Source organism: Adiantum capillus-veneris, chromosome 5 (genome assembly GCF_014529385.1).
Source record: "Adiantum capillus-veneris isolate H3 chromosome 5, ASM1452938v2, whole genome shotgun sequence".
NCBI lineage: Eukaryota > Viridiplantae > Streptophyta > Polypodiopsida > Polypodiales > Pteridaceae > Adiantum > Adiantum capillus-veneris.
The window spans coordinates 134,972,488-135,116,666 of NC_140935.1; the positions used below are offsets into that span (position 1 = coordinate 134,972,488).

Sequence of the window (144,179 nt, forward strand, 5' to 3'; positions counted from 1 at the left end):
TAGGGGATTGAGTTGAATTGGAGGAGCATTGAGGTATAAAATGCATTCCTCTTCCTCGAGCTTGTTTGTTGTTATCTCCTCCAGCACACTTACGGTTGTCTTGCGCTTCTCTCCTAGGAGTGATGGCCTGCATGATAGACTTGTGTACTTCCAAGTTTGTGTTAGCTGACGGAGGAACTTGATTGAAGAGAATCGAGAATTTTATAGCTTCTTTTAACCTCTCCCTATCGAAGAGGTGTACAAGGACTTTTAAAGCCTCTTGTGCCTCCTTTGAGATCCAACTCAAAAAGAAGATAGTCGATTTCTTTAGAGAGGAGCTTGGGAAGAAAAAGGGTAGATGATTTAGAATCATCCAAAGATCGTGATCAAAACATAACACATAGCCATCTTTACACTAATCACCTTGGCCAATAAGTTCACATCCACATTTTAAGAAGTGCTTATGAATATTCCATATTTGTGTGGTATAATTAGAGCCTCTACCATGAGTGGAGATGACCTCTTTTACCCCAATAACACACCCATAAGATGCCTTGCATGCATTGTTCTCAAAGCAAGACATAGTAAATGAGGTAGCCATGAGAGAGTTCTCAATGAGAAAGTACATCTGCAAGCCTGTTGTGCTATTGGCTTACAAGAACGCAGAGGTTTCTATCGTTGGGGTAAGCAAGCAATCTTTGGCAAACACATACAGTACCATAAGCATGAGAAAAGCTTAACAATGCCAAAAGAATGATTATGTTAATCAATACAGCACTTGCACTTACTAGTACAGTTAAGCAAGAAATCCAACAAGCATTCCATATGTTCTCATCAAAGCATAGCAGATTGTGCACAGCACACACTATTTGTGACACAAAGAGCCGAGATGCGGGGTAGGGATAGAGGTTTAGAATTCACAAAACAACAGCAGCATAATAGAGTTTAGAAAAGCATGTTATGCTGGTCCGATGAAGCTTTTCGTTTATAGCAAAAGGTACCGAGAATAGAGGGGAACCTAGCTATAAGCAACATATAGACTGTTAACCATCCGCTCCTATGGAACATCACTTGCATTGGTACCATCACTTACATTGATACCTTCACTTGCATATCAACAGTCCCTCTTCTTATTCACACACATATGTGTGGGTGTAAGAGAGAGAGAGAGAGAGAGAGAGAGAGAGAGAGAGAGAGAGAGAGAGAGATAGAGAGAGATTACCTGCTGCTGCAAGAAACTCCACCTTTATGTGAACCTCATGTGCCATGCAAGTAATGATCTCCTTGACACGAGGATCGAGAAGATCTTTTTCATCAATAAGGAACCTATCTCTGGCATTCACCATAGCATGATGGTACTGGTTAAACAAGTCTTGGGTTTTGCAGAGAAGGATTATTATATCTTCCCTTGATGCTGACGAAGGAAATTTGGAATGGTGGCCTCTACACCAAAACAAACTCCATTGCGCCACAAGGTAAATGAGATGAGGGCACCACCTAGTCTTGGAAGCGTGGACTAGGATCGCTACACAAAGAGAGTGAGAGAGAGGGAGAGAGAGATCACTATGAATGAAGCATTAACCGTGGTGTGTGTACAAGGAATGGATGACTTCAAACACTCCCAACACAAATAGCATATAGATTACCAAACAATCACTCAAGGATTTGCCAAGATCACATCAAGCACTCTCACACGCATATAAAACATTTCTCTTAATTAACATAAGTAAGAGGAGGAGAGGTTACTAGCATGAAACAATTTGCACTCTAGGATGTGCAAGAATAGAGTGAATGAATGAGCCTATGGGCTCATGGTGAGTGATACAAAGGCTCAATGGGGCTGAGGGAGGCTTGAAATTACAAAGGGGAAGGCCTCTTTATATAGGAAAGAGAGTGATTAGGAGTGAGGTTAAGATACAAGTGTAATTTGTACAAATGAAGCTTGATTAGGGACATTCAACCAATGAAGAAGCTCCTTCCAAGTGATTTGTTGACCAATTAGCTCCATCATCACTTGTGTTGTCTTCACTCCTTCCTCCATAGCTTGAGTCCAAGAGCTTCCTTATTTTAAAATGTAAAGAATCTACATAAAATCAATACATATCTAGTAATAATAGAAAGGGGTTGAGTGAGAACTCATGAATTACAACAAGATTAAGCATGACTTGAGAGGTGATTAGAAGAGGCACTTTGATGGGTTTTTGAGCTTGAGAGAGAGGAGGAAGGAGAGGAGGGTGAGAAGACTAATGGCTGATTTAAAAGAAGGTCTCAATGTGGAAAAGGAAGGGTGTGTGTGTGTAAAGGTAGGGGGGTGGTCTCCACCACAGTTGAAAAAACTGCCGTCCACCATTTTGGCCATATCTCCTAGACCGTAGATGCAAAAATTATAAAAAAAATATGGCCAGAATCTTCAGCTCGTCAGTTACAACTTTGATGAAGACAACTTTTCTTGGATCGGAATGGAAGTGTTTTTTAAAAATTCAACAAAATCATGTGCCTGGTTTCTTCCTTTACCAAGTCTTCCACTTGGGTCCCATTTGTTTGAATCATCATATGGCTCCAAAGCCATGATGATATGAGCCACTCATGACCCTTGAATCATGGGTGCATGGCTCCACAACCAAATCATATCTTTTCTTTTCACATTTACATATTTTCCCTTCCCTTTACCAGTAGGTTCTCCCTCTACCTTTCACCTCCGGTGAACTAGTCAAGGAAAAATCATTTTTTAAAAAAATTTTCCAAGAGGTTGTTCTCACTCTTTCTTTTATTGTAAACCTCTAGAAGCAAGGAAAACCAACAAAATATGATAAACAAAAATTTGTGATAGGCTCGGATCATAGCCCCCCCAGACCTGGCTAGGGGTATTTATGCCTCTAGCCTACTTTCTTTGATCTTGAGCTGACCTTATCCTGATGTGATAAGGCTTTAGACGCCATCCATTTGTCCTGGTCTTGTGCACTTTACCATCAATGTATTGAAGTCTGTAAGAGCCATTTTTGAACTTTTTGGTGACCAAGAACGGGCCTTCCCATCGGAAAAGAAACTTTCCATCCTTACGAGTGTCGAAGCGATTGTCATATCGAAGCACCAGAGATCCCTTTTTGATGTCTTTGGATGCTAGCTTTTTGTTGAACTTTTCTCTGCGCTTCTCTGCTTCTTGAGAATAGTGGTTGATGGCTTCTTCACGATCCAATTGCAGCCTCTCTAGATCCATGATCCTTTGATGTACTTTCTCCTTTTGAGAGCCTACCTGGCTACCCAATATTCGAAGACTTGTTAACTTGACTTCAATGGGCAAAAGCGCCTCCTTTCCATAAACCAAATGAAAGAGTGTGTACCCTAATGTGGTTTTGAAGGAGGTTCTATAGGCCCATAGAGCTCCATTCAGGTGTTTGTCCCAATCTTGGCGCCTGTCATGTACCTGTTTGGTGAGAATTTTGCAAATGATTCCATTTACCTTTTCCACCAAACCATTGCACTGAGGGTAGTAAGGAGTAGAGTGTTGATGCTGAATATTTAGCTTCTTCATGAGTTCTCCTACCAACTCTGCTCTAAACCCTGGTCCTCTATCAGATAGTATTTCAAGAGGGGTGCCAAACCGGCAACAGATGTGGTCAAAGATGAACTGACTCACATCCTTAGCAGTAATTCTATTGGTCGGCATAGCCTCAGCCCATCTAGTCATGTAGTCTACTCCCATGATGATGTACTCTTTACCTGACTGAGTGTGTGGTAGAGGCCCTATGGCATCAATTCCCCACTTCTCAAAGGGCCCATATACCTTTATTGGGTTCTGAGGTTCAGCTATGAGCCGTCGTGGTCCTGCTTTCTGACATTCATCACATGTTTGACACCAATATTTGACATCACGATGAAGACTTGGCCAAGTAAACCCAGCTTGTAGAACCTTTCTACTAGTGACGTCGTGTGCAAAGGGTCCTCCACACATATCATCGTGACAAGCTTTTAAAATCTCTTCAATTTCACTCTTCAAAGGAACTCTCCTAAGCGCACTATCCTTACCAAGACAATACAAGTCATCATTTACTATGCGATACCTGGTAGCCTTCCTAGCTAACCATCGCCTTTCCCCTGCATTCAAGTGTTTAGGAGCCTCTCCTTGCTCCAGAATGTGCATAATATCTTCCAAGTCCTCCTTGCCTTGCTGAAGTGGAAGTTTGATGGCCACTGCTCCCACTATTGACTCATTTAACTTTGATGATGCTAGGTGGTCTGCATCCTTGTTCTGGTCTCTTGGTACATGATGTACTTGTGCCTCCCTAAATCTCCTCATAAGAGCTCTTGCTTCTCTCATTTTAGTAGAGAGACGGGCATTTTTGCAAGCCCATGTACCTTGCATTTGCCTTACCAAAAGCATGGAGTCACCAAAAGCGTTTAATCTCTTAATTGAATTATCGAGGCACCAACAAAGGCCATGAATTAGAGCATGATATTCTGCTTCATTGTTGGAGTGGACATCTTCTAGAGTGATCCCTTCACCATGGATCCTCTCTCCCAATGGGGATAAGACCACGATGCCTGCAGCTGCCTTATCCTTGGTTCTCTTGTATGCTCCATCGAAGTAGAGGCTATAAGCATTGACCAAAGCCTCTACAGCTGGAGGTGGTGGAAGTTCCTTTCTCTTCAAATGGCAAACTTTTTCATAGCACTTGTTTGTTAAAATGTCGGCTAAGCATGCTCGAGTTGTTCTTTCAACCTGTATTGTATAATCAAACTCTTGAAGTCGCACCACCCACTTTGCTATTTTGTCAGAGATTTCCATATGTTGTAGTGCATAGGGAAACATATCCTCCACAGTGATAATTACAAACCTCTTCGGCAGCAAGTATGGCCGAAATTTGGTTACTGCAAACATGAGAGCTAACACTAGCTGTTCCATTAGGGTGTAGGCCTTCTCTGTGTTTTCCATGAGGCGGCTAGCAAAATACACAGGCCTCATAAAGGAGGTTTTTGGATCTTTTTGTAGGAGGGCAGCACCGATGGCTTCTTCTCCCACACTAGGGTTTACAAAGAATGTTTCTTCCCAACAAGGTTGGAGGATTACAGGGAGTGACCCTAACATTTTTTTAATCTCTCTAAAATGCCCTTCACTTTCTTCACTCCAAATAAGCGTCTCTTGACGAGTCAGCTGTTGTAGAGGAAATATCACTTGGGAGAGTAAGTGTATGAATCTACTCAAATATCTTAGCTTTTGCAAGAAGGAGATTAATTGTTTGATGGAAGTTGGGGAAGGTAGATTTAGCAATGTTTCTATCTTTTCAGGATCTACCTCGATTCCATCAATGGACACTACATGCCCTAATAGTGTAACCTTGCTTTCCCCAATGTGACATTTGTCCTTGTTTAGTTGTCCACCCAACTTAGCTAGACGAGTATATCCTTCATCAATCTTGCTGAGATGCATACTTTTGGAGCTGTAAATACAAAAGTCATCTATGAAAACCCTTATGGACTTACCAAAGTAAGGTTGGAAGACCATGTTCATGAATCGTTGAAAGGTGGCTGGAGCGTTGGTGAGACCAAAAGACATGACTCGAAATGCAAAACATCCCCATGGTGTGATGAAAGTAGTCTTTTTCTGGTCCTCCTCTGCAATGCGTATTTGAAAGTAGCCAGAGTAGCCGTCACACACTGTGTATCTCTCATGGCCTGCTACTTCATTTAGAATCTCATCTTGAAATGGGAGAGGGAAGTGGTCCCTCTTTGTTGCAGCATTTAGTGGCTTGTAATCCACGCACACTCGCCATTTACCATTCTTCTTTGGCCTCACCACTACTGGGGAGACCCATTCTGAATCTTCTACTGGGTATATGAATCCTGCTTCTAAGAGTCTCTTCACCTCAGACAACAGTGCATTTTGTTGCACAACTCCTAATCTTCTTAGTTTTTGTACTACTGGCTTGCTCCCTTCTTTTAGATGGATATGATGCTTCACTGCAGTGACACCTGTAATGTGAGTGTAATCAGAAATAAACAATGATGCATGCTTCTTGAGAACATTCACATAACCCTCCTTTTCTTCTTCCTTTATATCCTTGGATAACATCTCCTCTAGGCTGGCATCCCACACATTCTCCATTTGGATCCTTGGGTTGTCTTCTGATGAGGTAGTTTCCTTTATGGTGACGCCCATGACTTCGAGAGTGCTATCACTCTCTTCACTTGAACTCTCTTCCTCGTCCATGGATGAGGAGCATCCACTTGAGCTCCACTCATCAGCTGACATCTCTAGTTCAAGGTTCTCTTGTCGCCCATTCTTTAGGTTATAAACCACCTTCCTACTATGGCCACCCATGCGAGGCCTCAACTCCAAGTCTCCTGTTGCCCAATCTTGCCTAGCTCCTATACCCATAAGCCAAGGTCGTCCTAAAATAAGGGGGTATCCTTCTCCCTTTACTGGCATCACATAAGCATCAACCTCTGTAGTGATTCCAAAAACAGAAACTCTCAAAGATTTCACTACACCCACACAAGTGACAGAGACATTATTGGCCATTTTTGCCCTAAAGTTTGATGATTCCATTACCTCTAAACCCAATTGATGCATTAGCTTTTCTGTCATGACACAAACCTCTGCTCCACTGTCAATGTAAGTTTTTGGAATCCGTTGTCCCTTGATTTGAGCCTCCACCAAAGGCACTATATCCTTGAGACCATATGCTTTGATTACACTTACTAGCTTACTTCGCTTTGCCCTCGTGCTCACCATTTTTGACCATTGTCGTCGAAGCTTTGGGGAGATATGAAGTAGTTGTGGCCAAGTAATCTTTGGTCCTTGAGAACTCACATCAACTGTCAAGTCATAAGGTTGTGTCCGAGATCCCATAGGGAAATCAGAGATGTCAATTTGAGACCTAGTACGGGTCTTTCTCTTCTTGGCTTCATCTTTAGTTGCCCGAGATGTACTTGCTTCATTGCTTGCATCTTTGCTTGTTTCTTTACCTACTTCATCTTGGACACGCACATGTTTGATAGGCATTGTAGCCACTTCATCTATCTTCATCTTCCCTTTAGCTATTTCTTCCTGGTTGCTTTTGCCCTTGAGGACCTCCTCCATCCTTATGATGCTCACATTTGGTTGAGTAGCAGGGGCTTGAGCTTGAGCACGAGGTGGCTGCAAAATTTGAGGTTGCGGTTGCTCTTGTGCTTGAGCTCTAGCACGGGGTGGACTTACTTGTTGTCGAGGACCTCTGACAGGGTAGTCATATCTTCTAGGATGAGGGCAATTATACATGCCGTGGCCAATTTCCCCACAATTGTAACACAACATTTCCCTTGCTTGACGTCGCATTGGTGGCCGATTCCCACCATTTCCCTCAATAGGCCTTCTTACACCCTGCACAAGATTTACTCTCAACCCCTCTAGCTGGTTTGTGAGATTGTTTATTTGTTGGAGCATATCTTCTTGTTGACCTCTATTGAGGTCTGGTGCATTAGGCACATTTGGAGGTATGTGAGAAGCTTCCATAGTTGTGATATTGCCTCCCAAAGCTAGCTAGCCAGCTTGGGCTTGATAGAGAATCTTTCTATTCTTTTCCTTAGCAATTCTTAAGGCATCTTCAAAAGCATTTGGAAATTTGCCCTTTACCTTCTCCCTTAGCAAGGGGTACAAACCTGAGATAAATCGATCCTTTTGGAGGCAATTGGGAGCTCGCTCACCAGGGTTTAGTGAGTCTGACCATTGCCCCCAAAGTTTCAGAAAACCTTCCTCATAGGTTGCATAACCATGAGGGTCAACTTGATGAAGGGACAGAAGCCGTTGCCATAGTTCTTCTGCCGAATTGGCTCGTTGAAATCTTCGTAGGAAAGCCACCTTCAATCCCTCCCAATCAATTCTTTGGGTTGGATCTAGAGCCTGGAACCATACCCTAGCTTCTTCTTTGAGCACCAAAGGAAAAGCTCTCAATTTCAATGCTTCGTCATCCCTCCCGGAGACAAGGAAAGCCATCTCCAAGTTATCCAAAAAATCCCCAGCATTTTCCCCACTACGCCCAAAAAATTTTGGGAAAGCCATCATAAAAGTGGGTTGCCTTCCTCTCAATACAGCACAAAGATAAAAACGTCTAGGCCCAAATCATATCTTATTAAGGGTAGAATAAATGGATTGATAGATGCATTAATCTCAGCTAGACAACGAGGGCCTAGTAAGTCCCTTATGATGTTTTGGAACCTAAGCTTTGTGCTAGCTATTATATGCACAGTTTGTCTAGCAAGAGGTTGGAAAGGTCCATATAAATCCCTATGATTCATGGAGTATGCTTAAAGCAAGATGAAGATGTGAACATCAAAAGATACATTATACTCCAAAATAGGAAATATTATAGGGTCAGGGGACAGCAATATCTCTCTCAACCTCTCAGCTCCAAAATAGAAGACCAATCTTTGTTGGAAAAAAATCTTTCTATCAATGCGCACATTCACCCTAATATTCTGAATTGATTGAAAGTTGTGGAAAATGGGATTATTCATTGGTGCATTAATTACAACCTTCCATGAAGCACTTCATTGAAGTTGAGCTCTCTTGGATCCCACCATTTGAGAGATGCGAAGAATTTGCTCACCAGTGATTAGCCTAGCTTTGGTGTGACCATCTTCAGCTTTGTAGAGTTCATAGGGTTCGATGGCTACCCTCTCAACCACCTTGAGCCTTCTTGCTAGTAGTAGTTGGAGTGCATCACCATATGTAGCCTCTTGCCAATACCGCACCCCATTGATGTGTAGCTCCCCCTCCAAAAACTTGTTAATACCCGAGTTTGAGAGTGCTTTCACCACCTGAAGTCGAGGCTTCAAAGGAAGTGTCTTCACACTAGCCACAAAGCACTCCACACAATTTTTTGACCTAGGGACTTGATGACTACAAGATTTTCCTTGAAGCAAAGAAGGGTGTGTGTAGTTAACTCTCTTTACCCGCATACGTGCCGTTTGTCGATAAAGACGCTTCTTTTCTCGAGCTTCTTGGGGAGACCATAGTGGAAGTCTCGGAGAATTTGATGGATCTTCCTTCATAGGATTGATAGAGCGCTGCTTGAGAACTCCTCAGTGGGGGCACCAATTTATAACAAAGGAAATTTGGAATGGTGGCCTCTACACCAAAACAAACTCCATTGCGCCACAAGGTAAATGAGATGAGGGCACCACCTAGTCTTGGAAGCGTGGACTAGGACCGCTACACAAAGAGAGTGAGAGAGAGGGAGAGAGAGATCACTATGAATGAAGCATTAACCGTGGTGTGTGTACAAGGAATGGATGACTTCAAACACTCCCAACACAAATAGCATATAGATTACCAAACAATCACTCAAGGATTTGCCAAGATCACATCAAGCACTCTCACACGCATATAAAACATTTCTCTTAATTAACATAAGTAAGAGGAGGAGAGGTTACTAGCATGAAACAATTTGCACTCTAGGATGTGCAAGAATAGAGTGAATGAATGAGCCTATGGGCTCATGGTGAGTGATACAAAGGCTCAATGGGGCTGAGGGAGGCTTGAAATTACAAAGGGGAAGGCCTCTTTATATAGGAAAGAGAGTGATTAGGAGTGAGGTTAAGATACAAGTGTAATTTGTACAAATGAAGCTTGATTAGGGACATTCAACCAATGAAGAAGCTCCTTCCAAGTGATTTGTTGACCAATTAGCTCCATCATCACTTGTGTTGTCTTCACTCCTTCCTCCATAGCTTGAGTCCAAGAGCTTCCTTATTTTAAAATGTAAAGAATCTACATAAAATCAATACATATCTAGTAATAATAGAAAGGGGTTGAGTGAGAACTTATGAATTACAACAAGATTAAGCATGACTTGAGAGGTGATTAGAAGAGGAACTTTGATGGGTTTTTGAGCTTGAGAGAGAGGAGGAAGGAGAGGAGGGTGAGAAGACTAATGGCTGATTTAAAAGAAGGTCTCAATGTGGAAAAGGAAGGGTGTGTGTGTGTAAAGGTAGGGGGGTGGTCTCCACCACAGTTGAAAAAACTGCCGTCCACCATTTTGGCCATATCTCCTAGACCGTAGATGCAAAAATTATAAAAAAAATATGGCCAGAATCTTCAGCTCGTCGGTTACAACTTTGATGAAGACAACTTTTCTTGGATCAGAGTGGAAGTATTTTTTAAAAATTCAACAAAATCATGTGGCTGGTTTCTTCCTTTACCAAGTCTTCCACTTGGGTCCCATTTGTTTGAATCATCATATGGCTCCAAAGCCATGATGATATGAGCCACTCATGACCCTTGAATCATGGGTGCATGGCTCCACAACCAAATCATATCTTTTCTTTTCACATTTACATATTTTCCCTTCCCTTTACCAGTAGGTTCTCCCTCTACCTTTCACCTCCGGTGAACTAGTCAAGGAAAAATCATTTTTTTAAAAATTTTTCCAAGAGGTTGTTCTCACTCTTTCTTTTATTGTAAACCTCTAGAAGCAAGGAAAACCAACAAAATATGATAAACAAAAATTTGTGATAGGCTCGGATCAATGCCTTTGGAAACTTATTATGAAAGCAATCTCGAAACTTTTTATTGCTTAATATAATCTTTTCCCATATATCTTTTAAGTACTCAACCTGATTTTTTTTTGTTGAATCGCTTTGCACTCCTTGTTTACTAATAAACATTTTCATGATGCCCCGTACCTACAAACAAATTTTTGTTAAATAATCTCTCTCTCTCTCTCTCTCTCTCTCTCTCTCTGCACACTGCCCTGCTGCTGCAACTGCCCGCTGCTTGCTGCTGGGCACTCCACCTGCACGCTGCCCTGCTGAAGCACCTGCATGCTACCCTACTGAAGCACCTGCGCGCTGCCCTTACACCTCTGCGCGCTGCCTTGCTGTTTGCTGTTGCGTGTTGCACCTGCATGCCACCCCCTGCACTAGTAAACCCTAATCTCCCCCCCCCCCCCCCCCCCCCCCCCCACAAACAAACAACACACACACACACACACACACACACACACACACACACACACTCCCCATGAGCATACCACATTGAACCGCCCCCCCCCCCCCCCCCCCCCCCCCCAAAGTGCTGACATGCCGAAGAACGCTTCGAAGGAGGAAACGACCAAGCCGCCGGAGACGAACAAGCCTGATGAGAAGAGAGAGAAGGAGAAAGAAGAATGGAAGAAGGAGAAGTTGGAGGAGAAGCATGGAAGAAGGAGAAGTTAGAGGAGGAGAAAGAAGAATGGAAGAAAGAAAAAGATGAGCTTAAGGAGCAAATCAACCTCCTCCGTGCTTCTATCGCATCCCTCACCCCCGAAGAAGGAGAGATCAAAGCAGAAGCCAAGGAAGCCCTCAAAGATGAGATCACCGAAGCTTTCACGGCAAGCATCGAGGAGTCACCCTTCTCCAAAGCTTGGAGAGCCGGCAAAGATCCACAAAAAAGAGCCCTCATCCTCCAATTCACTTCCGAGAGTCTCCAACATCCTTCATCCAAAACAGGGTTATCCTGAGAGCACTCGAGGCGCCCCCTATCTATGTTGAGGACGACCTCACCAAGATGCAACAGGACCACTGCCGAGCATACATGCCTAGAGTCAAGAAAGCTCGTAAAGAAGGGAAGAAGGCGGTATACCGATATGGTAGGGTCATCATTGATGGAAAGACCATCGCACAGGGACTCGTGGCCTATGGGACACATGAGGAGATCCACCTCGCAGTTTGGAACTGCAACAGGGATCTATGGACACACCCAGAGAGACTTCAGGAGGTAATGAGAGGATGGGACATCATTCTTTTGACAGAGACACTTGAGAGTCCAGAGCGGAGTCTACCAAAGATCCAAGGCTTTCGTAATTCATTGGGAATCCTCACCATAGTCACAGGGGACGGAGGGGATGGACCCTATGGACGGGGAACGCCCATTTCCGGGACGGGGACGGGTGGGGATGGGTGGGGACGGACGGAAAAAGGGCTGCCAAGTGGGAACGCAGGCAAAACGTCCCGGGGATGGCAGTGGACGACAAGGAACGGCAGGGGACGGAGCGGACGACAGGGGACGGGAGGCGACTTTTTTAAAAATTTGAAAACCTGATCATTTCTGGAGGCTAGTTTCTCTCCAATAGCCATATGTTTGAACTTTGAAGCACCCCAATGGATATAAAAGCCACCCTTTGGGTCCTCATTTCTCGATGTTTTATTAGCACATTTGCGTCTATATGACTCATATTCTTTGGTCTATTTAGTGTAAATTTATGGTCAAAGTGATGCTCTATGTGTGTGGCATGTGTATAGGTCAAAAAATGCCAAAAAAACCCTTCTTCGTTTTTTTTTTGCCGTCCCGACCCGTGTCCCCATTTCCTGACTTTTTCCATCCCGTCCCCGTTCCTGACCCCGACCCGCCGTCCCATGTAACTATGGTCCTCACATCGAGAAAGCACCCACCAGCACACCACCACAAGGGTCGGGAGGGGTGGTTGTACTTTTCAGATGGGGATTCCGAAGCAGGATATAGATTGTTGCACGAGACTCACAGGCCTGTTACCTCTGGATCCGTTTTGAGCTATCACAAGCCACGACTATCTACATCGCCCTCTACTACTTCGCCCTTTCAAGCTCCAGATTCACTACCACAGAGACAGCAGGGGAGAGGGAGGAGAGACCATCCCCATCCACATGCTTGTCAGATGAGATTATGGAGTACACTACACTAGGGAAAGTCTTCCTTTTGGGAGACTTCAACGCCAAGACAGGTAGGAATCAGTGTAAGACATACGACACAGAGGACTCGGTGGCAATATTCACCATACAAGAGGAGGCCACCATGAGAGAGTCAGCAAACACAGCTTGCACCACAGAGTACAGCCACCATTTGCTCAGATTAGGCTCCCAGCATTGTCTCGTTATTTATAACGGGATGGCACAATGGCCTACTTAAGGAGGACTAACATGCATACCACATGGAGTTGCAGTCGGGGCGGGGGGGGGGGGGGGGGGGGAATTGCACATGCATTCAACCAGGCTATAGGGGAGGCCTTCCCAAAGGAGTGGACCAGGCACACCGTTGTCCCAATCCAAAAGACTTGAGACACTTTGGACCCTGGGAATTAAAGGAGTATCATGATCGGCCATACAATGCCCAAGCTATATGGGGTAGTTCTTGAGGCTGAGCTTAGTTCTTATGGGGAGGTTGAGGGCCTACAGGCTCCTGGCCAGGCAGGGTTCAGGCGGACCTTCTCTACTATCGACCACATCTTCATTCTGCGCTGCCTCATTGATTGGACAAAGGTGCGGAAGAGGAGGCTTTACTACTGCTTTGTGGATTTCCGCAAAGCATTTGACACCTCCCCACCGGAGAGGCTCTTTCGACGACTCCAGAGTTTGGGGATACCTTCGGAGATGATATGGGCCATCTACGCTCTCTATGAGAGCGTGGCTGGGAGAGTTCGCTGCCTAGGCGGTACGTTAGAGTCTATTGCTAGCACTGTTGGTGTTAAGTAAGTATGTCCCCTCTCCCCAACCCTCTTCGGACTCTACATCGACGAGATCTCTGACTACATCCTATGAGCAGGAGGGGCAGGAGTGGACCTAGCAGGTACCACAGTCCACATTATGCTATATGCTGATGACATTTTACTGTTTTCAAAGTCACCAGAGGGCCAACAGAGCCATTTGAATGCTTTGGATGAGTTTTGTATAGACATGGGACTCACAGTGAATCTTGGGAAAACCAAGATCATGATCTTCCACACCTCCAGAGCAATTCGACAAGGAGCCACATTTACATCAGCAGGAGAACCAATAGAGGTGGTCACCTCCTACATCTACCTGGGAGTCACATTCAGGGGCCCTTCTCCATGGCACAGGCCGCCACTGACAGACTCACCAGAGGATATGCAACACTGGCCATGCTAGAGTGGAGACGCCATCAGGCACACTTTCAGGAGCCTCACACGAAGAGGTGGCTATTCGACACATTAGTCACTCTGGTCCTGGTGTATGCAACAGCAATATGGACACCCGGATTGACAGATAGCCAATGGGCACGGATTTGAGAGACCACAAATCTATATGATTTCTCACCTGTTTCGAGGTAAGCACACAGTGCCGCCGGACATCATCAGGGCATAGCTTGCCCCCCCCCCCCAAATGGTAGTGGAGGCACTCTTCCAGAGGGTCTGCTTCATCCAGAGAGTGCGAGCTCCCGACCGACAGACTCACACAACGAGCATTTGAGTCAGCTATACAGATATTAGAGACTGGAGGATGAGTTCATATAGCGACCATGCTATATGGACACCCACATGCCACACAGCTCACCGGTGGCAACACAGGCTAGAGATCGAGGTGGGGGAGGCTGAGGCCCTACGGGCTCCTGGTCACGCACGGTTTAAGCAGACCTTCTCTGCTATCGACCACATCTTCAATCTGCACTGCCTCATTGATGCGACAAAGGTGCGGAAGAAGAGGCTTTACTGCTGCTTGTGGATTTCTGCAAAGCATTTGACATCGTCCCAGAAAGAGGCACTTTCAACGACTCCAGAGTTTGGGGATACGTTCGGAGATGATATGGGCCATCTACGCTCTCTATGAGAGAGTGATTGGGAGAGTTCATTGTGCACTAGGTACGTCAGAGTCTAGCACCATTGGTGTTAAGCAAGGATGTCCCCTCTCCCCAACCCTCTAAAGACTCTACATCGACGATATCTCCGACCACATCCTACGAGCAGGAGGGGCAGGTGCGGACCTAGACAGTCCAGATTATGCTATATGTTGAGGATATTTTACTGATTTCAGAGTCACCAGAGGGCCTATAGACCCATCTGAGAGATTTGGATAAGTTTTGTATAGACAGGGGACTCATAGTGAATCTTGGGAAAACCAAGATCATGATCTTCCACAACTCCAGAGCAGTTCGATGAGCAGCCATATTTACACTAGCAGGAGGACCAATAGAGGTGGTCACCTCCTACATCTACCTGGGAGTCACACTCACTAGTAGACATGGGCCCTTCTCCATGGCACAGGCCGCCATTGACAGACTCACTAGAGGATATGCAGCACTTGCCATACTAGATTAGAGCGGAGTGGCCTTCAAGCACACTTTCGAGAGCCTCGCACAAAGGGGTGGCTTTTCGACACATTAGTCACTCCACCCTGATGTATGCGGCAACAATATGGGCACCCTGACAGATAGCCAATGGGCACGATTTGAGAGACCACAAATCTATATGATTTCTCGCATGTTTCAAGGTAAGCACACGGTGCCGTCAGACATCATCAAGGCAGAGCTTGCCACCCCACTTTCGTGTAATCTTCCCGGACTTAAGTGGCCACTCCTGATGATCCATACAACTTTGGTGATCTGCTCGGCTTGGAGTATTTCTTCCGTTTTCTCAACCTCGGGAGGTTCCTCAGCAACAAAGTGACTTGGAGGAGGTCCCACATATGGCTGGAGTAAACTAACATGGAACTTAGCTGGTAAGTCTAATCGGAACGTCACATCGTTCACTTGGTCAATTATCTTAAACAGCCCATAATAGCGATTGGAAAGTTTTACCACTTTCCCTTTATGAGTCGCTTGTTTCTTTAGTCTTGCCTTCTCAAACTTGAGTAAGACTAATTGATCGACCGTTAAGTCTAGATTCCTTTTGTGCTTGTCTGCAGCTTTCTTATGTTTTTCCTGAGAGCGCAAAATTGCTCTCTTAACTTGCCCGTAGGCCGTGTCCAAATCCCGAACAAACTCATCTGCTACGAAAATATTATCCTTAGTGACAAGGATCGATGGAAGCAAAGGCTTACCATAGAGAATCTCAAAAGGTGCTTTCATGTGAACAAATGCACGGTATTGTTATACGCGTACTCAACAAAGGGCAAATACTTCTCCCAGTCAGAGTGTCTTTCTGACACATAAGATTTCAACTTATCCAATGCTGTGGAATCAGTGATCTCACTCTGCCCATCCGTTTGAGAATAATATGCAGAAGAAAAATTCAACTTTGTACCAAGGTTATCAAACAAGGCACGCCAAAAGTTGCCTGTCATGCAAGGATCTCGATCACTCACTGTGCGCCCATGATGCTTAAAGATCTGTGCTAGAAAAATTCTAGCCATATGGTCTGCTTTGATTGTTTTCTTGACTAGAATAAAGTCAGCTTGCTTGTTAAATCTGTCCACGATGGTCCAGATCGCATCATTTCCAATTTGAGTCTTTGGGAGATCCATAATAAAATCCATAGCAATACTCTCCCAGGGTTGATCAAGCACAGGCAAAGGTTGGAGTAACCCAGGCGTCTTATGCCGATCATACTTTACTTTTTGCCAAACCAAGCATTCCCTGACATATTGATCAATGTCTGCTTTAAGGCTTGGCCAAAAGAAATATATTTCCAATGCTAAGGTCGTAGGGAGAATTCTCCGATGATCCGCATATGTTGAAGCATGCGCTTCTTCCATGATTTTCTTTCTCAATAGTTCTGCCACGCAAATTGCTTGGTGATGATAGAGGTAACCATCCCGAATAGAATAGGGATATTCATCCTCTCCGTTGTTTTGTAACTTATTCCAAGTGGAGGAGAAGTCTGGGTCATCCGGATACAACTCTGGAAGTGATTCCAGTTTTTGGTGAAACACAGAAGTAACTGCGTTCAACCTAGGCCATCTAGACAATGCGTCTGCAACCACATTCTTACTCCCAGCCGTATGGAGCATCTGGCAATGAAACATGGACATAAGTTGGCCCATCTCATTTGCTTCTCAGATAATTTCCATTCCGTAAGAAAATACCGCAAACTCTGGTGATCGGTTTTGATCACAAAATCCGCTCCTAGAAGAAAATGCTTCCAGGTAGACAAGGCGTGGATCACAGCCTTAAGTTCCTTCTCGTAGATCGAGGCATACAATTCTGCATCCTTAAGTCGTCTACTTTCATAAGCCACTGCATGGGCTTCTTGGTTAAGCATTGCACCGATGCAATCACCTGAAGCATCGCAGTGAACCTTGAATGGTTTCCTTAAGTCTGGCACTATCAAAAAAGGTCTATGGCTTAATAGGTACTTTAGGCTACCAAAGGCACCTTGTTGTCTCGATCCCCACTTGAAAGGGATCTTTTTCCTTGTTAGGTCATGAAGTGGTCCTGCTACTTGAGCAAAGCCTCGGATAAACCTCGATAATAAGAACACAATCCCAAAAGACTTCGTACATCATGTACCGTAGTGGAAGTTGGCCAATCTTGCACGACTTGGATCTTTGTTGGATCCATTTTCACTTGGTTTTAAGAGACTATATGGCCAAGATAGTGTATCTCAGTGAGGAAGAACTCACTCTTCTTTGCATTCACATGCAACTCATGCTTTCGCGATTCCTGAAACACTATATCCAAGTGCTTCCAATGTTCCTCCTCGGTCTTTGAAAAGACGAGTATGTCATCAAAGAACACTCCTATGAAAGCTCGGTGTGGGCTAAAAATTCGATCCATCATTCGATTGAATGTGGTAGGAGCATTACAAAAAAATTCATAAAGTCCAAAAATTGTGCGAAAGGCAGTCTTATGGACATCGTCAAGCGCTACGCGTATCTGATGATACCCGCTTTTTAAGTCAATGTGACTAAAGATGCTTGCTCCGTGCAACTTATCGAGAATATCATCAATCCAGGGTATTGGAAAGCGATTCTTGATAGTGATCTTGTTTAGAGCTCGATAATCTATGCACATTCGAAACGTGCCGTCTTTCTTCTACACCAGTAGAACTGGAGAGGAGTAAGGCAAAGTACTTGGTCATACTAGACCTTTTTCCAGAAGCTCGTTGACTTGCTTCAAAATTTCCTCTTGTTGAGCAAGACTAACCCGATAAGGGGGTAGGTTTGGGGGAGAGCTACCTGGTACGAGATCAATGCAATGATCTTGCAGACGTTCTGGAGGTAGCTTGTTTGGTAGAGTATCTGTAAAACAATCTTTATACTTTTCAAGAAATTGAAAACGTTTAATTTCCAAACTAGAGAGCGAACCCTCATTAGTTTTATCTCTTTTACGTGCGAAAATCAAGTAAGAAAAAACGCACTTCTTTATTTCCTTCTTAATGGAGATATCCCCTACATCAGCAAAAATTTTAATGTTCTTGCTCTCATGTTGAAAAGCGAGGGTCTTTCTACATAATCAGGGACCGCCGGTTGGATATAGTAATGCCATGGCATACCCAAGATGATATCACATCCCTCGATATGTGCCATCAAAAAGAATTCGTTGTCCTTGTATTCACCAATCCGAGGATTGAGTTGTCCTTGCATGGAAGTTTGCATTGGTGGTCAACCCCTCGAATGCCGATCCGGAAGTGACCGAAATTCCAAGCTGAGCCGGTGTAAGGCCCAAGCGTTCTGCAGTTTCTAGTGAGATGAAGTTGTCCGTCAATCTAGAGTCGTAGAGGATCAACACCAGCTGGTTATTCACAGATCCCCAGCCTTTAAGGAGCTGGCGCTTCCCTTTCTCGGTTTCTGTATTCCCTTGCACATCAAGAATGGAATTTAAGCTCGGTGGAGCGGGTTCCTTCTTCGATTGTTCCTTCTTCGAAGATGCTTGTTCCTGTCGTTGCTGTCGAACAAGGCAGTCGGGCTTCATATGTCCTTTTTCACCACAATAGAAACACCTTCTTTGTTCTTTGAAGGTTTGTACTTGGTTCGGAGTTAGATACTTAAGCCGTTTTCCGGTACCCTTTGGCTTCTTAGGCTCATCCGGGTCCTCTGTGGAACGCTTTTTGCCTTGGTTGCCATGGTCATCATAGACCGCTCTTTGCCTTGCACGGTATGTGCTATGTTCCATCCGTCTGGGGATACCAGTGGAATGTAAATCCTCGGCAATGATTGCACGGCCCGCGCACACGCTCACAAAGGTGCCAGAACACATCCTAAGCTAACCTGAACCTTAGACCTGAACTCCATCATCCGCTGAAGGGTGTTGTGTGGGTACACCTTCATGCTCTTCCGAAGCGGTGGTTGAAAACCTGCTTCAAACTTTCGCATCTTTTCCTCATTGGAAATCTTCATAAAAGGCGTAAATTTCAGAAAAACCGTCCAAAACTTGTCAACATAAGCGGTGGCTTTCTCTTGTTCCTTTTTGGCGAGCCGGTCCCATTCCTTCCAAATGTCCTTCTTGAAATCGGGTGAAAGAAATTTTTCATAGAATTCAGCTTTGAATTGAGCCCAGGTTCTGGCTTGAGTACCTTCCAGAATTTTGGCTAGCCACCAGTTGCTTGCAATCTCGTTGAGATGCATCCCAACATGACGCAACTTGGATTTTTCAATGAAGTTTCCGTTGGCAAAAGCAACTTAAACTTGCCTGATGAAAGACGGTGCCTTGGAGATAATTCTCCATCCTGTGTAGTTATCAAACTTCACATCCTTTGTTAGGTGCAACGGAATGAATGTTGTATTTTCTCAAGATTAGTGATCTTTATTGCTCAAGGTTCCTTTTAGTTTTTAGGGAAAGAGAGAGCTTTCCGTCTTGTAGAGTGTTGTGGTCACGAACAAAGTGGGTGGATGTTGTGCGTGCAAATGAATGAAACTGAGAGAAGGAGAGAGAAGAGATACGACACGGAGAGGTTGTAAAACCCTCCTTCGAAGGCCCCACTCTCGTCGGCGAGAGTGGTCTATTCTTTGATTGCACAAAGGTGTACAATGCGTATGCAATGGACTATGCAACTTGGTCTATGCCGATGACGACGACGACGATGATGATGACGACGACAACGATGACGATGATTGAAATCTGAGATCTTCTAATCGCTGAATTTCGGGACTGTTTCGGTGGCTGAAAATGACTGTTTTGGCTGCGCTTTCTTGGCTGAAAAATGAGGTTTCTTAGGGCTGAAAACTGATGGTCTTTACGGGCTGAATCTGCTACACTTTAGGTGAATAATGCCGGTCTTAATTTGCTGTTGAAATCCAAAAACGCCAGGGGCTGAAATTGGTCCTTCTGTCGCCGAGGTTCTACAAATGCAAAAACGCTAGGCTGATCTGCTGTGTCATGAAAACGCCGGGGCTGATCTGCAGTGCACAAATCGCGAAGGCTGATCTGATGCAAAAACGCTAGGTCTTCTGTGAAGAAAACGCCAGAGTAGTCGCAGGGGTTGGTCTTGCTGAGAAGTTGCCTATTGAGAAAGGTGCTCCTGCTGCCTCTTCTGCCAGAAAGTGCTAACTTGGGTTTGCTTATATATTAACTTAGCAAATTGCCCTACCTACTATTGTTGGAAAGTCACTTAAAAATAATAAGTGAAAATACCAATAAATAGGAAAATAAGCTAAATGCACTGGAAAATTCCCCTAACTGATGCTAATGGATTCTGATGGGAATTCCGATGGTCATGCTGTGTGCAACCGGAGGATATGCATCTATGCTAAGTGACTGGGCATGCACGGTCTACGAATAGACTCACAAAAGTACCAGATCACTGCTAATCTAGACTTGACTGAACTGACTGAACCCTGCTGTGGTGTAGCTTGTCCACGGACACATAGGGTTGGGATGTGTCACGTGACATCCCCTCTTTTTTAAAGTGAGGTACTGGTACCGAACTGTATGGCATCGAGGGAGATCGCCAACAACATCCGGAATCCTGGAAGGGACTCTTCGCCGGCCCACTCTGATGTGTGGGTCGTGCGGTACTTGAACTTCATAAGGTCTGCAATGCTTGCTTCTTTGGGCCGTGCCGAAAGGGACAAAATCTTTTGAATCTCCTTTCTTGCTTCAACTTCATCTAGAGTCCTGTTTCTTTCGTCTTCAAGAATCTCCATGGCTGAAAATTCCTGAAACCATCTCCAACACAAAACCATGAACATACCCATTCCATGAAAAGTGAAGGAAATAAATCTTGTCTTCTCTAAAGACTATGTACGCAATGTAGATGAACATAGAGACGGAGTGACAACCCGTTCATCAAACACATGCAAACAATGCAATCTAATCTTTTCTGTTTGATCGAAATCAATCAACTGTGGCAAATCACAATGGAAATACCCATGCTTGGTACTCATACAATCATGTGCTCGTTCAGAAACTGTGTCATGCCAAGGAAGAGACATGGAATGTGACTTCTTGACATACAAACTTTTCAGCTTTTCACGAAAAATCCGCATACATCCGTGCTCATTCATGAGAGAAACGTGCTCAACATACAATATGTCATGCCTAATAAAAGGGATCACATAACGATGTTGACTAAAATACAGGAAACCTTCACGAATGAAACACTAAAACCGGCCTGTTCAATCCAAAAAGGGCGGTAGACTTTACTTCAAACCTTGATTTAGCTTTCACCCATTATTAGTCGTCTATTCTACCTGTGCTATAATGACACAAGAGGGGGGAATGGGATACAGATGGTAGAATGCACCTGTATAAGAAGACCGACACCAGATTGGCCCCTAACTTAGGCGCCCCTTTCGGTATTTCTTTATTGTTTAAAAGAGGGAATAAACGATGTGGTTCTTTCCAAGCTGCCCCGCATAACCTTGGCTGAATTTTGACTGTTCCGGCCTGATTTCGGCAGCATAACTGTACTAGAACCCTTCACAGTCAGTATTCCCACGCATTGAAGGACTTTCCCGACGCATACGGGCACTTTGCAAAACCTGGCGAGAATCTGCAGCACGCTGAATTCTCTGTTTTCAGCCCTGAAAATGCGCCAGATCACCTGTACAGCGGTCCCCTTGCGTCCCCGAACCTCCTGGGGGTATTAGGGTCCGTTTAGGGCCAAAACCCTAAACCTGCAAGAATACACAGCAGGCTGTAATTTACTGTTTCGGGCTCCGTTTTGCGTGCTGGTCGCATCCGTAACAAGTCCTCGAGCTCCCGCACCTGTAGGGCTACTTGCCCTTTGAATCGGACGAGATTTCGAGCGTGAAACCTCTCCGAATCACCTGTACCTGCGGGGGATTAGCCGCTAGCTAATCCAGTACCTGTGCAAGAGGCTCTTGCCTCGACAATCGCGCATGAACCCACACAACTGTACATTGGTCAAATGAAGAGCCCACTAGTGGGGCATAACATACTGCCAAAGGGGAGAGAGAGGGCAGTGCGTAGCATGCAGGGCATCACTCCTGGCACCGCACTGTGCATAAGAGGGAAAGCAAGCACTTTATAGCTCTTAACCTGTGACAGGAACTTGCAGAATGAGCCTCCCAGCTATAAATCACGTTTTTGCGAACATCATCTTCATGCAACTCATCATGCTTGTGAGAAATCACATCTTGATCATGCAAATCATCATGCTTAGCAATATTATTCAAATCATCATGCTTATCTTTGTCATCCAAATCATCATGTTGATCATTGTCAATCAATTCATCATGAAAATCATTGTCAATCAAATCATGCTGATCATTGTCAATCAATTCATCATGCAAATCATTGTCAATCAAATCATCATCATGCTTCACACAATCATGTAAATCCTGTGTATCATGCTTTGGAGAAGAAGAGACTGAGAGAGTCTCCTTTTCCCGATTCTGTTGCATCTGTGCCTGAGCTTGAGAAAAGAGTCGCAATAACTCTTGCATTTGTGCTTTGTTCTCGCGATAAAATTCTGCTTCTATGGCTGCCCTTATTTCTTGGTACTTACGCTCGATGGTTGCCATATCTTCTTCATAGGCTTTTCTTTCTGCTTCTCTTTCTTGGTCCAACTCCTCCATAGGAGTTAGTGCAACCTTTGTCGTAGATGGGGAAGGGTCAGAAAAACCTCCTGGTGGGGAAAATTCTTCTTTGCCTCTCTCATACTCATCACTTCCAAGCGAAGTATCCAATCCGCTTCGAGTGATGATCATTCTGCAATCGTGAGTTCTTGTGGGTTCTTGGGGGTCTTGGGTTCTTAATTTCACGAGGAACTTGGGTTCTTGGGGGTCTTGGGTTCTTAAGTTCACAAGGAACTTGGGTTCTTGAGGTTCTTGAGTTCCTTGATTCATGAGAATCTAGGGTTCTTGAGGTTCTTGGGGTTCTTGAGGTTTTCTTTCGCTTGCAAATCGCGTTGAAGAAGGATCTTCTCTTCACCCGAGTTCTACCCTTTTCTGCGGACGCACCCCTTGGCGGCCTTGCGCTCACACCAAGGTTGCTTTTTTCCACCTCACGTCGATTGGCCGGCCACTAAGTGCACGGTCCGCTCTCAATGAGTGAAAAGAGACACAAGGGGAGGCTGGACAAGCCCTTCTTTCTTGGGATTCCTTTCACTCTTCAACAAAACACGATTAGGAATCGCCACGCCCAAGTAAACTTGGGTGCGTGCGACCTCAACAAGCAAAAAAATTCTTGTGGTTCTTGTGGTTCTTTCCTTGAGTAATGCAAAACACTTCCAAAGCTCTGATACCAATGTTAGGTGCAGCGGAATGAATGTTGTATTTTCTCAAGATTAGTGATCTTTATTGCTCAAGGTTCCTTTTAGTTCTTAGGGAAAGAGAGAGCTTTCCGTCTTGTAGAGTGTTGTGCTCACGAACAAAGTGGGTGGATGTTGTGCGTGCAAATGAATGAGACTGAGAGAAGGAGAGAGAAGAGATACGACACCGAGAGGTTGTAAAACCCTCCTCCAAAGGCCCCACTCTCGTCGACGAGAGTGGTCTATTCTTTGATTGCACAAAGGTGTACAATGCGTATGCAATGGACTATGCAACTTGGTCTATGCCGATGACGACGACGACGACGATGACGATGACGACGACTGAAATTTGAGATCTTCTAATCGCTGAATTTCGGGACTGTTTCGGTGGCTGAAAATGACTGTTTTGGCTGCGCTTTCTTGGCTGAAAAATGAGGTTTCTTAGGGCTGAAAACTGATGGTCTTTACGGGCTGAATCTGCTACACTTTAGGTGAATAATGCCGGTCTTAATTTGCTGCTGAAATCCAAAAATGCCAGGGGCTGAAATTGGTCCTTCTGTCGCCGGGGTCCTGCAAATGCAAAAACGCTAGGCTGATCTGCTGTGTCGTGATGACGCCGGGGCTGATCTGCTGTGCACAAATCGCCAAGGCTGATCTGATGCAAAAACGTTAGGTCTTCTATGGAGAAAACGCCATAGTAGTCGCGGGGGTTGGTCTTGCTGAGAAGTTGCCTGTTGAGCAAGGTGCTCCTGCTGCCTCTTCTGCTAGAAAGTGCTAACTTGGGTTTGCTTATATATTAACTTAGCAAAATTGCCCTACCTACTTTTGTTGGAAAGTCACTTAAAAATAATAAGTGAAAATACCAATAAATAGGAAAATAAGCTAAATGCACTGGAAAATTCCCCTAACTGATGCTAATGGATTCTGATGGAAATTCCGATGGTCATGCTGTGTGTAACCGGAGGATATGCATCTATGCTAAGTGACTGGGCATGCACGGTCTACGAATAGACTCACAACAGTGCCAGATCACTGCTAATCTAGAGTTGACTGAACTGACTGAACCCTGCTGTGGTGTAGCTTGTCCACGGACACATAGGGTTGGGATGTGTCACGTGACATCCTTGACACAAGATTTGAAAATCCGCATCTTGTGGTGACGTCTTGTCACAACTCGGTGACGTGGCTGCCCAGTACACACACCCTCTGGCAAGGACTCCCGGGTGCAGGCAGGAGTGATGATGTGGCTGTCCTATACAGACGCTGAAATGCTCACGTGGCAAGGTAGTACGGACACCCCCCGGAAAACGCGGAAATGCTGACAAGAGGCAGGTTGTACGGAAGTCCGCTTTTTGCGGCGCTTTTAACGGAAATTCGCTGGCAGCTTCTAATTACGTAGAATCTATGCCATGCTTGAGAGAGAGGGAGCTTTATTTATTTAAAGATTTCTTCTATTTCTTCCCAAGGCTTCTGAGAGAATATGCTTTATTTTAAAAGCTTTAAATTCTCAGCTTTTGCGGCTCTGCTTTTGGCATCCCCTTATAAACCTTTAAATAAGTGGGCAAGCCTCCCACTTCTCAGAGCATCTGGACGCAGAGTCTCAGAGTGAGAGCCTCCCACTCGCTTATACTTTGAGTTGTAGATTAATACAAAAAGAAATACCGAAAGGGGCGCTAGTATTTGGGGCAAATATCTCTAGGCACGGAACTCCGCGGGGCCAGTGTCGAATAAATTGTGAACTGTGAACTGTTTTGAAGTGTATTCTTGTGGTTTTGTGGTAGAATCTCGACTTGGAGTGTCCAGGTCTGTTACAATGGTATAAGAGCACGGCCGATTTCTCTTCTATGGGAAATCCAATCCTTTTTACACAACACTTATGGTTTCAGATAGGGATCAATCGACTTCCTCTGCATCCAGAGATGCGGGAAGAGTTCACAACGAAGATTCACGCGAGGAGTACGGCCCGCCTCGTCCTACTTAGGCGGAGATCAAAGAGATGGAGCGTCGACGATTGATCAACGATGCAACAAAGATAATGCTAAATTTTGTGAAGGACCCGAAATTTGCAAAATTTATGAGCCAGACCTCCTTCGATGAGGTGCATGCTTAGTGGCGGCAGACCACAGAACCACCCCTCAAACTGGCCCTGAAGAAACCTCCTACTCCAAGGATGTAGAGCAAGAATTAGAAGAGGTTGTTGATACACGAATTGCTCAGCTTTTGGACGCGCAAAACAAAGCAGAAAAGCACAACAAAAAGCAGAAGAAAGGCGCTGACTTGCCGGGTTATTTAGGTCGTCGGTCTACATTTTCATTGGCAAGAAAGCAAAAGAAGCATGTTCGATTTGAAGGAGTAACCAGTTCTTCTTCTTCTTCTTCTTCTTCTTCTTCTTCTTCTTACAGTTCTTCTAGCTCCTCTGACTCAAGCGAAGAAGGCAGAAAAGGCAAAAAGCGAAACAAAAAGCAAAGCTTCGGAAAGGGGTAGAAAAAGGGAAAGAAGCCTAAATCTCTCTCCGTGGTTGACAGTTCTATAGAGGACTCGTCTTCATATAGTTCGAACTCTGACAACAGAATCTTTTATTCAAAGAAGAAGAATGTTAATAAACCTAGCTAGTATGACTTTCTAGAAGATAAAAGCAAGAAAGCACGAGTGTTTAAGGAAGGTGGACAGTTAATTAAATTTGATACATTTTCTGGTTATAGAGATGCTTCGAAGGCTTTGTCTTTTATACAACAGTTTAACATAGCTTTCTCAGGATGGCGTTACTCAGAGCACTCCAAGATTCGGAGGGCTGCCTCTTACTCTAAGGGAAATGCTCGAACTTGGTGGTCCATGCTTCTAATAAACAAGACAGTGCCGGTTAAATGGCTGAAATTCAAAAGGCTTTTTATTTCTTCTTGGCTGACTCGAGAGTATGAACGCGACATAAGAACTGCTTGGAACCATCTTTGGATGACCACAAGGACACAGTGGACGCTTATTGCGAGAGATTCTGGAGCTCTTTTCTACCCGCCTCTTCATCTAAGAAGATCTCGTTCAAAGAATAGCTTGAGCGATTTACCTTGGATGTCACAGGGACGTGGCAGCTGTTAACTATGTCACAAGGATGTGGCAACTGCTAACCTTAGCTGTTGGTTTCTTTCCAATGGGTTTTGTTTTATTTTTGCGACCCACTTTTTGAAGTAGACAACCGTCGAACATTGTATGGCCAATGTGAACGGTAGTTTCACCCGCAGACGGGAGGTGGTCGGCACTGGAATTCGTATAGTAAGAGGATGTCTAGGCTCAGAGCAAGGTCATGTAGGTCCCCCCGTCGCACTTACCAAGTTGGTGGATACTAGGAAGTGAACTCAATAAAGGCCTAGAGTCAAGGTGTGACTACCAACAGAAAGTATCTGACAGTTGGGCCACATTGCATTTTTGGATGCGGTCCCAATGAGGATAGATGGTCAGAAGACCAGTGGGGGCCCAACGGAAGCATCTCCTAAAATTTAGGGAACTGCTAGTTTGGGCCGTAAAATGTGTTCGCGTCATTACCTCCGGTATGATAAGGGGAACACTTTACAACTCTGCCGCGAAGTCAACTAAGCGACCAGTTGAGATATTTTTAAGCGACAAACCCGAAACGGGAAAATGCTTGTAAATGCGCCAAGTGTCACATTTTTGTGCACTTTCCAATGCAAAGAAGAGGTAGCGCTGAATTTATAGCAGGGAGGCTCATTTTGAAGCTCTCTGTCATAGGTTAAGAGCTATGGAGTGCTTCCTTTCCCTCTTATGTACAATGTGGTGCTAGGAGTGATGCCCCGCACGCTACACACTGCTCTCTCTCTCTCCCCCCTACGTGCAATTATGTGATGCCCCACAAGAGGGCTCTTCATTTGACTGATGTACAATTGTGTGGGTTCATGCTTTTGTGCTAAGGCAAGAGCCTCCTTGAGCAGGAACAAGGGTAGCTAGTTGCTACTCCAAAGCAGGCAGCGGTGAGGGTCATGACCTCACTGTACAGGTGCAAATTCAGCGCTGTGTATGCGCTGTAATTTGATTGGTTTTCAGCCATACGGACACCAGAACACTTGGGAATCGTGCCCCACTACCAGAAGGCAGTTAGGGGACTGTTTGAGGCTGAAAACAGGGCAAAAACCAGTGAATACAGCGTGCTGAATTGACTGTTTTTGGGCAGAAATCAGAGGGTATATGCCAGTGCAAGCGAGTTCTAGCAGGGGAATTGGTTTCATGCAAGTGTTGGGGCTGTTATGCTGCTGAAATTTGGCCAAATCAGGAAGTATCTTGCAGGATACAGGTAAAGGATTCCCGGGACTCTTCTTTGTAATTTACCCTCTTAAAGAATAAAGAAATACCGAAAGGGGCGCCAATTTTGGGGCTTACAGGTTGTCGATGTCTGCTCGGGGCATTCTAGCTTCCGAGCCGTGCGTGTATTCAAGTGTTAATTCCCGTCATAGGTTTCCTTTGCACGTTCTCTATGTGTGTGTGTGTGTGTGTGTGTGTGTGTGTGTGTGTCTAAAGTAAAGAATTTCGGGTGAAAGCCAATGCCTACCGCCCCACGGGCCAGTTTCATGGTTCCGTTGCTGGGACATCAATCACTTTTTACTTAAAGAGTGAGCCTGGATTGTTTTGGGTAAAGACACAGAGTGCAGGACTGCGGGATTACACTATGGCCGACAAAGGGAAGGGCATTATGGAAGAGGGTTCCTCTTCAAAGGACAGGGAGGTGATCCCTATGGTTTTCAAGATTGGCGAGAGCTCACGGCTACGTCAGTCTGTACCTCCTGTCAATGTGAATGTCCCTCCAGTAGTACACGGCTTTATGACTGGGCAACTTAAGGATGATGCGTTCAGGACTCAATTAGTTGCCACGGTGAATGTCTTTTCGCTGCTGGTGCAGAATTGAAGGTTTATGGACTTCTTGCAAGCGCCACCAGTGCAACAACAAAATAGGCAACCTACGCCGCGTACGGAGCTTGTTGAGGCTCAAGCCCAGGTACTTCATGCAGCTCAAGAGGAAAGGGAACACTCGCATGTTGCGGAGTCAGGGGCTCCAAAACAGGTTCCTCCCGTGCTTGAACAGGTGGCTAGAACGCCTATTCCACAGGTAATGCCAGCTCAGCCCGCCACCTTTCAGAGCTAGCATGTTGTCCTGAATGGACAGGGAACTAGATACCAGACTATGCACCCAGTTTTTCAACCACCCACGGTACATCCTGGGTATTTCGGGGGTGGATCAGTGTTCCAAAGTATGGCTGGTTATGCGCCTCGAAGTTAGCCGTACATGGCAGGAACAGTGTTTGGGGGTATGCAAGGCATCATGCCAGTATGGTAATATCGGCATGCAGTAGGGTTTTCAGAGAAACCACGGCCAGTTTGGGGTGCCATAGGGTCATTTTGGGGTGGCTGGTTTTTTTGGACAGCAACCAGATATCGCACCTCTGATGCAAAATGTGAATGGCCAAGATGTGCCGATCATGCCTACTACAGTGCCCATGTTGCAGACCATTCTTTATGACAACTTGGGGGCATTGGAGAAGCCAAAAGCTTACAAAGAGGGTGGTGCAGCTATAAAGTCCAGTACTTTCAGTGGCTTTGAAGATAAAGCAAAGTCTCTTACCTTCCTCCAGCAGTTTCATACAGCTTATGCAGGAGAGAATTTCACAGAGGCCTCGAAAGTCAGGAGAGCTGCCACTTTCTTAAAGGACAATGCGCTTACATGGTGGACGACATTGTTAATGCAAGGACAGGCACCTGCCACTTGGGTTTAGTTCAAGCAAATGTTTGCATCTGCTTGGCTGTCAAATGAATTTGAAGCCGACGTCATGACAGATTGGCACCAGCTTATTTCAGCTTCATGCAAGAGCTTGCTGGAGTACAATAGGAGGTTTTGTAAAGCGTTACTCTCAATGACCTCCTACAGATTTGTGCCATTGACAGAGCAGATAGAGAAGTATTGTTGTGGGCTACCTAAAGGGCTTCGTGACTACTGTACCAAGAACAGAGTGGCTATCCTCACTCAGCTTATGGAAGTTGCGAACACTGTATTTGCCTTGTTGAAAGGAGAGGAAAGTGGGTTTCCGAGCAACCAGAAAGGAGGGCAGCAAAAGAAAAATTCAGCGAAGAAGCCCTTTGCGAAAACGGCTCCTGATGCGTCACAGGGGTCAGAAAAGGCCACCAAAGACAAGGATTCAGCCGGGACTTTTGGAGCGCAGGCAAAGAAACAGAAAAGGAAGCCTTTTGTGCGCAAGTCGCTCGAGGAAAAGAAGGTCCTAATGGCTGAAAACAAATGCTTTATATGCGAGCAGCCTGGTCACTTTGCTATCAATTGTCCACAAAGGAAAAGGCCAGCTGACTCAGAGGATAAAGAAGACCAGAAAGGCAAGAAGCCTAAACCCACCGCAGGTTTGGTGCCAGACATGGTGGGTGACAGGCCCAATACAGATACCAGTGGGTTATGCAGGTCATGGCGCATGTGTATTAATTACCGTGCGTTGAACGAGAATACCATCAAGAATAGGCTTCCTATTCCTCGAATTGATGATATTCTCGATCGTTTAGAGGGTGCTGCAATTTTCAGTAGGATAGACCTTAAGAGTGGGTACCATCAGATTCGTATAAGGCCAGAGGATGTGCACAAGACTGCGTTTAGAACGACATTTGGTCTTTATGAGTTTCTAGTGATGCCGTTTGGGCTAACAAATGCTCCTGCCACGTTCAACAGAATGATGGACGGATTTTCCGCTCGCATCAACAGTTTGTTGGGACATTCTTCGATGACATGATAGTGTATTCGAGGAGCATAGGCGTCACTTGACCATTGTGTTCGAAGAGCTGCGCAGCCACACGTTACTTGTCAATCCTGAGAAAAGTGAATTCTTCTTGGTAGAGATCCACTTTCTTCGCCACATAGTCTCAAAGGATGGTGTCAGAATGGATCCCGCAAAGGTTGAAGCTATTAAGACATGGCCAGACTTGAAGACTATGCACGATGTCAGAAGCTTCTTGGGATTGTGTTCCTACTATAGAAGGTTTATCAAAAATAGTTCCTCCTGCTGCCTCTTCTGCTACAAAGTGATAACTTGGGTTTGCTTATATATTAACTTAGCAAAATTGCCCTACCTACTTTTGTTGGAAAGTCACTTAAAAATAATAAGTGAAAATACCAAAAAATAGGAAAATAAGCTAAATGCACTGGAAAATTCTCCTAACTGATATTAATGGATTCTGATGGGAATTTCGATGATCATGCTGTGTGCAACCGGAGGATATGCATCTATGCTAAGTGACTGGGCATGCACGGTCTACGAATAGACTAATAAGGGGGCCAGATCACTGCTAATCTAGACTTGACTGAACTGACTGAACCCTGCTGTGGTGTAGCTTGTCCACGGACACATAGGGTTGGGATGTGTCACGTGACAAGTTGACTTCAAATCCACTAATTGTTTTGCCAGATCTCAGGAAGTCATTTGTGGTCCAGTGTGACGTATGTGGCAGTAGCATCAGAGCAGTGCTAATGCAACATGGACGGGTAGTAGCTTGTGAAAGCCGAATTTTGCAAGGGCCAGAGAGGACTATGCAAGTCTATGAGAAAGAGCTCTTGGTTGTGATTCATGCGCTTTCTAGCTGGAAGCACTACCTTTTAGGTGCTGATTTTGTTGTCCAAACAGATCATCAGACCTTGCGATACTTCTTGACACAGTCAAAGTTTGTCTGAAAAGCATATGCGATGGGCAAACATTCTTTCCATGTTCCACTTTCAGATCAAGGTGGTAAGGTACATAAGGTATGGTACGTATTGGGTACGTCTTGTACGTAGTACCGAATGGATAGAGTTGTTAGGTACATAAAATTCGTATATTTTTTTTTTCTAAAAGCCAAAAACCTACAATATGGTCCATACTTGATAAAAATTTCACAAGTATCACTTCAAGCATATTAGTTCATTCTACAAACCAAGGGAAAGGTTTCATACAAATACCAGAAGCAAGTCGCAACTCCTTGCTCGACATTCAGTCATTGAAGTGACAAGAACAGATACAACTCAAATATACACAACCTAAAATTTGCAGTTTCACAACAAACTAGTTACGGTAGAGAACTTGAAAGTTCACATTGATCATGATTTGCCAATTTGCACACAAAAAATTGATGGGCGAACTCAATTTTGTAGACCCGCTGTGGTTTTTTCCCCAACAAAAAAATGATTGTACAGTACGGATCCGTACGGTACCGTACCGTACCGTACGGTAAGGTACGTACGTAAGGATCCTACCTTGTTTCAGATTATGCATGTGGAAGGCAAGAAGAATGTTGTGGCTGATGCGTTATCAAGGAAGCCACAAATTTCAGCTGTGTCAATTCCTTATCATCATGGGTTAGATGGCATGAAGGAACAGTATGCTACTGATGAAGATTTTGCAAGGATCTTTGAACAATTGCAAGAGGGGCAACATCATGAGCACTACCTCCTTAGAGATGGTTTTATGATGATGCATGGCAGACTTTGTCACTAGGCCATTGCGACATAAGGTTATGGAAGAGAGTCATGTCCCACCATATGCAAGGCATCGTGGTATTGATGCGATAGTTAAAGCGGTAGAGACATTCTTCTATTGGCCTACCTTGAGGAGAGATGTGGATGCCTTTGTGCGAGCATGCATAGTTTGCCAAAAGGTCAAGTTTGAAGCCGACCAATTCACGAGGGACTTGGTCTGGAAGGCTTTGCAGAAATTTCAGGAAAGACAGAGAAGGCAGCAGATCTCCATTGTCGCGATTTGAAATTGAAGGAGAAGGATTGGGTGCTCTTACATTATGGGAAGGCACGACCGAGAAAGAAAACAAACGAAAAGGAGCGGCTTCTTTGTAAGCTTAGCATGACATAGTGTGGACCTTTCCAGGTTTTCTGAAAAGATGAATGATATCTCTTTTGGACTGAAGCTGCCAGAATACTTGGAGGATTCACAATGTTTTTCATGTGAGTCTCTTGAAGCCTTTTGAAGGCGATGTGCCTGATGATGAACAATCCGAAATGGACGAAAATGAGCAAATGCTCGTTCTAGAATAGACATTGGCACAGAAAGAAATTAAGAAGGTAAAGAGGACTGGCGGTTCTTGGTTAAATTCAAGACCTACTTCGTATTGGATGCGAACCGAATGGAGGAGGAAGACCTATCAAATATTTTTCGGAATGTGAATCTTTACCTTGAATGGGATGCACAAGAGGGGAGTTACTCCACTCCTTTGTCAACAGACGCCTCGATTTTCATACTAGAGTCACTGATGTCTCTTTGAGCTTTAGGGATACTGAGAGCTGATAGTATTCTGCTGTATGACTTTATGAAATGGAATTTCTATATATGAAGCTGATTTGTTCTTGACTTCTTTTAAGTGGAGGAACTGATAGACGAAATGACTGCAACATTTTGGTCTAATTGATCTTGAATAGACATGGTTGCAATAGGGGTTAGTCAATCGGACATCGATGAGGTCCCGACTGGATCTAGATGCGATTGCTAGCTACACTGCCGATAAATCATGGTCTAAGATCCGAATGAATGTTGAATGTCATGTGATGTCCTATGTTTTGAGTGATGTCGTGTGATGTGACTGTCGATTGGTACGTGGCTGCCAAAAACCCTAATTTTGCTGGCACCCTAACCCTAGAATCAGAAACCCTGATTCTGCTAAAACTTTAACCCTAAAATCAAAAACCCTAATTCTACTGAAAACCTAGCCCTAAAATCAAAAACCCTAATTCTACTAAAACCCTAACCCTAAAATCAAAAACCTTAATTCTGCTAAAACCCAAACCCTAAAATCAAAAACACTAATTTTGATGAAACCCTAACCTTGGTCCTTGAAATGCTGACTGGCTGGCTGCAACGTAAAACGCGGAAAGGCTGCCACGTGAAAGGCTATACGGACCTCTGTGATTTGCAGCAGCAGTTGGACTTGCTTTTTCCACGCAAGTTGGGAGAAAGATAGAGAGAGAGACTTTTTCTGCTTTATTTTTAAAAGCTAAATATGGACATCTTTTTGGCACTTGCTTTATTTTTATAAGCAAGAGAGAGAAAGAGCCTTTGATTTATAAGAAAGCTTTTGATTTTCAGCTTTTGGCATCCCTTGTAACTTTAAATATGTGAGTAGGCCTCTCACAACTCAGAGCATCTGGACGCAAAGTCTGAGTGTGAGCGCTTGCCTGCACTCTTGTACTTTGAACTTAGATTAATACAAAAAGAAATACCGAAAGGGGCGCTAGTCTTTGGGGCCAATATCTCTAGGCACGGAACTCCCCCGAGCTAGTGTCGAATAAATTGTAAACTGTGAACTGTTTAAAAGTGGTTATTTGGTGTTGTCGTAGTAGATTCTTGACTTGGAGTGTCCAAGTCTATTACAGCCGCCAAGCATGCTTGCTCACGGGCTCACGATCCAAGGATGACTGTTTTGCTTGGCGGTCTCGTTCCATGGAGTCCCATCTTTCTTGGCGCTCACGCTCCACGGTCTTGCGTCACGCTTCTTGCTATAGCATCATGCCCATCATCGATTTGATCAAAGCCTCCATAGGATTTGGTGCAATCTTTGGCGTAGATGAAGAGGAGGGAGGGTCAAAAAAACCTCCTGGTGGGGGTAATTCTTCTTTGCCACTGCCGTGCTCACCACCTCCATGCGAAGTATCCATTCCGCTTCAGGTAATGACCATACACTAAAGTCATGGGTTCTTAAGTTCACGAGGAACTTTGGTTCTTATGGGTCTTGGGTTCTTGTGTTCTTGAGTCTTGAGGTTCTTCTTTAGCTTGCAATCTTTCCCGCGGGCGCACCCCTTGGCGGCCTTGCGCTCACACCAAGGTTGCTTTTTCCCACTTCACGTCGATTGGCCGGTTGCTAAGTGCACAGTCCGCTCTCAATGAGTGAAAAGAGAAACAAGGGGAGATTGGACAAGCCCTTCTTTCTTGCGTTTCCAGCCACTCTTCAAAAACACAATTAGGAATCGACACACCCAAGTAGACTTGGGTTACGTGCGACCGCAACAAGCAAAAACAATTCTTGTGGTTCTTGCCTTGCGTGATATTAGAACACTACCAAAGCTCTGATACCAATGTAAGGTGCAACACAAGTGAAAGTTGAACTTTGCTCAAGATGAGTGCTCCAAACTGTGCTCAAGGTTCCTTTTACTTACGGAAAAGAGAGCCTTCCGTTCCTTTAATGAGAGAATGCAGTAAGTGATCAGAAACAAAGTGGATAAATACTGTGAATAAAGGTGCTGAGACTGAGATAGAGAGAGAAGAATACGACACCAGACAAGTTGTCAAACCCTCCTTCAAGGGCCCTTGTCTCGATGGCGAGAGAGGTCTATGCTATTGATTGCACAAATTTGGTACAAGATGCTGATGCAAGTTCGTGAAGCTATGATGCACTGTGGTTCTAGGTTGTAGACGATGGTGACAACGAGAGCGATGATGATGCTAATGATTGCTGGCTAGAAACACTGATTAGATGGCTTCAAATGCTGCTTTTTCTGCTGATTTGAACTGTTGAAAACGTTGATTTGACATGTTGAAAAACGTTGATAAAGTGGGCTGAAAAACGCTAGTGGGATGAAAACATTGATAGTCTAGGGCTGCTTGGCGATGGGATGGCTGTTGAAAAACGCTGGCTTAGCTTGATGAAAAACGCCAAGGGTTATTGCTTTAGAGAGAGAGAGAGAGAGAGAGAGAGAGAGAGAGAGAGAGAGATGCTTGTTGCAAGCGACTTGCCTGCGCACTTCTCCTCTTCTGCCAGATTTCACTAGCGCTAGGTTTTCTTTTACATTGGATTGGCTCATTTGCCCTACCAAGTTCTCAACAAACGTCACTTAAAAATTATTAGTGAAAAATGGGTAAAACAGGGAAAATAGGTTCTGTGCACTGGAAAAATGCTCCTGATGGATTCTGCTGGTAATGCTGATGATCATGCTGTGTGCAACCAGAGGATATGCATCTATTCTAAGTGCCTGGGCATGCACGATCTGCGAACAGACTCACAAAAGTGCCAGAACACTTCCTAAGCTAGGCTAACTCAACCCTTGTCATGAAGTAGCTTGTCCACATGCACAAAGGGTTAGATGTGCACGTGACAACTCATCGGCTTCAAAAATCTTATCTTTCGTGCTTGGGAAGGGTGGGGGCCTTCGATAATCTCAAATGACGCCTTCCCCATCAAAGAGTGTATCCTATTATTGTAGGCAAACTCCACCAAAGATAAATACTTTTCCCATTGAGTCTTCTGATCTGAGATGTAAGACTTCGAACCACTAAATTGACAATATCAGATTGCCCGTCAGTCTGCGGGTGGAAAGATGACGAGACCTGCAACCGTGTGCCAATGTTCTCCCAAATAGCCTTCCAAAACAAATTCCTAAATCTGGGGTCCCTGTCGGAGACAATCGTCTTGAGCATGCCATGTAATTTGAAGATCTGGACCACAAACAGTGTCTCTAAGTGATCCGTCTTCACTGTTTTCTTCACTGGAATGAGATGAGCTTGCTTGCTAAACTTGTCAATAATAGTCCAGATACCATCGTGACCACTCTGTGTTCTTGGGAGATCAAAAATGAAATCCATTGCAATACTTTCCCAGGGGCGGGTGGGTATGGGCAAAGGCTGTAACAATCCTTGTGCTTTATGCCTGTCAAACTTGACCTTCTAGCATACCAAGAAACTGCGCACAAACTCGTCCATATCCATCTTGTTTGTCGGCCAAAAGAAGTATCTCTCTACCCCTTTCAAGGTGGTAGCAATGCCGCGGTGACCCGTAAAAGGTGGATAGTGGCATTCGGTCATAACCTTTTTCCTCAACGGTTGTGTAACGCACAACATGGTTTTCCTCATCAAGTAGCCATCCCGAATGGAATATCCTGCTATACTATCTTCCCATTCCGTATCCATGTGAAAATGTCTGCAAAATGTGTATTTGTGGCATATTGATCAATCATATCCTCGAAGCTCCTATGATGTATCGCGGAAATGGCCGGAACCAACGGCTTCTGAGACAAAGCATCTGCCACCAAATTCTTATGTCCCTGCACATGGACAATCTGGAAGTGAAACTGTGGTAAGATGTTTGCCCACCGCATCTGCTTTTCCGATAGCTGCTTTTGTGACAGAAGTAGCGTAAACTCTGATGGTCTGTAAGATAGTAAAATCTGCTCCGAGTAGGTAGTGCCGCCACTGAGTAAGAGCATGGATAACCGCCAATAGCTCTTTCTCATAAATCTGTGCTTTCAATATCGGCCTGGATAAAAACCGGCTCTCGTAAGCAATGACATGGCCTTCTTGCATTAAGACCGCACGCAGACTACAACCACAAGCATCACAATATACTTCAAATGACTTCTGCAAGTCTGGTAAAGTCAAAACTGGGTCTTGTAGTCAATTTCTCTTTTAGTGTCTGAAAGGCAGTCACCTTTCTCGTGGGTCCCCACAAGAAAGGGACTCCTTTCTATGTCACAATATGCAAAGAGGAAGCAACCTCTGAAAACTTTCTAATGAACCGCTTGTAATACGAGCATAAGCCCAAGAAGCTTCTAACCTCATGGATATTCTTCAAATGGGGCCAATCACAGATAGTCTCTATCTTCGCTAGGTCCATTTGCACTCCTTCTACTGAGACAATGTGTCCCAAAAAGTGTTTCTCTAGTAGGAAAAATTCACTTTTCTTCGCATTAATCACCAACTTGTGATCTCGTAATGCCTAAAAGACCTGAAGCAAATGTTTTCTATGTTTCTATCTTACCCTTGGAGAAAACATGATATTATCAAAGAAAGTGCCAACAAATAGTCTGTACTCTCAAAAAATCATGTCCATCATACGGTTAAATGTTGCAGGAGCATTGGTTAAGCCAAAAGGTATCATCAAAAACTCAAATAACCCAAAAGTCGTTCGAAAGGCTGTCTTGTAGACGTCTCACGACGCGATTCGGATCTGATGATATCCGCTCTTCAAGTCGATTCTGCTAAAGCACGAGGATCTGTGTAGCCAGTCAAGTATATCATCGATTCTAGGAATCGGAAATCTGTTCTTGATGGTGATTTTGTTAAAAGCCCTATAATCGATGCACATTCTCCAAGATCCATCTTTCTTCAAAACCAACAAAAATAGAGAGCAATACGGTGAAGTACTAGGCTGGACAAGACCCTTTTGCAAGAGGTCCTTCACTAGGTTCATAATTTCTTTGTTCTGAGCTCGGCTCAAAGTCACTTCTCTCGCCCGATAGTCCACCACGGCGTTGTTCTTGTGCTACCAGGGAATTCCCAAGAGGACATCACAACCTTCCAAAGGCATTATGTAGAAGTCCTCATGCCCCAAATACCCCTGACAATGCAACCAAAGTTTGCCAATGACAGGTGTAATGGCTACGTCCCTACCGGGTGCCGCTAGAACTACCTCTGCTAGTGGTCTCATCCGATCGGGTGTGATCTCGAGCGGCACCGCCAATTCAGGTGAAAATGAAGTTGGCCTAGGCTTCCCCATCAAAGAAAATCAGGGCTTCTTGGTCTTTCACTTTGCCCCAAGCTCGGCAAAGTTTTGTACTCTCGTCAGTCGTGCTTGGGTCAATACCCATGCAATCTGGAACCAGTCCTGCTTTCATCTTGCCTTTTCATCCATGTTCCTCAACTGCTCTTGAACTCTCTGGTTTGTCTACATCCTTGTGATTCTGTTCTTTCGGTGCCTTTTTAGGGCACTTCCCAGAGATATGCCTAGTTTCCCCGCATCTAAAGCACTTTCACTCTTTAATGTAAAGAGCTCTCTGTGAAAAAGTAAGCTTGGGTCATGCATCCTTTCCTTTCTTTTCTGGGTTACTCTTCTTCTTTCTACTTTCATTGGTCAAAGTTTGTTCATTCCTTTGTGTCATGATTGCATATGTGGGGTAGGTCAAACTGCCAGAGTGAATGGCAAAACCCCATTTCAAATGACTCATCAGTTCCTGAATGGAATCTGACTTTTGCTCTAAGCAGTGATCTGGATCTTTGTAGGAAGTACCAAGGTAAACCGTGTAATCTGCTCTTTGAACGAGATCTTCTTAAATGAAGAGGCCGATAGAAAAGAGCTCCAGAATCTCTCGCAATATGCATCCAAAGTATCCTTCTTGGTCATCCAAAGATGGTTCCAAGCACTTCGTATGTCGCCTTCGTACTATTGAGTCAGCCAAGAAGAAATAAAAAGCCTTTTAAATTTCAACCATTTAACTGGCGCTTTCATGTTCAATAGAAGCGTAGACCGACAAGTTTAAGCATTTCCCCTGAAGTAGGAAGTAGCCCTCCGAATCTTGGAGTGCTCTGAGTAATGCCCTCCAGAGAAAGCTATGTCAAACTGTTATATGAAGGCCAAAGCATTCGAAGCATCTCGAAAACTAGAAAACATGTTAAAATTTAACTGATTGTCCACCTTCTTTGAACTCTTGGACTTTCTTGCTTTTATCTTCTAGAAAGTCATACTGATTGGCTTTGTAAAAATTCTTCTTCTTTGCATAGAATCTACGGTCGTCGGAGTCCAAACTATCTGAGACTCCTACGGTCGTCGGAGACTGGCACCCCTTTCGGTATTTCTTTTTATATTAATCTGCAACTCAAGTACAAGCGAGTGGGAGGCTCTCACTCTCAAACTTTGCGTCCAGATGCTCTGAGAAGTGGGAGGCTTGCCCACTTATTTAAAGGTTTACAAGGAATGCCAAAAGTAGAGCCCCAAAAGCTGAAAATCAAAAGCCTTGCCAAATAAAGCAAAATCTCTCTGTCTCTCACAAGCTCTCTCTCTCTCTCTCTCTCGTGAGAGAAAATAAAGCAAAGCAAAAGAGCTCTCTCTCTCTCTCTCTCTCTCTCTCTCTTCTCTCTCTCTCCTCTCTCTCTCTCTCTCTCTCTCTCTCTCTCTCTCTCTCTCTCTAATTGCGTAGCCAAAAAGCATAAAGAAAAAATTACCGCAAGCTGCCCTGCTTTTTGCTGCCGCAAATTCCGTCGCAAAACGTGGGCGTCCGTACAGTCTGCCACGTGTCAGCCAACCCACAGAAAGCGTCAAAAATTCCGAAGGGCTGTCCGTACGGTGCAGCCACATCATCATTCAGCAAATCTGCCATGCCAGCATTTGTGGGCAAGGGTGGGTGTATGTGAGTGTGTGCTGGGCAGCCACGTCACCATTTTGTGACAGCATCTCTTCACATAGCTCTCTATGTAGGAGTGCATTCTTGGCCAATAGAAATATCACTTGACCAAAGCCAAAGTTCTCTGGATGCCTGGGTGCCCAACGCTAGGAACATCGTGGCATTCAAACAAAATCCTTTGTCGAACTTCATTGGTTTCCAGTACGCAGACTTTTCCATTTCTGAACAATAGTCCACCTCGAATGGAATATTGTCGCATCTCCTCTATCCAAGCGCATTATGTGGAAATCCAGGTTCTCTTTGTAATCAGCTAGCTCAAGCAACAAATTTGGAACCATCCAATTTCATACATTTGTATCCTTGCCATGAGCCTTCTTCATGTGATACTCATGGTCACTGTCCCGCCTCCGCAGGCTCAGTTTCCGCACCAATTTTGCATCCACAAAATTGTGTGAGCTTCCATTATCAAGGAGTACGGTCACGTCGTGACCATTGATCTTCCCGGGGAAACGGAGAAGATCGTGCTTATAAAAGACTTTGGTGCTAAAAGTACAATTTGTGCATAAACTGTGCGCTAAATGATGGATTTCAACTTGAATGACATCAAAGTTACCTGAGATCTTGTGAATCTGAACCAAAGGACGACCTTGCGGTTTCTTTGTCTTCTTCTTGGGGAAATCCTTGATTTGGTGACCTGTCTAACCACATCCAAAGCAAGTCTCCCTTCTTCATTGTGTCAGCAACTGAAGCATTTTTGGCTTTCTTCTTCTCTTAAGAAGATCTCGGCGGTGATTCTTCTCCTACAAAGGCTTATCCACAAAACTCTTTTTCCCAATGCCTTGGATTCCAATGTCTTCTCCTTTCAACAAGCTGAAAGTAGAGCTTTACAAAACTTCCAATTGTACTCTTCTAAATTTTTGCAACTAGCCGCATTGAATTGGTGCCAATCTGTCATAACATCAACTTGAAACTCATTTGACAACCATGCATATGCAAAACTCTGTTTGAAATAAACCCATGTGGACGTTGGTTGTCCTTGCATCAAACTGTTGGAGGAAGATAAGAGCCTTTGAACAAGGATCGAATGATAGTGCATCTCAAGGTTCCGCCTATTGAGACTGACGTGCCAATGGACATCGGGAGGCTAGCGAGACTACCCAAAGGTCCCAATGCACAAGGACAGAAAGGAAAGGAAATAAGTTCATAAATTAGAGAACTCCACATATCTAGATTGAGGTGCCAAGGACGGGGAGGCCAGAAGGGCTACCAACAGGTCCTAGGACTAGGTCCACCAGATAATTTGGTCAAGGGTACTTTTTGACCCTCAATACAAAGTGTGTGGAGGAAGAGAGCCTCGCAAATTCTCTTCATAGAGAGTTGTACCTTGAAGATTTGGGCTATTAGCAGTGTCTATGCTAAAGGTTACCGATGAATCAGAAGGTTGAATCAGGTGTGGTGCAGACTGCACAAGAGGGGAGCCACTCCACTCCTTTGTCACAGATTCTGGATTGAATAAAGTCATTAATTTCTCTTTGAGACTTTAGAGATTTTGACAAGCTGACATTATTTTTCGTAATAACTTTATGAATTGTGTGCGGCAAATTGAAAATTTCCTTGATTGAACGGAAAACATGTCTATCATGTGTGTATTGTTAGAGACTGTCACAAATGGAAGCGCACACAAATAATCAACAAGATGAAACTAAATAATCTTTCAACTAAACAGAGTTGAGGGAGAAGTTCGACACAGTATTTGGGACCAAAAGATGGGCTGCCCCCCCCCCCCCCCCCCCCCCCCCCCCCCCCCCTTTAGAGAGAATCCTTTATTAGGGAGAATATTTTTACAAGCACAAGAACCAGAGTAAACCCCTCTGTTCTAGTTCTCTGACTCGATGGTCATTTCTTCCCATAAGGGAAATCCGGGAGGCGAGCTCTCAATCCTTTTTCCGTCTTCAAGACTCCGCAGACAATTTTTGAATTCCGTTCTCGGAATTTCCAAGCGTAGGCCGAAGTCTTCCCACCTCTCCTTCACGATGAAGTACCTGCAAACACACACACAAACATAGGACAACAATTCGTACAACGAATCCACAATAGATACCTGTCACTCTTGCGCGGGAAAAGCGACTTCCGTGCTTCATAGTCTCACGATCTCTTGCGTTTTCTGGCGGCAGAGTCTTCTCTTGCTAGCATTGGCACTCCTTCCTTTGAGTGAGGGCATGGCATGCTTTCATAGCTCCCTTGCCACGATAGGAATAACTGAGCGGAGGCTGCCCACGTAGAGATCACAACGGATTATTATTTTTATTTTTTTAATTTTTTTAATTTTAATTTTTTGTTGTTCTACCCAAAATAGAAAGAGAGAATTCGCTGTTGCAAATTTTGTTGCTTTATTTTCTAAGTGGCTGCCCAGTTATTAAGTGGGCAGTCGGCATATTTTAAAATTGGTACGAACCTGCCCAGAAAGTCAATAAAACCTTATAAGTTAAAAACAATGCTTTTCACAACACTTCCCAGGCGTCCCTGGATGCAACCACATGCATAAATGCAATGCAGACATAGATTCCTCGCGGAAAAGCGTTTGCTCTTCTCGGAAACCTCGTTAAAATATTCCGCTTTTTAAGAAAAGCTTCTCAGAACCCATCTTTATTCTTGTGCTTGCGTCTTTACACCTATTCCTCTTTCCACTTTGGGTTTCCTGCCAAACCAACGAGATATTCCCTTTTCGATGCTCCCGTCACCCCATCACGTGACGCATCATAAATATTCGTGACACATCAAAAATATTCGTTTCCCGGTCACTCCTACCGAACTAACAGAAAAACCCCTTCGTGATGCTTAATGTCAACCATCATATGACGCATCAGAGTTTTTCGTTCGTGATGGCTTTTAATAATTCCAGTAGATCTACAGTTCTTAACCTTACGGTCCAAGTGCACATCTTTGAATATATTAATTTCAATAAAAAGAAAACTCGAGAAAATAAGAAAATAAGAAAATAGTCCATTTAGCAACATCCCTCTGGCTTCTAAACAGTTTTCCTCAAATGTAGTGCTTGTACATATTCTTCCAGAATCTCGGGATAGGATGCAAATTCCTGCTCGATCATCCATTGAGCATCTAGAGTATAATAATTCTTAAACTTTACCAAATACTTTCGCGTAATCTTCCCGGAATTAAGTGGCCAGCCCTAATGATGCATAAAACTTTGGTGATCTGCTCTAGTTAGAGTATTTCTTCCGTTTTCTCAACCTCGGGAGGTTCCTTAGCAACAACAGGCTGACTTGGAGGCGGTCCCACATATGGCCGGAGTAAACTAACATGGAACTTAGATGGTAAGTCTAATCGGAGCGTCACATCGTTCACTTGGTCAATTATCTTAAACAACCCATAATAGCGATTAGAAAGTTTTACCACTTTCCCTTTATGAGTCTCTTGTTTCTTTAGTTTTGCCTTCTCAAACTTGAGTAAGACTAATTGATTGACCATTAAATCTAGATTCCTTCTGTGCTTGTCTGCAGCTTTCTTATGTTTTTTCTAAGAGCGCAAAATTGCTCTCTTAACTTGCCCGTAGGCCATGTCCAAATCCCGAACAAGCTCAGCTGCTCCGAAAATATTATCCTTAGTGACAAGGATCGATGGAAGCAAAGGATTATCATAGAGAATCTCAAAAGGTGCTTTCCCCGTAGACAAATGCACGGTATTGTTATACGCGTACTCAACAAGGGGCAAATACTTCTCCCAGTCAGACTATCTTTCTGACACAAAAGATTTCAGCATATCCACTACTGTGGAATTAACGATCTCACTCTGCCCATCCGTTTGAGGATAATATGCAGAAGAAAAATTCAACTTTGTGCCAAGGTTATCAAACAAGGCACACCAAAAGTTGCCTGTCATGCAAGGATCTCGATCACTCACGGAGAGCCCATGATGCCTAAAGATCTGTGCTAGAAAAATTCTAGCCATATAGTTTGCTTTGATTGTTTTCTTGACCAGAATAAAGTGAGCTTGCTTGTTAAATCTGTCCACGATGGTCCAGATCGCATCATTTCCAATTTGAGTCTTTGGGAGATCCATAATAAAATCCATAGCAATACTCTCCCAGGGTTGATCAAGCACAGGCAAAGGTTGGAGTAACCCAGGCGTCTTATGCCGATCATACTTTACTTTTTGCCAAACCAAGCATTCCCTGACATATTGATCAATGTCTGCTTTAAGGCTTGGCCAAAAGAAATATATTTCCAATGCTAAGGTCGTAGGGAGAATTCTCCGATGATCCGCATATGTTGAAGCATGCGCTTCTTCCATGATTTTCTTTCTCAATAGTTCTGCCACACAAATTGCTTGGTGATGATAGAGGTAACCATCCCGAATAGAATAGGGATATTCATCCTCTCCGTTGTTTTGTAACTTATTCCAAGTGGAGGAGAAGTCTGGGTCATCCGGATACAACTCTGGAAGTGATTCCAGTTTTTGGTGAAACACAGAAGTAACTGCGTTCAACCTAGGCCATCTAGACAATGCGTCTGCAACCACATTCTTACTCCCAGCCGTATGGAGCATCTGGCAATGAAACATGGACATAAGTTGGCCCATCTCATTTGCTTCTCAGATAATTTCCATTCCGTAAGAAAATACCGCAAACTCTGGTGATCGGTTTTGATCACAAAATCTGCTCCTAGAAGATAATGCTTCCAGGTAGACAAGGCGTGGATCACAGCCATAAGTTCCTTCTTGTAGATTGAGGCATGCAATTATGCATCCTTAAGTCGTCTACTTTCATAAACCACTGCATGCGCTTCTTGGTTAAGCATTGCACTGATGCAATCACCTGAAGCATCGCAGTGAACCTTGAATGGTTTCCTTAAGTCTGGCACTATCAAAATAGGTCCATGGCTCAATAGGTACTTTAGCCTACCAAAGGCACCTTGTTGTCTCGATCCCCACGTGAAAGGGATCTTTTTCCTTGTTAGGTCATGAAGTGGTCCTCCTACTTGAGCAAAATAAGAACACAATCCCAAAAAACTTCGCACATCATGTACCATAGTGGGAGTTGGCCAATCTTGCACGACTTGGATCTTTGCTGGATCCATTTTCACTTGGTTTTGTGAGACTATATGGCCGAGATAGTGTAACTCAGTGAGGAAGAACTCACTCTTCTTTGCATTCACATGCAACTCATGCTTTCGCGATTCCTGAAACACTATATCCAAGTGCTTCCAATGTTCCTCCTCGGTCTTTGAAAAGACGAGTATGTCATCAAAGAACACTCCTGTGAAAGCTTGGTATGGGCTGAAAATTCGATCCATCATTCGATTGAATGTGGCAAGAGCATTACCAAAAATTCATAAAGTCTAAAAGTTGTGTGAAAGGCAGTCTTATGGACATCTTCAAGGGCTACCCGTATCTGATGATACCCGCTTTTTAAGTCAATGTGACTAAAGATGCTTGCTTCGTGCAACTTATCGAGAATATCATCTCCGGGGTATTGGAAACCAATTCTTGATAGTGATCTTGTTTAGAGATCGATAATCTATGCACATTCGAAACGTGCCGTCTTTCTTCTACACCAGTAGAATTGGAGAGCAGTAAGGCAAAGTACTTGGTCGTACTAGACCTTTTTCCAGAAGCTCATTGACTTGCTTCAAAATTTCCTCTTGTTGAGAAAGACTAACCCGAGAAGGGGGTAGGTTTGGGAAGAGCTACCTGGTACGAGATCAACGCGATGATCTTGTAGACGTTCCGGAGGTAGCATGTTTGGTAGAGTATCTGTGAAACAATCTTCATACTTTTCAAGAAATTGAAAATGTTTAATTTCCAAACTAGAGAGCGAACCCTCATTAGTTTTATCTCTTTCACGTGCAAAAATCAAGTAAGCAAAAACTCACTTCTTTATTTCCTTCTTAATGGAGATATCCCGTGCATCAACAAAAAATTTAATGTTCTTGCCCTCATGCTCAAAAGCGAGGGTCTTTCCTACATAATCAGGGACCGGTTGGATATGGTAATGCCATGGCATACCCAAGATGATATCACATCCCTCGATAGGTGCCATCAAAAAGCATTTGTTGTCCTTGTATTCACAAATCCGAGGATTGAGTTGTCCTTGCATGAGAGTTTGCATTGGTGGTCAACCCCTCGAATGCCGATCCGGAAGTGACCGAGTTCCAAGCTGAGCCGGCGTAAGGCCCAAGAGTTCTGCAGTTTCTAGTGAGATGAAGTTGTCCGTCGATCTAGGGTCGTAGAGGATCAACACCCACTGGTTATTCACAGATCCCCAGCCTTTGAGGAGCTGGCGCTTTCCTTTCTCGGTTTCTATATTCCCTTGCACATCAAGAATGGAATTCAAGCTCGGTGGAGTGGGTTCCTTCTTCGATTGTTCCTTCTTTGAACATGCTTGTTCCTGCCGTTGCTTCCGAACAGGGCAGTCGGGCTTCATATGTCCTTTTTCACCACAATAGAAACACCTTATTTTTTCTTTGAAGGTTTGTACTTGGTTCGGTGTGAGATACTTAAGCCGTTTTCCGGTACCCTCTGGCTTCTTAGGCTCATCCGGGTCCTCTATGAAACGCTTTTTGCCTTGGTTGCCATGGTCATCATAGACCACTCTTTGCCTGAAGGGTGTTGTGTGGGTACACCTTCATGCTCTTCTGAAGCGATGGTTGAAAACCTACTTCAAACTTTCAAACTTCCGAAGCGGTGGTTGAAAACCTACTTCAAGCGGCGAACCAGTCCCATTCCTTCCAAATGTCCTTCTTGAAACCAGATGAAAGAAATTGTTCATAGAATTCAGCTTTGAATTGAGCCTAGGTTCTGGCTTGAGTACCTTCCAAAATTTTGGCTAGCCACCGGTTGCTTGCACTCTCCTTGAGATGCTTCCCAACATGACGCAACTTGGATTTTTCAGTGAAGTTTCCGTTGGCAAAAGCAACTTAAACCTGCCTGATGAAAGACAGTGCCTTGGAGATAACTCTCCATCCTTTGTAGTTATCAAACTTCACATGCTTGACACAAGATTTGAAAATCCGCATCTTGCGGTTACGTCTTGTCACAACTCGATGAGGTTGCTGCCCAGTACACACACACACCCTCTGGCAAGGACTCCCGAGTGCAGGCAAGAGTGATGATTTGGTTGCCCTATATGGACACTAAAATGCTAACGTGGCAAGGCAATATAGACACCCCCACGGAAAACCCGGAATTGCTGACACGAGGCAGGCTGTACGGACGTCCGCTTTTTGCAACGCTTTTTACGAAAATTTGCTGGCAGCTTTTAGTTACATAGAATCTACGCCATGCTTGAGAGAGAGGGAGCTTTATTTATTTAAAGCTTTGTTCTATTTCTTCCCAAGGCTTGTGAGAGAATATGGTTTATTTTAAAAGCTTTTAATTCTCAGCTTTTACGGCTCTGCTTTTGGCATCCCTTGTAAACCTTTAAATAAGTGGGAAGGCCTCCCACTTCTGAGAGCATATGGGCGTAGAGTCTGAGAGTGAGATCCTCCCACTCGCTTATACTTTGAGTTGCAGATTAATACAAAAAGAAATACCAAAAGGGGCCAGTGTCGAATAAATTGTGAACTGTGAACTGTTTTGAAGTGTATTCTTGTGTTGTCGCGATAGAATCTCGACTTGGAGTGTCCAAGTCTGTTACAGTGGTATAACAGCACGGCCGATTTCTCTTCTACGGGAAATCCGATTCTTTTTACACAACACTTATGGATTCAGAAAGAGACCAGTTGACTTCCTCTGAATCCGCAGATGCGGGAACAGATCACAACGAAGATTCATGCGAGGAGTAGGATCTGCCTCGTCCTACTTAGGTAGAGATCGAAGAGATGGAGCGTCGACGATTGATCAGCGATGCAGCAAAGATAATGCTAAATTTTGCGAAGGACCCAAAATTTGCAAAATTCATGAACCAGACCTCCTTCGACGAGGTGCATGCTTAGTGACAGCAGACCACAAAACCACCCCTCAAACTTGCCTTGTAGAAACCTCCTACTCCAAGGATGTATACAGAGCAAGAATTAGAAGAGGTGGTTGATGCACGAATTGCTCAGCTTTTTGACGCGCAAAACAAAGCAGAAAAGCACGACAAAAAGCAGAAGAAAGGCGCTCACTTGCCGGTTTATTTGGGTCGTCGGTCTACATTTTCATTGGCAAGAAAGCAGAAGAAGCGTGTTCGATTTGAAGGAGTACCCAGTTCTTCTTCTTCTTCTTCTTCTTCTTCTTCTTCTCCTTCTAACAGTTCTTCTAGCTCCTCTGACTCAAGCGAAGAAGGCAGAAAAGGCAAAAAGCGAAACAAAAAGCAAAGATTTGGAAAGGGCTAGAAAAAGGCAAAGAAGCCTAAATCTCGCCCCGTGGTTGACAGTTCTACAGAGGACTCGTCTTCATATAGTTCGGACCATGACGACAGCAGCTTTTATTCAAAGAAGAAGAATGTTAATAAACCTAACCAGTATGACTTTCTGGAAGATAAAAGCAAGAAAGTATGAGTGTTTAAGGAAGGTGGACAGTCAATTAAATTTGACACATTTTCTGCTTATAGAGATGCTTCGAAGGCTTTGTCTTTTATACAGCAGTTTAACATAGCTCATGAGGGCGTTCTCAGAGCACTCCAAGATTCGGAGGGCTGCCACTTACTCTAAGGGAAATCCTCGAACTTGGTGGTCCATGCTTCTATTAAACAAGACAGCACCGGTTAAATGGCTGAAATTCAAAAGGATTTTTATTTCTTCTTGGTTGACTCGAGAGTATAAACGCGACATACGAACTAGGTGGAACCATCTTCGGATGACCAAGAAGGACACAGTGGACGCTTATTGCGAGAGATTCTGGAGCTCTTTTCTACCCGCCTCTTCATTTAAGAAGATCTCGTTCAAAGAACAGATTGAGCGGTTTACCTTGGGTCTTCCTACAGAGATCCGAGATCACTGCTTAGAACAAAAGTCAGCTTCCATTCAGGAGCTTATGAGTCATGCGAAATGGGGTTTTTCCATTCACTTAAGCAGTATGACCGACCCCACAGATGAAATTATGACGCAAGGGCATAACAGACTTCGAAAAATAAAAGTAGAAAGAGGAAGAGCAACCCAGAAAAGAAAGAAAAGAATGCACGACCCAAACTCACTCCTCAGGAGAGGGCTCTTTACATCAAAGAGGGGAAGTGCTTTGGATGCGGGGAAACTAGGCATATCTCCGCGAAGTGCCCTAAAAAGGCATCAAAAGAATAGAACGATAAGGACAAAGAAAGGCCTGAGAGTTCGGAAGCAGCTGAGGAACGTGGACGAAAAGACAAGATGAAAACAGGACTGGTTCCAAATTGCATGGGTACTGACCCAAGCACGATGGACGAAGTACAGAACTTTGCCGAGCTTGGGGCAAAGTAAAAGACCAAGAAGCCCTGATCTTCTTTAATGGAGGAGCTAAGGCCAACTTCATTTCACCTGAATTGGCGGCGCGGCTCCAGATCACACCCGATCAGATGGGACCACTAGCAAAGGCAGTTCTAGTGGTACCCGACAGGGACATAGCCATTACACCTGTCATTGGAAAACTTCCGTTGCATTGTCAAGGGTATTTGGGGCATGAGGACCTCTAATTGATGCCTTTGGAAGGTTGTGATGTCCTCTTGGGAATTCCTTGGTACCACAAGAACAATACTGTGGTCGACTATTGGGCGAAAAAAGCGACTTTGACTACACAGAAGGGCCGAACCATTGTACTGTAAAACTTAAGGGCGAGTATGTCCCTATTCTATCGGCTTCGTCCATTTCAAAATTAATGAAATCCAGTCTGTTTGTTTACTCGATCTTCTTGAGAGAGATGAATGATGAGAATAGGACAAATATGTCTGAACTTGATAAAGAATGCCAAGATTTTCTCCACCCTCTCGTCCTGAAGATCATACTACTGATCTGATAACTGGAAGCACACCAATGAACCTGCCACCTTATCGTGTGAGCCGAGCCCAGAATGAAGAAATTATGAACCAAGTGAAAAACCTCTTGAAAAAGGGTCTTGTCCAGCCTAGTACTTCATCCTACTCCTCTCCTGTGTTGTTGGTTTTGAAGAAAGACGGATCTTGGAGAATGTGCATCGATTATAGAGCTCTCAACAAAATCACCATCAAGAACAGATTTCTGATTCCTAGGATCGATGATATATTCGACAGATTACAGGGATCCTCGTGCTTTAGCAGGATTGATTTGAAGAGTGGATATCATCAGATCAGAATCGCGCCGGGAGATGTCTACAAGAGAGCCTTTAGAACAACTTTTGGGTTATTTGAGTTTCTGGTGATGCCTTTTGGACTAACCAATGCTCCTGGGACATTTAACCGGATGATGATGGACAAGATTTTTCGAGAGTACAGACTATTTGTTAACACTTCCATTGACGACATCATTGTTTTCTCCAAGGATGAGGCAGAATATAGAGAACATCTGCTTCAGGTCTTTTAGGCATTATGAGATCACAAGTTGGTGATTAGTGTGAAGAAAAGTGAATTTTTCCTACCAGAGATACACTTTTTGGGACACATTGTCTCAGCAACAGTAGTGCAAATGGACCCGGCCAAGATAGAGACTATTCGTGATTGGCTTGATTTGAATAATGTCCATGAAGTTAGAAGCTTCTTGGGCTTGTGTTCGTACTACAGGTGGTTCATTAGAAAGTTTGCAGAGGTTGATTCCCCTTTGCCTATCTTGACACAGAAAGAAGTCCCTTTCTCGTGGGGACCCACAGAGGTGACTGCCTTTCAGGCTTTGAAAGGGAAATTGACTAGAGGACCAGTTTTGACTTTGTCGGACTTGAAAAAGTCATTTGAAGTATATCGTGATGCTTGTGGTCGTAGTTTGAGTGCGGTCTTAATGCAAGAAGGCCATGTCATTGCCTACGAGAGCCGATTGTTCTCAAGGCCGGAATCGACAGCACAGATTTATAAGAAAGAGTTTTTGGCGGTTATCCATGCTCTTACTTAGTGGCGGCATTACCTACTCGGAGCGGATTTGATTGTCTTCACAGACCATCAGAGTTTACGCTACTTCTTGTCGTAGAAGCAGCTATCAGAAAAGCAGATACGGTGGGCGAACAGCTTGTCACAGTTTCACTTCCAGATTGTCCATGTTCAAGGACAGAAGAATTTGGTGGCAGATGCTTTGTCTCGGAAGCCGTTGATTTTGGCCATTTTCGCGATACATCATAGGAGGTTCGAGGATATGGCGATCAGTATGCCACAAATACGGATTTCTCAGACATTTTCACACGAATACGGGATGGGGAGACAGTAGCAGAATATTCCATTCCGGATGGCTACTTGATGAGGAAAACCATATTGTGCGTTACACAGCCGTTGAGGGAAAAGGTTATGACCGAATGCCACTGTCCGCCTTTTACGGGTCACCGCGGCATTGCTACCACCTTGAAAGGGGTAGAGAGATACTTCTTTTGGCCGAGACTCAAGAAGGATGTGGACGAGTTTGTGCACAGTTGCTTGGTATGCCAGAACGTCAAGTTTGACAGGCATAAAGCACAAAAATTGTTACAGCCTTTGCCCATACCCACCTAACCTTGGGAAAATATTGCAATGGATTTCATTTTTGATCTCCCATGAACACAGAGTAGTCACGATGGCATCTGGACTGTTATTGAGCAAGCAAGCTCATTTCATTCCAGTGAAGCAAACAATTAAGCCGAATCACTTAGCGAGACTGTTTGTGGCCCACATCTTTAGATTACATGGCACGTCCAAGACGATTGTGTCCGACAAGGACCCCAGATTCACGAGTTTGTTTTGGATGGCTATTCAAGAGAACATTGGCACGCGGTTGCATTTCTCGTCATCTTTCCACCCACAGACTGACGGGCAATCTGAGATTGCCAATTCAGTGGTTTTTAATTTATTGAAGTCTTTCATCTTGGATCAGAAGACTCAATGGGAAAAGTATCTACCTTTGGTAAAATTTTCCTACAATAACACGATACACTCTTCGATGGGGAAGATGCCATTTGAGATTATTGAAGGTGCTACGAAGTTTCCATAAGCACAAAAGATAAGATTTTTGAAGCTGATGAGTACACGCGCTACTCGGACACGGCTTTTGCCAAGGTCCGCGAGGATTGCAAAAATCTCAAGAAAGACAGAAAAAGGCAGCAGATTGTCATTGTCACGATTTGAAATTGAAGGAGAATGATTGGGTGCTCTTAAGTTTTGAGAAGGCACGCCTGAGAAAGAAAAAGGAAAAGGAGAGGATTTTTCCAAAGCTTAGTATGCGGTACTACGAACCTTTCTAGATCTTCGAAAAGATAAATGATGTCTCCTTCCAATTGAAGCTACTTGGAACTTGGAGGATTCACAATTCTTTTCATGTGAGTCTCCTAAAGCCTTTTAAAGGTGATGTGCCTGAAGATGGGGAGCCTGATGAGCAACCCGAAGTGGAAGAAAACGAGGAGATCCTTGTTGCAGAATAGATATTGGCACATAAGGACAGAAAGATTAAGGGTAAAGTGAGAAGGCGGTTCTTGGTTAAATTCAAGAACTGTCCTGCATTGGATGCGAAGTGGATGGAGGAGGAGGACCTAGCAGATACTCCTCAGATTGTGAAACTTTATCTTGAAGCTTTTGGTTTAGTAGAGTCTATTCCAAATGGAACCCCGAATTCAGCTTGGCCGAATATCTGGTGCACTAGGTATGCACAAGAGGGGAGTTTTATTTCTATTTTTTGTTGTTCTACCCCAAATAGGGAGAGAGAATTCCCTGGTTGGTTTTGTTGCTTTATTTTCTAAGTGGTTTTCCATTTATTAAGTGGGCGGCCAACATATTTTAAAATTGGTATGAACCTGCCCAAAAACTCAATAAAACATTATAAGTTAAAAACAATGCCTGTCACAACACTTCCCAGGCGTCCCTAAATGCAACCGCATACACAAATGCAATGCAGACATAGATTCCTCGTGGGAAAGCGTCTGCTCTACCTGGAAAACTCGTTAAAATATAACACCTTTTAAGAAAAGCTTCTCTTAAAAACATAGTTACATGGGACGACGGGTCGGGGTCGGGAATGGGGACGGGACGGCAAAAGTCAGGAAACGGGGACGAGGGTCGGGACGGCAAGAAAAAAGAGTTTTTTTGGCATTTTTTGACCTATACACATGCCACACACATAGAGCATCACTTTGACCACAAATTTACACTAAATAGACCAAAGAACATGAGTCATATAGACGCAAATGTGCTAATAAAACATCGAGAAATGAGGACCCAAAGGGTGGCTTTTATAGCCATTGGGGTGCGTCAAAGTTCAAACATATGGCTATTGGAGAGAAACTAGCCTCTAGAAATGATCAGGTTTTCAAATTTTAAAAAAAGTCCCCTGCCGTCCCCGGGACGTTTTGCCTGCGTTCCCACTTGGTAGCCCATTTTCCATCCGTCCCCACCAGTCCCCATCCCAGAAATGGGTGTCCCCCCTCCCTAGGTCCGTCCCCTCCGTCCCATCTTTATTCTTGTGCTTGCGTCTTTACGCATATTCCTCTTTCAAGTTTGGGTTTCTTGCCAGACCAACGAGATATTCCCTTTCCGATGCTCCCGTCACCCCATTACGTGACGCATCAGGAATAATCGTTTCCCGGTCTCTCCTACCAAACTAACGGAAAAACCCCTTTGTGATGCTTAATGTCACCCATCATATGACTTATCAGAGTTTTCCGTTCCTGATGGCTTTTAATAAATCCAGTAGATCTACAGTTCCTAACCTTACGGTTCAAGTGCACGTCTCTAAATATCCTAATTTCAATAAAAAGAAATTACTCGAGAAACTAATAAAATAAGAAAATAGTCCATTTAGCAACCGAGACATGTAGAGAAAGATGAAATGTCTGCAACATTTTGTCTCATGAATGATTTCAACTTAGTGCATCTAGACATCTGTTAGAGATCGATGAGATCTGGATGTGATGGCTAAGTGAATGAGAACTAAATGTGAATTGAAGTACATCAAAATGTCTATCTGGATGAAATGACTCGATACTAGTGTGAGTGCATCAAGAGTTCCAAAAGGATGAGATGATCTAGGTGTATCAAGAGTTTTGGACAAAATGAGATGGCTAGATTTAATGATTGAAGCATGGTGTTCATTATGAACTAAGTGTGTGATTTTGTGCATTGCATGCTATGTGGATGTATTGTCTTCTGGGGATGGTCATGGGCATGGTTTGCTTGGTTGCAATGTGAAATGAAAAGATATGAAGCTGATAGTAACAAGATTTAGTAGATCAAGACATCTGTGAAGAGATCAGTGCAGTCTAGATGTGATTGCTAAACGGTTACAATGATCAAGATTTGTATTTGAGACCCTCGACAAAAATGCGATTGATTAGTGACTGATGTCTTTGTAGAAGTGTTGGATTGGTGGAGTTGGGTGCATGAGTACGTAGAGTCAATATCTACTAAAGAGAGTTTCGGTCCTTTGACTATTTTTGCAGGCATAATTGAAGGCGATTACAATTCTTCCAAGAGAGGGGAATGTCACAGAGTGGTGATGTGGCATGACCAACTAGAAGAGAAATGGCAGGAGTGGACAAGAGAGACTGAACTGACCAACTGAAAGAACTTATGTAGCACTAGCCGTGGGCCCAAAACCCTAAAAGATAGAAGCTTGGACTTTGGAGAGATTTTTGTAAATTGCGCTCACCTTCTGACGTGGTTGGTCGTACGTATTTTGTAAAGAAAGAGGATGCAAGAGAGCTACACAAGACAAGCACAAAGCACACAGAGATGGAAAGCTTCTTCTTCTTCTTGCAGAAAAGAGAGTACAAAATGACTAAGTGCTAAAGCTCAAAAGTAGCACATATGTACATGTGGTCACTGAGTGTGAACATGCTAGAAGCGTACTAGGCTGGCACTATAAGTGTAGTGAAGCTGTAGAATCATTGGCAGAGATCCTCCGTGCCGATCACCTAACGCGCCAGTGAGTAAATGTCGTAAGCGGCCAAGACCCGTAGTGGATGCCAGCTCAAGATGTAGAGCTCGACATCTCAACACTCCCCCTCGAGCTCTGCATGTCGCAGAGTCCAAGCATAGTCCAGAAACATCGAAGCTTCTCAGCTCCGAGGGCCTTGGTAAAGATATCCGCTATCTGCTCCTCTGTGCTGACGTAGACCAAGTCGATGTCGCCCGCCAACACTCGCTCTCGAACGTAGTGGTAATGGACCTCTATGTGTTTGGTCCTGGCATGGAGCATTGGGTTCCTAGCCAACTACATGCTGCTGAGGTTGTCACAATGGATGACAATCTGCTGGTCCACCTGCACTCCCAAGTCCTCAAGTAATGTGCGTAGCCAAGCTACCACGCACGCCGCAACTGCTATACCTCTGTACTCGGCCTCTTTGCTCGACAAAGAAACTGTAGGTTGCTTTTTGCTGCTCCAAGTAACAGCAGCACTCCCAAAAGAGAACATGAAGCCACTTGTAGATCTCCTATCAACAATGCTACCTGCTCAATCTGCATCTGTATACCCATACAATGCTAATGGTGCATCTGCTGCATAGAACAATGTGTAGTCAAGAGTCCCTTGCACATACCGAAGTGTGCATCGTACTCCATCCAAATGTGGCTTCCTTGGAAGCTACATGAACTGACTCTCCAAGCCTACTGTGTAGCTCAAGTCTGGCCTCATGATAGTCAAGTAGATTAGACTACCCACAATCTTCCTGTACATCTTGACATCCTCAACAACATCACCCTTCTCTGCACTCAGCTTTGCATTCACATCCAAGGGAATAGAAATTGGCTTACAATCAGCCATACCATACTTTGACAACATGTCCAAAGCATAGTGTCTCTGTGACAGCCATACACCCTCTGGAGTCCTGATCACCTCAATGCCAAGAAAGTAGCGCAACTCGCCCAAATCTTTCATTTCAAACTCCTGTTTGAGAAGATTCTTCACATGGTCAATCTCCATAGCATTGTCACCCACAATAATAAGGTCATCTACATATATGGTAATGACCACAATCCCCACATCACTCTCACGTACATAGAGTGAATGATCAGCATGAGCTCTCCTAAAACCAATACTGACAAGATACTTGGCAATCCTGTCATACCATGCTCTGGAGCCCTGCTTCAAACCATACAAAGCTTTGAGAAGTCTGCATACATAATCTGGGTAACTTGGATCGACATAACCAGGTGGCTGATCCATATACACTTCCTCTTGCAACTCACCATTCAAGAAGGCATTCTTTACATCCATTTGATGCATAATCCATCCTCTAGATGCAGCCACTGCTATGATAGCTCTCACAGTTGTCATCTTTGCCACTGGAGCAAAGGTCTCCTCATAGTCTATGCCATACGTCTGTGCATAACCCTTTGCGACCAGCCTTGCCTTGTGATGCTCAATGTTACCCTCAGCCTTATGCTTGGTTTTATACACCCATTTACAGCCAATAGCTTTCTTGCCACTTGGCAATGGCACCAACTCCCATGTGTCATTTGCTTCCAATGCAGCCATCTCTTCATTCATTGCATCATCCCAATGCACATTTCCAACTGCATCCTCAAAACATGTGGGCTCCACATCCTGTATCACCTTAGCCATGTAGGCTTGGTGATGCGCTAGATACCCATCATAAGTCAATTTCTGAACTGGATTTCTGACTCTGTTAGATCTGCGTGGTCCTGGGTCACTCCTTTGCCCTCTAGCATCTTCTTGTGCTTTCCTTACACCAGGTGTCCTGACAGCCGGAATTCCAAATTCCTCATCAAGACTTTGTTCAGAACCATCTGAATCCATGTCTACATGTGAAAAACCTGATGATGCATCAGCCATAAAGGGAGGTTCATCAACCTTTTCTTTTCCTTTTCATGATACATTTCATGTACGTGCTAGTGGAGTAACCTGCGTACGTAGTCTACCATTCCATGGCTTCTCAACAGAGCCACGAGAAGAGGACTCTTGTGGTCCACTCAAAACCTGTGACTGTGGCCTCACATTTTGTACAACTACATCATCTTTTAAATCAGCCCCAATAGTGCCATGTGCATTACTGTACCAGCTGCTCAGCTCATAGAAAGCCAATACATCACTTTGCTCTGGCCTTGTTGCCAGTCCCTCAAAGCTTTTCTTTGTTCTGCTGTAGCATTTGCCTTGGGAATCTCTGGTTCCTTTTCATTGTCTCCTTCTACATAGTCCCAATAACCTTTTCCTTTTAGGAAATTAGTTATTCTGAACTTCCATGCAGGGTAGTTATTTTTCTCAAGCTTCTCAGTAACAATCTGACTGAAACCGTCAGACATCTTGAAGCACTAAGACAAAATAGCTGCAATCTGCAAAAACCTGCAAATCTGCTGAACCTGCTATTGTGGTACCTGTAACACTTTCTACACTCAACGAGTGTCCACAATCAAGCGTTCATACAACCAATGTACTTGTATAGTGAATCTCTGTGTACTGCACTTTGGAGACCTATTCAAAAAATTGTACGAAAAACCCCCAAACTTTGGCATCTGGTCGTGGATTGCGAACGAAGGGATTGTGATGCTCTTGCTCTCTTAGCCTCTCTTGCCTGCACCAGGCTCTGATACCATTTAAAGAAAGAGGATGCAAGAGAGCTACACAAGACAATCACAAAGCACACAGAGATGGAAAGCTTCTTCTTCTTCTTGCAGAAAAGAGAGTACAAAATGACTAAGTGCTAAAGTTGAAAAGTAGCACATATGTACATGCGGTCACTAAGTGTGAACACGCTAGAAGCGTACTAGGCTGGCACTATAAGTGTAGTGCAGCTGTAGAATCACTAGCAGAGATCCTCCGTGTCGATCACCTAACGCGCCAGTGAGTAAATGTCGTAAGCGGCCAAGACCCGTAGTGGATGTCAGCTCAAGATGTAGAGCTTGACATCTCAACAATTTTCACGTTTTGGTGCCACGTGGTAGGCTGTACGGATTTCCACAATTTTTACTTGCTGCTTTTGCAATTTCTAGCGCTAGCTTTTGAGAAAATGCTTTTGGGGATTGAGTGCTTTGAACCTGAAGCTTTTGGGGTTTAGTGCTCTTGGGAAAGTGCTTTTGAGGCTCTACTTTTAGGCAACCCTTGTACTGTTTATAAAGAACCCTTGGGGTCTCTGTGCAGAACATCTAGATGCAGAGTCTGAGAGCAAAGGACCCTTGGGAGTTGTACCTTGATGTGAGCAATGGGCGGGGAGATCCGCTGTGCCGTGTCGACTCTCTCTCTTTTAGTAAAGTTCGGTGATTTTGAATTTGTGTTCGTGTGTTGCTATTGTATTCTCCCTTGGAGTGTCCAAGCTTGTAACACTGCATATCTCCACTTGCCATGTTCTAGCTCCTCATTATGATATTGCTCTCAACTAGACCATAATGGATGCAATACATATGCGACACCATGGATTGGTCTATGAAACCAATCCCATCGTGTGTTCCACACACATCAGAGCTCCTCAACCCTAGATTGGAAAATACATAAACCATAAGTTTGTAACCATAAACATACACAATTCTACATAAATTATATAGCTAGATGATTCCACAAATAAGGATAAGCCTTGAATCACCCTTAAAGAAGAGCGCAAGGTATAGACACATGGTAGCCACCCACAAGACAATATAACCATCAGTTCACCATGCATAGTATTGACTAAATACCACGGCATCCCCACTAACATCGTTAGTGCCCATAAGTTATAAATAAATTATAATCAACGACCATAAACTTTAAAAGTCGCTTACTTATAGTGAGAAAGGGAGACATTGTTGTCAGAAGCCTCTCCAATCTTGTTCATGTACTCATAGAGCAACCCCATAGTGCTGCCCTCCATATCAGTGATGCATAAAACTTCGTAGATTGGCTTGATTGCCTTGACGAAAGCTTTAGCCTCTAAGTACATGTATCATCCATTGCCATGCATGCAAAAGCCTTGTAGTGTGGTTCTTGATGCTCATAGCCTGTTATACGGGTCTTCTTTTCAAAGGACATCTTGAGACCCTCCACTAACTCTCCACTAACTCTTAGCCCTTTGATGCGATTTTGACTCTCGAGGCCTTGAGCACTCGTAACCCACAAGGAACCAATAGTGCGGGATTCACGTCTTCTGAGAAGATGGCTTATGGATGGTAGTGTGTGGGCAAGGCCCCTTGAGTTCTTCATCATCGTTGGTGGTAAGTTACGTGTGAATGGGAATTAGGACCTTGGAAAGGCCTAAGGATATTAAAGATACGACATGCAAAAAAATGAAACAGGTCCGGACCTGCGTGTTCCCAGAGCAGCTCAGACAACAAGTTTTCATTCCCCAAACATTCGCGCTCGATCAGAGCCCTACGCAAGATGCAATGGCCCCTTATAAGAGGGGTTTCCAAGTATGCCAAGCACGGGTCTTAGACGCCGTGAACTGACCAAAAGGGACGCCGAGAGCTGTATGTTTTGAAGAAGGGTCAGCGAGCACGTTTTGAGTGGTGCAAGTTCAAAGAGCAGGTCTTGAGGGAGCAAGGTAGTACTCTCTCGTAGTCCTTTGTATTGAGTACTATCACCCGGAGTGGGTTGTGGTTTCGCTCCGCTCCCTTAGTTTAGAGGTTGAGCTGGTCACACTTGGCCGTGAGTTGACACGCATCAAAGTTGTTTGTTGCACGATTGCATGCATTGACATGGATCAATAATATCGTGGGAGCTTTGGATAGGAATATTCTTCATTGATGAGTTGGAGTTCTTTTGAGATTGAATGCCCATGGTGATAGTTGAGGACACATAAGGTACTAGGTGGGAAGAGCCTTGCAATGTAGAGCTAAAACATGTTGCATTGATATGGCAAACAAGTAGTACCATATAGTAACCTATCAACCCCAGATGCAATATATAGAAGTACATTGATTGTAGGATGTGGTAATTATGTGCATGATATATTTGTACTTCAATTTTTAATGTGTATCCAACTCATGTTCTACTAGCTTTCCTCCATTCTTCAAATAAATTGCTGCAGAGAATCCCGAAACTTCCTTCTACAACTCTCTCTCTCTCTCTCTATGGCCTGGTGTTCAGGTTTATCCAACAGTAAAGAGCAATGTCAGGACAACATACCTGTAACTTATATTTGTAGGTTAGTAGCTCCTTCCGTGCGTCCTCAAGAGCCAATGAAAGCTCTACATGCTTGCATTTGAGACTGCTGGCTTCTGTCAGCAATCTTGCCTCGGCTTGTTTGGATTCTTTCAGCAGTTTCGCATTGTAACATATCCACTCACTTAATGTGGTGTCATGAGCTAACTTACTGCTTGAATACGCGAAGGTTTAGGCTAGGGAGAAGGAAGCTTGTTGGATCCCCAATTGATTCCTCTAAACTAGCAAGTTTTACAAGGCCACAGATGTGATGAGATTGTGCAGCAATAGTGCATATCGGACCCCTCCCACTAGTCCCACTCCTTCACCGCCACATTCTACAATTATAACTACCTTAAAACCCCACCAATATTCTCATGCATGGAGCACCTTCAACTATATATGAAGGTGGTGGTCTTTGATCTTGAGGCTCTCAGCTTGCAGGACTTCCTCATTGGGGCTTAGAGCACCAACCAATTTTACATGGATCTCCCTACTCAAGTTTAACAAAAAAACACAAATACTTTTTTTTCTTTGTGTTTAGCATATAGTGGACATTAATAACAAGTGCCCCACTTACAAGACACCTGCAGTCTATGAGTGAAGTACTAACTTTTTCTTTTTCTCATAATGAATGCAGGTATCATTTGTGGAGCTTCCTATATTCTACACACAAATTCTTCTAAAAAGCACTCTGTTGTAACTAATGGAATTGGCCTATTTAACTTGAGAGTTGCGGAAATTAATGAGATTACTTTTGAGAAATAACTTTGTGAGCATAACGGGTGAACGTAATTGAAGATAGCAACATAATCATAGCAATTAATTAACTTGGCATGAACAATACTTTTGCAACAGAGAGAATTTAGAGAACATGACAACAGTTGAGTACTGGACTTATGTGGAGCCGGTCCCCCTTCCAATAGGCATTTGTATTATGATTTCTCCCATTAAGAGAGACTTGTTACAATACAATCTTTGTGTTCCTTGTGACCTAGGTGATGCAATGAAGATGGAAAGCTTCATGCATCACAAACATAACATAAACTTGAAGAAAGCTTTAACTATCCCAAGCCTCAGTCCCAAGACCTCAAACACCTTCGAAGGTGGAGAGAGCTAACAGGGAATGAGGGTAGGTGATGCATGGTTTTTAGGACCCCTTCTGAAGATGCAATAAAGGCACAGTCAGTTGTTGGGGTGATGAGGATACTCTAGTCCAAGGGATCTCGAAAGAGAAGAAAAATCTACTTCACAAGCACCAAAGAGTAAAAAGTGCCATGGACAGAAGATACGTGGGAACGATCTCTTATGCATGCCTACAACCTATATCTTACAGAATAGCCCATTCTAGGCGTGAATTTCTAGTGAAATTTACACGAGGATGTTCGTGTGGACTCACAGCACAGCATACTCCGTTTTCACTTTTTTACCGACAGTAAATATTTTTTACCACAGTAAATATTTTTCACCTACATGGTAAATACAAATCACTTTTTACCTACAGTAACTTTTTTTACCCATGGTAAATATTTTTTACTGCACCATAAGTATTTGGTAGGTAACAGTTCACTGTTACTAGAAGCAGTGATTGGGCATCAACAATGCAGTTACAGGAAGAGAAAAGGAGAAAATCTTATGGTAAAGGTGAGTCAACAGGGATAAAGACTTTTGAGTTGAAAAGAGACATGCTGATTTTTTCAAAGAACACATGTCAAAAGAAGCCATGGTTGAGGATTTTTTTAGAATTTGATATTCAGGAGGACCCAGCTGACATGTGCAGAACCTCCAGTTTCAAACAGCCACCTACCTGCTTTTAAATGCTGGTCAAGGCCTTATCCCCATGTATCACAATCAGAAAAATCAGCATTTACCCTCCCCTCTCACATCACTCTAGAGAATATCTTGATGGTGACATATCAGGTGACCTCAATCTGTTGACCACCCTAAGCAAAAAGTAACCCCAATCAGCGGATTTAAGCATGTTTATCCCTAATCCTAAACCCTCTCAGAAACCTATATAAGGAGGCCTTCTCTCACTGAAAACGAAAACACTTCACCCACTTCACCAAGCAATGAAGCTATGACAACATTGCTCACAACGACGAGCTATGGATGGAGCTCTACTCTCTCTCCCTCTCTCTCTCTCCCTCTAGTATGCTACATTACTAGCCCTAAAACCTAAATAAGGAGTCTTCTCTCATGCTCCATGGCCACCATCCTCGCCATCATTCTCTAGGGTATTGATGTGTTGCTAGTAGGATCATACCTACTTGCTGGGTTGATTGTTTTTTTGACAAGGGATTATGCGATCCTTGGCTTGCTTCTCTATATCCTTGTTATGTATGATCAGATGCCGTTGTATTGTTAAGCTGATGTCTTGTGTACATATATGCTACATAAGGTCCCTAAGCTTCGTTTCTATGTGTTTTGCCATATGTTTTGATGCCATCATAATGCCAGAAGTCTCACTTGCCTATGTGCACTATGTGTGAGGTCCCTAAACCTCTTAATTTAGGGTGGTGCCCCCTTGTTTTGTTCTTTACTTGTTTGCATGAGGCGTGGTTTGTGGAGTGTGCATGAGTACAGAGGCCACTCGATTGCACTGCTCTTTTTCCCGCTATCATTTTGGTGCCCCCACGGAGGAGGGCTACACAGACCTTCAGTCCACAAGCAATGAAGATGTGCAATCTACAACATGGACGAATGGCGTGAGGAGTTTGCAAATTGGAGAACAGAAGAGGAGGAGGCTTTAGAGGCCTTAAAAGCTTTCATCGAGGTCTTGTTACCAGCGCGTGCTAGAGCGTAAGGTAACATTTGGCTTAATCTCATTAATAAGGGATTACATGACCACTACAGGCAAGAAAAAGGCTAGTGAGCAACCAACTTCAACCTCCAACTTGCAACCACGACTCTCACCCCTAAATCCTCCTGAAGCAAAGAGGCGAAGGCTTGCCTACAAGATTGCCGTCCGTCTGCGAGTGCTCCCAGTGCACTTTGTGAATCCAGACACCACCAATCCCAAGCCAACCTCCTGTCCGCGTGAAGATCACTTTGGATATTGTCCAAAGTGCTTTGGAGACCGGGTGAAAAGCCTCCCTGCCCTACCTTTGCTGCTAATTTTCAAGAAGTTATCTCAATCTAAGGAAACTATCTTAGTTGATGATGTGCTGCACATTAATGGTGTCACTTTCATTCGTCATGCTGATTATGGTAATAGCATCCAATTGTTGCTTGCTAAAAGGCTCAGCATTGTACAAAGTGTTGCCATCACGCCTTACGTCTTCACAGATGCATCAGGAAGAGTCGAAGTGATCCGAGGTGCTGACCTTCTGTGGCTGATCAGGCTCATTGGTCCCAAGGTGGTGCAACTAAGCTAGGCTCTTCTGTGTAAGTATGGATGCCAATAATGAGAATGATGATCCCCGCATGTTTCCTTTCCATTTTGTGCGTCATGTCCGTGTGAATATTTGTATTGATAGAAAAATCTTTTATCAGCAAAGAATAGCCCTGTTGTTTGGAGCCGAGAGACTTGGGGAAATCTTGCGCTCTCCTCATCCTGTCATTCTACCCTTACTAGACTATTACCATTCCTTTGATGTGTCGATCTTCATCCTATTTTGAGCTAAGTTGTGCTAAAGCTCCAAATTTTAATTACCATACTCTATTTTAAAATAAATTGGAGCTGTTTGTGTAATTGTTTACTCTCTCACTTATGGCCTTCCCTAATTTTTATGGTAAGCCTGGGGAGGTTGCTCCAGACTTTTTGGATAATTTGGAAATGGCCTTTCTGGTATCGGGAAGGGATGACGAAGCTACTAAGTTAAGGGCCTTTCCTTTGGTGTTGAGGGAAGGTGCAAAATTATGGTATCAAACTTTGGCACCTGAAGAAAGAAGAGACTGGGAGTCCTTAAAGATGGCCTTCATCGAAGAATTTCGCAGCCATGAGCCTCCGGAGGAGATATGCAGACAGATCTTAGAGCTACGCCAAACATCACCCAATGACTATAGAAGCTATGAAGGAAAGTTTTCCAACCTGTGGGAGAAATGGTGTGCATCACTAGGTGAAGGAGAAAGGGCGCCAGAATGCCTAAAGAAGGACTGTTTCCTGGCAGGGCTTTACCCCATCCTTCGAGAAAAGGTAAAAGGTAAATTCCCAGATATCTTTGATAAAGCTATGACTTATGCAAGGGATAAGGATAGGAAGTTAAAATTCCAAGCTCAACTACAAGGGGGAATGGAGCCTCCACCGCTAGCTCAACCTACGCAAGGGTAGTAGCAGGGACAGGAGCAACAGACCAAGAGTCCTCTCAACAAGAATTACTTCAACAAATCACCAATCAACTAGAGAGCCTGTCCATCAATCTGGTTTAAGGTGTAAGGGCTCCCCAGCCAGGAAATGAACGAAATAGACAAGAAGGACAAAGGCAAGCACGTGAGTACATTTGCTACAACTATGGAGAGGTAGGTCACGGCATGTATTATTGCCCCCATCCACGACGCTATCAAGGAAATGGTAATCAAAGATGGCCTCCTCGCCAGCAAGTCACTCCTCCTCGAGCTAGGCCACTAAATGGACAAAATGCACACGTGGCTCCACCAATCCAAATATTGAGACCCCCTCCTCCACCACCACAAGCACCAGCAGAGATCCCTCCACTACCATCGGGAGGGGAGGACAGGGCTGTATCTGTCATAAGTCTTGACAATGGTAAGGATAAAGGGAAAGAAAAAATGGAGGAAGCTGTTGCCATGCCAATAAAAAGAGTTAGGAGACAAAGAACTGATAAAATGGAAGCTTCAGAGTCGGGTAAAGGGAATGAGGGTTCCTCCCAAGTGATAGGAGACAAGAAAAGGAAGATTAGGTCAAGGAGGCACATAGGAGTAGAAGACTTTCCACTTGGGGTAGGATCCATACCTTACGACCTGGTAGCAGATGTGAGTAAGCAAGGACCAAAGATTTCATGGCAGCAACTCCTCCACCTTTCCCCAAAGATGCGTAGAACCTGGTCTAAGATGGTCAGCACCAGGAGGGCTAAGGCAAAGTCAGTTGGGTCTATTAGTGCAAGAGGCATGAAGGATATCGTGCCAGTCGTTGATGCAGAGATTAAGAGTCAGCGAGTCTCCAATGTGTACGTAGATGGTGGAGCCGAGATTTGTGTTATGACAGAGAAATTAATGCACAGGTTGGGTTTGGAAGTAAACGAGCAAACTTCCTTACAAGCTAAGATGGCAAATAATGTAAGGGTGGCTTGTGTGGGAAAGGTTAATGGAGCGAAGGTTTCAGCTTTTGGTGTTGCAGTCTCAATTGATGCTTATGTGATCCCAACTAAGGGGGATGGCTATCCGCTAATCCTTGGAAGACCTTGGCTTATGGCTATGAAAGCTAGGCAAGATTGGGAGACAGGTTCCCTTGAGTTGCGACCAAATCATAAGGTAAGTGGCAAGCAACAAAAAATTGTGTATGACATGAAGCAGGGTAGACAACAAGACCTAGAGATGGAGACTTCTATGGATGAATGGAGCACAAGCAGTTGCTCTTCATCTGAGGAGGATGCTAGCTCTTTGGAAGTCATGGGTATAATACTGCGAAACCCAGAAGGAGAAGGTGGTCAAGACTCTCTAAACAAGGAAGAAGCCACAGGCTTAGAGGAGATGCTAGCTAAGGACCTACTAGAAGAAGAGAGAGAACCCTATTTGCGAGTACTAAAGAAGCATGCTGGCCTCTTTATAACTGATTACGAGCACATTAAAGGAGTGACGGTAACCCAACACCATATCCAATTAAAGGAAGGTGCCAAACCAGTGGTGCAAAGGCTAAGGAGATTAGGGCTAGTGCAACAAGATGCACTCTCAAAAGAAGTAAAAAGATTACTCAAGGCAAGATTTATCTACCCAGTGGAAGATTCTGAGTGGGTGTCTCCAGTTGTGGTAGCACCAAAGAAAAATGGGAAGTGGAGGGTATGTGTGGATTACAAGCCTCTAAACGCAGCCACAAAAAGGGACCATTTTCCTTTGCCTTTTCAAGATGAAATACTAAATGAAGTGGCTAGTCATGAAAGGTACACAGTATGTGATGGGTACTCAGGCTACTTCCAAATCAGAATTGCAGATGAAGACCAAAGAAAGACTACCTTCATAACACCTTGGGGGTGTTTTGCTTATAGAGTTATGCCTTTTGGTTTAACTAATGCCCCAGCTACTTTCCAGAGGTTTATGAACTTGGTGTTTCAACCTTACTTTGGTAAGTCCATACGAGTCTTCATTGATGATTTTTGCATTTACAGCTCTAGGGAAGTACATCTGTCCAAGGTTGATGAAGGTTTCACCCGTCTGGCCCAATTGGGTTGGCAATTGAATAAAGACAAGTGCCACATAGGTGAGAGCAAGGTCACTCTACTAGGCCATGTTGTGTCTCAAGATGGTATTGAGGCTGACCCTGAAAAGGTAAAGACATTGTTAGCTTTACCTACTCCTTCAAACGTGAAGCAACTAGTCTCCTTCATTCAAAAGGTTCGCTACATGGGACGATTCATACATCTCCTTTCTCAGGCAATCTATCCTTTGCAGCAGCTCAGTAAACACACTACATTGACATGGAGTGAGGAGGGTGAAAGGTGCTTTCAAGAAGTTAAAACCATTTTGAGCTCATTGCCTGTCGTCCTACAACCCACATGGGGTGAATTATTCTATGTAAATCATAGTGTAGGTCCAGAAGCTCTAGGAGCTGTCTTGATGCAAAAAGACCTAAAGACATCTCTCATGAGACCAGTCTACTTCTCTAGTAGAGTGATGACAGCTGCTGAAAAGGGTTTCAGCGCAACTGAGCAATTGGTGCTAGCTCTTAAGTTTGCAGTGGAGAAGTTCCAGGCTTACTTACTTCCGAGACAATTTGTGGTGATCACAACTGAGGAGGTTTTTCCATATGCCCTACAACACATGGAATTGTCTCAAAGAATAGCAAAGTGGGTGGTGCAGCTTCAAGAGTTTGACTACACACTACAAGTAGAGGATTCCACCCGTGCTTGTTTGGCAGATGTCCTCACACAAAGGTGTTATGAGAAGGCCAAGAAAGAGGCACCTAGTAAGGTACCGCCTATCCCGGAGCCTGAAGTTCTACTGGGAGCACACAGTCTGTATTTTGATGGGGCTTACAAGAGGACCAAAGACAAGGCATCAGCAGGCATAGTAATATTAGGTCCATAGAAGGAGAAGATCTTTGCAAAAGGATTTCATCTAAAAGAGGTTCATTCTAACAATGAAGCAGAGTACCATGCCCTTGTTTTAGGGTTGCAATGTTGTCTTTCTCAGGGCATCACAAAGCTAAATGTTTTTGGTGACTCCATGTTGATTGTTAAGCAAATGGTTGGTGTATGGGCCTATAAAAATGACAAATTGTCTGTTAAGATGAGGGAAGCAAAGGCCTTGTTGAAGGGTTTTAAAGAAGTTCAAGTGCACTTTGTACCTAGAGATCAAAATCGAGAAGCAGATGCCTTAGCCGGTGAAGAACTACAAACTCTCATAGTAGGTGCTATCCTTGTGAAAAGTCCTTTATACCAGGGAAAGGAGGAGCTGCATGATTTACTTTACTTTCTTGAGCATTGTGAAGCACCCTCTGGTATGAGTAAAAGTGAACGTAGGTGGTTGGCAAAAAAGGCTACCAGCTATAGCTTAGTGAATGAGGACTTGTATTGTAGTGGGAAAGATGCTGTCTTAAGGAAAGTTCCTGCATCCCAAGAGATAAAGGATATTCTGTTTAGTTGTCATGAAGGTGTGTGTGGTGGCCACTTTGCACAAGAGATTACTAGCAGAAAGATTTTACAAGCAGGGTTCACATGGCCAAGCCTCCATCGAGATGTACAACATTGGTGCCGCACATGTGAGGTTTGCCAAAAAGCTGGACCAAGGCGTCTTACCCATGAAAATCAGCATCCAATCAAAACCTATGGGCCATTTGAAAAATGGGGGATAGATGCAATAGGGCCACTACCTTGCACTCAATCAGGGAAGGAATACATCATTATGAGGGTGGAGTACATGACCAGATGGGCAGAAGCTCATCCCACAAAGTGCATCACAACCAAGGACGTGAGTGATTTCATTTTTGAATGCATTTGTTGCCGTTTTGGCACACCTTTGGAGATTCTCTCGGATAGGGGACCGGGATTTCGAGCTGATTTAGTCGGGCAATTGATGAGCAAGTTAAAAATCAAGCGCAGGCACTCTACACCATACTACCCTCAGTGCAATGGTCTTGTGGAAAAGGTAAATGGTCAAGTTAAAAATCAAGCGCAGGCACTCTACACCATACTACCCTCAGTGCAATGGTCTTGTGGAAAAGGTAAATGGTCTTATATGTAAAATCATCACTAAGCAAGTGCATTTACATCCTAAGGCATGGGACAAACACCTAGATGCAGCACTTTGGGCCTATAGAACATCCTTTAAAACATCCTTGGGGTATACACCTTTTCACTTGGTTTACGGGCAAGAGGCACTATTGCCTATAGAAGTGGAGCTAGCGAGCCTCCGAGTTCTAAAAGCACATCAAGAGGATAGTCAAGAGAAGCGGGTGGAAGGAAGAATCATCGATTTGGAGAGGTTAGGGCTAGATCGAGAGTCAGCAGTGAAGTACTATGCAACCCAGGCAGAGAAGAAACGAAAGAAGTTCAATCGCAACCTTGTCAAGAAAGGTATCAAGGAAGGTTCTTTAGTGCTCAGATACGACAATCGCTTTGATCGCAGGAAGGATGGTAAGTTCTTGCTTAAGTGGGAAGGCCCTTTTGTAGTGATACAGAGGTTCTCAAATGGTAGTTACCAACTAGGTGACCTAGATGGTAAGGTACATCAGACCCCGGTAAATGGTTGGCGATTGAAGGCCTACCAATGTCGTCTTTCACAGCCATATGCTGGTGAAATCAATGCTAAGGATGGTTCAAAGGAGAGCTCATCATATTCGAGCTCCAACTAAGGTAACAATCATGTACATAGTCGTTTCAAAAAAAAAAAAAAGGAAAAAAAGAGAAGGAAAAAAAAAGAAAAAAGAAAAAAAGAGAATGCTACCAGTGAAAGCGGATATTGATAATGGATGGGGTATGGCTTTCAAGGGTCTAGGAGACCAGTTGTTAGTCATGGATGGATACAATTATTCATCAGAAAGGACTAAAAAGGGTGCATCAGCCAAGAAAGCAGTAACATGGCAAATTCAATTGGTACCAGGTGGGTAAGTATTCAAGAGAACCCTATTGTAGCACAACCTACAGCTAGAGGCATCAAATACCTCTAGCTTAAGGGGGAGGGCTATATGGGGGAGGGCTATATGATGCATGGTTTTTAGGACCCCTTCTGAAGATGCAATAAAGGCACAGTCAGTTGTTGGGGAGATGAGGATACTCTGGTCCAAGGGATCTCGAAAGAGAAGAAAAATCTACTTCACAAGCACCAAAGAGTAAAAAGTGCCATGGACAGAAGATACGTGGGAACGAGCTCTTATGCATGCCTACAACCTATATCTTACAGAATAGCCCATTCTAGGTGTGAATTTCTAGTGAAATTTACACGAGGATATTCGTGTGGACTCACAGCACATCATACTCCGTTTTCACTTTTTTACCGACAGTAAATATTTTTTACCACAGTAAATATTTTTTACCTACAGTAAATATTTTTCACCTACATGGTAAATACAAATCACTTTTTATCTACAGTAACTTTTTTTACCCATGGTAAATTTTTTTTGATGCACCATAAGTATTTGGTAGGTAACAGTTCACTGTTACTAGAAGCAGTAATTGGGCATCAACAATGCAGTTACAGGAAGAGAAAAGGAGAAAATCTTATGGTAAAGGTGAGTCAACAGGGATAAAGACTTTTGAGTTGAAAAGAGACATGCTGATTTTTTCAAAGAACACATGTCAAAAGAAGCCATGGTTGAGGATTTTTTGAGAATTTGATATTCAGGAGGACCCAGCTGACATATGCAGAACCTCCAGTTTCAAACAGCCACCTACCTGCTCTTAAATGCTGGTCAAGGCCTTATCCCCATGTATCACAATCAGAAAAATCAGCATTTACCCTCCCCTCTCACATCACTTTAGAGAATATCTTGATGGTGACATATCAGGTGACCTCAATCTGTTGACCACCCTAAGCAAAAAGTAACCCCAATCAGCGGATTTAAGCATGTTTATCCCTAATCCTAAACCCTCTCAGAAACCTATATAAGGAGGCCTTCTCTCACTCAAAACGACAACACTTCACCCACTTCACCAAGCAATGAAGCTATGACGACATTGCTCACAACGAGGAGCTATGGATGGAGCTCTACTCTATCTCCCTCTCTCTCTCTCCCTCTAGTATGCTACATTACTAGCCCTAAAACCTAACTAAGGAGTCTTCTCTCATGCTCCATGGCCACCATCCTCGCCATCATTCTCTAAGGTATTGATGTGTTGCTAGTAGGATCATACCTACTTGCTGGGTTGATTGTTTTTTTGACAAGGGATTATGCGATCCTTGGCTTGCTTCTCTATATCCTTGTTATGTATGATCAGATGCCGTTGTATTGTTAAGCTGATGTCTTGTGTACATATATGCTACATAAGGTCCCTAAGCTTCGTTTCTATGTGTTTTGCCATATGTTTTGATGCCATCATAATGCCAGATGTCTCACTTGCCTATGTGCACTATGTGTGAGGTCCCTAAACCTCTTAATTTAGGGTGGTGCCCCCTTGTTTTGTTCTTTTCTTGTTTGCATGAGGCATGGTTTGTGGAGTGTGCACGAGTACAGAGGCCACCCAATTGCACTGCTCTTTTTCCCGCTATTAGTAGGGAAGAGGAAGAAGAATCATTTCGTAGGAGAAAGAATTAGTTCCTCAATTATCATACTCTTGTTGCTAGCATACATAATATCATAGTAATGAAGAAGAAGGAGATGGCAAGCTTAAGCATTGAAGCATGGCTCTTGGTTGGATTTGCACTCCATAGCCAAGAGCGTTGGTGTAGGCTCTCAGCCTCTACTTGCTTGGAGAAGGAGAGGGAGATCTTGCACTTTGCATAGCACACAATGAGAGTGTTTGTGAGTGTGTGTGGGTGAGTATACCCCCTAAGCAACCCCCTAGCTTTCTTGGGTCGACCCCCCCTTGTAGCTCATGCTTGAAGATCATTGGACCCCTTAAGGCCTAGCGAATCATCAGCATGAGGCATTACAAGCAGCAGGGGTAGCCTTGAGACAAGTGTCCCCCTTTCCCCTTTGAGAGAGAGGGCTAGATAAATGCTAAATCAATTAATTAAATCTCCTAATTTACTATTGGACCCTTTGGGTGGCCAACCAATAGGCTTTAGGCATCTCATGAAGGTAACATAGGTAGGGGCCTGACATGTGTCCCTACTGCCTCTTCAAGATTGGGCCTTCCTTGTGTGTGTGTGTGTTCTCTCTCTAGCCCCTAGGAAAAGGGCTCGCCCCCCTCTTTGTAGAGATCCTTTTGACTTTTGGTTCTCAACCACCTTAGTCATCAAGCATGACTAAGCACTTGGACTAGGGGGTATTCCCACAAGCATCTCAGGCAAGCTTGTCAAAGCACCTCAAGTACCTTAATCATGTAGCAAGTCAAGAACCTCAATAATGTAGCAGATCAAGCACCTCAAGCACGACAAGCACCTCGAGTTTGGGCCGGGTTCCCGCCTCAAGCTCTCAGCCCTAGCTTACCTAAGGTCAAAGGACTTTTACACATTATTGGAGGTCTTCAATGAAGCTAACCCTAAGGTCTTATGCTCCATTGGTTAGCTTTGCTCTTTGATAGACCATCTCTCATTTGGGCCCCTTTACCATTGGCCCCGTGTTGAGATAGATCTATAAGCACATATCTATATCTTAACACTTGTTCCCATTTATTCTCCCACATTAAGTGATCAATTTAATATGAGAAAATCATTTGGGTTGTTTAGATATTAGATTTTATGACATTACCTCTCTCTTGAAATCATAGTCGTCCTCGACTATGAGGTAGAAGATATAAAGCCTTAGTCATTAGTCAATCTTACTTAGCGGGTAGAGGATCCCTTTTTACCCTACGACATCTTTCCAAGATGGATGACTAATCCATTTGGTGCTTGGGAGACATAGCTGCCGCGAGCATGTCTGCTCTTTAGTCCATTTCATTCTCCCAAAGTACAGTGACAAATTCTACTTGGTGTTTGAGAGACGCCGTCATCACAAACATGATTCTAAGCATGCATACTAGTTAAATTTGTGCACAATTAAAAAGAGGACTAGTCTTATAAGACAAAAACATGAGTCATTTAAAAGAAATTTGTACATTTTCTTACTCTAATGTAGCATTGTAAGCATTGACAAGGTTCATACTATCCTTAAGCTGTACTCCTTGCATCCATCTAGCATCTTCAAAAGGATAATTTTTGAACTTAATAAGATATCGTCGGATAATCTTACCATGTCGTAGTACCTTGTCTTCATGCCGAAGGATAGCTTTGGGTTGTAGCACTTCTTCTTGGTCTTCAACTTCGGGAGGGTCTTCAATAATTGGTTCAGTTGGTGGCTCTCCTTTGTAGGGATTAAGTAGGCTTACATGAAAGGCATTGTGTATGAGCCAGTGGTTGGGCAACTTGAGTTGCTAATCCGTCTCATTGATGGGCTTCAAGATTTGGAAAGGACCATAGTATCTTCAACTTGAGTTGCTAATCCGTCTCATTGATGGGCTTCAAGATTTGGAAAGGACCATAGTATCTTTTTTCTAGTTTAGCATAATACTTTTGATGGCCCGTAGGATTTTTGCCCGTTGTTTGTCTTAATCGAGCCTTAGGAAACTTGAGTAAGACCCAATCATTTTCTTTGAACATTAAGGCTCTTCTGTGCTTATCAGCAGGAGCTTTTTGCCTTTTTTGAGAGATGGATATAGCCTCCCTAATCTTTTGAAAAGATTCTTGTAGGTCACGGCTATACTCATCGGCGGCGAAGATCTTCCCATGTACTTTGAGTAGCAAGGGGCTTTTAGGTCTTCCCTCAATGATCTCAAAAGGTGCTTTTCCAGTAGAAGTATGTACAGTATTATTGTCGGCATACTCTACAAGAGGTAAGTCTTTTCCCATTGTGAGCGTTGATCTACTTCGATAACATAAGTCTTGAGTAGATCGAGTATCCTAATATTGGCTATCTCACTTTGGCCATCCGTTTGTGGGTGATAGGCCGAAGAGAAATTCAATCTTGTTCCTATATTTTCAAAGAGACCTTTCCAGAAATTACTGGTCATTCTAGGATCTCTATCTGACACGATGGATGTGGGTAATCCATGGTGCTTGAAAATCTGGGATATGAAGAGAGTTTCCATTTGATGTGGCTTAATAGTCTTTTTGACAGGAATAAAATGTGCTTGCTTGCTAAACCTGTCGACTATTGTCCATATTCCTGTATTCCCATGGATAGACTTGGGTAATCCAAAGATGAAATCCATGGATATACTCTCCCATGGTGAATTTGGAATAGGCAATGGCTGGAGTAACCCAGGTTGATTCCCTCTATCATACTTGGTCTTTTGGCATACTACACATTTTGATACATACTCTTGTATGTCTACTTTCATTGTAGGCCAATAGAAGTACGTCTCTACTCCTAGGAGAGTAGGTTGAATACCTCTATGCCCCGCATATGGAGGAGCATGGGATTCATACATAACTTTCTCACGAAGGGAATGGGTAACACATAGCCTATTGTCGTGGATAAGATAACCATCCTGCAAGGTGAAAACAAGGGCTGACATTATGTCTCTAAAGTCAGGGTCAGTAGCATACTCATCTATCATAGAGGATAGATCATTGTGAGTAGCTATAGACACCGGATTAACTTTGGTCTTCGTGAAAGTGCATCGGCAACTTGATTGTGCTTACCAGCTATGTGAGCAATATGGAAATTAAATTGCGAAAGAAAATTTGCCCACCTCATTTGTTTGTCGGAAAGCTTGGTTTGCGTCATGAAATACTTGAGACTTTGGTGGTCGGTTCGTAGGATAAATGGAGTCCCCAATAGGTATTGCTTCCATGTGTCTAGGGCATGTAGAACAACTAAAATCTCTTTTTCATAAATGCCCAAGACTCGTTCATCAATATTGAGCTTCGGCTCTCATATGCTATGGCATGCCCTTCTTGAAGCAAAACTGCTCCAAGGCAATCACCACAAGCATCACATTGGACCTCAAATGGCTTTGAGAGATACGGAAGCACGAGGACTGGTTGGGAAGTAAGCTTCTCTTTGAGATTTTCAAAAGCATTGCTCCTTAGCAATCCATACAAACTTAACGTTCTTCTTAGTTAAGTCGTGTAGCGGTCCTGCTACTTGAGAGAATTTTGCTATGAAGCGTCTATAGTATGCACACATACCAACAAAGCTTCTTAGCTCATGTAGATTTCTTGGGTTAGGCCATGCTTTTATTACCTCTAACTTTGATGGATCCATTTGGATACCATCTTTAGAGATAATATGACCTAGGTATTGAATCTCTTGAATGAAGAATTCGCTTTTCTTTTGGTTGAGATAAAGCTTGTTCTCCCTCAATGCTTGAAAAATCACTTGGAGATGTTGCTTATGTTCCTCCAAAGACTTGGAGTAGATGATCATATCATCAAAGAACACTCCAATGAATTTACGATATGGTTTAAAAATTTTCTCCATCAAACGATTGAACGTAGCTGGTGCATTAGTCAAGCCAAAAGGCATGACTAGATATTCATAAAGACCAAACGTTGTGCGAAACACGGTCTTTAAGATATCTTCATCCACTATCCTTATTTGATGATAGCCACTCTTAAGGTCAATCCTACTGAAGTAGGTAGAGCCTTGTAGCTTATCAAACAGATCTTCTACCCGAGGTACGGGAAATCTGTTTTTGATAGTGATATGGTTTATTGCTCGATAGTCCACACACATACGGTATGTACCATCTTTCTTTTGCACTAAAAGGACTGGAGAACACAATGGAGAGGAACTAGGCCTCACCATCCCTTTGTCTACAAGCTCTTGTACTTGCCTCATGATCTCCTCTTGTTGAGCTTGTGAGACTCGATAAGGAGGCTTGTTAGGTGGTGAGCTCCCAAGAAGGAGCTCAATACGATGGTCATCATCCCCTCGTTTTGGAGGTAAGTCCATAGGGATATCATCGATGAACACATCTTGGAATCCTTTTAGAAAATTAGACAAGTCTAACTCTTCTTGATTCCTATCATTTACATTTGATGAAACATTAGTATCTTTTAGAGACTCTTTGACAAAAATCATGTACGCAGAAATTGAGCTCTTTATTGACTTATCAAAAGCAAGAGGATTTACAAGTGGAATAGTGCGACCACACTCACTAGCATCTATATACATGTTCTTTCCCCTGTAGGTGAAGTAAATTATCCTTTCAGGGAACTTCATGTTGGCAGCCATGCGATCAAACCATGGTGCCCCTAGGATAACATCCTGATGTTGGAGAGTAGAGATGAAGAGGTCTTCTTTGTCGACATAGCTTTGGACATGAAGCCTCAACTTCCCAATCAAGGGAGTAAGGAAGGCTTGTTGTCCCTTGAAAGCTGCATCAACCACTACTATATCTCCCATCTCAAAAGCTTGAATGCCCAACTTGGTGGCCAACTCTATTGATATAAATTTGAGAGTAGAGCCAGGGTCAAACAAGATGAAGGCATCATGCTCTCTTACCTTTCCCCAAGCATAGGAGAGTGATGATCCTTTGCAATGAGCATCCTCTTTTGGAGCTTCGATGGTGGAAGCCCTAGGAGTTTCATTGCAAGTATTCTTCTTGGGGCAAGAACGATAGCCATGTCCTTGCTCCCCACACTTGAAACACGTATGGTCCTTGGGGAAAATCTTCAAGCTCCTTAGGAGAGAGTTTGTTTTTACCTTTGTAAACTCCCTTCTCCTTGGACCGATTGTTGTTGTTGTTGGAATTGACTTGGGAAGTATTTTGAACATTGGTTTTTCCCTTTGCATCATTTTTGTCTTTGTTTTCCATGGGCTTGACATTACGTCTAGCCCCTTGATGGAAATTGATGCGTGAAGCAACCATGGTGTGATAGATTACTTCGGTTATCGTAGCAGGCCGTTGAGAGTTGATGTATTTGGCCATCTCTTCAGGTAATCCCGCACAGAATTGCTGCCTTTGCTCGGCAAAGTCTATCTTTTGAAAGACAGTAGCCTTGAGATGTAAATCCCAAAACTTGTCTATATATTTGTGGATAGACTCATGGGAGAGGAGCTTTAAGCTGCGCCATTCGGTAAGCACTTTGTCCTTTGCATCGCTTGCAAGGAATTGCTTCATGATGGAAACTCGTAGAGTTTTCCATGTCTTTGGGGCTTCACCATTTCCACGAAGGCTAGCCCACCATTGACGAGATGATTTTTGGAAGTGCATAGCTACATGGCGTAGCTTGGAGGACTCTGTGAAGCCCTCATCTCTAAAGGCCGCATCAAATTGCTGGATGAAGGCCAACACTTTGTCGGTAGCACCGAAGGTGCCATCATAGGTGAGAAAAGAGATACTCTTTCCTCCCTCCTTGAACTTCTTTAGCTTTTGTGACCTTCGCCATGCAGGAAATGATTTGCGATGTCCTCCCCTCTTTTATTCTCTAGGAGAATAGCCATAACTTTCATCCGAAGAGGAGGAAGGTGAAGAAGAAGGAGAAGAGGGTGAGCTCTTCCTAGCCCTTTTCTTCCTTTGTTTCCTCTCTTGCCTTTCAGAGTGATGAGGAGAAGGGCTATGTGTTGATCTTTTCCTCTTGGGAGGAGTAGGCGATCGTCTAGACCGTCGTCTTCATGGAGCCACGTCTTCAGAGGAACTTAAACTTTCCTTGCTTTCTTGCTCTTTGGATTCCTCCTCTCGAATGGGAGAGAGTCTTCTTTTGGGGGTCTCTTCAAGAGGCCTCCTAAGCTCTCTCTCCTCTTGGAGAGGAAGGGAAATTCCATAAGCACGAAGTTGTTGAGTAACTTCGGCTTGCAAATTAGGGTTGCCCATAGCTTGCTGCAACCTAGTGACGAGATAATTCACAAACATGGGAGCATCATCATTAGCACCTTCATGTGCAAAATCAAAGTTATCAATGTTCATTCTACTCTCTTGATTATTGTCAGCCATGTTAACAAAATTTATGTATGTACTTAGTGTATGCTTTGGCAATTCAAAACCTTAGTTGTCACTCCTCTTAGCCTTTGAAAATCGGCTCTTAAGTATCTACACCCACGGCTCAAAGTGGTTAATTATAGAGAGTAGAGGATTAGGTCTAACATAGCAGAGTTGCCAAGGGCTAGCTCCTTTCGGACTTCTTATGGATCAATAATGGTAAAGCCGTAGGCAAGTCTAAAAAGACTCCATTATTCAGACCAAAGCTCCCGAGGTGTGCACCATCCCCCACATAGTGGGCTCAACAAAACCGATAATAGATCCCAGTTCCACTTACCCTATTATAATTAACAACATCAACCATTTATAGTCTACTTAAGGACCTCTCTTCTTAATCGAAAAAAGAGAAACCAAATGCTCTGATACCAATGTAATGGAATTGGCCTATTTAACTTGAGAGTAGCGGAAATTAGTGAGAGTAATTTTGAGAAATAACTTTGTGAGCATAACGGGTGAACATAATTGAAGATAGCAACATAATCATAGCAATTAGTTAACTTGGCATGAACAATACTTTTGCAAGAGAGAGAATTTAGAGAACATGACAACAGTTGTGGAGCCGGTCCCCCCTCCAATAGGCATTTGTATTATGATTTCTCCCATTAAGAGAGACTTGTTACATTACAATCTTTGTGTTCCTTGTGACCTTAATCCTGATAAATTCCAACTTTCATAAATCTCTCATTTATGAGCTTCCTAAAATGTTCCAGCGTAGCGAGCCTTCGCTCTAGCATCACAATTTCCATCTTCTCATAGATAATCCATTGAATTTCTTCTCACAGATCCCCAGCCATCTTGAAAAATTTTGAATAATTTATTGGAACATCAAGACTTCATTTTGTAATATAATTGAAATTTGGGTGCTAGATTGAGTTTTTTTTTCTCTCATGCATTAATCTTAAATACAAAATTCTAAATTCCAAGGTCCAAGATTCAGAATTAAGCTCTGATACCACTTGTGAGGGCCATACCCAGACTCGACCCTACTCACCCCCCTCAGTCCTCCAGACCGTTCCAGGGAGTGACGTAGATCTATCTGTAGGTATCCCTCCCACTTGGGACCGACACTCAGACAGGACTCCGGTCTATCTCGAACGCCAATCCAATGTGAGGGCCATGCCTAGAATCGACCCTACTCAGCTCCCTCAGTCCTCCAGACCGTTCCAGAGAATGATGCAGATCTATCCGCAAGTATCCCTCCCACAAGATCTATCCGCAGATCTAAGAGCAAAGTTACCATTAAAGCTTAGCTTACGAATGCAAATATACCTTTGAAGCTTAGCTTTATGATGCATAGATACTCTTATCACTTACCCTAATTGCAAGGTTTCCATTAAAGCTTAAAACCTAAAAATGCAAGGTAATCACTAAAACTTACTTCTAAGTGCAAAGTTACCATTAAAGCTTAGTTTATGAGTGCAAATCTATCTTTGAAGCTTAACTTTATGATGTGAAGATACTCTTATCACTTACCCTAATTGCAAGGTTTTCATTAAAGCTTAGAACCTAAAAATGCAAGGTAATCGCTAAAGCTTACATTTAAGAGCAAAGTTACCATTAAAGCTTAGCTTACAAATGCAAATCTACCTTTGAAGCTTAGCTTTATGATGCATAGATACTCTTATCACTTACCCTAATTGCAAGGTTTTCATTAAAGCTTAAAACCTAAAAATGCAAGGTAATCGCTAAAGCTTACATCTAAGTGAAAAGTTACCATTAAAGCTTAGCTTATGAGTGCAAATCTACCTTTGAAGCTTAACTTTATAATGCATAGATACTCTTATCACTTACCCTAATTGCAAGGTTTTCATTAAAGCTTAAAACCTAAAGATGCAAGGTAATTGCTAAAGCTTACATCTAAGATCAACGTTACCATTAAAGCTTAGCTTAGGAATGCAAATCTACCTTTGAAGCTTAGCTTTATGATGCATAGATACTCTTATCACTTACCCTAATTGCAAGGTTTCCATTAAAGCTTAAAACCTAAAAATGCACATAAACCTTCCTAGTATTAAAACACATTTAATTAAACCTACTAGAAATGAAGATTACCTACTCTAAGCAAGAGGGATGTGGGGTTGAAGTCCTTCTTGAAGAGATGTGAGGCTCAAGGAGGAAGGAAGGGATTTATGGTGAAGAGGAAGGAGAGAGGAGCTTCTTCACAAAACCCTCAAGGGTTTTGGCCTTCAAAAGAGGAAGAGAGTTGAGGGTTAAGAGAGGGAGAGAGCAATAGCAAGGTTTAATGGAAACCTTCAGTTACTTAAGCATAGTTTTGAGCATGGCAAGTATGCAAGTAACTAGCAATATGTGTATGTGTAAAAATACAAAGGAGAGGGGGTGCTTATATAGGAAAAAGGTGTATGTAATTCTCTTCTCAATTCCTATAGGACCCCAATTTCTCTTCTCAATTCCTATTGGACCCCAAATTCTCTTTTCAAATGCTATTGGACCCTATTTCTCTTCTCAAATGCTATTGGACCCCAATTTCTCTTCTCAAATGCTATTGGACCCCAATTTTCTTCTTAGTTCTTATCTCTTAACTTTACCTTTCAATTAATTTAGTCCCTTTTTCTCCTAGTTCTCGATCTAGATCAGTTCCCACGTAGATTTTCACGAGGAAGTATAAAAAGGATCTTAATCTTTTTGGAAAAATATAGGGACGACATAATTTCTTATCCAAAATCTCCGTGTCTTTTTATTCTAGAGTAAAGTCTCGTTGTCCGTATAACTTCTTTGTCGGTGTTACTTTTTCTAAATTATTTTCTACACCGAAATTTTATTTTGAATGGCTCTAGGGTTTAGGGAGGGACCTTACAAACTCCCCAACAAAAAGAAAGAGCTGTCCTCAGCTCGGGACATGCTTTAGAGAATAGTCAGACTTGATCTTCGGTCAACTGATGATTGAAGATGCTCAGTAACTTTAGGGTATTTAGATTAAATGGTATTGAAACTGATATGGACCTTGAATAATACACTTTTCTTCCATTTTTAGCGCTGACTCAAAAGTCTTAATCATAAAGAAGATTTAATGACTCGGGGTTACTTTAATTACTGAGTGTAATCTTACTCAACTAGGTTTTTCCTTTGGTGTGATAGGATTGTGTTTCTCTTGTGAGGTTTGAAGATCATTTCTTCACTTCGCTCTCTATATAGTCTCAATATGCTTTGTAAAAATCCTACCATTCTTACCTAAACTTTAACTTTTTTCGTTTTAAGCATTGACTCATTTCACTATTAATATCATCCAGCTGATACCATGTCCTTGACAGTTCAAGGATTTCATACTGATCTTTTAATTAAATCTTACAATATCTCCTCTCATGTGTATCCAATTTTTTATTCCCTCCATCCTTTTTTTCTCTTTTGTCCATAGCTTACTGTCTCATCTTTCACTTGGTAATCAGATATTTCACGTATCATAACAATTAAATTTGTAAAACACCATAGACAATTTGAATCTCAAAAAAATTGACTGACTAAAGATACTTGAATTCCATAATATGACTATTGATTACATCCGCATAAAAATTACATAAACAGTACCATCGATATCTTGAAGGATAATTATAACTCGTAGGATTATTCTCCTATCTTTCTAAGGATTCCAAAAGGTCCCCAATATCTAAATGCAAGCTTACGGAATTTTCCTAGCTTTAAGGAGCTGTGTTTGGGTTTGACTCTGAACTTGTTTGTCTTTACTAAAGCTTCTAGTGGAGCGGTGAAGATCAAGGTAGCTCTCCTGCCTATCACTAGCTCTCTTCAGGTTGTCTCTAATGACTAGAAGTTGATGATCTATCTCTTCTAGGGTAGACTTAGCGGCAGGAATATGAAGAGCTGGGTCAACTAATCGAAGAGGGACTAAACATTCCCGACCATACAAGGCTTTAAAGGGTGACATTCCCAGGTTGCGATGGTGAGAAGAGTTATAAGCAACTCAACTAGGGGAAGAAACTTGATCCATTTCTGGGGTTGTTGGTTGCAGTATGCTCGAAGCATATCTTCAATGACTTGATTCACTCACTCAGTTTGGCCATCAGTCTCCATATGATATGCTGAGCTGAGGTTTAGTTGGATACCCAAAGATCGAAACATGGCTTGCCAAAACTTTAGAAGTAAATTTGACATCTCGATCATTGATGATTCTTGCAGGGACTCCATGTAATCTTACTACCTCTTTGACAAAGACTTGGGCTATGTCGATAGCGGTGGCTGTCTGCTTGACTAGAATTAGATGAGCCACCTTAGTGAGCTTATCTACTACGACAAAAATAGAATCATAGTTTCCATTTGTCTTTGGAAGACCATGACAAAGTCCATACTTAGACATTCCCACTTCATCTGGGGAATATCTAGGGATTGAATCTTTCTAGGTAGTAAAGAAGACCATCTGCTAAGGTATAGTCAGTTAAGTGTTCCCTCGGTTCTGAGCTTGAATCTCTTGCAAAAGAGGTCTAAAATAGGGTCTGCCTAGATTTGTTGTTGAGCTTCCTCGGGTAAAGAAGAGCTAAGGAGTGAAATTAGTCAGGTTTGTGATGAGGACAGGACTGCTGGTCAAGAGATCTTTGAGTCTATTGAAGGCAGCATCTCTTCCTAACAAAAAAAAGAAAGAGCTGTCTTCAACTCAAATAAAATAAGTAATTGATGAAGCTTTTTGGATACATCTCGCGACTTAACTTTTTGTTAACGCTTTCAACTTGACTTCTCTCTTATACTTCTTCCTCCCAAAGATCTTGCTAATATAATATTCGAGTCATGAAAAATATTTCTTAATAAGCCATCTTCTTGAATAAGTCATCGTGTTTGTGGCTTCTTCAATACGCCGCTACTTCTTCTTTATAAGCTACTTGTAATCTCTTCTTTATCCGTGTTGAGCCAGCAGAGGATCACACCCACATTTTTGCTCACACTCATCATTTTGTAACCATTGATTGTAATAAATGTCTTTCCGACATTGATTTTGAATTGAGCCATTCATTAAGTAACGGGACTCAATTGAGTTTCCAGCTTGTAATCCCGAAGTAATTTCACTCGCTGATGTAATTAGTTAGAGATGTTCTCACCTCCAAGGCTGAGGTATATAAGCCAAAGTTTTTGTAACCTAAAAAAAGGATTCAGTATTATTATCAAAGTGAGTTTTTGAGCGCCGTGACTGTGTCTGAGAGAGAGAGAGAGAGTCTTATCTACTTGCTACGCGAGCTACGGAGCCGCCATTGGAGAAGCGACACCGCCATTGTGTTAGCAACGGCGAGAGCTACGCACTGATACCAAGAGTGCGCGCTATCAGCTTCTATGTGTGGTAAGTTCCTACGAGCTTCGGTGTGAGTTTTCTTCCAACTCGTGTGTCGGAATAGAGCGTGCAGCATATCTATAGAACCACAACGAGTAGAGCTACACATCAGTACCATCGGGGTCAAGTTTCGGTCACCTGTATTTTTCGGCCTATCTTCATACGCGTTTACCGCACGGAGTGGTTATAGGTTGATTTTGCAGTTCAAGTCTTTAGGGTGTTGTTCTTACCTAGTGCATAGACTTCCCCTTGAGTTTGAGATCGATTCAATGATTCTAGATCATGTTTCGTATAGCATTCGTTCGTAGTACGGATTTCATTCACTTGCGTATTTTAGAACTTAGATTTGATTTCCTTAGTAGTGATTGTCATTAGAAGGTCAAGTAGGTGATTTGACACCCACCTAGCTGTTTCCATGCGCTTGCGGGTCAAAAGCTCCGTCCTCGTCTGACAAATTCTGTTGTTGGTTGAGTTCTCGCTATTTAGCTTCCGCTAGCGGTGTAACCGCCTTAACATTTGGCGCCGTTGCCGGGGACGGGAGCCCTAAGTAGGTGACCTTAGTCTAATCCTACGAGGTGAGTCGTATAAACTACTTTGTATACTTTAGTTAGAAAAGATCTAGGAGTGGTGGACTCCGAAGATCTCGAGAGATACTAGGAAGTGGGGTATTCCTGGGTCTTCCTTGTTGAAAGTATTTTTAGTTTAGCTTAGATTTGTTTGTTGTTTTGTTGGTGTTGAGTAGTTGTTGATAGAAGAAGAATTTGCTAGTCCGTGAGTGGCAGTGGATCTCTTTAAAATCACAATTACCAAACCCATTTTATGATTAGGAATAGCTTAGGTAGGACTTCATTTGATCCTTATCTAGAGCTAGTAATCATTGGAGTATTTGCTTGATATGGTTGATTGCATGTTAGATCACTAAACCGTCGAGTTAGTAGTGAAACTTGCAACAAACAAAAGTCAGAGAAATTTTCTGTGTATCTGAGAGCTGTTGAGCACCTGAGAAAGCTTTAGGAAGGATTCTGTGCCAAAAAACTAGAGATCTGCAACTTTAGACATCATACGCATATGATGTCTAAATGACCAAACAGAGACCAAAACAAAAAATTTGACTTTACCAGAGTGTTCAAAAGGGGGGTTATACCCTAATTTCAACTTAAAACAAGAGCATTAACACTCAAAGAAACCCAAAAAGACAAGTCGGAGTCCAAGAAACGCAAAGAAGAGGAAATGTTAGATTCAGATCTTGTTTTTACATTCAAACCTGACAAAAACACTTGAAACTCAATTATAAACATTGGAGAAGGCTTAAAACCAAGAATAGTCAAAATCTGGGACAAAAGACATCATACGCGTATAATGTCTTTTGGCACATCCACTGCTTATTTTTTATATCTGACCTGACAAGATTGTTACAAGCACTGTAGGAAGCATAAATATCAAGTTTTGACCCAAATTGATGAAAAAGACATCATACGCGTATTATGTCTTTGACCTAATTTTGGACATATTTTGATACTTTGCCAACACAGATCCATTGTAATAGTTGTCTAGAGGTTATATTTCAAGTTTCATCCCATTTGGATCACAATTGACCCAAAAAACAAGTCAAAAGCAGAAAATTGCCAAGAAAAGCCTAAATTAGCCATAACTTGCTCAAACAGAGTTCAAACTAAATTTTGTGAGTGGACAGAGCATAAGGGGGCTACTGAGAGTGAGCATGACCAAAATAGTCTAAATCTGTGAAAAAAGACATCATACGCGTATAATGTCTTTTTCAGCATAACTGCAACAAAATTCTCACTTGATGAAACAGAAGATGTCCAACTGACAAGATTAAACAATTGACAAAGTATAAATCAGTTTGGATCAATTCTGACCACAAAAACTTGAGGAAAACAAATTACCGAGACGGAAAAGTTAAAGTCCTTTAGGGGAATTGATGAATTTGAGATCGGGCAGGAACCTCCAGAATAACCAACCAAAACAAGGGGAACCAGCAAGTGTCATATCAACCGAGGGAAGTGTAAACAAAAGTTGGGTGCAACCATTAGAGCCGATCTTTGAAGGAAGTGTCTCTGATACTTCTTCGGAGAGATCTTACGAGATTTTCATCGAACACGTGGAACACCTAAACCTGAACAACAGAGAAAATATGGCAGCAGGATCATCAAATCCTTCCGCCACAATGAAGCTATTGTTCATAAAATATCATTGCGACAATGAGCAAGGTGCCAAGATCTACAAGGATGGAATGGACCGCTATTGTGTAAAGATAGAGGAGAGACCTAGTGAGTTCAAGGACTTAGTGCCTGTGAGCTATAGCGGAGATAGATATCTAGATGACGAGGGTACCATGTACTTGGTAGTCCTAAACCCTAACATTATGGACAAGTGGGGATTGATGGGCACCAAAGCCAAAGTAGATAAAGAACTTGAGGAGAAAGCACCAATAATGAACTTCCCTGATGCGAGGTTAAGAAGAGAGAATGAAACTACAAGGATCAACACTGATAACATCTATGTGGGGCTATACAAATATAATAATGGGGAGCAAGATCTCTATTATAGATGTGAAGAACCCTACACCAGAGAGTTGACAGACCAAAAAAGACTTTATGATGAGGGTACCATGTACTTGGTAGTCCTAAACCCTAACATTGTGGACAAGTGGGGATTGATGGGCACCAAAGCCAAAGTAGATGAAGAACTTGAGGAGAAAGCACCAATAATGAACTTCCCTGATGCGAGGTTAAGAAGAGAGAATGAAACTACAAGGATCAACACTGATAACATCTATGTGGGGCTATACAAATATAATAATGGGGAGCAAGATCTCTATTATAGATGTGAAGAACCCTACACCAGAGAGTTGACAGACCAAAAAAGACTTTATGTCTTTACCTACACAGAGGGATCGGAAGTGAAAATTGATGCTTACGACAAGTATGGGAGGCAATACTCAACAATGGACAAGAAAGAATTAGAAGGATATACATACTTTGGGGGACCACTACATCAGTATTATGTTACTTCTAGCTCACAAAGACCAGCACCAACAAATGGAGTGCAAAACCCAATGACGACAGGAGGACAAAGAACTCAGGCTGCTGACTTTTTCAGTCAACCTCAGTACTCGAAGCCCGGACCAATGGGATCATTACATTCCAGAGAGTCAATCGATACGAATCGAGGTAGTGCGGTTCCAATCCCCACATATACCACTCCAGGTCCAAGGTTCGAAGCGGAACCATCACATTTACCTCCTAGTAGTAGATTCAAGGCAGGGGAACCGACAAGGGTAACCCATGAAGTCCATGATGCTAGAGAAAGCTTTAGTCGGGACACAGGAGCAACGAGATTGGTAGCAGACCATAGACGTATGAGACCATCTCAAGTAGCGAAGTGTATGCCAAAGAAGTATGGTGGTTCAGGAGATCCGTATGCACATGTGTCACTCTTTAAGCAAGTCTTAAGAGCTGAACAAATAACAGATTTCCATACACAATACGAGAGATTTGGTCTTACTCTAGAAGGTACGGCATTGACATGGTTTCAACCACTGAACATAGGGGGATTCCATGACATTGACCATTTGCTAAGAGAGTTTGCTGAGGAATTCTCAAAACGAGGGATTAAGCACAATACGGTCTCACAAATATATGCTTTTAAACAGAGAGAACACGAAAAAGTGAAGGAAGCTTCACTTCGCTTCAAACAATACATTGAGAGATGTCCAGTACGTGAACGACCACAAGATGACAGACTATCTATTCTCTTTATTGAGGGACTGAGGAACGACACTCTCAAGAAGGACTTGCACTTGAAAGCTTGTACAAGTTTCGAGCAAGTAACGAGAGAAGCATTGTACTTAGTGGATAACTGTACGGTTTATGGAGAGGTGTCAGCGGATACAGATTTTGCATCCAGTAGCTCTTCCTCCGTAGCGAGCGAGACTACCACTAAAAAGAATGTTCAAACAACAACCATGCCAAATGTAGAGCAAATGATAGAAGAGGCTCTAAAAAGGATGGCACCATACCAAAAACCATTGCCAAAACCACTGAAATGGTGTGCTATTGAGCAAAAATGGACAAATCATCCAGCAGCGGAGTGCTATTACAACAAAGGGTATGTAAGGGAGTGTCAGTATGCACCTCCTGCTCAATTAGCACCACCTCAAGTACATCTAGTACCTCGATACCCAACGGGAAATGTACCAGGACCTATGGGTATAGAAAGGCCTCAACCAGTATTGGGACAACAACCACCTTTACCAGGAGCAAGACCAGTGGGCATTAGATATGCACCAACTTTAGAGAATCAGGAAGAACAAGCCTTAGTGCCTGTTCAAGCCTATTATGAAGAATCTGGTGCACACATGTCTCCAACTGTGTATTACCCACCAGAAGAACCCAAACAACCAGATCCATGGGGCATGATTGGGAATGTTGGAATACCAACAGTTATAAGTGCTTCTGATGAAGAGAGGTACAATTTGGACGCAAGAACATTGATGTTCATAGCTCATGGAGGGTTAACAGGACAAAGACCATCCTATCCACAAAGGACGAATCAAGTGGGACCAAGACCAGCACTAGGACCCTCTTACAAGTGTGGAGGTGACCATCTGATGAATATTTGTCCACATACGGAAATCATTAGAATTAACGCTTATTGCACTGAGTGTAGGGTTACTCACTTCATTGAGGATTGTTCAAAGAATCCAAACAAAGTGCAAAAGACGACATTGAATATGCTAGAAACTATTCCTACCAGCAGTGGGTCTGAAAATGAAACTCTGATACCAACGCAAGTTGTTACTAGAGCTCAAGCTGAGAAAACCACTAGAGAACCTGAGAATGGAAAGTTAGCGACTGAAGTGGTTAGTCAAGGACCGCGGAGTCAGAAAAACACATGGAAAGCTAGAAAAGCACGCATGAAGTTGAGAAAAGAACGTGAAGACGCTATTCTAGCTGAGGAACTAAAGCGAACTAAAGATAGATTAGAAAAACATGAGAGTCAAAACGGGAAACGAGAGATGAGCCCGGAAGGAACGAAACAAAAGAGTATCAAAGAAACAACTAGCTTAAGCTCAGGGGGATCAGTGCTAGTCGACAAAGTACACGAACCATTGGACGCACTGATGAGAGCTTACGAAGCTAGTGATAGCCGTTTTTCCGCTCTTTTTTATTTCCACAATGAGTTACCTCACCCTACCAAAATCACCCAAACACTGTGGCTATCCCTACCATTTCACTGTACATAGGCGTGCGTGAGTCACGGGACTTTTCCCATATCTTCTTCAAAAACCCTCAATTAGCTAGTCATTGGGCTAGTTGAGCCAAAAAAAAAATAAAAATATATATATATATATATATAAGTATATTATGGCCCATGCGTATGTAAATATTTCTTTGTATATAGGGCCTAAATAAAATATTTTTTCATAATTATTTTGGTATTTATTTAAATATTTCTACCTAGGTGTGTGTTATTTATGCTCTGTACATTGCCTCACCATTACCACAATTTTTTCTTACCATTTTTCATACTCTTTATTCCATATAGAAATATTTTCATGTAAGCTTCTCTTATATTTTGTGTAACTCCATCCCAACAAAAATCCAAAAAAACTAGTTCTATTTATGTGTATATTTTTTTCACTATTGTGATTTTTTCCTTCCTACATATATTCTCTATTACTCTCATAAATTAGACCACCAAAAATATTCATCTTTTTATGGTAGACTTATAATGAGAGAGATTTATTTTGACCCCTTTATATTTTTCCACCTATGTTATTTATATTTGACATGTACATATTTTTTAGACCCCTCAATATTTGATTTTCTTAGTTGTACTATTCACTTATATCCTAATCTCAACAATATCTTCAATTATAGACCTACCAAATAAGGTCAAGGGTAGGTGGCATGCATACATGCACTATGGAGGGCTCACTCTTGGAGGTATTCAAAAGAATCATCCAAAGAAGGACCCCACAAAGACCTTGTGCAGTGGAAAAAAATGGTCGGTTTTGCTGAATTTTTAAAGTTCACTTGCTCTCCGAATTTGAAAAGGTGATACAAACAAAAGTTGTAGCTCGTGGGCTGAACTTTTGCCTCAAATTTTTTCATATTTTTTTGAGATACGAGCTGTGAGCTATGATTTTTTTAGTGGACCCCAGTTTTCCCATGCTATGCAGCCACACTCTCTCTTCCACTTTATCATTTTCCTCTTTCACACACACTTCTCCACTCATCATCCCCATCTCTCTCACCACTCCTCTCTGCACACTACTCACCTTCTTCTCAACCTTAAAGAATAAGAGAAACCATGGTGAACTCATACCTCCCACACACAATTCCATTCCAAAATTGACCACCTAGTCTCATTTTTCCTCCTCCAAATTACCCATATCTATCAAAAAACCACAAAATTCAGCCTCTTCTCTTAAAAGACAGCATCATGGTGGTTGATTACTCAGCTTCAATTACCTTGTCTCTCAAGGAAGGTCAAGAGTGGAGAAAAAATGTACCGTCAAAGCTAGTGGACCGTCAACAAGCGTCAAAATTGGCCCTACTCAAGACACTTGGAGCATCAACCTTGTAAGAAATCCACCTTTTCCTACCTCTTAAGAGTTTTTCTTCCTTATTTGTATCCTACATGGATACTCCCATTGTAAATATCCAATTCCATTTGTAAATTAATACTAACTCTACTAACACTAACCCACTATGAAAAGTCCTATCACCTCCATTTCTCTCCTCTCTCTTTCCCCACCAACTTCTTGATAATTCCAAGCAAAAGAAATTAGATAAATTGCTGAAAATCTAACCCAACCATGGTTAGAGAAGTAACCCTAGCCTTCAAAATTGCTATAAAAGGAGGGTGTAGCTAGCACAAAAGGGGGAGCCATAAGCAAGAGCACTATGCTATAGCTTGAGAAGCCAAGCTCAACCTCTCTAGAAGGAGCTCTTGAGTGGAAGCTCATTGTCTTATGCACGTGCATGTGTTGTAATAGGGGATTAGCAAGGGAACTCTATGCCATTGTAAGAGAGAGAGTGATCATTCAATTGAGAGTAGGAAATCTATCACTTCTCCTACTAGTGTAAGCCCAACATTTGCTGAATCAAGGAGGGTGGATTTGGACTAAGCTTGGATACTTTGTCTCCCTTCCAACGTGAAGTAATGGACAACAATGATGCGTAAGTGTCTTGGTGTTTTTTGTTAAGTTCTTGATAGCTTGTCTCTAGTGTTGTCATCAATCTAGCCATAAATCCCACATACTGTAAGAGGGCGACAGGGTGGAGAGGACTCCCCTGGCCTTAAGACAGTGAATGGGGTGGCTTTTCTTGTGATGTGTTGTGGTGAAATTTACGCAAGCTATGTTGAACAAATACTACTCTCACTTTGATTTGTCATGACAGATTTGTAAGAAGGTATTAATGCAACAAGCACCCCCTCCCCCTTTCTCTCTCTTTCTTAAATATATAGTTGTGTTTGCTTGATCATTGTCGATACATTTCAAAGCAGCCCGAGCACTATCTCTCTCGCTCTCTCTCTCGTGTTTTAGTGTGTGAGAGTGTTCCATTGGTGTTAGGGTTAGTGTAAATTCCTTGCTTGTTTGTGGGTTGCTCTAACGATTCTCCTCTTTTGCGTCCTAGTTCGCTCTTAAACTAGGTGGTGCCCCTTGTGTAGTTGGGATTTGGCTGTGGGTTTGTTGTTTTGGTTTGTGTTGTGTTGTGCCCCAGCCCCATTGAGCAGCACGGGAGCCTTGAAGGGTGTCTAGAGGCCACTCTTCTTGTTGCCCGCCCCGGACCGCCTCAAATTGGTGCCCCCACGGAGGAGTGCTTGGTATTTTTGTGTAGAATCAACCTTCAGCACAGTCAAGTAGTTTGCATGAATCACGAAGATTTTTATGATCCCTTCATTCCCATTGCAAGGCAAAAGGTACACATAATTGTTAGTACTAAGTTGCAATTTCAACGTGTCATTCGTAGAATTTTAGGTCCTCTTAGGTTGGCCGAGATAAACGCTTCAGTAAATCCTTTTATTTTGCCTCTCATTAGGTACGACCTTAGTTTAGACGTCTATATTTTTGTTTTGTTTTAAGCATTAGGACATGCATAGGCCATGGATAATGGCCCAGGAATAGAGGTTTTTCCCTTTCATTTTACTCCACACATTAGAATAAACGTTGCAATTAGTAGAAAGATCCATTTTCAACAACGAATGGTGTTCATGTTTGGTGCCCAAAGAGCAGGAGAAATTCTTGCATCACCAAACCCTGTCATTCTACCTCTCATCAACTACCACACTTCTTTTGATGTACATGTGTTCATTTTATTTTAAAATGAAGTGCAGCCCGGCAAAATAGTGTGTATGTTTGTTTTTTCTTTGTCCAAGTTGTTACAAGAAACAAAAAAACGATCATTTGTTCTAACTGGGAATGTGTGTGCAGTGAAAGTTCAATCCTTAGAGATCTAGCTCTATTACCAATTGAGTTGCAGGAGCAAGTAGTAAGGCGTCTCCCTCATAACAAGAGGGTGGTGAAGTTAAGACGGAAAGTCCTACGCGTGGATTCCATTTTCCTCTTGTTGTTGGGCACTAAGGAAGACCGCGCATTCATCCAACTAGTGTGTGCCCTAAGATTGGTAAATAGAGTGAAATTTGGCGTTTGGCGAGTGCATTTCACCATTGAGGAAGACTCTTCAGGAAACTTGCGGCCAGAGTTCACGCTTCATAGACTCACATTTGGTGAATTTTTCCCTCATTTGCGTCTTATTAATAGTCTTCCTTTCGCTTTCAACAAAGGAGATAGGGAGCTATTCAGAGCTTGTCTTAATAAAGAGAGCATAGAGAAGATTGCAAATTTGTATAAATTCTCATCCTTCTCTACTTTCTATGACACTTTGTTCATAGAGACATTGTAAATCTCTTTATGCTTTTGAATGATTTAACCATAATCCTAAGGAGTTTTTGTCCAGGAATTTTGTAGCACAAGTGGAGTCTTTAAATCTTGCAAACTTGGTTGGACTTGATGAGGATGTTCTTTATGAAATTGTGAGAAGGTTGCCTCACTCTGACTGTGTGAAACTCGAAGGAAAGGAGCTCCTAGTCAATTGCTACTTTCTCACGGCCTTCGACGAGCATGAAGATCTAGTTTTTATACAAACCGCTTGTGCGTTGGGAATTGTAGAGCAAGTGCAATTTATCACTTGGGACGTGGTTGCTCTTTTGGATCCAGAAAATGAAGTTCTAGAGATTTCTGTTTATCGCCTTAGCTTTGAAGAATTTCAACCCTTCTTAGAGCTCATCAATAGTCTACCTTTTTGTTTTGATCAAACAAATCGAGACCTTATTGAAGCTTGGATAGCTGAAGAAGAAAACCTAGAGTGGTATTTTCTCACTTCTTCATTTGCAGGCGAGTGGTTCTAAATCTCTATTGTATCCCTTATTGTAACTCGTGTTGTAATCTTTCATAATAATGGAGAGCCAACGCCAAATGTCTGGATATCCTCTTTTCTTTGGAGAGCCTGGAGAGGATGCAGAATTATTTTTAGCAAATTTCAAGATGTCTTGCCGTATCAAGAGGATAGTAACTGATCAAGAACGTGTAGAAATGTTTGAGGTGGTCCTTAGGAAAGATGCTAGTACTTGGTTTGACTCTTTGCCTGAGGAAGTTAAGGGGAATTACACAGAAGTTTTGAATCATTTTAAGAGATACTTCTTTGATCCCCAAAACACTCAAAAACTATGGCAAGACATTGTTTCTCATAAGCAAAAAGACTTAGATGACTACTACTTGTACAAGCAAGAGTTTCTACGTCTTTGGGCTCTATGGATACGAAATGTTGCTAACCCTGGTGATGGTGCAGAATTTTTAAAGAAGGAGAGGTTCATAGCCGTGGACTCTTTCCTGACCTTAAGGTAAAAGTTGAGGCGGGTGCACCTACTACTTTTGATGCAGCTGAAACTAGGGCTGCTGAGAAGTATAGGAAACTCAAGTGCTTAAGGGGAGAGGTTCCAATAGAAGGTCTTAGACCCAAAGGTAAGTCACAAGCATCAACATCTAGGGAGCTTCCTGAGGTAACGGCTGAAGTGATTGAGAAGTTAAATGAATCTTTAAACAGCCTGTCAATTCACCTTGCACAAGCTGTAGGTCCAAAGGGACAAGCAAAGAAGTCTGAAGAGCGAGATCCACGACCTAGGAGAGTCTTGCAATGTTGGAATTGCGGAGAGTCTGGACATGGGATGTATAATTGTCCTTGGCCCCGTGGGGAGCCAGGGATACCTAACTTGAATTACCCAGTGATGAATGCAGGAGAAGGAGCCGGTCAACAACCAAGGCTTCTACAAAGGCCAAATGGACCAAGACCACCTCCACAAGGAGTAGAAGGAGTTCCACCTTTGCCAGATCCAAATGTGCATGTGGTAGAGGTGACAAACTCAAATGAGGTTGACATGGAAGCAAATGGCATTAAGCGTGGCCGAGGAAAAGGTAAAGAGAAAGAGGGTGTCCCATCACAGAGTGACCATGGACAAGGCAAGAAGGCAAAGGAGACCAAGGAAGCTAAGAGGACTCGACGTCGTATCAATCTCCAAGACTTCCCTCTTGGACATGGTATGGCTCCATACAACCTGTTGGAAGACATGCGAGGTAAGGGTCCTGATATCTCATGGCCTCAGTTTCTTGCATTATGCCCACAAGTTAGGAGGGATTTAACAAGGGCAGTTAGCACTAGGAGAAAGGTAAAAGAGAGTGTGCCTGTTGTAAAAATTGCACAAGCTGAAATGAATGAGGACATTACACCGGTGCTAGACTGTTACATCAAAGGGAGATTGGTTAGGAAAGGTCTAGTGGATGGGGGTGCACAAATTTGCATCATGACAGAGGGACTCATGCAAAAACTAGGCATGCACATCCATGAGACACCTGAAATTAGGGTCAAGATGGCAAACAATAGCAAGGCTAGGTGCGTAGGCATTTGTAAAAATGTTTTTGTGGAGGCCTTTGGCATTAAGAAGGCAGTGGATTTCTATGTCATGTCTACCAAGGGAAATGGTTACCCATTTATCCTAGGAAGACCATGGCTAATGAAAATGCGAGCTTTGCAGGATTGGGAGAGTGGAAAGCTAATTTGCAGGAATGACAATCACAAGAAGGTTGTCTTTGACATGAAGGAGCAACGCCAAGAGGAGCTCCATGAAGAATCATCTCAAAGTGAGACGGAAGAAGGTTGGACCGATAGCACTTCAGAAGAAGAAAGTAGCAGCAGCATTACTGAAGAGGAGTCTTCCATCGAAGTCATGGGGGTAAGGTTTAAGCCAAGCACCCTAAGACCTCTTGTCAAGGCTTGGAGGAGGTAGGTCCTCAAGAGAACGAAGGTGATCAAGATGAAGGGATGTTGGAAGGTATGCTATCAACAACACTTACAAAGGATGAAAGAGAGGAGTTCAAATGTGTGCTAAGGAAATTTCCGAGGCTTTTTGCTAAAGACTACACCGATGTGCGTGGAGTAGATGTTGTTCAACACAAGATTGAGTTGAAGCCAGAGGCCACACCTAAGGCTCAAAAGCTACGAAGGCTAGGAGTCATTAAGGAGCAGGCTCTACTCAAGGAGGTAAGAAAGCTTCTAGCAGCAGGTTTCATTTATCCAGTGGAGAATTTAGAGTGGGTCTCTCCCGTTGTTGTCACTCCTAAGAAAAACGGCAAGTGGAGGGTGTGTGTGGATTATCGTCCACTTAATGAGGCAACAAAAAGAGATCACTTTCCCCTCCCATTTCAGGATGAGATACTAAATGAAGTAGCTGGTCATGAGAAGTACACTGTGTGTGATGGCTACTCGGGTTACTTTCAAATAGGGATTGCATTGGAGGATCAATTGAAAACAACCTTTATCACTCCTTGGGGTTGTTATGCTTTTAGAGTCATGCCATTTGGTCTGACAAATGCTCCTGCAACATTCCAACGTTTCATGAATATGGTGTTTCAAGCATTCTTTGGAAAGTCAATTAGGGTGTTCATTGATGATTTCTGTATTTATAGCTCAAAATCATTGCATCTACAAAGGGTAGAAGAAGGTTTAAAGAAGCTCTACGACATGGGAGGTCAACTCAACCCCGATAAGTGCCATATAGGTGAGGATGAAGTAATCTTGCTTGGTCATAAAGTTTCTTACAAAGGCATTGAAGTGGATCCTTCAAAGGCAAAGGCTCTTATTGAGCTACCATCACCCAAGAGTCTTAAGGAGGTCATCTCTTTCATTCAGAAGGTGAAGTATATGTCACGCTTCATTCACTTAGCCTCGGAGTTGCTTCATCCTTTGCAAAAGTTAACACAACAAGTAGAATTTGCATGGTCTGATGAGATTGAAGAGTATTTTTGTAACATTAAAGCCATTTTGTCAGAGCTACCAACACTCATGCCTCCTTGTTGGGAGTACACATTCTTTGTTAGCTCTAGTGTTGGAAGGGAAACAATTGGTGCTGTGTTGCTACAACAAGATCCCCACAGTACAAGGATGCGACCCATCTACTTTGCTAGTAGGGTCATGAATGCTTTGGAGAGAGACTACACAGAAGCAGAACTCATGATGCTTTCTCTCATGTTTGCGGTGAGAAAGTTTAGATCCTACCTGCTACCAAAACCTTTTGTAATTCTCACTGCAGAGAATTTGTTCCCTTGGGTGTCATCTCAAATGAATCTTAGTACTAGGATCTCAAAGTGGATTATGGAGTTGCAAGAGTTTCAATACTCTTTCAAGGTAGAAGATAGTGTGCGTGCACAATTGGCAGGGATTCTCACTTATAGGGTGCACGAAAAGGAGATTAAGGTGCCTGAAGTAAAGACCCTACCATTACCACCACCAAAAAGTATTCCCAATGCTTTTACCTTGTTCTTTGATGGAGCTTTTCGTCGAGCCACAGGAAAAGCAGGGGGAGGGCTAGTGTTGCTCAACCCAAGTGGCGAGGTGGTCATGAAAGAGAAGGTCAATCTACCAGGTTCAACTAGCAACAATGAAGCAGAATACGACACACTACTTCATGGTTTGAAGATGTGCATTGGCCAAGGGATACAACGCCTCATGGTAAAGGGAGATGCACTTCTCATTGTTAAACAGATTTTAGGCATTTGGGCATGCAAGAATCAAAGCTTACGGACAAAAGTTCATGCCATTCGTAAGATGTTTAATCAGTTTGAAGAAGTGCAACTATATCATATTCCTAGGAAACAGAATGAAGATGCCAATTTACTTGCACAGCAAGTAGTTACATGTGTTGAGAAAGAAGTGCAGGTCATCATGGTGGCAGCAACTGTCAAGCAACCGAGGTACCAGGGATTGGAGTCATTGACTCCCATTATTAGCTACATTTTGGAGGGCGAGTTTCCACAAGACTTCACGAAGGCTCAAAAGAGGAGACTCATGAAGAAGGCAAGTGCATATCTCTTCCTAGAAGGCTCCCTCTATCAAAGAGGGAAGGATAAAGTGTGCAGAAGAGTACCAACTATCGCGGAAATTCCAGCCATTCTAAAAGGTTTGCATGAAGAGGCATGTGGTGGTCATTTTTCCCAAGAATTAACTGTGAAGAAGATTTTGCTTGCGGGGTATGTTTGGCCAAGTCTGCATGTGGATGTCCAACATTGGTGTAAAAGTTGTCACAATTGTCAGGTAAATGGGAATAGAAGATTGATTTATGGTCCAAGGCAAATCGTTCTTGCAAATGGACCCTTTGAAAAGTGGGGCATTGATGCTATGGGTCCTCTGCTTAGGACAAAAAATGGTAAACTCTACATTCTAGTGGCTGTAGACTATATGACTAGGTGGGTGGAAGCTCAAAGTGTGGCAAGAGTGAATGAGAGGACAGTTAGCAAGTTTGTGTACAATCACATTTGTTGCAGATTTGGCACACCTTTGGAGATTGTTTCTGATAATGGTCCAGGGTTTAGAAAGGGATTGCTCACAGAAGTCTGTGAAGAACTTCACATTCTACATCGTCACAGTACACCCTACTATCCCCAATCAAATGGTTTGGTAGAAAAAGCTAATGGTGTCATTGCAGGCACAATGAGTTACCTCACCCTACCAAAATCACCCAAACACTGTGGCTATCCCTACCATTTCACTGTACATAGGCGTGCGTGAGTCACGGGACTTTTCCCATATCTTCTTCAAAAACCCTCAATTAGCTAGTCATTGGGCTAGTTGAGCCAAAAAAATAAAAATAAAAAAATAAAATAAAAAATATAAGTGTATTATGGCCCATGCGTATGTAAATATTTCTTTGTATATAGGGCCTAAATAAAATATTTTTTCATAATTATTTTGGTATTTATTTAAATATTTCTACCTAAGTGTGTGTTATTTATGCTCTGTACATTGCCTCACCATTACCACAATTTTTTCTTACCATTTTTCATACTCTTTATTCCATATAGAAATATTTTCATGTAAGCTTCTCTTATATTTTGTGTAACTCCATCCCAACAAAAATCCAAAAAAACTAGTTCTATTTATGTGTATATTTTTTTCACTATTGTGATTTTTTCCTTCCTACATATATTCTCTATTACTCTCATAAATTAGACCACCAAAAATATTCATCTTTTTATGGTAGACTTATAATGAGAGAGATTTATTTTGACCCCTTTATATTTTTCCACCTATGTTATTTATATTTGACATGTACATATTTTTTAGACCCCTCAATATTTGATTTTCTTAGTTGTACTATTCACTTATATCCTAATCTCAACAATATCTTCAATTATAGACCTACCAAATAAGGTCAAGGGTAGGTGGCATGCATACATGCACTATGGAGGGCTCACTCTTGGAGGTATTCAAAAGAATCATCCAAAGAAGGACCCCACAAAGACCTTGTGCAGTGGAAAAAAACGGTCGGTTTTGCTGAATTTTTAAAGTTTACTTGCTCTCCGAATTTGAAAAGGTGATACAAACAAAAGTTGTAGCTCGTGGGCTGAACTTTTGCCTCAAATTTTTTCATATTTTTTTGAGCTACGAGCTGTGAGCTATGATTTTTTTAGTGGACCCCAGTTTTCCCATGCTATGCAGCCACACTCTCTCTTCCACTTTATCATTTTCCTCTTTCACACACACTTCTCCACTCATCATCCCCATCTCTCTCACCACTCCTCTCTGCACACTACTCACCTTCTTCTCAACCTTAAAGAATAAGAGAAACCATGGTGAACTCATACCTCCCACACACAATTCCATTCCAAAATTGACCACCTAGTCTCATTTTTCCTCCTCCAAATTACCCATATCTATCAAAAAACCACAAAATTCAGCCTCTTCTCTTAAAAGACAGCATCATGGTGGTTGATTACTCAGCTTCAATTACCTTGTCTCTCAAGGAAGGTCAAGAGTGGAGAAAAAATGTACCGTCAAAGCTAGTGGACCGTCAACAAGCGTCAAAATTGGCCCTACTCAAGACACTTGGAGCATCAACCTTGTAAGAAATCCACCTTTTCCTACCTCTTAAGAGTTTTTCTTCCTTATTTGTATCCTACATGGATACTCCCATTGTAAATATCCAATTCCATTTGTAAATTAATACTAACTCTACTAACACTAACCCACTATGAAAAGTCCTATCACCTCCATTTCTCTCCTCTCTCTTTCCCCACCAACTTCTTGATAATTCCAAGCAAAAGAAATTAGATAAATTGCTGAAAATCTAACCCAACCATGGTTAGAGAAGTAACCCTAGCCTTCAAAATTGCTATAAAAGGAGGGTGTAGCTAGCACAAAAGGGGGAGCCATAAGCAAGAGCACTATGCTATAGCTTGAGAAGCCAAGCTCAACCTCTCTAGAAGGAGCTCTTGAGTGGAAGCTCATTGTCTTATGCACGTGCATGTGTTGTAATAGGGGATTAGCAAGGGAACTCTATGCCATTGTAAGAGAGAGAGTGATCATTCAATTGAGAGTAGGAAATCTATCACTTCTCCTACTAGTGTAAGCCCAACATTTGCTGAATCAAGGAGGGTGGATTTGGACTAAGCTTGGATACTTTGTCTCCCTTCCAACGTGAAGTAATGGACAACAATGATGCGTAAGTGTCTTGGTGTTTTTTGTTAAGTTCTTGATAGCTTGTCTCTGGTGTTGTCATCAATCTAGCCATAAATCCCACATACTGTAAGAGGGCGACAGGGTGGAGAGGACTCCCCTGGCCTTAAGACAGTGAATGGGGTGGCTTTTCCTGTGATGTGTTGTGGTGAAATTTACGCAAGCTATGTTGAACAAATACTACTCTCACTTTGATTTGTCATGACAGATTTGTAAGAAGGTATTAATGCAACAAGCACCCCCTCCCCCTTTCTCTCTCTTTCTTAAATATATAGTTGTGTTTGCTTGATCATTGCCGATACATTTCAAAGCAGCCCGAGCACTATCTCTCTCTCTCTCTCTCTCATGTTTTAGTGTGTGAGAGTGTTCCATTGGTGTTAGGGTTAGTGTAAATTCCTTGCTTGTTTGTGGGTTGCTCTTACGATTCTCCTCTTTTGCGTCCTAGTTCGCTCTTAAACTAGGTGGTGCCCCTTGTGTAGTTGGAATTTGGCTGTGGGTTTGTTGTTTTGGTTTGTGTTGTGTTGTGCCCCAGCCCCATTGAGCAGCACGGGAGCCTTGAAGGGTGTCTAGAGGCCACTCTTCTTGTTGCCCGCCCCGGACCGCCTCACTAGGTTAAAGAACAACCAAACACAAGAACAGAGGTGGATGACATACCCAAACGCGGAATTGGAAAAGCAGAGACTTGAAATGTGCCAGAGAATGATCGAGACTGCACAAGCCTTATTAGAACCACCAAAAGAAACAATGAATGGTGGAACGGAAAACCCAATTCAGCAAGAGACTATCATTTCACGGGTAGCTGAAAAGACTCCCAGTGCACAAAAGCCTGAAAATACACACAAGGATGACCACATAGTATTGAACACAACCGATCAGGAGATTGAGAGTTTTCATCCAGTCATACAGAGGTCTTACGGAAGAGATGAGGATTACAATGAATTTTGGAAACAAGTGAGAGAGGCAAACTTTGCAAACGAGCTAAGTTGTCAAGCTAATCTGACAAATTGGGAAAAGGACATCAAGAATCCTCCCATAGTGGAATTTGAGGCAGGATCTCAAGTGGACTTGGATCTGCAATCTTACTGGGGAGATGGGGGCTCTGTTAGAACAATGGAGAGCAAACCTCACTCACTGAATACCTTACCTTCATACTTGGGAGAGTATGAAGCAAAATCCGAGATTAGAGCACTTCCCTCACGAAGAATCTCATCAGAAAAAGTCATCGACTCGCAAGGATTGATAGAGATCTTGTCAACACCAGTGACATGCACTATCACTCTAGCTGAGCTTTTGAGGCTAAGACCACATATGTGGACCACTGTAGGAAAATGCTTGGAGAAATTTGGGATAAAAGACCCAACATCGAGACTGCAAGAGGGTATACAAGAGCTGAGTAAACCACAAAAGAACGCTAAGCCTGTACCCTTAAACAAGGTCGGAGAGTATTGCGAAGGTGAAGAGGGGAATACAACCTTACCAGTTGAATTCCAAGGAGTGAACACGATGGCAATACTAGACAGCGGAGCTGGGGTAGCCATTGCTACAAAAGAAATCTGAAAAAAATGGGGGAAACCAGCAATAAGGAAGACTAGGTTGAAACTCCAATTAGCAGATGGACACATGGAGAAACCTATGGGGTTATTAGAGAAAGTCGTAGTGACTTCTTGCGGCATTGAATACGAACATAATTTTGCTATTGTCGATTTTGGCAAGGAGAATAACTATGATATCATACTGGGAAGACCATTCATGAGACAATTGAAAATGGTCCAGGATTGGGGCTACGATCACATATACCTGAGAAATATGGAAACCACTACACGTGTGAACCTGAAAGACCATAGCTACAAAGATGTGAACCGAACACCGGTGGAGGAGTTTGATTCAGCTACTTTTGCGGGATCCGAATTTCCAGCTTGGTTAGGTAAACCCAAGGAGTTATGGATGTGTGGAGCTTCGGAATGTGGAAGTCTGAGGCGAGAAGAATATGTTTTAGAAAGGGCTATCGAAGACGAAACTTATATAGGAGAACCCTTTCCAGAGGACACGCTTGAACCATTAGAATGGACACACATTCTAGCAACCCTAGATGTTTGTGCAATTCCGGATGGTCCCACAACGAAATTTTGCGACAAGGACGGGTATGACGTGGTTCCTTACTTCATGCTGAGAACTACACTCGAAAAAGAAACTGATAGAATAGATGACCTGGAAAATCTAGACGAGCTTCGCCTAAAAGCAGTAGCTTCTATCTGCGCTCAAAAAAGGCGACAAAAGGAATTTTTTGATAAGCATGTGCGGACTAAAGGGTTTAAGGTTGGGGACTATGTCCTAGTTTACACTTTGAAACAGCATGCTAAGAAGCTTAAAAAGCGAGGGATGGGACCTCTGGTGATTAAAGATCTATCACCAAGTGGAGCCGTCAAGCTTGCTACATTAGACGGAGAAGAAATGCCCAAGTGGATTAGTGGATGCAGAGTGAAAAAGTATCTTTTGCCGCTAACCCAAGACATGCTTCTCAAAATACATCAAGAAAAGCTGCGTGTCCAGAAAAAGAAAAAGATTGTGGAGGAAGCGCAAGCCGAGGCGAAGGAAAGAATGGAGAAAAGAAAACTACTGCATCAGAAACAGCGCAATGAAGGAGCAATACGAATAAACACAGTCAGTATAACAGAAATGGATAATGACAAAGAAGAACCCATCATTGAATGCAAAGTAGGAACCAACCAAATCAAAGCCAGAGCACTATTGGATTCAGGAGCTCAAACTAACCTACTTTCACTCAGTTTATATAGACAATTGACAAATGACACTAAATTACAAACTGCCAAGCAAGAGTTAAAGAGTTACTCTGAGAATTCAATCAAAACTGTCGGATGCACAGTTTTACATATACAGATTAACCAGTAAGTGTATCCTCATATGTTTTACGTGGTTGAAGACCAAGGTACAAAACATCCATTATTGCTAGGACAACCATGGCAGAAGCAATACAATGCAATGATTGACTGGAGTTCTAAATCAGTGCTTATCAAATACGAAGGTGAAAGTCAATCAGTTAAGTTCACCAAAGGAGAAGAGCCAACTCCAAAGGAAGAATCCACGAACAAAGGCAAACAACAACCAGAGAAAAAGAAGAAGCAATGGCAACCAAAAGTTTTTACACAACTGGATTGCTCTTCGACGAGAAACTCTCAACATTGGATAAGGAAGACAAGCAATAATATAACAGCTCAACCTTGGAAAAAAAAGGAATCAAAGTTGATATGGAGACCAAAAAAGGTGGTGCCAGAGAAAACAAAGGTGGAAAACAGAGTCTTCAATACCAGACAACAGAGTGATTCCAGACAATCAAGGACAGTGAAACAGATCTGGATTCCAAAGAAATTCATGACGGCACAAAGCCATAGCAAGCAAATTTGGATCCCAAAGATTTGTAAACAGGAACTCCCTTCAGTACAATCAACGGAAACTCCTAGGTATTTCAAGGCGAGGAAATCAACACAAAAAACAAAGCAGGTTTGGGTCGCAAAGAGTTTGTGGCAAGCACAAGCAAAGCGAAAGCAGATTTGGATTGTGAAAAAGAACAACAAGGTAAAGAAGAATCCATCTACTGATTCTACTACCGAAGTGCCAAAACCAACCCAAAACCCGACCACCAATCCTTCAATCAAACAAAGAGCAGCTTTATTGGAAAGACTGTTGTATCATCGCTCTACAATTGCATTGGGAAATTATGACCAAAACAACTACAATGCTTCGCCCACAGACACTTCATAGTCGTCCGGGAGGACTCAGACTAGGAGGGGGGGAGATATACAGGTATACAGGAGCTACAAAGCAGCTACAAGCGAAAAAAAAAACAAAGAAAAACAAAAATTATATTACAAGGGCAGTGTCTTACATGATTTTGCAATTTTTATGTTTGATTGCGGATATTGATAATATTTATGCCCTTATATACCTTGTTTTGCAACAAGAAGAGATCAAATGATGAATTTGGGTCTCTAGACGTGTAAATATCACTAAATAAGAGTGTTTTTGGAGCTAAAAAGTGGAAAAAAGTGGTAATCCAAATCCACCAGCTATTTATCGTGTATGTTTGGAATTTTTTGGCTTCAATTTGCTATTTTCTTTTATTTTTTATGATTTTCTTAATAAAAGTGAAAGAAAAATAAAAAAACAGGTGAAATGAGATCAGAAAAAAGAAAAGAATAGACGGTGATGGTCCTAATGACAAGGGCAACCCATGGTAAAAATTGGGTACAATTCTGAAAAAGTTGCGGAAAGCCCGAAATGACAGAATTTTGGCAAAGTGGACAGATTTCTCAGAAACAGGTCAAACGGAGTCCAAATTGAGAAATTTCAAATCCTAAAGTGTATTTCACGACGAGATAGGAGCACATGTCAAATTTGGTAACAAGTGATCCGGGAAGCCCGAAGTTAAGTATTTTTCACATCACTTTCAAGCTCATTTCCACTATTACCTTCTTGGAGAGAGCAAAGAGCACACAGGAGCATCCGACCTTCTACGACCTTCTACGACTTCCACGAGAGCTCAGAGGACACCAGACATGAGAGGTAGACTCATTGCCGGCCATAAGCTTTTGATGCTTATCATTAACTTTTGTCGCGAAAACTGACCAAAAATAAGAGCAGACGGGGAATGGGGAAGAACGCTAGGTAGGGGCACAACCGCCTAACCAAACCTTGCAAGAACTTAGAGGTGGGTTACCCTAGTATAGAAGATGGGTTTCTAACACTCAAAGCTCGAGAAAAAACGACTGGAAAAACCCTAGGTCAACAGAGCCTGCAAGAGGCAAACAGGAAAAAGTTGTCGAAACGACACAAAACTTCTCAGGAAGCTTAACAACATCGAGGGCAATGCAACCATGGAGTATCTCCAGGTTTGGATCACCAAAAGTAGGTCGGAACAACCGATTTGGCTGCGGACATACAAAGCGTCATTTTGGCATAACGGCTGAAATTGACGACCAAATGACATGAAACTTCACAAGCAGCTTCAAATATACATGGATGACTTATGTTTGCAAGCAAAACCCAAAAGAAAGCTGATTCACTTACCGATGGTGAAAAAGACGCTTTCGGGCAACCAAATGGAGAAAGATGGAGAACGGGGAGCCAAAGTCAAGTTCAACCAAATAGGTGGCTTCACAACATATCCAATGAGCTGGAAATGCAACTCTCGAGAAGAAAAGTTGAAGAAATTCAACTCCAAGGCAAAAAGACGACTTCGGAGACTGAAATGCCTATAAGGGGGCTTTTTAGCTAAACTGATGACTTTTTAAGTTGAAAACTAGTTAGTAGGGCTTAGGGCACTAGCACAAAGCATTCTTTGCACAAAAAGACCAACATTTCAAGAAAAGACATCATACGCGTATGATGTCTCACAGCATGATTTTCACATCCATTTCAACATTTGAGTGCATAGCCTCATTCCACATGTTAATCACATCCTATGAACCAAGTATCATGAGAATTGGAGTTAGAAAACCCAAGGAAAACCAAAAAGACGCAAAGTAGGCCATAAAATTGATTTTTGGTCCTAATTTTGTCAAAATAACTCCAAACTCATTGAAACTTTGTAGGATTGTTGATTAACACATCTACAAGCTATCTGGAACCAAAAAGCACCATTTTGACACAAAAGACATCATACGCGTATGATGTCTATTTGCACTTACAGAGCCAAAACTGCTCATTTGACATCATACATCCATTATATATATCTAATACATGCTACATATGAAGTTTGGAACCATTTGGTCAAGTGGATCACCCCATTAGCCCAATTGAGGGAAAATCCTTCATCCAAAGCCTATTTTAGCCCAAATCCAACATACTCAAGTCCAACCCAAGATTTGAGTAGGGACAGTCCTTCACTAGTACATGGGGAGTCCACAGAACCAATCCCATGAAAAATTGATGAAAAAGACATCATACGCGTATGATGTCTCCAGAGCCATTTTTAGCTCAAAATCTATCCAAACTTCATAAATCCACTGAATAAGCCTATCTAAAGCCAAATCCAAGCTTATAGAGAAATTTGGTCCAAAAATACACTAAGAGACATCATACGCGTATGATGTCTCACTATGTGATTTTGGCACCTCAGGGTTTCAACCACCAAACAGAAGTGATCTACATGCCATTTGAAGGTGAACCACCAAGTTTTATCCAATTTGGATCATAAAATCCAATTCCCTTTCAAAATTTTGCCAAGAGCCTGAACTGGACTAAACTGGCCAAAACTTGACCAAATGGGATCCAAACTCAAATCCAAGCATATGATACTCATGTATACACTATCAGCTACAAGCACAACCAATATGAAGTCATTTTGACACAAAAGACATCATACGCGTATGATGTCTCCAGCATGATTTTAAGCCCATTTTGCATATTTTTTCACCTACCTTGCATCCTTAGGCCCTGAATAGCTCATGTTTCAATTTTCAAGTCATTTGAATAGTTAAAAGCTTCATTTCGGCTTTCAGTACTAAAAAGACGCTAACTTCTGAAATTGGAGTTACAAGATCCATGGATTCCGCCAAGTTATCGGCAACGAAGAGAAAAAGACCGACAATCAAAGATGCTCTTGCAGAAGCGGAACCCTTTGACATTCCAGCAGAAACCCTCAAGCCAACCAAAACTTGGGTGGAGGAAGCAGTGCTGGAACAAGAGGGAATAAAGATCTACCAGGGGACTTTCAGAGATCCTCAAGGACAAGCGGTGGATATACCGATGATCCCACAAGAATTGGTGGATTATAGCAGGTCAGAGAACATCAGCAGGTACCTGGAAAGGGCAGACTTGCACAGATTCTTCACCTCGAGACCATCAGGTGTAGATACAAGAAGAGTGTATGAGTTGGCAACCTCCATTCAGAAGGATGGGAAAGCCACATTGACAGCAATAGATGGAGAGAAAGTAGAGGTACAGATCACTCCACAACTCATTGCAGATGCATTGAAGCTGCACAACAAAGGGAGCTCTGTCAGGGAAAGAAGGGAGGCTATAGAGGTTTATGGGTCCAAGAAACAGAATGCAACCTATGGAGATATGGCAGACCAAAGAGCGGCAACCCTTTGCCGACTGTACAACCAGTTTCTCCATATTTGCAATAAAAGACCGCAAAAGTATACGACACCACCCCATGCCATTGCAACTACCATCACATGGGCATTGAAGAGCAATATGCCAAAAGAGGTGAATTACGCTCAACACATCCACGAGCAAGTAATTGCCATGCACAACGAGAAGCCAAAGTATATAGGAGGAGCTGAAGTTCTGACAAGAATAGCTTATGAAGCTATTGGAGCCAGAGATCAATGGCCAAACGTTCCCTCCCGGAATGAGTGGCTTAGAGAAGCCGACGAGGAGGAAGAACAGCCCGAAGTATCCAAGAGGGCATCCACAAGAGCACGCCAGAAACTAGAAGTAGTTTCAGAACCTGAAGAGGATGTGGACGAGCCACTTAAGAAGAAAGTAAAGAAGAAGGTTGCTCCCAAGCAAACCAAAAGTCAGAAAGCGGCAAGAATGGAACTATTGGTGGAGCAGTTTAGAGCGGAAAGAGCTCTAAAGGGGGACTTTGAAGAAAAGTGGGTGCCAGACCCCACTAAAGTCGGAACTAGCTCAGCCAGGCCACATGTTGATCAATATGATCAATATATTAGAGCTTAAGAGGAGTCAGAGGCTATACTGGAGCAGCAACCTGTCGAGCCATACACTGAAGAGGAGGTACAGCAATTAAAAGCTGAGCTGAAAAAAGACGACAAGGGGAAGAAGAAAGTAGATGATTCTACTGAACCTCAAGAGAAAGACGGGCAAGCAAACAAAGGGAAAGCCAAGATGACTGAGGACAATCAGCCCTACTTTACTGATGTACCAAGCCCGAAGAAGACGGAAATCATTGTGGAAGAGACCACAGTAGAGATGGACATGGCTGGTATGGAAAAGCCGGAGGCCGGGACCAAGGAAAAGGAGATAGATCCAATTCAGCAAAAGAAAAACGATTATGAGGATCTGGTAGCGATAGGGTACACTAAAGAAGAGGCCCTTGAGGCAGTTTATGGGATCACCCTACAAAAACAAGATGAACGGAGAGGGACGGAGAAAAAGACAAAGAGTAAAAAAGAAAGTGAAGAGAAACTGGACGAACCGAAAATACTAGAAGAGCCAAAGCCAGTGGAGGTGGTGGCAGAAAAAACTTTAGAGTTGACAGATGAAGATGAAAAAGACATGCACATGGTGCATGAACTGCTCAGCAAGATCAAAGAAAGATCCAAGGCAAAGGAAGTGGAGATTGAGACAGCCAAACAAAGGGAAGCCGAGCTGCAGAGGAAATTAGAGAATGCTATGACTGAATCTGAAAGTCATAAAGCATCACTCTATGACGCGGAAAACGAGAGAGACGGCTTGATACTCCAGCTAGCCGAGGCTTCAAGAGAAGTAACAAGTGCACAAGAAGCAAGGGAGCGGATGGAAGACGACTTGGAGGCGGCTAAAGATAAGCTCATTGAGCTAAGGGAAAGAGTCGAGCTCCAAGAAAGAACAATCACTAGACTCAGGTCTACCCCTAGAGCTAGCAGAACAGGAACCGAACAAAAGGGAGCTCTTGTACCAGCTCTGGAAGACCAGGTCCGAAGCTTACAAAGAGAGCTAAGATTAGAGCAAGTGCAAAGGTTGCACATTGCGAAGGGATCATTGGCAGCAGAGGAGAGGCTCACTTTAGAAAATCAAACACTAAGGACAGAGAATGAGACCCTCCGCAAACAGCTCCAAGATCTACAAGAGCAACAAAGAAGAGAGACAGAGACACCAAGATCTACAAGAGACACCACAAGAAGAATCAGGTGGAGTAGCCATAGAGCTACCAGAAACTGGAGAGGCAACCACAATTGAAGATCCAGCTCCAGTTCAAGAGGTGGCCTCAACTTCAGGAATCTCTGAAGAAGAAGAACAAAGGCTCCATGACCAAATAGAAAAGTCAACAGAGCAGAGTGCCAAGGCGGAAATGGAATGGGAGAGGAGACTCCTGATCTCCATTAGACTTCAGGGACTAGACACAAAAGTGCTCCATGAAGAGTGGATGCAACCTAGCCTGCCTTTCCCTTTGATGAAGTTTGAAGTGATAAAAACGAAAAAGAGAATAGAGGAGGAGCAGTATGTCGCTCTTTACGAAGGCGACATCACAAAAGAGGAACAATCAAAGAAGATTGTAGATTCACAGCCTAGATGGAGGAAAGGTTGGCTGAACAAATACCCAGCCTACCTCATCTACTTGGTAGAGGCACCAAAGGAGATTCGGGAGGATGCAACCTTCTGCCTGGTGCCAAGAGTCAGAAGCTGGAAAGAGCATGGCAGGATTGCAGAAAAGAAGCCAAATTGGCTTAATTACCCCAGGATGCCAGGACCAAAGGCAGGAGAGAGAATAGGTAAAGCCTACATGGTGAAAACCCTAACGGGCACCATCAAGCTCTTTACTGGCTCTCCTGACCTTTCGTGTCAGATGCTCAAGAAAATTTGCAGGACTCTCTTAGCAGAAAATTTACAGTGACTGATATGATGTATGATCTTTCATTGCAGCCTTCTCCAAAAGTGTTGCACCTCCTATACCAGAGGATTATGTTTTTGCCTAGCTTCCACATGCAAACATTCGAAGAAGCTTTCTACACCGGCTTTTTGACCCACGAAAGTAAAATATTCGGCCCACCAACCTTGACCATCGGCAACCTACGATACGAATCACATTTGCAGATGCTCAAGACGACAGGACTTTATTGACCAAGCATAAAAATCATGTCAGGGACGACATGAACGCGGAGGGGGGGAGTGTTGAGCCAGCAGAGGATCACACCCACATTTTTGCTCACACTCATCATTTTGTAACCATTGATTGTAATAAATGTCTTTTCGACATTGATTTGGAATTGAGCCATTCATTAAGTAACGGGACTCAATTGAGTTTCCAGCTTGTAATCCCGAAGTAATTTCACTCGCTGATGTAATTAGTTAGAGATGTTCTCACCTCCAAGGCTGAGGTATATAAGCCAAAGTTTTTGTAACCTAAAAAAAGGATTCAGTATTATTATCAAAGTGAGTTTTTGAGCGCCGTGACTGTGTCTGAGAGAGAGAGAGAGAGTCTTATCTACTTACTACGCGAGCTACAGAGCCGCCATTGGAGAAGCGACACCGCCATTGTGTTAGCAACAGCGAGAGCTACGCACTGATACCAAGAGTGCGCGCTATCGGCTTCTATGTGTGGTAAGTTCCTACGATCTTCGGTGTGAGTTTTCTTCCAACTCGTGTGTCGGAATAGAGCGTGCAGCATATCTATAGAACCACAACGAGTAGAGCTACACATCAGTACCATCGGGGTCAAGTTTCGGTCACCTCTATTTTTCGGCCTGTCTTCATACGCGTTTACCGCACGGAGTGGTTATAGGTTGATTTTGCAGTTCAAGTCTTTAGGGTGTTGTTCTTACCTAGTGCATAGACTTCCCCTTGAGTTTGAGATCGATTCAATGATTCTAGATCCTGTTTCGTATAGCATTCGTTCGTAGTACGGATTTCAGTCACTTGCGTATTTTAGAACTTAGATTTGATTTCCTTAGTAGTGATTGTCATTAGAAGGTCGAGTAGGTGATTTGACACCCACCTAGTTGTTTCCATGCGCCTGCGGGTCAAGCTCCGTCCTCGTCTGACAAATTCTGTTGCTGGTTGAGTTCTCGCTATTTAGCTTCCGCTAGCGGCATAATCGCCTTAACAATCCGCACTTGTTATCTTCTTATTTTTGCAATCTTCACTCTCTTGTAACTTAGTCATTTTCTTATCTGATGGCGTCTTGGCAAGAAGACTTGGTTCTTCCTGTATGCATCTCTCACTTGCAGAGTGCAGATGAGGCAGTTAAAAGACAGTTCTTAGAGCGATACAAAGATCCCCTCTTTCCTCAGTCAAATTCTAATTGTGTCGGCCAGACGATATGGAAGACATGGCGACATCTCACAAGAGTGACTCTCTGGGGTAGAGATCATTTCTGCAACAATACCCGACTTGCTATGCTTACAGAGGCTCTGGGACTTGGCCCTCGATACTACTACGTCAAAAGGACACGAGATCCTGGGTTCTCCGCAAGGTTGTTCTTGCTTGTGCAGTTTATCCCCCATTCCAAGATTTGCCTCGATACCATCTGGAGTCTTCCTCTTAGAGGTCCCTTTCTTTTCTCAGCTCATACCTGAGAAATTTCTCAAGCTGTTTCTCGTAGAACCATTCCAGAGGGTGAGCGTCCTAACATGTGCGGCGCTTGTGATACTTGATTATGTGACCATATTTTAGAGAATCTTCATGAGTTGTAAACTTTCTTGCCTCTCTCTGTAATTACTTCATGCCTCCCTTGTAATCCTTTTTGGATTTAATTGAAGAAATAACCATTTTTGAAACAAATTGAGTATTGTCAGTATTCCATTTTCTTCAAATGTCTCTCTTCTTCAATCGCCAATGAGTTTTTAATGACTTCTCTTTACTGTGTACTTTTAATTTCTGCAAACGGTCTTTTGTCTACAATAGTCTTGAGTAAAGATTCCCACTTTAAAGTTCTTGGCTAACTCATAAGTTTGCTTTCTTATTCTTCTCAAGTCTTTGAATGAACCGTAGAATTTGTGAGCTTAATTTTTGTACTTTCCCATCTTAAGGGATATCTTTTGATCGGACTTAAAAAAAACACTTGGTCATCACTTGCACTCTTAAGATTCTTTCTTATGACTTGCAATTTGGCAATCCAATTCTTCGCTTGATCAAAAAACTCCTTCTGTCTGAAGATTATCTTGGTACGATTTATAGTAATCTTGAATTCTCATGAAGTCCTAACAATAGAAAATTTGGAAAATCCGCAACTCTTGAACTCAACAAGACTTCTTCAATTCAATGGATAAAAGTACTCAATTTTTCATTGTATTGATGTAAACAAAAATGCCATCCTTGCCATTCCATGTCATCTTCTAATCCTGATAAATTCCAACTTTCATAAATCTCTCATTTATGAGCTTCCTAAAATGTTCCAGCGTAGCGAGCCTTCGCTCTAGCATCACAATTTCCATCTTCTCATAGATAATCCATTGAATTTCTTCTCACAGATCCCCAGCCATCTTGAAAAATTTTGAATAATTTATTGGCAAGACTTCATTTTGTAATACAATTGAAATTTGGGTGCTAGATTAAGTTTTTTTTTCTCTCATGCATTAATTTTAAATACAAAATTCTAAATTCCAAGGTCCAAGATTCAAAATTAGGCTCTGATACCACTTGTGAGGGCCATACCCAGACTCTTCGACCCTACTCACCCCCCTCAGTCCTCCAGACCGTTCCATGGAGTGACGTAGATCTATCTGCAGGTATCCCTCCCACTTGGGACCAACACTCAGACAGGACTCCGGTCTATCTCGAACGCCAATCCAATGTGAGGGCCATACCCAGACTCGACCCTACTCAGCTCCCTCAGTCCTCCAGACCGTTCCAGAGAATGATGTAGATCTATCTGCAAGTATCCCTCCCACTTGGGACCGACATTCAAACAGGACTCCGGCCTATCTCCATTGCCAACCCAAGGGGGTACATCCCTTCATTCAATGATTCTATCCGCTTCTCATAATCAATCTGTCCTCGACAGCTTTTCGCACCCAAAATCGTGGTCCTTAGTCTTGATTCTCTTTATCTTTAACTTGAGGATGTGCTCTTGCTTTCTTGTTCTCCCTTGGTTCATGGTGATAACCCCTTTTTCCTGACAAGCAGGCATGGCAGTTATCACTTTCCCCTAAGAAGAGGGATCTTGCAATCCTACCTAGTCTCGCTCGTCCCCGATTACCCATTTTTATCCCACGTAGTCCTAGCATTTAACATAAAAGTTTTAAATCAACATCCGGCCATCTGACCCTCCGGATCCGCCCACCCATCGAACCATTTCATGAAAATCCCTTCTCGACGTAGTACTTAACCACTACAAAATCACGAAGACAGTAGTCTATCAGACATCATCAAACAACAAGCACCATGCAATCTGTTGCATACCCTCGTTCAGGGAAATTCATCTGGTTGTTCCCACAGATCTTTATTTAGAAACTTTTAATGCATTTTCTTTCCTTTATTTGCTATAATTATCTTGTAACTAGTTTCCTAACTAATCATGCAACACATTTAGTTTCAACCAATTCATCTTGCCTCCCCATTCAATCCAAGATAATCGGTTACAAGCCATCAAAATGGCAACACCTTCACAATATTCCCAGAATTAAGTGTTTGGAAAAGGCTCATCAAGTAATTTAATCATTCTTTCCTAAGCATTTTATTTCGAGAGGTATAGCACCATCTGGTGACAAATGCACAGGATAGCCCCTATATTCCTAGCCTTTCCAGTTCCTTTTTAAGCAACCAAGTCGAACAATTTTCCTTAATTAAATTCACATCATCCGCCCTGAGAATAATCTTCTCAGCCAACTATTGGCATCATGCCATACCCGGATTATGGCCGATTGCCAATAAGATACCGCGGGTACTTCACCCGGCCGGGCAAAAAGAAACCCATTCATCCCTTATCCCTCGGGCATTTATGACCAAGGTATAACAACTTGCCGGTTACGCTGCCCTAGCCGAAAAGGACCAATCTCCGACAAGTTCCCCAAGAGAATCCACTCAATGGGCCGGTCTTTCAATCAAATTGACCCCAAGAAGATCCATCTTGGTTCCGGTCATTTCCAGACAATCTTCAAAACTCCTAGTTAAATCTATGTTTTGCAATGGGCTATCCCTATCACCTCTCAAGATTCCTTTTAACTCCTAGTTGGTAATTTCCAGGTTCATTCATTTATCAACCTTAATTCCTACTTTCATTAATTATCTACCAGCCAAGTTTATTTAGAAAATACAAGCGAGTTTTTGCCATAGATATTTGATGGTTAATGTCTCTTCGGAAATGCCAACTTTTTAAGTTCAATCCCCGTTTTATACGATTCCCATGTTTTTGCAATCCTTTGCCATCCATGGGACATCTCCATGGAAGCTTGTAGAGTTTTCGGTTCCAACAACACGGGGCTAAATTCCGCGAAGTTATCCCCTATCTCCCCCATCCCGTATTTGCAAACAAACTTGAAATTTAAAACTTTAGAAATACTCTTCAATACCAAAAATTGAACTACTTCTATCGAGCTTAAACAACTACTCTTTTCTTATGGTACCTAACTTTATGATGCATAGATACTCTTATCACTTACCCTGATTGCAAGGTTTTCATTAAAGCTTAAAACCTAAAGATGCAAGGTAATTGCTAAAGCTTACATCTAAGATCAAAGTTACCATTAAAGCTTAGCTTACGAATGCAAATCTACCTTTGAAGCTTAGCTTTATGATGCATAGATACTCTTATCACTTACCCTAATTGCAAGGTTTCCATTAAAGCTTAAAACCTAAAAATGCACATAAACCTTCCTAGTATTAAAACACATTTAATTAAACCTACTAGAAATGAAGATTACCTCCTCTAAGCAAGAGGGATGTGGGGTTGAAGTCCTTCTTGAAGAGCTGTGAGGCTCAAGGAGGAAGGAAGGGATTTATGGTGAAGAGGAAAGAGAGAGGAGCTTCTTCACAAAACCCTCAAGGGTTTTGGCCTTCAAGAGAGGAAGAGAGTTGAGGGTTAAGAGAGGGAGAGAGCAATAGCAAGGTTTAATGGAAACCTTCAGTTACTTAAGCATAGTCTTGAGCATGGCAAGTATGCAAGTAACTAGCAATATGTGTATGTGTAAAAATACAAAGGAGAGGGGGTGCTTATATAGGAAAAAGGTGTGTGTAATTCTCTTCTCAATTCCTATTGGACCCCAATTTCTCTTCTCAATTCCTATTGGACCCCAAATTCTCTTTTCAAATGCTATTGGACCCTATTTCTCTTCTCAAATGCTATTGGACCCCAATTTCTCTTCTCAAATGCTATTGGACCCCAATTTTCTTCTTAGTTCTTATCTCTTAACTTTACCTTTCAATTAAGTTAGTCCCTTTTTCTCCTAGTTCTCGATCTAGATCAGTTCCCACACAGATTTTCACGAGGAAGTATAAAAAGGATCTTAATCTTTTTGGAAAAATATAGGGACGACGTAATTTCTTATCCAAAATCTCCGTGTCTTTTTATTCTAGAGTAAAGTCTCGTTGTCCGTATAACTTCTTTGTCGGTCTTATTTTTTCTAAATTGTTTTCTACGCCGAAATTTTATTTTGAATGGCTCTAGGGTTTAGGGAGGGACCTTACAGTTCATGTCCTTCCTCTAGTACCTCGAGGATATCCTTCACCATTCATTAAACTTACAAGCCATGTAAGAACTCATCATTCACGTTTCCGAGAATCTGTTAACTCAATTCCACCTTCTCAATCCCGAGAAGAATAATCCTCCTAGAAATGAATCTATGTATCTATCCTTGTGCATAATCCTGCGTTGTTAGTCCAGAGGTTATTAAACCTCTTGTGTCCTCCCACATAGGGAATGTCGAGAGCATTAAGATCATGTGAATCTTCCTGTGGCAGACAAAGTGTGCCACCTTACCAAAGTAAGTTCTTATTCTGGGCCTTTGCTTTGGGTAGGCCAATTGTTCTGATCCAAAGTTTCCTTATCCGAGACTCTGTTAACTTGATTCCGTCTTCTCAAATTCAAAAAGAATAATCTTCCTAGAAATCAATCTAGGTATTTGTCCTTGCGCACAATCCTGCCTTGTTAGTCCAGAGGGTATTAAACCTCTAGTGTCCTCCCACATAGGGAATGCCCGAGTCATAGAGCATTAAGCTTGATGTCTTTCTTTCACAAATTGCGATCACCTTAAAGAAGGTTCTTGTTCTGGGCAGTTGCTCAACGTAAGCGGACGATTCCATTCCAAAGATTCCTTGTGCATGGTGGCACTTCCTTCCAATCTTTTCCTCCTGCGAGTTATTACCACCATAGTGTTTTCTGGACGCCCATTAGAGTCTCTTCCTTACAGAATCATCAAAAATGATTCACCTTGCGAGCATCAATGATGCCTTGCAAAATCTCAAGCAGATAGGATTCTAGCCATAGCATTTTCTGAATGTAGATTCAAACCCGATTCACAATACAGCAAACCCTCTTTTGATTCTCAGGGATGTTCTCCCACATGTAATTCTTACCATTTTGAAATGGTTGGAAAACTATATTCTTACGAATATAATAGTTTGAATTTATTCCAGCAGCGTGTAAATGCTACTTGACCTGCTCATGGAGAAACATATACCGCAACCAAAAGTTGCTACTGTAATGGTAAAGGCACATAGCGTACTCAATGATCAACGACAATCAGAAAACCTCTTCTTCGTAGAGAAACTTAAATTCCTTCTACCAAACACATCTCAAATAGAGATTCTCGTGTCGAAATATCCTTGCGCGCAAAAAGGCGATCAAGAGAGTATAACAAACTCTCGTCTAGTTCCTTGGCATAGGTCTTCATCTTCATGTGTTATCCATGTACTCAAAGGTGTACATAATTCTTAAGCTGTGTTATAGTTTCAGTGAACCTAGGAAATTTCCTTCCCTTTGTAAGATCCTTAGAGCGAAGAAGCTCAACCTGGCAATTCCTTGGCTCGTTCTTAGAGTAAAACACGATCATCAAATAAGCTTGATGACCTAGGATTTCAATCCTTGGATTCCTCGAGCACGAGGAATCTCAAATATCGAGCAAGATTTTCCGAGCAATCCCTAAAACGAGCAAGAATGGCCAAGGCACACAATACAAAACAAAAACCAAACAAGATTTTTTAGGTGACTTCAAGAACAACAAAAAAAAAAACTAAAACAAGATTACACCTAATTTTAATGGTAAAACGACCACAACTTTTTCACCAAAAAAACCCCTTGAACAAGGGTTTGGTAGAATGTTTCCTTTGATGGGCTAGAAGAATTGGAACCCATACAATGGCATGTTGATAAATTAGAGGGGTATTTTGGCAATTTTCCCTATTATTTATTCAAAACCAAAAATCAGACAGAAGATGCACTCAGACGAAGTAGCTGGCTGAGTTACTGAGGGTGGCTCGGGCCACCCATTCCTTCCTGTGCCCTTCTTCTCGTACCCTTTCTTGTAAGGGTGATTTCCTTTCTTGGCCCACAACTCGGCCTCCTCACCTGCTTCTGCCCCAGCCGCTAATTTGCGCCCCACTTCCTTCGCCTCAGCATTAGCAACCCACCAGCATCACCATCGCTATCACCAGCATCACTATCACTATCGCTCCTCTCTCTCTCTCTCTCTCTCTCTCTCTCTCTCTCTCTCTCTCTCTCTCTCTCTCTCTCTCTCTCTCTCTCTCTCTCTCTCTCTCTCAATCGAAAAAAAAACTCTTTTTTTCAATTGAGAAAAAAGAGTTATTTTCACCATCGCTATCACCAGCATCACCATCGCTATCACCAACATCACTATCACTATCGCCCTCCTCTCTCTCTCTCTCTCTCTCTCTCTCTCTCTCTCTCTCTCTCTCTCTCTCTCTCTCTCTCTCTCTCTCTCTCAATCGAAGGAGGGAGATTCTAAGAAGTCCACGGAGCTCGAATGGCTGCAACACTCAAAGATTTATGCAGCAACACCGTCAAGTCGGGGGTGGGGGGGGATTGCGGGCTGATGTTTTGTGCGCCGTGCAACACTTCCCACCCAAGCTTTAAAATCCCCGTACTCACAGCCCACACCCGCCTTAGCTAAGGCTTGCTTGCTTTTTGGCCAATCATGCTAACCTTGCCTAAAGCAAACAAAAATCAAAGAAAAATCTCTCTCTCTCTCTCTCTCTCTTCCTCTGTCTCTCTGCTTCGACAATCCCACCGTCCACTTCTTCAAATTAAGGTTGAAGCAGCAGAGACACAGGATTTCTCAGAGGCTTACAATGTGTCAGTTGTTCCCTTCTTTGTTTTGTTCAAGAATGGCTTCTTGGTAAATAAATTAGAGGGCACCAACCCAGCTCAATTGGCTCAAAAGGTATGTGAGCTTACAGGCCCTAGAGGTGGTCAGAAGAAGACATCAGAAATAGAGGAAATTAGAGATGGAGGTAAGATGAATGGTTCTATTATGTCTGCAAATGACTCAGAGGCAGGCAGGCAAGGGTGAGCTTTTGCAAGAAAAGCTGAAGAGTCTTGTTGCCTTCAAGCTAGTAATTTTGTTCATGAAGGGCTCACTTAATGGGCCAAAGTGTGGATTCAGCCGCAAGGTTGTAGAGATTATAAAAGATACTAGCATCGAAATTGGAAGCTTTGATATTCTAGAGAATGAGGTGGTCGGGCAAGGTCTCAAATCTTTTTCTAACTGGCCAACATACCCTTTGTTGTATATTGCTGGTGAACTCATCGGTGGCTGTGATATTGTCACTAAGATACTAAGATGTAGAAGAGCGGGGAACTGAAGGAGTTACTGATGGAGAAAGGCGTGGTCCATAAAGAAAGTTTTGAAAGTAGCCTAAAGAGTTTGATAAATTCATCGCCCGCTACGCTTTTCATGAAAGGTTCTTCTAATGCGGCGCGTTGTGGCTTCAACTCCAAGGTGGTGAGCATACTACAAGAGGAGGGTATATCTTTTGGTACCTTTGATATTCTTAGTGATAATGAGGTTCGAGAAGGTCTGAAGAAGTATGCCAACAGGCCGACTTATCCACAGCTTGGTGAACTAATAGGAGGGTGCAACATATCATCCTGGAGCTAAAAGCAAGCGGTGAGCTGAAGGTAGAGCTCTCATAATTGGTAAAACCTTCATGAGTTTTGTGCATAATTTACACATTAAAGTACCCAGTATATTATAGAATTCTTGCAATGCACTGGACCTTGTAACTGTGGTTTTTTGTCATATGTTTATTGTGCAATATTTGAGAATTGTGGTCTCTCAAGCGTTTGAATCCTCCAACTTATTGAGGCTCGTTGTGGATTTTTATCATACTGTTGAACTTTTTAGCTCATTTCAATTCATGTAGGCTATTGGCACTCCTCAAAGAGAGAGAGAGAGAGAGAGAGAGAGAGAGAGAGAGAGAGAGAGAGAGAGAGAGAGAGAGGAGAAGCGAGGGTTTCTGTGTGTGATGTTGCAGCCACCCCATCTTGTCAACACTTTCCTCTCTCGTCGGCAAGCTGTGTAAAGTTGCCTCGCCATCACCACTACCTCTCTCTTCTGGGTAATGCAGGTGCTTTTTGGTACATGCTGTCCAATGCTCGGCTGTATCATGTAGCCTTGTTCCTACAGTATGGGGTGTTGTACCTGCAAGTGCCAGCCTCGATCGCTCAACCCCACCCAATCCCAATTTGGCTTCTTGCCATCGATCGTGATCCTTCGTGTTCCCATCGATTGGAATCTTGCCCCTAGTCTAGTGTGTGACTGCTCTGCGTTTTGCATGAGTTGGTGAATAGATGAGCAAGAAAGTGCCCAAGGCCAAACTCAAAACCACTCTCGAACCCGACCCCAAGCCCAAGCCCAGAGGTGGCGCTCAGATCCTCTATAGGGTCTCCTCCAGCCTGGCTCCCACCTTGCAAACCTCGGAGACCACGAGGCCTAATTCCCTCGAGAGAGTATGGGACTACATCAAGGCTCAAAAGCTCCAGAGTAGTACTGAGAAATCACAGATCTTATGTGATCCTCCCCTTAAAGAGGCATTTGGGCGAGACAATGTTAAGGTGTCAGAAGTGCTCAAGTACCTGAGTCCCCACTTGTCAACCTCTCATCTCTCATAATCGATTCAACGCAAAATATGGTCCGCAAGAATTGGTTAATGTGACGTAGCTCCAAGGAGATGAAGCAGCATTGCAGCGGAAATCAAGTAGTAAATCATGCAAGTGCAATTAGGAAGCGAGAGCTAATTGGCCATCCGATATTGGGAAGAAGAAAGAGGCATGAGCACGAGCTTGCACTACTATGTTATGATTCCTGCAGCTGCCAATATTTCAGCTAATTACAAGTAGTAGTACTAGCACCAGTGTACAACATTCAAAGAGCATAATAATTCATTGCTTATTAGATATGATGTTGATCATCCACTGCAAAATTGCAAAAAACTCTCTTCTAAAAGATCTTCTCACAAACAATCGGCCATAGAGCGTATGATAAGGCCTATGATAGAATGGAATGGGAGTCCATACTTCAAAGTCTATATGATATGGGTTTGGACAGACACTTTTTCACATTCCTTTTTGGGAATGTGTCAACTAGAATTTCAGTTAATGGTACTCTTACAGATGTTACTCCATTGCATAAATTCATAAGACAAGGGTGCCCACTTTCTCCTTTTCTCTATGCTATCTCATCCGTTAACTTGGATTGGTATGTTAAAGATTTTATGCAGTAGGGCAAACTCACTGCCATAGATATACCTGGCTCTATGAAGCAAATGTGCCTCCAAAAGTTTGTTGATCATACCAATGCAATTTCAAGGAATGATGTACATGCAATGGAGAATTATAGGGCTTGTCGCACTATCTTGCAAGTGGCTCGATTATTAACCATGCTAAAATTCTAGTTTGATGGAGCTGTCTGCTTTGTCTAAGCCAATTTTCACGAGAAGACTTAAATTGTTGCGTTGGGGGAAAAAAAAGGCCATGATGCCTGCTAACTGGTGTTTAAGTCGAGCCATTATCTAATAGTTCATAGTTTGGCTTCTTTTTTATGTGCCATATCCGTACGACAGGCTAGTCATCAGCATCGATGGAGTCACATTGTAAATATTCACTTTCTAGCAAGACAATTCGAATGATTGAAAGATCCAGGCCAATTAAAATTGTGAATGGAGGTCTGAATACTAAAATATTTAATAGGAGTTTTGATTATGACTTGAAAAGTAATGGTGTTCCAAGGATCCTCTATCCTCTTAACTAAAGAAGAGAGAGAGTGAGAGGATTCTATTAAAGTGTTTAAGCAAAACCTTTTGTAGGAACCAATGGAAAAAAGAACATTGAATATCTTATCTTTTTTTTTTGGGATTTTTAACTAGTTTTACACTAAAATCCTCCAAGTTTAGCCAATGAAAACTCTTTTTGTTGTAGGTGCATCAATATATAACAAACAATAAATACTATGTTGATGATAAAATTTACTATATTATGTACAAACACTTGCTCGGGTTTGTCTTTGCTCGGAAAAACTCGCTCGGTGCGTGGTAAGACTCCTCGAGCACAAGCCGTAACAGTCTCTTGCTCCTTTATTCATAAAGAGAGAGTTCATTCACTTGTACAAAAAGCATTATTATATCTTTCCGGGTAAGGAGTTGTTGGAATTAGGGTTGCAGAGATACACACACAGCTTGGAGAAGACGAATAAAGCTCAAGGCACACAATAGAGAGTGTATTACTTAGTGTGCAATGGAAAAGATAGATAGCCCTAGAGTGATGGGCGTATATACAACGCACAGGGGAAAAAACCCCGTAAAGAGGGAAAAAATGCCCCGACGGTCCTAGTGTGTTCACACACATCACTACCACATGTATATGGTAACAAATCCCCCCTGGAGTGATGCGGTGAACGAGAGCTGGCACATGAGTAAAGGGAAGTGCCATGCCTTGAGGACATGATCAGTCCACAAAGGGGAGTAAGCCCAAAGCTTTGCGGAAAGCTTCAAGCTTCTCACGAGACAATGCCTTTGTGAAAAGATCTGCAAGGTTGTCCTGTGTTGGCACATAAGCCAAGCTGATCTCTCCTGCTGAGAGCCTCTCCCTGACATAGTGGTAATGCACCTCAATGTGCTTTGTGCGAGCATGAAAAAGTGGGTTCCTCGCAACTGCCAATGCCCTCTGACTATCAGTGTAAATAGTGTTGGCAGTGTCCTGTCCAACACCCAAATCAGCCATAAGGCGTCTGAGCCGTACACACTCAATCGTAGCTATGAAGACTACCCTGTACTCAGCCTCACAACTCGAAGTGGCCACAGTAGGTTGCTTCTTGCTCAACCATGATATACATGAACTGCCAAGCATGAAACAAAAACCACTTGTGGACACTCGCATGTCAAAACAACCAGCCCAATCTCAGTCCGAAAAAGCATGTAAGTCTGGCAGCAATGATCCCCCTTGGGATAAAACAAGCCAAGATGTAAAGTGCCACTAAGGTAGCGGAAAATCCTCTTGACAGCCTGCCAATGTTTAGACCCTAGGCTATGCATAAATCTGCTGACCTGTGAGACTGCAAACTGAATATCTGGCCTCGTGTTGCATACATAAATGAGGCAGCCAACAGCAGTTTGGTAAAGAGTGACATCAGCAGGATCGCCAGCATCATGTAGACTCAACTTCAAACCTATTTCCATGGGAGTGGCAATAGGTTTGCAATCCTCAAGTCCAAACTTACATAGCAATGTCTCTATGTAACTTTTCTGACACAAGGCAATACCACCATCACACTGCTTAAACTGTATACCCAAGTAATGATGCAACAGCCCCAAATCTTTCATCTTGAAAGTAGCATTCAAATCAGCCTTAAATTCAGCAATATGTCTCTCATTTGGTCCAGTGATCAGCAAATCATCGACATAAAGAACCACAATGAGAAGTACATCACCCTCACGCTTTACATACAATGTGCTTTCTGCTGGACTGTTACGAAAGCCTCGTTTAACCAAATGAGTGTCAGCTTTCTCATACCAAGCACGAGGAGATTGCTTCAACCCATACAAAGTCTTCTTACATCTGCACACTTTGTCCTCTTGTCCTTTTATGACAAACCGCGAGGCTGCGTTACATAAACTTCCTCAAATATGTCACCATTCAAGAAAGCGGTAACAATGTCTGATTGATGTACATCCCAACCAAATTTGTAGTGGAACCACCCTCTTTCTTCTTAGTCTCTTTGGCCTTCAACTTAGGACACGACTTGATCAAGTGATCATTATCTTTACAATAATGGCAATGCAACTTCTTTTTGCCCTTATCACCAGAATTGCTAGACGAAGTGCTGCCAGCAGAAGCATTAGGAACAGAATTTTTCCACTCGCAATGGAACCATAAGAAGTGGCTGCATTACTGTTACCACCCTTTCTTTGAGAAGCAATAAAAACCTGTTCAACTGCACGTTGCCTAGTCCTATTTTTTCTAGAAAGTGACTCTTGCAACAGCAATGTGCATAATGTATCAAACTTGACAACTTTAGGATTTCTTTGGGTCATCAGTCTCTAAGTACTAGCAAAAGTCTGGTAGGAATCTGGTAAGGCATCAAGAACAGTCTGCACAAGGGAACTGTCTGAAATGACTTCACTTGCAGAAATAAGCTGCTCATTGATATCCTTGACACTAGCAAGGAAAGTGTCCATATCATCTTCCTCATGCATAATCTTTGACTCCAGCTCTTTACGCAGCAAAGCAATTTTAGCCTCATTGCGACTTGCATAAAGACCAGCCAAAATATCCCAAGCCTGTTTTGCAAATTTTGCTAAACGAATGTGAGGAACAATGATGTGCTTCATAGACAACACAATCAATGCATGAGCCTACGCATCCTTTACATCCCAACAAGCTTGTTCTACCATAGGCAAAACAACTCTAACAGCAACAATCCTTGTAGCAAGACCTGCAACATCCTCAACATCGCCTACATCCTCAGAACCAGGACGTACATCAATGCCCTGCACAATGTTCCAAATGCCTTTTGACACAAGAACATGCTGCATCATATAAGCCCACATAGGGTAGTTGTCCCCATCCAACCTGTCCTCAGCAGTAAACATCTTGAACACATCTGTGTTGTTGTTGTCAGCCATGGTAAATGTTGCACCTGATGTGAAAACTGTCAAAAAATAGGAGAAACGGAGTGGGAACAACACGTGCTATATAGCACAAACCATAGAAGGCTGTAAGGCACCTGTTATGCAAAAAACAGAACTGACAAAAATTCTTCACAAAATGACAAAATAGCCTGTGCAGTACTACCTGTAGTGGAAACGGAGGCCGAAATGAGCCCAAATCAAAAATCTGAGCAGACCAACCTCTATGAGGTCACCCGAAATATTTGTCGACCTGCGAACGCTCACCAAAGCTCACTGAAATCTGAGAAAGTGAGCAGGCGTGTACTGGAGCAGCTGCCGACTAAGCCCAGGAGGATGCAACCTGCTTTGATACCAATTGTTGGAATCAGGGTTGCAGAGAGACACACAAATCTTGGAGAAGATGAAGAAAGCTCAAGGCACACAATAGAGAGTGTATTACTTAGTGTGCAATGGAAAAGATAGATAGCCCTAGAGTGATGGGCTTATATACAATGCACGGGGGAAAAAACCTCCTAAAGAGGGAAAAAATGCCCCGGCAGTCCTAGTGTGTTCACACACATCACTATCACATGTATATGGTAACAGGAGTGTCGGTTCATAAGGTACTCAAGCTTAGTGAAAGCTTTTCTTGCTTGAAATTGCAAAATGATTCCTTCCTTTCTGCCGTCATACCCGCAATAGCAGGTAATTTGTTGGAGAGCTACCGGATACCAAATCAATAGTTGACCTTTTGGCCAGTTGAGCAAACCAATTCATCTCAAAAAACAATGTTTCAAATTAATCCTACTCTCATAAATACTCGAGAGTGATTGTCCTGCAGAGACACATGCATATCTCATGCATAAAAGCAATACGCATTTTATGAGTTCCTCAAATATTTAACTTTGATCAAAGACCTGCCCTCTCACTTAAAGTTTACGGGTCAAAAACTTACGAGTTAGATTGAATTCCCTTACTCCAAACTTTCTCCGGATAGCAATGTATCCTTCGAGGAGAGGTAACAAACATTCGTTGTTTCTATGTTCAATGGTTCTCGTCCCACTGCGGGGATTGTATATGTACACTAAGGTGTACACTTTTAGCTTTTATTGCTTACTCCATCATCTACTGCAAAGTATCTTGCAGATGGGTTTACAAAATTTGGACAAAAGTCCTTCATTAAATTTGTTCATCTTTCCTTCCTTAGAGAGGATAAGGAATGGAGCTACCTTGGCAAGAGTGAACCACTACTTGCTTTGACTCGCTCGTGTTCCTATTGGGCAAACCAATCCCAATCTTCTTGGATGCCTTCCTCAAAGCATAGAGGGGAAAAAATTTGTCGGAAAATTTACCCTTGAATTGAATCCAAGTCTTGTTGTAAGTTCCTTGCAGAGCTTTGGTATACCACCAAGTACTTGGAATTCCCCTTTAGGTGTTTGGTCATATACCTCACCTTCGACGCTTCTGAGAAATTGCGGTTTGCAAAGGCATCTTCACACTGTCAAATGAAAGTGGTAGCTTTCGGGACATCTTCCCTAGTATCAAACTTGGCTGGAGTGTTCCTAGGTCTAGAGACCTTCATATCCTTCCCAAAATGACTTGGATTTCTTGGCTATGGTTCTGGACTGATGTTGGTGGAAATTTTTTGGATTTTAAAAGAACTTCAGCATTCAGCTCCTTGGATTCTCTAGGTTCTTGAGCATCATGCTCTTGTTGCCTTCTCAAAGAATCCCAAGTCTTGTTCGACTTCTTGCACAGAGAAAAATTTTCCCAACTCTACGAGCTTTTTCTTGCAGGATTTAGGGTTCCACCTGCTTACCTCTCTCTTGGCTTGTCATGGCTTCTTCTAGTATCTTCCAAGAATTGTCCTCCTTTACAGAGAAAGAGAGGAGACCATGCTCTAATACCACTGTCACAAATGGGAGCGCATAGCAATATAAAATATACTCGGATAAATAGAATTTATCACTTAATACTGAAGCCAAAGGATATAGAGAGAAATAGATAGAGAGAGAGAGAGAGTGAGAAGATCGACACAGTACTGTGGACCAAAAGATAGGCTGGTCCCCCCCCGTAATAGTATCTTTATTACTAAGGAGAAGTCTATACAAGCACTTGAACTGAACAAATTACCACGTTCGTTCTAGAATAAGACTTGATGGTTCCTGGAAGCCTCGGCTTCCTATTCCTAGGGTAAAACCCTATTCTAAGGAACTTTCGTTCCTTATTCCAAATCCTCGAGAATCAAGGTTCTTGCCGCTGGATCTCACCTTCCAGACTCAGGGCATGACATCCCTGCTACTCTTTTCTAACTTTGTTTCCGCAGTCCTCTTCTTGCCGATTAACTCCGCTTTCCTGGACACGAAGTCCTTCCCTTGGGACTTTCAACTTCCAGATCACATCTCGAGAGTCTACCTCTCTTTGATCTATGGATGTGCTTCCCAAACTTAGGTACGAAACCCTTGGGCTGATCTGGCTCTAGTTCCTCAGAGCGCTTTTCTCCTGCAGGGCTCATGCCTTCCTCTGCTCCTACTCCCTCATGAAGAGGAAGTACACCTGCAATCAAATACTTAAAGATCATAACATGAAAATCGTACCTTCAAAGTCTCGACGCTTGTAACACAACTCGGTTCTCGAAAAAGCAATTCCGCGGAAGAGATCTCTACATACAAAAGAGATTTGTTCTCGGGTTCCTTCTCATAAATCAGCCCCGTCTACGATGTTTATGGGCTGAAAACAAAGAAAAATAGCAGCTTGTCGCGATGGAAACACGCCCCGTAGGCACTCCTTCACGAGGTAACTCGTGCACTGGGTCTTGGCGACATTGGGTACACTTGGGACAGTCATGGGCACCATCGGCAAATGTCTTCTTTGCGGGTGAACTCTGCCGCACCATCTCCTTCCTGCAAAGATTGATCCTCCCCTCTGAGCGAGGGCATGTGATGATTTTATAGCTCCTAGCCACGGGCAAGAATAGCTGCTCGTGTAGAGATCACGGCCGTTTCTCTTTTTTTTTGCCAAAAAAAGAGAGAGATAAAACGCTGGCTAATCTGTTGCCTTATTTATCAAATGGCTTCCCACTTATTAAGTGGGCGGCCAACGATTTCAAAAATAGTCTGAATCTGCCCAAAAACTCAATAAAACCTTATAAGTTAAAGACAATGCTTTTACAACACTTCCCAGGCGTCCCTGGATGCAATCACATGCACAGTTGCAATGCAGACTTAGACTTCCTCGCGGGAAAGCATATGCTTTCCCGAAAGGCAATCCTGCTTTCTCAAAAAGCATTTGTTTTTCCTCAAAGTTTCCTCTGAACCCATCTTCATTCAAGTGCTTGCTTTTTCCTTGTGCACAATTCTAACACAGTTCGGAATTTCCTCTTGACTATGGATATCCCCTTTCCGATGCACCCGTCACCCACCTTGTGACGCATCAGGAATAACCATCACCTAGTCCTTTCTACCAAACTTACGGTACAATCTCCTTCGCGATGCTCTATGTCACCCATCCTATGACACATCAGAGATGTCCGTTCCCGGATGGTCGAATACTCCTTCATGATGCTCTTGTCACCCATCCGATGTAACGCATCAGAAGTAGCCATTCCTGGTGGCCTTACACATATTCCCTTTCACAATGCTCCCGTCATTACTATGAATGACGCACTAGGAATATTCTGTACTCAAAGTCTCCAGGGAGAAAAACCCTCTCACTTAAAATTCCAATAATTTATTTAGAATAATTTTTCCTGGTGTTCCAAGCGAGAAAACCCTCTCACTTATAAATCCAATAATTCATTTAGAAATATTTTTTGTCAGATAAAGAAAATTTAGCAACAATCACTCACAATACACTTTGGTAGCCCATGATGCTGAAAGATCTGTGCTAGAAAAAGTCTAGCCATATGGTCTGCTTTGATTGGTTTCTTGACTAGAATAAAGTGAGCTTGCTTGCTAAATATGTCCACGATGGTCCAGATTGCATCATTTCCAGTTTAAGTCTTTCGGAGATCCATAATAAAATCCATGGCAATACTCTCCCAGGGTTGATCAGGCACAGGTAAAGGTTGGAGTACCCCAGGCGCCTTATGCCGATCATACTTTACTTTTTGGCAAACCGAGCATTCCCTGACATATTGATCAATATCTGCTTTAAGGCTTGGCCAAAAGAAATATATTTCCAATGCTAAGGTCATAGGGAGAATTCCCCGATGACCCGCATATGGTGAAGCATCTGCTTCTTTTATGATTTTCTTTCTCAATGGTTCTGCCACTCAAATTTCTTGGTGGTGATAGAGATAACCATGCCAAATAGTATAGGGATATTCATCCTCTCCGTTCTATAACTTATTCCAAGTGGAGGAGAAGTCTAGGTCATTCGGGACTCTGGAAGTGATTCCAGTTCTTGGTGATACACAAAAGTAACTGCATTTACCCTAGTTCGTCTAGACAATGCGTCTGCAGCCACATTCTTACTCCCATCCATATGGAGGATCTTGCAGTGAAACATGGACAAAAAGTTGGCCCATCTCATTTGCTTCTCAGATAATTTCCGTTGCGTAAGAAAATACCGCAAACTCCGATGATCGGTTTTGATCACAAAATCCGCTCCTAGAAGATAATGCTTCCACGTAGACAAGGCGTGGATCACAGCCATAAGTTCCTTCTCGTAGATCGAGGCATGCAATTTTTCATCCTAAGTTGTCTACTTTCATAAGCCACTGCATGGGCTTCTTGGTTAAGCACCGATGCAATCACCTGAATCATCACAGTGAACCTCAAATGGTTTCGTTAAGTCTGGCACTATCAAAATAGGTCCATGGCTTAATAGGTACTTCAGCCTACCAAAGGCACCTTGGTCCTTGTTGTCTTGATCCCCACCTGGAAGGTATCTTTTTCCTTGTTAGGTCATGAAGTGGTCCTGCTACTTGAGCAAAGCCTCGGATAAACCTCCGATAGTAAGAACACAATCCCAAAAAGCTTTGTATATCATGTACCGTAGTGGGAGTTGGCCAATCTTGCATGACTTGGATCTTTGCGGGATCCATTTTCACTTGGTTGTGTGGGACTATATGGCCAAGATAGTGTGTCTTAATGAGGAAGAACTCACTCTTCTTTGCATTCACATTCAACTCATGCTTTTGCAATTCCTGAAACACTATATCCAAGTGCTTCCGATGTTCCTCCTCAATCTTTGAAAAGACGAGTATGTCATCAAAGAACACTCCTGTGAAAGCTCGGTGTGGGCTGAAAATTCAATCCATCATTCGATTGAATGTGGCAGGAGCATTGGTCAAGCCAAACGACATTACCAAAAAATCTTAAAGCTTAAAAGTTGTGTGAAAGGCAGTCTTATGGACATCTTTAGGGACTATGCGTATCTGATGATACCTGCTTTTACAGTCAATGCAAATAAAGATGCTTGCTCCCTACAACTTCTCAAGAATATCATCAATCCGGGGTATTGGAAAGCGATTCTTGATAGTGATCTTGTTTAGCAATCGATAATCTATGCACATTCGAAACGTGTCGTCTTTCTTCTACACCAGTAGAACTGGAGAGCAGTAAGGCGAAGTACTTGGTCGTACTAGACCTTTTTCCAGAAGCTCGTTGACTTGCTTCAAAATTTCCTCTTGCTGAGCAAGAATAACCTGATAAGGGGGTAGGTTTGGGGGAGAGCTTATTGGTACCAGATCAATGCGATGATCTTCCAGACAATCTGAAGGTAGCTTGTCTAGTAGAGTATCCGTGAAACAATCTTCATACTTTTCAAGAAATTAAAAACGTTTAATTTCCAAACTAGAGAGCGAACCCTCATTAGTTTTATCTCTTTCACGTGCGAATATCAAGTAAGCAAAAACTCACTTCTTTATTTCCTTCTTAATGGAGAAATGGCTTACAATAGGGAATAGCCAATCCCCCTACATCAACAAAAATTTTAATGTTCTTGCCCTCATGCTCAAAAGCGAGGGCCTTTTCTACATAATCTGGGACCGGTTGCATCTAGTAATGCCATGGCATACCCAAGATGATATCACATCCCTTGATAGGTGCCATCAAAAAGCATTCGTGGTCCTTGTATTCACCAATCCGGAGATTGAGTTGTCCTTGCATAGGAGTTGCATTGGTGGTCAACCCCTCGAATGCCGATCCGAAAGTGACCGGAGTTCCAAGCTGAGCCGTTGTAAGGCCCATGCGTTCTGCAGTTTCCAGTGAGATGTAGAGGATCAACACCCGCTGGTTATTCACAGATCCCCGGCCTCTAAGGAGCTGGTGATGGAGAAACCTATGGGGAATGCAAGTGGTTGGGTGCAGGACTCATGGCAAGCACGCTTGCAGAGAAAGATGGCGAGAGAGAGAGAGAGACTCGGTACTCAAAGACAAAATAACACGCTCTATTTGATTTATTATAAACTTCTTACATATATAGATTTGGACCTTCCATGCAACAGTCCACTTCAAACTAGAGTGAATAATTGCATGGTATAAAAGGTGGTTCCCACGAGCTAGACGACCACAGAACCCAAGCTTGCATACCCACCAACCCCCCCTCAAGCCCGAACTAGACAGAGAACTCATGATACCTTGAATTTTTGGTGCACTTGTCAACCGTGAGTTTAGGTTCTCTCACAACCAAGGATTTCTGGTGTATCCATAACCTCGTGCTATGATAATAGAACCCCCCCTTGAACAAATAGGGTGTAGGTCAAAAATTAGCTACCAATGAGTGGAGTTTTTGGTTCACTGCCAAACCTTGGATTTAAGGTGTACCAGTAACCTCATGAGAAGCGGGACAAAAATGGACTGAGAACAAATAGTTTTGGGAGGTCTTACAACTTGATTTTCGTGGCAGTGTCTATAACCCATAAAATATTGTTGGCATGACAAAAAGTGATAATAGACAAACTATAATAGACCTATAATAACATAACAAAATGACAAAGTATGACTTTTGGCTATTGTAATTAGACTGAAGAGTAGCTGAAGAATACTGCACAAGGGAATATTGCCTTGTTGTTCTATGAGCATCCACCACATACTGTATCCTACCTTGAACAACCCACACAAAAATCCATATTTGGAAACCGATCACTTGTCGCATTGTAAGTCGTATCTCGAATGAATCTATATATGGTCTCTCCAATTCAATCCAGATTTGGATTCCAAATCCTTAACAATCTGTTGAACCATCTTTGCCAAATGCTTACGAAACACATCATTAAAGGAGGTGCTCTGGTCGATATGGACAAATCCTCCCATTTTTGGCTTTGATAGAGTGAATAACCATTTCTTTAGAATGAAACGTTAGCTTCTTTATGCACCTATAGATTACCTTCACAAGCACTTGGTGATCCACGAATGAGCATGGATGATTTGTCGAGGGTGAATAGGGTGTGCATAAGCTCGAGGGACCGAGGGTAAGAAGCTCGTATGAATGATCTCTTAGATTGGTCAAATTAGGTTGGCCACTTTATTAAAGTGTGAACACTAAACGCAAGAGATGGCGCAAAAACGGCAAGACGCACAGATGCTCAGGGCGGTCTTGAGAGGCCGAATTGGGAGGCGCTTCAGTGTCGAAATATGTAGTTGAGCCCAAGGCAAACATCTTGATGATGATTTTGTTCGGCTTACTGCAGGTTGACTTGCTTGCTTCCCCTCTGTAGGCGATTGTTCCCACGTCATCTCAACTCAAGCCGAGGCCACCAACCAAGCTCTGATACCAGTTGATGGGAAGAGCTATGGGGGATGCCAGCGGTTGGGTGCAGGACTCATGGCGAGCAGGCTTGCAGAGAAAGATATATGTATATATATATATATATATATATATATGTATATATATATATATATATATATATATATATATATATATAGAGAGAGAGAGAGAGAGAGAGAGAGAGAGAGAGAGAGACTCGATACTCAAAGACAACATAACACGCTATATTTGATTTATTATGAACTTCTTACATATATAGATTTGGACCTTCCATGCAACAGTCCACTTCAAACTAGAGTGAATAATCGCATGGTATAAAAGGTGGTTCCCACGAGCTGGACGACCACAGAACCCGGGCTTGCATACCCAACAACTGGTGGCTTCCCTTTCTCGGTTTCTATATTCCCTTGCACATCAGGAATGGAATTCAAGCTCGGTGGAGCGGGTTCCTTCTTTGATTGTTCCTTCTTTGAAGATGTTTGTTCCTGACGTTGCTGCCGAATAGGGTAGTCGAGCTTCATATGTCCTTTTTCACCACAGTAGAAACACCTTCCATGTTCTTTGAAGGTTTGTACTTGGTTCGGTGTGAGATACTTAAGCCGCTTTCCAGTACCCTCCGGCTTCTTGGGCTCATCCGTGTCCTCTGGGGAACACTTTTTGCCTTGGTTGCCATGGTCATCATAGACCGTTCTTTGCCTTGCAGGGTATGTGCTATGTTCCATCCGTCTGGGGGTACCAATGGAATGTAAATCCTCGGCAATGATTTCCAACTCCATCATCCGTTGAAGGGTGTCGTGTGGATACACCTTCGTGCTCTTCTGAAGTGGTGGTTGAAGACCTACTTCAAAATTTCGCATCTTTCCCTCGTCGAAAATCTTTATAAAAGGCGTAACTTTCAGAAGAACCGACCAAAACTTGTTAACATAAGCCGTGCCTTTCTCTTGTTCCTTCTGGACGAGCTCACCCCATTCATTCCGAATGTCCTTCTCAAAATCAAGTGGAAGAAATTGTTCATAGAATTCAGCTTTGAATTGAGCCCAGGTTCTCGCTTGAGTACCTTCCAGAATTTTGGCTAGCCACCAGTTGCTTGCAGTCTCCTTGAGATGCATCCCAACATGACGCAACTTGGATTTTTCAGTGAAGATTTCGGAAGTTTCCATTGGCAAAAGCAACTTCAAACTACCTGATGAAAGACAATGTCTTGGAGATATCTCTTCGTTCTGTGTAGTTATCAAACTTCACATCCTTGTCATAGGATTTGAAAATCCACATCTTGCAATGACGTCTACGGTTATTTCTCTTGAATTGGGGCTTCTCTTTAGTAGTATGTAGGGAAGTAGTAGGAGTTTTCTTCTTCGGAGAAGATTTAGATACTGTATGAGAAGTAGATGTAGTAGTATAGTCAGGAGAGTATGATGGAGAAGAGACAGAGACATCCTTGCTTTCGTTAAGCAAAGAAAGTTCTTTTCCCTAGTCCTTGCTCTTGGAAGTCCGTTTCTCTTGATCCGGAGATACCTTGTGCGTTTCGGCACCTCTTTCCACACATCCACCTACGGGTTACTTCCATTAACAGGATTTTCCTAACGCCCATCGACATCCGTTCCCTGTGGCTTCTTGATTCTATCCAAATCCTTTTGGATAGCTGGCAACAAAAAGAGTTGTTGCAATTCCGCGAGTTGGGCTCGCACTTGCTGAAGTTTGTCTTCAGCGGTTCTTCCGTGGCTTGTCATGGTTCTTCTCGTTCCTTCCCGGAATCATCCTCCTCTTCAGAGAAAGAGAGGAATCCGAGCTCTGATACCACTGTCACAAACGGGAGCGCACACGAATAATCAACAAGATAAAAATAAATTATCTTTCAACTAAACAGAGTTGAGGGAGAAGTTCGACACAATATTTAGGACCACAAGATGGGCTAGTCCTTCCCCTTAACACTAGGTTGGTAATGGGACACTTTTATGTCCTGGGACACTTTTATGTCCTATTAAGTGACCATTTTCCTTGAATTATGTCAAGAGTTTCAAAATGGATTTTGAGGTGCTATCTGTCTAGAAAGTTGTCTAATGAGCTGAAAAAAACTCGACTTTTTTTTGGAATATCAATTCCATCTTTAACCTTGTCCTTGCACAACATTTCACAACCTAAACTGTGTGAAAAAACGGGTCCTGTTTTTGGCTTTTTTCAACTTTTTGCAACTATACCACTCTAGAATTCATGTTTGTGAGGTCTATAATGCTAGAGAACTATCTTTAGTAGTCCTCAACATGTCCTGATGCTTCTAGGGAGAAATAAATGTTAAAGTCGTAAGTTATGACCAAATTACAAAAATTGTCAAATCCTGTTTTTTAGCCAATTTTAGCTCTTCTATGATTTTTTTGGTGGCTTTCATGATATCCAAATGCAGTTTTGATTTTCTATGTTGCATACTGTAACATAAAGCTAATATTCCTTGATTTTTGGGGCACCTAATACCCTATTTTTCATAGTAGACAACGATGGTTGATTTTTCCAATTATAGAAGAAAACGAAACATTCTAGTATATCAAGTATAGCTTTTTCAATATTGTTAGTTTCTTGTGACAACTACATGAATTTTGTAGTTAGTAACCATATCTAGTCATAAGGATCAAATTTGGCTAGATACTGAATACTTTCTATGGGATTCTACAACTCATAATGTTGAACCCAGTTTTTTCATGTTTGTTGTATTTAGCACTTCATCTTTGTCCCCAAGATTCCCCTTGGTAAGAGATGTATTATTATTTTGACATGCTCCATGGCTCCTTATGAACGTGAAGGACAATACGGAACTAAGAAAACATGCATATATTATTTTTATTGAGTGTGGCTATAGAAACTTTGATGATAGGTCTGCAGAATGGTAAAAATTCAACTTTTTTGTACCTATTTCTTTTGGCAAAACAAAAAATAGTGAGTGAGAAGCAATCATATGTTCTGATCACCAACCCATTGAAGTTAACTAGGGAATTTATCTCAAGCCCTACAAAAATCCCTAATCTTATTTTTATGCAACAAAAAGTAAGAAATGACTGTTTTGATGAAAATGTACTGGTCCATCAACTTTGGAGGCTTGGTGTGACCAAAAGATGAGAAATTTTACAAGTTTCTTATTTTTTCCATGTGTAGTAGGCCTTGAACTATAACCTCATGAAAGGATTTTACAAAATGAGTGGATCTACTATGGTTTTGGAGGTTTTTTTCAAAACCCTGAAAGGACACTTTTATGTCCTGTTAGGTTACCAACCTAGTGTTAAAGAGAATTCTTTATTAGGGAGAATCTTTTTACAAGCACAAGAATCGGAGAAAGCCCCTCTGTTCTAATTCTCTGACTCGATGGTCGTTCCTTCTCGTAAGGGAAATCCGAGAGGCAAGCTCACAATCCTTTTTCCGTCTGTACTTGGAGTCGAGACTCCGCAAACAATTTCCGAATTTCGTTCCCGAATTCCCAAGCGTAGGCTGAAGCCTCCCCGCTTATCCTTCGCGATGAACTACCTGCAAACACACATACAAACACGGGATAGCAATTTGTATAGCGAATCCACAATAGATACATGTCGCTCTTGTGCGGAAAAAGCAACTTTCGTGCTTGGTAGTTTCGCGATCTCTTGCGTCTTCTGGAGGCAGAGTCTTCTCTTGCTGGCGCTGGCAACTTCTTCCTCTGAGTGAGAGCATGGGATGCTTTTATATCTCACTGGCCACGGTAGGAATAGTTGAGCGGAGGCTGCCCGCGTAGAGATCGCGGTGGATTTTTATTTTTATTTTTTAAATTATTTTTTTGGTTGTTCTACCCGAAATAGAGAGAGAGAGAGAGAATCCGCTAGCTGGTTTTGTTGCTTTATTTTCTAAGTGGCTACCCACTTCTTAAGTGGGCGCCCAGCATATTTTAAAATTGGTCTGAACCTGCCCAAAAACTCAATAAAACCTTATAAGTTAAAAACAATGCGCCTCACAACACTTCCCATGCGTCCCTGGATGCAACCACATGCACAAATGCAATGCATACATAGATTCCTCGCAGGAAAGCGTCTACTCTTCCCGAAAAACTCGTTAAAATATTCCATTTTTTAAGAAAAGCTTCTCATAACCCATTTTTATTCTTGTGCTTGCGTCTTTACGCATATTCCTCTTTCCAGTTCGGGTTTCCTACCAAACCAACGAGATATTCCCTTTTCGATGCTCCCGTCACCCCATCACGTGACGCATCAGGTATATTCGTTTCCCGGTCTCTCCTACTGAACTAACTCCGTGATGCATAATGTCACCCATCATACGTTCCTGATGGCTTTTAATAATTCCAGTAGATCTACAGTTCCTAACCTTACGGTTCAAGTGCACATCTTTAAATATCCTAATTTCAATAAAAAGAAATTACTCGAGAAAATAAGAAAATAGTCCATTTAGCAACAGAGAGATGTAGAGAAAGATGAAATGTTTGCAGCATTTTGTCTCATGAATGATTTCAACTTAGTGCATCTAGACATCTGTTAGAGATAGATGAGATCTTGATGTGATGGCTAAGTGGATGAGAACTGAATGTGAATTGAATGAGATTCTAGTACATCAAAATGTCTATCTGGATGAGATGACCAGATACTAGTGTGAGTGCATCAAGAGTTCCGGAAGGATGAGATGGTTGCACAATGATCTAGGTGCATCAAGAGTTTTGGAAAAAATAAGATGGCTAGATTTAATGATTGAAGCATTGTGTTCATTATGAACTAAGTGTGTGATTTTCTACATTGCATACTACGTGGATGTACTGTCTTTTGGGGATGGTCATGGGCATGGTTTTCTTGGTTGCAATGTGAAATGAAAAGATATGAACCTGATAGTAACAAGATTTAGTAGATCAAGACATTCGTGAAGAGATCAATGGGGTCTAGATGCGATTGCTAAATGGTTACAATGATCAAGATTTGTATTTGAGACCCTCGACAGAAATGCGATTGATTAGTGACTGATGTCTTTGTAGAAGTGTTGGATTGGTGGAGTTTGGTGCATGAGTACGTAGAGTCAGTATCTACTAAAGAGAGTTTCGGTCCTTTGATTATTTTTGCAGGCATAATTGAAGGCGATTACATTTCTTTCAAGAGGGGGGAATGTCACAGAGTGATAATGTGGCATGCCCAACTGGAGAATAAATGGCCAACTGGACAAGAGAGATTGTTAGGTGCAGTAGAATGAATGTTTGCGCTTTGCTCAAGATGAGTGCTCCGAACTGTGCTCAAGGTTCCTTTTCGTTCTTATGGAAGGTAGAGCCTTCCGTTCTTAATGAGAGAATGCTATGATCACACTTGCGTGCAAGTGTATAAGATTGAGAGATAGAGAGAGAAGAGAATACAACACCAGAGACGTTGTAAAACCCTCCTTCGAAGGCCCTAGTCTCTATGGCAAGAGCAGTCTACTAATGATTGCACAAATCTCTACAATGCTTGGACTTGCCGACGATGTCAACGACAATGAGACGGGCTGAAAACTGAAATCGCTAAGGGTTGAAATCTGCAAATCTTGTATCTTTGAATTCTGACTCTATGTCGGTGACGATGTCGATGACGACGATGCGATGATGACGCGCAGAAAACGCAGATGCTGAAATTTGCATTTTCTGGGCTGAAATTGTAAACCTTGCAGAAACTAACCCTGCGGCGAGGAACAGCTGCGGGAAAGTGAGATCTGCGAGGTTAGGGACTTAATCTGCGATGTCTAAAAACACTGATTTTGGGGGTTGTTTCTGTAGGTCTTTGTCATTGAAATTCTACAGGTTTAGGGCTGAAACTGAGGTTTCTTGAGGTTGAAAATTGATGGTCTTTCCGGGCTAAATCTGCTACTCTTTTAGGGTTGAATAGGCAGATGCTTCATTGCTGAAAACGCTACCTAAATCTGTCCAAGGCTAAAAACTGCAAACGCTAGGAATGTCCAAAATGCTAGGGCTGTAGGCTGCTAAAAACTCTAGGATCTTGGCTTCTTCAAAAACGCTAGGGGGTGGAGTCTGTGGCGACGGTGTCCTAATGCAAAAAGTCCAAGCTGATGCAGAGGATGACGAAGGTGCTTGATGAAGAAAACGCTAGGGGGGATTCTTGCTTGGAGGGAAAGTCCACCAAGTTCTTGTTGAGAAGTTGCCTGCTGAGCTTGGCTCCTGTTGCCTCTTCTGCCAAATAGTGCTAGTCTAGTTTTGCTTATATACAAACTTACTCAATTTTCCCTACCTACTGATGGGGGCTTTTCACAAGCCAAGCTCCCATACCCCTCTTCTCTCGTCCCCACCCCATGAAAACCCCCTCTTATGGAGGGAGTGATAAAAGGCATTGGAAAAAGTAAGAAAAAATAAAGTATGATTATGTAAATATATAAGAAAGGTAAAATAGGCCACCTCATGCCTGCGGGGTAGCCCATCCCCACCTTGCCTCGTTTTTTTTCACTGTTGCCCCACCGGGTGTCCCTTTTCCTCTCCTCCACTCAAAAGGTCAACCCCCTCTCTCTTCCCCTTGTCCTTTCTCCTTTCTCTCTCCCTTGAAGCTACCCCACCCCCTGTCCTTACCAATAATGCACCCTAACTCACATGCCACCTCTCCTATCTTCCAAAACAGTATACCCCACCCCCCCCCTTTTCTCTCTCCTACACTCTCCCATGATCCAAATACCCCCCTCTCTCTCTCTAAAATTCGAAATCTCTCTTGTCTTGTAGCCAGATGGCCTCCCCCACACTCACACACACTCAGTTTCACTGAAAAAGGTGCCCACAGACCCATCCCCACCCAGTGGTTACCTGATTTTCTTGTGTTCACACACATCTGCACACAGATTCACCTCTGAACACACTCCCCTCTCTCCCCTCTTGTAGTTACTTTATTCTCCATGTCACCTCTCTTTTTTCCATTCACCCATCTCTCTCTCTTAGTCTCTCTCTCATGAGACTGCTGTTCTAGCACATATACACACAGCCAGACAAGTGGGGCCCACAGTCACATGGCCTGTGTAGATAATGATTTTTTCATTTCTAAATTCTAGAATTTCTCCCCCTCCTACCCTATATAAAGAGGGTTCACCATCACACTACACACACACACAACATCACCAAAGAACACACTATGCACGGTGTGTGCCTAGTGCACACACACACACACACACACAACATCACCATCACCGCAATCACCATGCTTGTCCTGAGCATGACCTCTACACCCTTGGCTATGGAAGATGAAGGGCAACTAAATGAAGGATGATGGCCATAACCCTCGTGCGAGTCTTCGCCATCAACTCCCACCTATCCGCCATGTGCTCTACCACGCTCTCCCTTCTCATTCCCCTACCCTATGCTCCCCATTTCATTGCCTTATTCTCTAAATAAAGCTTGCGGTTTTGTGAGTATGTTTTCTTGCAATGTTTTGCCCATGTGAGGTGTGCGAAATCGCCACCTAGTCTTGTGTTTGGAGTGAGCTTGTGTATGTGTGAAGGGTGTGCGGATTCGCCATCCTTTTGTGGTGCCTAAGTACTAAGCTGCTACACCCCCTCCCTCACTCTCTCTCTCTCTCTCTCTCTCTCTCTCTCTCTCTCTCTCTCTCACTTGATCTCATTGCCTTTCCTCTTCATCATTACTCCCAAGCATCCATCTCTCTTGGATAGAAACTTTGTTATGGTGGTGTGTTGTTTGCGTCCTAGCCGTTGAAGCTAGGTGGTGCCCCCTATTTGATTTACCATGACAGGCTCGAGGCGCGCCATTCGGTCCCCGGTGTTTTAGAGGCCGTTGGGGTTCAGAGTTCGCTTTGCTCCCGTCATTTGGTGCCCCAACTGAGGATCTTTTCATGAAACCCTTCAGTTTACAAGACTGAAACCCCTAAACTATTGTGAATGGATGAATGGCTAGCAGGATTTGCTAATTGGACGACAGAAGAAGAAGAGCTCCAAGCACAATTAGACGAACTCCGTATCTCCATCGAAGCTCGAGTGCCAGGCGTAACGGTAATCGATTTGCAGTGGGAGAGTCAACCAACACGCCAAACCCAGTGGATATACATAGGCCAAGTGCTAAGAAGAAGAAGGAGAAGGTCGAAACCATGTCCGCAACCTACAACCAACCCACAACAATAAAATGGAAGGAGCTCTACACAATAGAGAATCAACACTATTCTACTTTGAGAATCGGGTAACTCAAGTCACCGAGGTAATTATCACAGTCAGTTTTCAAGTCGCACCTGATGCTGCAGCACAGATAACGGAATCATTGGCTCACACTCTCACTAGAGAAACTAGGGATCTACTGAGTTTGTTTCAGGAAAGAACACCACCCTCTCCCACAAGCTTGGACAGTGACTAAGCACCTCTAAGCTTCACATGAATCAGTACAACCTACCTCAAGACAGATCACACATACCAACACGTGTACGCTCAATCAAGGTAATACTGGATTTGAAGGCTCACTACCAGCACGTCATTGACACCATGCTGGGTGGGGAGCGATTTTTTGAGGTTCTGGCATCAGATCAACCATTTGTCCTACCTTTGGTACAAGGCAATGTACCGTTTGAAGTTTTAATCTATGTCCTAGTATAAGAGGGTATACACGCCTCCTTGTAAAGAAGAAAAAAACTTTTTCAAGTTAAGCAGTGTGAATTTCTAGCTCTCTCTCAGTAATCATGGCAAGTGTAGCATTTCCAACATTTAAAGGAAAGAAGGGGGAGGATTTGGTAACAGACTTCCTAGATGACTTTGAAGTAGCATGTGTAGTGAGCAACAAAGATACGGATGAATCCCGGGTTAGAATCTTTAAGCATCTCATGAAGCATGGTACAATGCACTTCCACAAGCAACCAAGGATAACTGGGAACCCTTAAAAACCGCTTTTAAGAGGCGCTTTGGGGGAGGTACCACTTCAGAAAAGTTGTGGGACAAGTTGAGAGACTTGAAGCAGGAGGGTCTTTTAGAATATGCCACCTATGAGTCCAAATTCGTGGATTTGTGGGAACGGTGGGTTGAGTCACTGGCAAGGGGGGAAGCTGCACCTGATTTCCTAAAAAAAGATCGGTTCACACATGGCTTATGGCCGCTTCTCAAGGAGAAGGTGAAAGGTAGATTCCCGGCTATGTACGAGTTAGCCGTTGAGATTGCTCGCCTTAAGGACAAGAAGCTGCGAATGAAAGCCAAAGAAACCGAGTCAACAGAAACAACAACATCGCATCGACCAGCAACTACGACAACCACCATTCCACCACCGGCTCTTGGGGTAAGAGATGACCAACAAGATATGTTGGCCCATATTACTGACCAACTGCAGAATTTGTATGTCCACTTAATACAGCAAGGGAGGAGTCAAGAAAGAGATCAAGACCCTGGAAGAGCACGACGGCAAAACAGGGAGTATCATTGCTACAACTGCGGAGAAGACGGTCACGGTATGTACTACTGTCCCAAACCACGACAAAACTATAATAGAGGAGGTAGGAGGAACCAATTGTCACCCCCTAGAGAAAGAACACCCCCACCCCGAGCACCACCCCCACCAACACAAATTCTACGTCCACCCCAGACACCACTACAAGCATCCATCCCACCTCTTCCACCAGCCCCACCACCTGATCACCCTGTAAACATCATAACGCTAGAAGAGAAAGGAAAAGCCGTGGATCCACCCAGAGCAAAGGAGAGGGACAAGGGTAAGGAGAAGGTAACCTTTTTAGAACCACTTGAAGCCATGACTGTGAAAAGAGCTAGAAGGGAGAAAGCTACACAATCAGATGATGAGAGAAGCATGAGAGGAGAAACTAGCAAGAGGCCATCCAGGCCACGACGGAAATTGGGCATCACCGACTTCCAACTAGGGGAAAGTTCTAAGCCCTATGATCTAACATTGGATGTGGCAGAGCAAGGACCGAAGATAACATGGCCACAACTGCTACATCTTGCACCAAAAGTAAGGCGACAATGGTCTAAAATGGTAAGTACAAGACGCTCCAAAACAAAGGTAGCCGGAGCAATTTCGGGATGCAACATGGATGACATCCTTCCAATTGTCGACGTAAACATAAAAGGAAAGAGGGTTGGAAACACCTACATTGATGGAGGTGCACAAATCTGTGTAATGAGCGAAGCTATGATGCTTCGATTAGGGCTCGAGGTTGACAGGCCTTCTCCATGCAAGGCAAAGATGGCAAACAACGCAAAAGTAAAGTGTGTGGGTGTGGTAAGTGCCGTGAAAATAAAAGTTTTCAACACTGAGGTAGAGGTAGATGTTTTTGTAATGCCTACTAAGGGGGAGGGCTATCCACTAATTTTGGGAAGGCCATGGTTGATGGCCATAAAGGCAAAACAAGACTGGGGTACTGGCCTTCTACGCATGACCGGTAAGAAAGGGGAGACAATCTACTACGACATGAGGATTGGCAAGCAGAAGCAAATGAATCTGGAAACATCGGTAGATGAAACCACTAGCGAATCTTCCAGTTCTGAGGAGGAGACCACATCCACCAACGAAAGTGACAGTTCCATTGATGTGATGGGTATCATTATGAAGGATCCACAAAGGGTAAACACAACTGGTGATTCATCACCAAAAGGGCAACCCAATGAAGAGGAGAGCAAATCACTTGCCCTAGGAGGAAGTAGGTTGAAGGGTATGTTGTCTACGGAATTAACACTTGAGGAGAAAGATAGTTTTTTGCAAATGTTGATGGGATTTCCTAACCTGTTCATTGACAACTATGAAAGAATCACAGGCATTACAGTGGTGGAACATCATATTAAGCTGAAGGAAGGGGTAAAACCAGTTGTGCAAAAGCTATGACGACTGGGGGTCATACAAGAAAAGGCACTCTTGGCCGAGGTAAGGAAACTGCTGGAGGCGGGATTCATCTATCCTGTAGAAAACTCAGAATGGGTGTCACCCGTAGTGGTGACGCCTAAAAAGAATGGTAAGTGGAGGGTCTGTGTTGACTACAAACCACTAAATGTAGCTACAAAGAGAGACCACTTTCCTCTCCCTTTCTTGGATGAAATTCTGAATGAAGTAGCGGGTTTTGAATGCTATACCGTCTGTGATGGTTATTCTGGATACTTTCAAATACGCATAGCCTTGGAAGATCAGCTAAAAACCACTTTTATCACGCCATGGGGTTGTTTTGCATACAGGGTTATGCCATTTGGTCTCACAAATGCACCTGCCACATTCCAAAGATATGTCACATATGTTTTTCAACCGTTCTTTGGAACATCCATAAGAGTGTTCATTGATGATTTTTGTATATATAGCTCCCGTATTTCACATTTAGAAAAGGTAACTGAAGGTTTGGCCAGGTTGCAGAGCCTAGGCGGGCAATTAAATGTGGATAAATGCCACATTGGGGAGAGTAAAGTCATTCTACTAGGCCATGAAATTTCAGCAAAAGGTATCAACGCCGACCCAAGTAAGGTGTCCTCACTCATAGCCCTACCTTCACCAACGACCGCACGTCAACAGGTCTCTTTTCTACAGAAGGTGAGGTACTTAAGTAGATTCATACATCTACTATCACAACTTGTTCTACCACTGCAACAACTCAACTTTCACTTGGAATGAGGAAAGTGAACATCACTACAAAAAGGTAAAGGAGGTCTTAGCCACTCTGCCAACTATCTCATCACCTAAGTGGATGAAAAATTCTATGTCACCTCAAGTGTTGGTGATGACTCCTTGGGGGCTGTGCTACTCCAAAAGGATACAACGGCATCTTTCATGAGGCCAATCTACTTCTCTAGTCGAATGATGACAGCAGGAGAGAAAGGTTTCACCCATGTAGAACACCTAGTCCTAGCTCTTAGATTTGCAACTACAAAGTTTAGGTCATATTTGCTGCCTAAGCAATTTGTGATTCTAACCACGGATGAAATATTTCCCTATGTTGTACAACACATGGATGTGTCTGCTAGAATTACTAAATGGCTAGTTCGTCTGCAAGAGTTTGACTACACGGTACAGGTAGAAAGCACGACAAGGGCAAGTTTGGGGGGACTCATGACCTACCAAGTCTTTGAAGGGAAGGAGAAGCAATCCAAGGAAGGAGAAGTCCGATTACCTCCAGTACCACCGATGGTAGAAGGAGCATACTCTCTCTACTTTGATGGAGACTACAAGCGAGCGTCCGACAAAGCAGCTGCAGGCATAGTGGTCTTTGATGACAAAGGGACAAAGGTATTTTCGTTGGGCCAATTGTTAGATTCACATTCTAACAATGAAGCTGAGTATGCAGCACTAACCAAGGGTCTACAATGGTGTGTCTCGCAAGGTGTACAACGCCTTAATGTATTTGGGGATGCTCTACTTCTGGTAAGGCAAGTAAATGGAGCATGGACATGCAAGAATCCTAGTTTAAGGACTCACTTAAGTGGTGTAAAAACCTTGTTGGGTAAGTTTGAAGAAGTTCAAATACACCATATCCCAAGGGCTCAAAACCAAGAAGCAGATGCCCTAGCAAGGGAAAGACTACATGAAGTGGTGGTTGGAGCAATAAAACTAAAGCTCCCTCTATTTCAAGGCAGTGATGCCTTGCCTGACATCATGCATTTTTTGGAAACAGGGGAATGCCCATCAGATTTAACAAAGGGACAGAAGCAATGGCTGACGCGGAAGGCCACAAGGTATCGACTCATCAATGATGGTTTGTACTGTAAGGGTAAGGACCAAATACTCAGGAAGGTCCCTCTCTCTCACGAAATCACGGGAGTAATTGCTAGCTGTCACGACGGGGTTTGTGGTGGTCACTTTGCCCTAGACATAACAAGTAGGAAAATCTTGCAGGCAGGCTTCATATGGCCTAGCCTCAACCGTGATGTACACCATTGGTGCAAAACGTGTAAGTTGTGTCAAAAGGCCGGCACTAGGTCACTTATGCGTGAACCACAGACACCTATTCTCTCATATGGCCCATTTGAAAAATGGGGTATCGATGCCATTGGGCCATTACCTAGGGCCAACTCAGGAAAATTCTACATTATCATGGGGGTCGACTACATGACTAGATGGGCAGAGGCTACAGCCACCACTAGAATCACAGCGGTAGAGGTAGCTAAATTTATCTACGAGCACATATGCTGTAGGTTTGGCACACCTTTAGAGATCATCTCTGATAGAGGGCCAGGTTTCAGAGCAGACTTGGTAGGGGAATTATGTTACCATATACATGTGGTAGTGATGTGTGTGAACACACTAGGACCGCCGGGGCATTTTTTCCCTCTTTAGGAGGTTTTTTCCCCCGTGCATTGTATATACGCCCATCACTCTAGGGCTATCTATCTTTCCATTGCACACTAAGTAACACACTCTCTATTGTGTGCCTTGAGCTTCCTTCGTCTTCTCCAAGCTGTGTGTGTTTCTCTGCAACCCTAATTCCAACAATTGGTATCAGAGCAGGTCACGTCCTCCCGGGCTTAGTCGCCAGCTGCTCCAGCACACGCCTGCTCACTTTCGCCGATTTCAGTGAGCTTTGGTAAGCGTTCGCAGGTCGACAAATATTTTGGGGGAGCTCGAAGAGCTTGGTCTGCTCAGAATTTTGATTTGGGCTCATTTCGGCCTCCGTTTCCACTACGGGCAGTACTGCACAGGCTATTTCGTCATTTTGTGCAGATTTTCTGTCAGTGCCGTTTTCTGCATAACAGGTGCCTTATAGTCTTCTACGGTTTGTGCTATATAGCACAAGTTGTTCCCGCTCCATTTCTCCTATTTTCGGGCAGTTTTCACATCAGGTGCAGCATTTACCATGGCTGACAACAACAACACAGATGTGTTCAAGATGTTTGCTGCTGAGGACAGGTTGGATGGGGACAACTACCCTATGTGGGCTTATATGATGCAACACGTTCTTGTGTCAAAAGGTGTCTGGAACATTGTGCAGGGCATTGATGTACGTCCTGGTTCTGAAGATGTAGGCGATATTGAGGATGTTGCAGGTCTTGCTGCAAGGATTGCAGCTGTTAGAGTTGTTTTGCCTACAGCAGAACAAGCTCGTTGGGATGTTAAGGATGCGCAGGCTCATGCATTGATTGCGTTGTCTGTGAAGCGCACCATTATTCCTCACATCCGTTCAGCAAAATCTGCAAAACAGGCTTGGGATATTCTAGCAGGTCTTTATGCAAGCCGCAATGAGGCTAAAATTGCTTTGCTGCGTAAAGAGCTAGAGTCGAAGATTATGCATGAGGAAGATGATATGGACACTTTCCTTGCTAGTGTCAAGGATATCAATGAGCAACTCATTTCTGCAGGTGAAGTCATTTCTGACAGTTCCCTTGTGCAGACTGTTCTTGATGCCTTACCAGATTCCTACCAGACTTTTGCTAGTACTTGGAGACTGATGACCCAAGGAAATCCTGAAGTTGTCAAGTTTGATGCATTATGCACATTGCTGTTGCAAGAGTCACTTTCTAGAAAAAACAGGACTAGGCAGCGTGCAGTTGAACAGGCTTTTATTGCTTCTCAAAGAAAGGGTGGTAACAGTAATGCAGCCACTTCTTATGGTTCTGCTGCGAGTGGCAAAAATTCTGTTCCTAATGCTTCTGCTAGCAGCACTTCGTCTGGCAATTCTGGTGATAAGGGCAAAAAGAAGATGCGTTGCCATTATTGTAAAGC

General features: G+C 42.9%; 1 protein-coding gene and 1 pseudogene across 1 annotated transcript; one reads left to right on the plus strand and one right to left on the minus strand.

Annotated features, from left to right (window-relative positions):
• Window positions 1–1,036: 1,036 nt before the first annotated feature.
• LOC147458145 (uncharacterized) lies at window positions 1,037–59,929 on the minus strand. Its single transcript, XM_086513402.1, has 5 exons — window positions 59,901–59,929; window positions 59,532–59,718; window positions 10,490–10,641; window positions 1,202–1,395; window positions 1,037–1,086 (listed from the first exon to the last, which is right to left on the minus strand). The coding sequence occupies exons 1-5, from the start codon at window positions 59,927–59,929 to the stop codon at window positions 1,037–1,039; spliced, it is 612 nt and encodes a 203-aa protein (XP_086369528.1).
• A 55,790-nt stretch (window positions 59,930–115,719) lies between these two features.
• LOC147458146 (monothiol glutaredoxin-S11 pseudogene) lies at window positions 115,720–116,888 on the plus strand (annotated as a pseudogene).
• Window positions 116,889–144,179: the final 27,291 nt, after the last annotated feature.

Coding starts and splice junctions, on each gene's coding strand:
- LOC147458145 (XM_086513402.1), bottom strand. CDS start 59,929: ATGCATGAGAATATTGGTGGGGTTTTAAG. Junction 59,719..59,900: donor AATATTGGTGGGGTTTTAAG/GTAGTTATAATT, acceptor GTATTCAAGCAG/TAAGTTAGCTCATGACACCA. Junction 1,396..10,489: donor TTTCATAATAAGTTTCCAAA/GGCATTGATCCG, acceptor ATTTCCTTCGTC/AGCATCAAGGGAAGATATAA.